Below are 144,179 nucleotides of genomic sequence, written 5' to 3'. Positions count from 1 at the left end.
AGTAGGATATCCCCAATAACTATAGGACTATTAGGATATCCCCAATAACTAAAGGACTAGTAGGATATCCCCAATAACTAAAGGACTAGTAGGATATCCCCAATAACCTAAGGACTAGTAGGATATCCCCAATAGGTAAACGACTAGTAGGATATCCCCAATAACTAAAGCACTAGTAGGATATCCCCAATAACTAAAGCACTAGTAGGATATCCCCAATAACTAAAGCACTAGTAGGATATCCCCAATAACTAAAGCACTAGTAGGATATCCCCAATAACTAAAGCACTAGTAGGATATCCCCAATAACTAAAGCACTATTAGGATATCCCCAATAACTAAAGGACTAGTAGGATATCCCCAATAACTAAAGGTCTAGTAGGATATCCCCAATAACAAAGGACTAGTAGGATATCCCCAATAACAAAGGACTAGTAGGATATCCCCAATAGGTAAAGGACTGGTAGGATATTCCCAATAACTAAAGGACTAGTAGGATATCCCCAATAACTAAAGGACTAGTAGGATATCCCCAATAACAAAGGACTAGTAGGATATCCCCAATAACAAAGGACTAGTAGGATATCCCCAAAAGGTAAAGGACTGGTAGGATATCCCCAATAGGTAAAGGACTGGTAGGATATCCCCAATAGGTAAAAGACTAGTAGGATATCCCCAATAACTAAAGGACTAGTAGGATATCCCCAATAACTAAAGGACTAGTAGTATATCCCCAATAACTAAAGGACTAGTAGGATATCCCCAATAACTAAAGGACTAGTAGGATATCCCCAATAACCTAAGGACTAGTAGGATATCCCCAATAGGTAAACGACTAGTAGGATATCCCCAATAGGTAAACAGAGTAGTAGGATATCCCCAATAACTAAAGCACTAGTAGGATATCCCCAATAACTAAAGCACTAGTAGGATATCCCCAATAACTAAAGCACTAGTAGGATATCCCCAATAACTAAAGCACTATTAGGATATCCCCAATAACTAAAGGACTAGTAGGATATCCCCAATAACTAAAGGACTAGTAGGGTATCCCCAATAACAAAGGACTAGTAGGATATCCCCAATAACAAAGGACTAGTAGGATATCCCCAATAACTAAAGCACTATTAGGATTTCCCCAATGTCTAAAGGACTAGTAGGATATCCCCAATAACTAAAGGACTATTAGGATTTCCCCAATGTCTAAAGGACTACAAGGATATCCCCAATAACAAAGGACTAGTAGGATATCCCCAATGTCTAAAGCACTAGTAGGATATCCCCAATAACTAAAGGACAAGTAGGATATCCCCAATAACTAAAGGACAAGTAGGATATCCCCAATAACTAAAGGACTAGTAGGATACCCCCAATAGGTAAAAGACTAGTAGGATATCCCAAATAACTAAAGGACTAGTAGGATATCCCCAATAACTAAAGGACTAGTAGGATACCCCCAATAGGTAAAAGACTAGTAGGATATCCCCAATAACTAAAGGACAAGTAGGATATCCCCAATAACTAAAGGACTAGTAGGATATCCCCAATAACTAAAGCACTAGTAGGATATCCCCAATAACTAAAGCACTAGTAGGATATCCCCAATAACTAAAGGACTAGTAGGATATCCCCAATAACTAAAGCACTATTAGGATATCCCCAATAACTAAGGACTATTAGGATATCCCCAATAACTAAAGCACTAGTAGGATATCCCCAATAACTAAAGGACTAGTAGGATATCCCCAATGTCTAAAGCACTAGTAGGATATCCCCAATAACTAAAGGACAAGTAGGATATCCCCAATAACTAAAGGACTAGTAGGATATCCCCAATAGGTAAACGACTAGTAGGATATCCCCAATAACTAAAAGACTAGTAGGATATCCCCAATAAACTAAAGGACTAGTAGGATACCCCCAATAGGTAAAAGACTAGTATGATATCCCCAATAACTAAAGGACAAGTAGAATATCCCCAATAACTAAAGCACTAGTAGTATATCCCCAATAACTAAAGCACTAGTAGTATATCCCCAATAACTAAAGCACTAGTAGGATATCCCCAATAACTAAAGGACTAGTAGGATACCCCCAATAGGTAAAAGACTAGTAGGATATCCCCAATAACTAAAGGACTAGTAGGATATCCCCAATAGGTAAACGACTAGTAGGATATCCCCAATAACTAAAGGACTAGTAGGATATCCCCAATAGTTAAACGACTAGTAGGATATCCCCAATAGGTAAAGGACTGGTAGGATATCCCCAATAACAAAAGGAGTAGTAGGATATCCCCAATAACTAAAGCACTAGTAGGATATCCCCAATAACTAAAGCACTAGTAGGATATCCCCAATAACTAAAGGACTAGTAGGATATCCCCAATAACTAAAGCACTATTAGGATATCCCCAATAACTAAAGGACTATTAGGATATCCCCAATAACTAAAGGACTAGTAGGATACCCCCAATAGGTAAAAGACTAGTATGATATCCCCAATAACTAAAGGACAAGTAGGATATCCCCAATAACTAAAGCACTAGTAGTATATCCCCAATAACTAAAGCACTAGTAGGATATCCCCAATAACTAAAGGACTAGTAGGATACCCCCAATAGGTAAAAGACTAGTAGGATATCCCCAATAGGTAAAAGACTAGTAGGATATCCCCAATAACTAAAGGACTAGAGGATATCCCCAATAACTAAAGGACTAGTAGGATATCCCCAATAACTAAAGGACTAGTAGGATACCCCCAATAGGTAAAAGACTAGTAGGATATCCCCAAATAACTAAAGGACAAGTAGGATATCCCCAATGACTAAAGCACTAGTAGTATATCCCCAATAACTAAAGCACTAGTAGGATATCCCCAATAACTAAAGCACTAGTAGGATATCCCCAATAACTAAAGGACTAGTAGGATATCCCCAATAACTAAAGCACTAGTAGGATATCCCCAATAACTAAAGACTAGTAGGATATCCCCAATAACTAAAGACTAGTAGGATATCCCCAATAACTAAAGCAAAAGTAGGATATCCCCAATAACTAAAGGACTAGTAGGATATCCCCAATAACTAAAGGACTAGTAGGATATCCCCAATAACTAAAGGACTAGTAGGATATCCCCAATAACTAAAGGACTAGTAGGATACCCCCAATAGGTAAAAGACTAGTAGGATATCCCCAAATAACTAAAGGACAAGTAGGATATCCCCAATAACTAAAGCACTAGTAGTATATCCCCAATAACTAAAGCACTAGTAGGATATCCCCAATAACTAAAGCACTAGTAGGATATCCCCAATAACCAAAGGACTAGTAGGATATCCCCAATAACTAAAGCACTAGTAGGATATCCCCAATAACTAAAGCACTAGTAGGATATCCCCAATATGTAAAAGACTAGTAGGATATTCTCAATAACTAAAGCACTATTAGAATATCCCCAATAACTAAAGCACTATTAGGATATCCCCAATAACTGAAGGACTAGTAGGATATCCCCAATAGGTAAACGACTAGTTGGATATCCCCAATAGGTAAACGAGTAGTAGGATATCCCCAATAGGTAAACGGACTAGTAGGATAACCCCAATAACTAAAGCACTAGTAGGATATCCCCAATAACTAAAGCACTAGTAGGATATCCCCAATAACTAAAGCACTAGTAGGATATCCCCAATAACTAAAGGACTAGTAGGATATCGCCAATAACTAAAGGACTAGTAGGATATCCCCAATAACTAAAGGACTAGTAGGATATCCCCAATAGGTAAACGACTAGTAGGATATCCCCAATAGGTAAAGGACTGGTAGGATATCCCCAATAACAAAAGGAGTAGCAGGATATCCCCAATAACTAAAGCACTAGTAGGATATCCCCAATATGTAAAAGACTAGTAGGATATTCTCAATAACTAAAGCACTATTAGGATATCCCCAATATGTAAAAGACTAGTAGGATATTCTCAATAACTAAAGCACTATTAGGATATCCCCAATAACTAAAGCACTATTAGGATATCCCCAATAACTGAAGGACTAGTAGGATATCCCCAATAACTAAAGGACTATTAGGATACCCCCAATAACTAAAGGACTAGTAGGATATCCCCAATAACTAAAGACTAGTAGGATACTCAAAATAACTAAAGGACTAGTAGGATACCCCCAATAGGTAAAAGACTAGTAGGATATCCCATATAAGTAAAGGACTAGTAGGATATCCCCAATAACTAAAGGACTAGTAGGATATCCCCAATAACTAAAGGACTAGTAGGATATCCCCAATAACTAAAGGACTAGTAGGATATCCCCAATAACAAAGGACTAGTGGGATATCCCCAATAACAAAGGACTAGTAGGATATCCCCAATAACAAAGGACTAGTAGGATATCCCCAATAACTAAAGGACTATTAGGATATCCCCAATAACTAATGTACTAGTAGGATATCCCCAATAACTATAGGACTATTAGGATATCCCCAATAACTAAAGGACTAGTAGGATATCCCCAATAACAAAGGACTAGTAGGATATCCCCAATAACTAAAGGACTAATAGGATATCCCCAATAACAAAGGACTAGTAGGATATCCCCAATAACAAAGGACTAGTAGGATATCCCCAATAACTAAAGCACTATTAGGATATCCCCAATAACAAAGGACTAGTAGGATATCCCCAATAACAAAGGACTAGTAGGATATCCCCAATAACAAAGGACTAGTAGGATATACCCAATAACAAAGGACTAGTAGGATATCCCCAATAACCTAAGGACTAGTAGGATATCCCCAATAGGTAAACAGACTAGTAGGATATCCCCAATAACTAAAGCACTAGTAGGATATCCCCAATAACAAAGGACTAGTAGGTTATCCCCAATAGGTAAAGGACTGGTAGGATATCCCCAATAACTAAAGGACTAGTAGGATATCCCCAATAACTAAAGGACTAGTAGGATATCCCCAATAACAAAGGACTAGTAGGATATCCCCAATAGGTAAAGGACTGGTAGGATATCCCCAATAACAAAGGACTAGTAGGATATTCCCAATAACAAAGGACTAGTAGGATATCCCCAATAACAAAGGACTAGTAGGATATCCCCAATAACAAAGGACTAGTAGGATATCCCCAATAACCTAAGGACTAGTAGGATATCCCCAATAGGTAAACGGACTAGTAGGATATCCCCAATAACTAAAGCACTAGTAGGATATCCCCAATAACTAAAGCACTAGTAGGATATCCCCAATAACTAAAGCACTAGTAGGATATCCCCAATAACTAAAGGACTAGTAGGATATTCCTAATAACCTAAGGACTAGTAGGATATCCCCAATAACTAAAGGACTAGTAGGATATCCCCAATAACTAAAGGACTAGTAGGATATCCCTAATAACTATAGGACTATTAGGATATCCCCAATAACTAAAGGACTATTAGGATACCCCCAATAACTAAAGGACTAGTAGGATATCCCCAATAACCTAAGGACTAGTAGGATATCCCCAATAGGTAAACGGACTAGTAGGATATCCCCAATAGGTAAAGGACTGGTAGGATATCCCCAATATGTAAAAGACTAGTAGGATATTCTCAATAACTAAAGCACTATTAGGATATCCCCAATAACTAAAGCACTATTAGGATATCCCCAATAACTAAAGCACTATTAGGATATCCCCAATAACTGAAGGACTAGTAGGATATCCCCAATAACTAAAGCACTAGTAGGATACCCCCAATAACTAAAGGACTAGTAGGATATCCCCAATAACTAAAGCACTAGTAGGATACCCCCAATAACTAAAGGACTATTAGGATATCCCCAATAACTAAAGGACTAGTAGGATATCCCCAATAGGTAAAGGACTAATAAGATACCCTGAATAGGTAAACGACTAGTAGGATATCCCCAATAACTAATGGACTAGTAGGATATCCCCAATAACTAATGGACTAGTAGGATATCCCCAATAGGTAAAGGACTAATAAGATACCCCCAATAGGTAAACGACTAGTAGGATATCCCCAATAGGTAAACGACTAGTAGGATATCCCCAATAGGTAAACGACTAGTAGGATATCCCCAATAGGGAAACGACTAGTAGGATATCCCCAATAACTAAAGGACTAGTAGGATATCCCCAATAGGTAAACGACTAGTAGGATATCCCCAATAGGTAAAGGACTGGTAGGATATCCCCAATAACTAAAGGACTAGTAGGATATCCCCAATAGGTAAACGACTAGTAGGATATCCCCAATAACTAAAGGACTAGTAGGATATCCCCAATAGGTAAACGACTAGTAGGATATCCCCAATAACTAAAGGACTAGTAGGATATCCCCAATAACTAAAGGACTAGTAGGATATCCCCAATAGGTAAACGACTAGTAGGATATCCCCAATAACTAAAGGACTAGTAGGATATCCCCAATAACCTAAGGACTAGTAGGATATCCCCAATAGGTAAAGGACTAATAAGATACCCCCAATAGGTAAAGGACTAGTAGGATATCCCCAATAGGTAAAGGACTAGTAGGATATCCCCAATAGGTAAACGACTAGTAGGATATCCCCAATAGGTAAACGACTAGTAGGATACCCAAAATAACTAAAGGACTATTAGGATATCCCTAATAGGTAAAGACTAGTAGGATATCCCCAATAGGTAAATACTAGTAGAATATCCCCAATAACTAAAGGACTAGTAGGATATCCCCAATAACTAAAGAACTAGTAGGATATCCCCAATAACTAATTGACTAGTAGGATATCCCCAATAACTAATTGACTAGTAGGATATCCCTAATAACTAAAGGACTATTAGGATATCCCTAATAGGTAAAGACTAGTAGGATATCCCCAATAGGTAAATACTAGTAGGATATCCCCAATAACTAAAGGACTAGTAGGATATCCCCAATAACTAAAGGACTAGTAGGATATCCCCAATAACTAAAGCACTAGTAGGATATCCCCAATAACTAAAGGACTAGTAGGATACCCCCAATAGGTAAAAGACTAGTAGGATATCCCCAATAACTAAAGGACTAGAGGATACCCCCAATAACTAAAGGACTAGTAGGATATCCCCAATAACTAAAGGACTAGTAGGATACCCCCAATAGGTAAAAGACTAGTAGGATATCCCCAAATAACTAAAGGACAAGTAGGATATCCCCAATGACTAAAGCACTAGTAGTATATCCCCAATAACTAAAGCACTAGTAGGATATCCCCAATAACTAAAGCACTAGTAGGATATCCCCAATAACTAAAGGACTAGTAGGATATCCCCAATAACTAAAGCACTAGTAGGATATCCCCAATAACTAAAGACTAGTAGGATATCCCCAATAACTAAAGACTAGTAGGATATCCCCAATAACTAAAGCAAAAGTAGGATATCCCCAATAACTAAAGGACTAGTAGGATATCCCCAATAACTAAAGGACTAGTAGGATATCCCCAATAACTAAAGACTAGTAGGATACTCAAAATAACTAAAGGACTAGTAGGATACCCCCAATAGGTAAAAGACTAGTAGGATATCCCATATAAGTAAAGGACTAGTAGGATATCCCCAATAACTAAAGGACTAGTAGGATATCCCCAATAACTAAAGGACTAGTAGGATATCCCCAATAACTAAAGGACTAGTAGGATATCCCCAATAACAAAGGACTAGTGGGATATCCCCAATAACAAAGGACTAGTAGGATATCCCCAATAACAAAGGACTAGTAGGATATCCCCAATAACTAAAGGACTATTAGGATATCCCCAATAACTAATGTACTAGTAGGATATCCCCAATAACTATAGGACTATTAGGATATCCCCAATAACTAAAGGACTAGTAGGATATCCCCAATAACAAAGGACTAGTAGGATATCCCCAATAACTAAAGGACTAATAGGATATCCCCAATAACAAAGGACTAGTAGGATATCCCCAATAACAAAGGACTAGTAGGATATCCCCAATAACTAAAGCACTATTAGGATATCCCCAATAACAAAGGACTAGTAGGATATCCCCAATAACAAAGGACTAGTAGGATATCCCCAATAACAAAGGACTAGTAGGATATACCCAATAACAAAGGACTAGTAGGATATCCCCAATAACCTAAGGACTAGTAGGATATCCCCAATAGGTAAACAGACTAGTAGGATATCCCCAATAACTAAAGCACTAGTAGGATATCCCCAATAACAAAGGACTAGTAGGTTATCCCCAATAGGTAAAGGACTGGTAGGATATCCCCAATAACTAAAGGACTAGTAGGATATCCCCAATAACTAAAGGACTAGTAGGATATCCCCAATAACAAAGGACTAGTAGGATATCCCCAATAGGTAAAGGACTGGTAGGATATCCCCAATAACAAAGGACTAGTAGGATATTCCCAATAACAAAGGACTAGTAGGATATCCCCAATAACAAAGGACTAGTAGGATATCCCCAATAACAAAGGACTAGTAGGATATCCCCAATAACCTAAGGACTAGTAGGATATCCCCAATAGGTAAACGGACTAGTAGGATATCCCCAATAACTAAAGCACTAGTAGGATATCCCCAATAACTAAAGCACTAGTAGGATATCCCCAATAACTAAAGCACTAGTAGGATATCCCCAATAACTAAAGGACTAGTAGGATATTCCTAATAACCTAAGGACTAGTAGGATATCCCCAATAACTAAAGGACTAGTAGGATATCCCCAATAACTAAAGGACTAGTAGGATATCCCTAATAACTAAAGGACTATTAGGATATCCCCAATAACTAAAGGACTATTAGGATACCCCCAATAACTAAAGGACTAGTAGGATATCCCCAATAACCTAAGGACTAGTAGGATATCCCCAATAGGTAAACGGACTAGTAGGATATCCCCAATAGGTAAAGGACTGGTAGGATATCCCCAATATGTAAAAGACTAGTAGGATATTCTCAATAACTAAAGCACTATTAGGATATCCCCAATAACTAAAGCACTATTAGGATATCCCCAATAACTAAAGCACTATTAGGATATCCCCAATAACTGAAGGACTAGTAGGATATCCCCAATAACTAAAGCACTAGTAGGATACCCCCAATAACTAAAGGACTAGTAGGATATCCCCAATAACTAAAGCACTAGTAGGATACCCCCAATAACTAAAGGACTATTAGGATATCCCCAATAACTAAAGGACTAGTAGGATATCCCCAATAGGTAAAGGACTAATAAGATACCCTGAATAGGTAAACGACTAGTAGGATATCCCCAATAACTAATGGACTAGTAGGATATCCCCAATAACTAATGGACTAGTAGGATATCCCCAATAGGTAAAGGACTAATAAGATACCCCCAATAGGTAAACGACTAGTAGGATATCCCCAATAGGTAAACGACTAGTAGGATATCCCCAATAGGTAAACGACTAGTAGGATATCCCCAATAGGGAAACGACTAGTAGGATATCCCCAATAACTAAAGGACTAGTAGGATATCCCCAATAGTTAAACGACTAGTAGGATATCCCCAATAGGTAAAGGACTGGTAGGATATCCCCAATAACTAAAGGACTAGTAGGATATCCCCAATAGGTAAACGACTAGTAGGATATCCCCAATAACTAAAGGACTAGTAGGATATCCCCAATAGGTAAACGACTAGTAGGATATCCCCAATAACTAAAGGACTAGTAGGATATCCCCAATAACTAAAGGACTAGTAGGATATCCCCAATAGGTAAACGACTAGTAGGATATCCCCAATAACTAAAGGACTAGTAGGATATCCCCAATAACCTAAGGACTAGTAGGATATCCCCAATAGGTAAAGGACTAATAAGATACCCCCAATAGGTAAAGGACTAGTAGGATATCCCCAATAGGTAAAGGACTAGTAGGATATCCCCAATAGGTAAACGACTAGTAGGATATCCCCAATAGGTAAACGACTAGTAGGATACCCAAAATAACTAAAGGACTATTAGGATATCCCTAATAGGTAAAGACTAGTAGGATATCCCCAATAGGTAAATACTAGTAGGATATCCCCAATAACTAAAGGACTAGTAGGATATCCCCAATAACTAAAGAACTAGTAGGATATCCCCAATAACTAATTGACTAGTAGGATATCCCCAATAACTAATTGACTAGTAGGATATCCCTAATAACTAAAGGACTATTAGGATATCCCTAATAGGTAAAGACTAGTAGGATATCCCCAATAGGTAAATACTAGTAGGATATCCCCAATAACTAAAGGACTAGTAGGATATCCCCAATAACTAAAGGACTAGTAGGATATCCCCAATAACTAAAGCACTAGTAGGATATCCCCAATAACTAAAGGACTAGTAGGATACCCCCAATAGGTAAAAGACTAGTAGGATATCCCCAATAACTAAAGGACTAGAGGATACCCCCAATAACTAAAGGACTAGTAGGATATCCCCAATAACTAAAGGACTAGTAGGATACCCCCAATAGGTAAAAGACTAGTAGGATATCCCCAAATAACTAAAGGACAAGTAGGATATCCCCAATGACTAAAGCACTAGTAGTATATCCCCAATAACTAAAGCACTAGTAGGATATCCCCAATAACTAAAGCACTAGTAGGATATCCCCAATAACTAAAGGACTAGTAGGATATCCCCAATAACTAAAGCACTAGTAGGATATCCCCAATAACTAAAGACTAGTAGGATATCCCCAATAACTAAAGGACTAGTAGGATATCCCCAATAACTAAAGGACTAGTAGGATACCCCCAATAGGTAAAAGACTAGTAGGATATCCCCAAATAACTAAAGGACAAGTAGGATATCCCCAATAACTAAAGCACTAGTAGTATATCCCCAATAACTAAAGCACTAGTAGGATATCCCCAATAACTAAAGCACTAGTAGGATATCCCCAATAACCAAAGGACTAGTAGGATATCCCCAATAACTAAAGCACTAGTAGGATATCCCCAATAACTAAAGCACTAGTAGGATATCCCCAATATGTAAAAGACTAGTAGGATATTCTCAATAACTAAAGCACTATTAGAATATCCCCAATAACTAAAGCACTATTAGGATATCCCCAATAACTGAAGGACTAGTAGGATATCCCCAATAGGTAAACGACTAGTTGGATATCCCCAATAGGTAAACGAGTAGTAGGATATCCCCAATAGGTAAAACGGACTAGTAGGATAACCCCAATAACTAAAGCACTAGTAGGATATCCCCAATAACTAAAGCACTAGTAGGATATCCCCAATAACTAAAGCACTAGTAGGATATCCCCAATAACTAAAGGACTAGTAGGATATCGCCAATAACTAAAGGACTAGTAGGATATCCCCAATAACTAAAGGACTAGTAGGATATCCCAAATAGGTAAACGACTAGTAGGATATCCCCAATAGGTAAAGGACTGGTAGGATAACCCCAATAACAAAAGGAGTAGCAGGATATCCCCAATAACTAAAGCACTAGTAGGATATCCCCAATATGTAAAAGACTAGTAGGATATTCTCAATAACTAAAGCACTATTAGGATATCCCCAATATGTAAAAGACTAGTAGGATATTCTCAATAACTAAAGCACTATTAGGATATCCCCAATAACTAAAGCACTATTAGGATATCCCCAATAACTGAAGGACTAGTAGGATATCCCCAATAACTAAAGGACTATTAGGATACCCCCAATAACTAAAGGACTAGTAGGATATCCCCAATAACTAAAGACTAGTAGGATACTCAAAATAACTAAAGGACTAGTAGGATACCCCCAATAGGTAAAAGACTAGTAGGATATCCCATATAAGTAAAGGACTAGTAGGATATCCCCAATAACTAAAGGACTAGTAGGATATCCCCAATAACTAAAGGACTAGTAGGATATCCCCAATAACAAAGGACTAGTGGGATATCCCCAATAACAAAGGACTAGTAGGATATCCCCAATAACAAAGGACTAGTAGGATATCCCCAATAACTAAAGGACTATTAGGATATCCCCAATAACTAATGTACTAGTAGGATATCCCCAATAACTATAGGACTATTAGGATATCCCCAATAACTAAAGGACTAGTAGGATATCCCCAATAACAAAGGACTAGTAGGATATCCCCAATAACTAAAGGACTAATAGGATATCCCCAATAACAAAGGACTAGTAGGATATCCCCAATAACTAAAGCACTATTAGGATATCCCCAATAACAAAGGACTAGTAGGATATCCCCAATAACAAAGGACTAGTAGGATATCCCCAATAACAAAGGACTAGTAGGATATACCCAATAACAAAGGACTAGTAGGATATCCCCAATAACCTAAGGACTAGTAGGATATCCCCAATAGGTAAACAGACTAGTAGGATATCCCCAATAACTAAAGCACTAGTAGGATATCCCCAATAACAAAGGACTAGTAGGTTATCCCCAATAGGTAAAGGACTGGTAGGATATCCCCAATAACTAAAGGACTAGTAGGATATCCCCAATAACTAAAGGACTAGTAGGATATCCCCAATAACAAAGGACTAGTAGGATATCCCCAATAGGTAAAGGACTGGTAGGATATCCCCAATAACAAAGGACTAGTAGGATATTCCCAATAACAAAGGACTAGTAGGATATCCCCAATAACAAAGGACTAGTAGGATATCCCCAATAACAAAGGACTAGTAGGATATCCCCAATAACCTAAGGACTAGTAGGATATCCCCAATAGGTAAACGGACTAGTAGGATATCCCCAATAACTAAAGCACTAGTAGGATATCCCCAATAACTAAAGCACTAGTAGGATATCCCCAATAACTAAAGCACTAGTAGGATATCCCCAATAACTAAAGGACTAGTAGGATATTCCTAATAACCTAAGGACTAGTAGGATATCCCCAATAACTAAAGGACTAGTAGGATATCCCCAATAACTAAAGGACTAGTAGGATATCCCTAATAACTATAGGACTATTAGGATATCCCCAATAACTAAAGGACTATTAGGATACCCCCAATAACTAAAGGACTAGTAGGATATCCCCAATAACCTAAGGACTAGTAGGATATCCCCAATAGGTAAACGGACTAGTAGGATATCCCCAATAGGTAAAGGACTGGTAGGATATCCCCAATATGTAAAAGACTAGTAGGATATTCTCAATAACTAAAGCACTATTAGGATATCCCCAATAACTAAAGCACTATTAGGATATCCCCAATAACTAAAGCACTATTAGGATATCCCCAATAACTGAAGGACTAGTAGGATATCCCCAATAACTAAAGCACTAGTAGGATACCCCCAATAACTAAAGGACTAGTAGGATATCCCCAATAACTAAAGCACTAGTAGGATACCCCCAATAACTAAAGGACTATTAGGATATCCCCAATAACTAAAGGACTAGTAGGATATCCCCAATAGGTAAAGGACTAATAAGATACCCTGAATAGGTAAACGACTAGTAGGATATCCCCAATAACTAATGGACTAGTAGGATATCCCCAATAACTAATGGACTAGTAGGATATCCCCAATAGGTAAAGGACTAATAAGATACCCCCAATAGGTAAACGACTAGTAGGATATCCCCAATAGGTAAACGACTAGTAGGATATCCCCAATAGGTAAACGACTAGTAGGATATCCCCAATAGGGAAACGACTAGTAGGATATCCCCAATAACTAAAGGACTAGTAGGATATCCCCAATAGGTAAACGACTAGTAGGATATCCCCAATAGGTAAAGGACTGGTAGGATATCCCCAATAACTAAAGGACTAGTAGGATATCCCCAATAGGTAAACGACTAGTAGGATATCCCCAATAACTAAAGGACTAGTAGGATATCCCCAATAGGTAAACGACTAGTAGGATATCCCCAATAACTAAAGGACTAGTAGGATATCCCCAATAACTAAAGGACTAGTAGGATATCCCCAATAGGTAAACGACTAGTAGGATATCCCCAATAACTAAAGGACTAGTAGGATATCCCCAATAACCTAAGGACTAGTAGGATATCCCCAATAGGTAAAGGACTAATAAGATACCCCCAATAGGTAAAGGACTAGTAGGATATCCCCAATAGGTAAAGGACTAGTAGGATATCCCCAATAGGTAAACGACTAGTAGGATATCCCCAATAGGTAAACGACTAGTAGGATACCCAAAATAACTAAAGGACTATTAGGATATCCCTAATAGGTAAAGACTAGTAGGATATCCCCAATAGGTAAATACTAGTAGGATATCCCCAATAACTAAAGGACTAGTAGGATATCCCCAATAACTAAAGAACTAGTAGGATATCCCCAATAACTAATTGACTAGTAGGATATCCCCAATAACTAATTGACTAGTAGGATATCCCTAATAACTAAAGGACTATTAGGATATCCCTAATAGGTAAAGACTAGTAGGATATCCCCAATAGGTAAATACTAGTAGGATATCCCCAATAACTAAAGGACTAGTAGGATATCCCCAATAACTAAAGGACTAGTAGGATATCCCCAATAACTAATTGACTAGTAGGATATCCCCAATAACTAATTGACTAGTAGGATATCCCTAATAACTAAAGGACTAGTAGGATATCCCCAATAGCTAAGCACTAGTAGGATATCCCCAGTAGGTAAAGCACCAGTCTGCCTTTACAATCTTCACCTCACCCACCTCTCCCCGGGACAGCAGGCACTCAATCTCCAGAGAGGCTCAGAAGAAGCGGGTCCACACTGCCTGGAGCATCAAGAGAGGAGGATGAGGAGGCGGAAGAGGGAGAGCACTATGATTACACACAGACACTCACACGGGACGGCCTTCACCTGCGTGCTTTGGAAACTCTGTTTGGGTATGTAACGTGGTCATAATGACACAGGTGTACCTCCAAGAAAAGACGTTGTTTGTCTTAGCAGAGGCCATCAGCTCTTACACCCCTCTGAGTTTCATGGCCATAGGCTTCTCACATAACACATTCTTCTGGGCCTTCATGAAGAGCATGCCAACGGGCAGGTGGTATGGCTGGATGGTGCCCACATATACCACCTCTACCCACACACAAAATGCCATAATAAAATGCACTAATAAACACTGTTCTGATGCATATTACACACACTGAGAGGGACATTAAGCACCGGAGGTGACGGCTAGATTATGTTTGAGACAAAACACTGACCAATCTCTGGATCTCTGGCCAGTGCCTCATGGGGCGGTAGGGTAGCCTAGTGGTTAGAGCGTTGGGCTAGTAACCGGATGGTATCCCCGAGCTGACCAGGTACAAATCTGTCGTTCTGCCCCTGAACAGGCAGTTAACCCACTGTTCCTAGGCCGTCATTGGAAATAAGAATTTGTTCTTGAACTGAAGGACTAGTTAAATAAAGGTCAAAAAAAAAAATAGCTGCTTGAGGGATGCTGTGCTTCTTTGCAAACTCCTGAGCGTCCTTTAGTTTCCGAGCAGCAACAATCTAGGGTTGACAAAAGGGTGGGCTATTTCATTCACTCATTATTTTACATTTTCAACATGTTTGTAGCCTATGACACTTTTAAATAAGCCACATTTCTATATTACATTTCCTACATGCTCATTTAGTTTGAGTTTTACGGTAAGTCATCCATCTGTGCAGAGTATATCTTGCGGCATTAAACGAGATTGTAATGTCAGCAACTCCAAAAAATCATTACAATGGGCCACATTGGAACAGTTACAATCTACTTAAAGTTAACTATATGAGTGCAGTGAAACCTTCTGATTTCTGATCATAAAACAGTTCAGATCATTCACGTTAATTTGAAACTCCACGCCGACGATAGCAAACTGAGGCTTGAACACTGCCACAATAAAGTATGTGGTGGTGGATGTCACTGTAAACGGGTACAAGTAACTAACTGGTGGTCTCCGAGAGGGAGGGTTTTCAGTGCCACTGTGAAATCATGGCTGATTTTACTGGTGCTACAGATTCCCCACCTGGTTGCCATATTGGTGTCGACAACATGTAAATATTAGCCAGCAGGTGGAGACAGACTCTGTTTTGATTAAATGACGATAAAGCGTCATTGTCGCGAGTAACCAACCAGTAGTGTTCAGGAATATTACAAATACATCCGGGTATATCAAGCACACGTTATAAAACACCGGTGCTGCAGTAATGGACATTTACCGACAGATGGAATCAACGTGCCATTTCACACCCATAACAGACCGAGGTTTGGTGCTGATTGTTTTGTGTCTAATGAATCATTTATTTTCATATTTTGGATTAGGCCTTCAAATCACTTAAAATCTTTAATATACAATATTTTAATTACTTTTAGATTACATTATTTCCTCATGTGCTGCTTGGTGTACTGAAACCTAAGAGCTGGCCAAGGTAGCCTATGTTGTCAAATGTGACATACATAAACTTGCTGACTCATCAGGCCTTGTTTCAACCCATGACCTTGGGAAGCAAAGTCATTGTTTACTCAGACAGTAGTTTTATGGGGGTCCTACAATGTGTCTATGACAATTCGTTTTTTCTCCAATTTGAATGTATTCTGACTGATATTCACCCTCTTAGGATGATCTTGTCACCTCATGAAATAAACCTCACCATGACAATCAGTGTCCTTTATTGAACCCATCAATCTTACACTTCACCGTGACAGACTTTAGCACTCTTAATTCAACCTGTCAGTCTTAGCAGCTCACAGTTGCTACTGATCAACTCAGGCTTCCTTGTCATCACCGTGTTCAAATTTGTCTCATATCAGGTGCAAGCTGTATAGGGCTAAGTCGTGAGGGGATCATTGTACACTCAGGGATGAATCCCTCCCTCCTGTCGTACACAGCTCTGTCCATGTCCAGACCCTGTGGCACAGGTCAGATTGACCATGGTCGAGTGGCGATTGAGGGGTGGTTATTGGCTGTCTTGATTGAAGACCATTCCCACCTGTTTCCTGCACTCATCCATAATCTCAGTGAGCAGGGCCGACTCGGACAGGGGCATTCTGGGGTTCTCCTTCAGTCCTGCTGAAGAGAAGGAGAAATTGACTGACTGTATTGTAAGCAAAGATTCCGGTTGGAAGCAGCAGGTAACAACAATGTTATTATTTTTTTGGCTGTTTTTACTGTTTATTACCTAGGATATACCAACAGCATTGCAATTGGATTGTTGTTGTATATCTGTTCAAACAAACTCTCATCTTTGAACAGAGAAATTGTGTTTTTCTCTGGTAAGACCTTGCGAGCCACCATACCTTTGAGCGGGCACTGCCTGACTTCCTCAGCCTCGTAGCGCAGCCCAGTGCTGTTTGTGAAGTTCAGAGGTAAGGAGGGCTCCGGCAGGGGGTACTGTGTCATCTTCCCATTCACCTCCAGTGTGGTGGGACAATGCATGGGACCTAGAACCTGAGAGGACATGAAACAGCCATTATGTTTTATGTGTATACTTATCAGTATATGCATTAATCAATAATACATCTCAATGAAGTCTCAATCAGGGACATACTGTAGATCAGACATTGTTTAGCATTTGTTGGCTCTTTCGTCACTATATTACATTTCCCCTAAATGAAGATAAAACAGACTGGGACGTTTAAAGGTTGATTCAGTAGCAACATACCCTGATGGTGCCCGTTGTTCCGCTGATGGTGGCGTTGTTAGGCAGTGAAACAGTGATGGAGGAGAAACATAAAGCCAGCCTGTTCCTGGGAAACTTCATCACCACCATGGGCTCATCCATTCCTGGCAACCATCAACAAGTCAAACAGCAAGTTAGCCCTTTACACTTCAATAAATAATGAATTATTGTCGTAGGCATAGTCAATACTGACCCCAATGCTAATCTGAATCTTGGGTTGTGCCCAATTCCAAACTCATTGTCCCTGTCCCACAATCTCTGGTTTACTTGACCAGTACTTGGCTTACATGACCAGTGAGTAGTATCTTGTGATAGATTGTTAGCTGTCCAGCACACACAGGACATTTTGTACTACATGTAGGTGCCAAGATTAATACCTGAGTTGAGAAGAACTCCAGAGGCATGGATGGACTCTGGCCTCTCCCCGTTGAACACCATCAGCACAAACTGCAAGTTGTAGACCCCAATGTCCAGCAGTGCCTCCTCCCAGCTTCTTCTCCACCGAGCGGGGGATGTGAAGCTGAGGGGAGCCGAAAAAGGCCTTCATCAGCTTTACGTCGCCGTTGGCGTCCTCAGCCAGCCACCTGCGAACCTCCCTGTACAGTGGGAAACGGGACCAGATGGCCTGGGAGAGGACAGAGAGAGCCCATCACCTCACAGAGTGGACAGACAGTTCCTTTCTATACCTCAACTTGGTCATTTCTACAACAGCCCTCATATGATCAGCAAAATCCGTCCATACATTTGCCAGACCTTGGTTCAAATACATATGTAGTTGACAACTGGTATTTAAAATACTTTTTCTGTGTATTTGAGTATTTTCAAATACACAGCCCAAAACAAGCACTTTTATTTGAGTATTTGAATGGTTATTTGTAAAAAACCAAATAGTATTTGAGAGTATTTTCAAATACCTTTTTGAAATAATATATTCAAATACCTGGGTTAAATGTATGGAAGTGTATTTCCAAATACATTAAAATATTTAACTACTTGTCCTTTCAAATAAAATATACCTTACTTTGAATGTACAGTATGTGAAAGTAATTTAGATATTTGAAATAGTATTTGAACCCAGGTCGGGTATTTACTACAGTAATGTGACAACAGTACAAATGGTGAGACTCAAGCAATAAATCATGTTAACAGACTGAGACACTTTGATTTTCAAACAGTTACGTCATTAAGCCATTATCTGTGGCTGCACAGACAGGCCCTCCGAGGCTGTTAACCCACCAATCTCTGCATCGCTGGCCAGCTCTTCATAGCTCCCATAGGCCTTGGGGATGCTGTGCTTCTTGGCAAACTCCCGGGCACGCTCCAGACTCCTCGCAGCCACCGCCACTATCTGGAACGAGAGGGGAAAACACACAGACATTCATTACTTCTAGGCAAGCTGTCAGTGCCGACGGAGAGAGAGAGAGAGGCAGGAGGAAGAGAGACATCCAGTATGTGAATCACCATAGAATGTGTTTGTTTGGGTGGGTGGAGTGGAGTGGGGTGCCTGGTGGTCTCCAGGAGGGAGGGTTTTCATGTCCACACTGAAGTCGTGGCTGATCTTCCCCGCACTGCAGAGTCCCCACCGGGTCGCCATGTTGAACAGATGGTAGTTGGCAGGTAAGAGGGGCTGTGCCTGGGCCTCGGGTCAGAGCTGGGGAGAGCGGTTGTGACCTTGTGGAGCGCTGGGTAGTCAGATGTAGTGGAGCTCCACAGAGCTGGTAGCTTCACCCTGGAGAGCTGCTGCTGCATTTATATGCTGGAGAGGCTGGGAATGTCAGCTCTCCACTCCGCTGCCCCTCACACACACACACACACACACACACACACACACACACACACACACACACACACACACACACACACACACACACACACACCCCTCGGAGGTTAATAAAGTCATGTAATGCTGCTGCTACTGATACAAGTCTCTTACAACCAGGCCAACATGGTTTATGCCGGTTGTCTCTGACAATCTGTAACAGAACAGTTCAATGGGATTCTTCAGCAACATTAGCATTATGGGGAACTAGACAGTTTAATGTGTACAGACATAACTCACCTTGCCCTCACATAATCACTGTCCCAAAACGCTGCAGGTCAACCCGGGGTAACTGGAACTATTAGGAAGGAGGTAGGGGACTATTTTGTTCCCCACTAGGGAGGCGTTGATTAGCCTGCAAGGGCTTGACAGCAGCACAGGCCAATGGTTAAAATGGACCCCACTGGGACCACTGGTGTGAACAAGTAGGCTATGCAATGTTCACAAGCTCCCATAGGAAAACATAGTACATCCAAGCACAGCTGTTTAGCTGCTGGTCAACACACTGAGCTAGGATGACAATGGAAATGAGAGAGCTCTGTTGCCCTTGGGCTAAATATTAAGCAGTTAGGAGGCTTGTTATTGTGTAAGATTCATTACCAGAACCGACCACTAGATGGCAACATGTTGTAAGTGTAGTTCAGGGATCCAGCAAAACTCTGAGAATTTCAAATGGTTTATTGTTGTGTGTCACGTTATAAAAGCATCATCAGGTATCAAACAAGTGTCATGCAAAAATACAATTGTTGACATTTTTGGAAATGGCCATACCATCTTGATTAGAGAGAAACATACATTATTTTGTTTTCTAATTGTTGTGCAACTTATACCATTGTTTCAGATGTTGTTTCAGGTTGATGTATTTATGACTATTATCACTTTTTATATGATAAGTATATGTCCCAATAACCCCAAAAATGTATATATATCTATATATTTTTTCCACATATTCATTACATAGTGTACTTTATTCCTCTATCTTAATTCAATTTCAAACAGATACCTGAAGATTGGATTCAAATGAGAACATTGTCGGCAAACAATTCTCATTGTGATTTAATTTTTTATCAATGACTCTTACTTTGCTGGTCTGCTGCTTTGCCTTTGTGTCTCACTTCCACAGGCATTCTGGGAGCTGTGTGCCGTTGTCATAACGACAAGGTACCAGCTGGGCAATTTGTATGCAAATGGTATCAGGCTTGGCCTAATCTCCCTGCCTATACAACAGGACCTAGTTGCCATGGGAATGTCCATCTCCGCCTTGGGTGAAATGTTACACTTTTTTTGTGTACATTTTGTGTGCAGCAGGAAAGGTGCACATAGTGATGTTACTGCCTGGTGGGTAGGGAGAGAAGCAGGAGGAGTGAGTGTTAGTCAGGGCCGTACCTGAGAGGACTGGTCCGTCTGGGTGTTGGAGGTATGGAGGGGAGGATTGGGCCTGGTGGCACTGTGGCAGTGCCAGCTGATAGGACAAGAGAAAGAACCTAGAGCCTCAGGTGGTCTGCTGTGGAAGTTCTGGACAGGGCTGGCGCAGAGAAGAAGCCAGGTACTGGGACCCAACTTTCTCCCTCCAAGCAGTGACACTGCCAGCCATTAGAGGGAATGAAAAGTCAAACTTTCTTTGCTAAGACTCATTAAGACATCTTTCTCTGTTTCCAGCATGGCCCTCAAGGTCAAGAAGAGGGCATGCGTGCCTCTGAACTGAAGACTAATCAGGCAGGCTCACAGATCTGACAGAGATGTGCTGAAGGACAGGAGGGTTGGCATAGTGTGGGATGGGACCAGGGGCCCTGGGGGGATTGCGTTTGAGATTGGAAGACGTCATACAGTAAAGAGACTGTTGATGAGATGAGCCGAGTCAGGACGTTGGCATGCAGGAAGCCAGGCGGGGGCTTCATTAATTCACCACGGCCAGGACGTTGGCATGCAGGAAGCCAGGCGGGGGCTTCATTAATTCACCACGGCCAGGACGTTGGCATGCAGGAAGCCAGGCGGGGGCTTCATTAATTCACCACGGCCAGGACGTTGGCATGCAGGAAGCCAGGCGGGGGCTTCATTAATTCACCACGGCCAGGACGTTGGCATGCAGGAAGCCAGGCGGGGGCTTCATTAATTCACCACGGCCAGGACGATTGCCTTCCATTCCTATCACTTCTCACTGAGTGCTTATTTGATTAAAATTTCATGCATCATCTCTGTCTGACTGTGTCCCTGGCTTTGTCACTGACAGAGCTGGGGGAGTGTTGGGGGCTGGGTGGCTATCAGAGATGTCACCGTGGTTGGTTTCCATGGAGCCATGTTGTTGTTGTTGTTGTGTGAAGGTGGCTGATCACAACAAACACTTTTGTCTTTGCACTCCGTCACATCACTTCATCTTAGCTTTTAGCTGTCAGTAGAAGTGCCCTACTTATGGAGCTGCAATAGCTGTGCATTTCATCCTACAAAACAACATTTCATCTCTGACTTGAGCTTAATGGGAAATACAAATGTCCATGCAGTGAGAGACTGTATAATCCTGTTTTGATTTAGAGGGTTTCTATTTCCGCTTAGACACAGCTGTCCATAAGTGAAATATACTGTGTATCTAGAGCTGAGTGTATTTGGGGGGACTAGTATCACTGTATTAAAGGAGCCACCATACCTCCATCTGTAACTCAAGGTCACTGCAGAGGGAGGAGGGGTGACAGCCAGGCGAGGAGAGGGAGGTGAGCGCCGGGCTGGTGAGGAGAGGAGGTGCCGAGGACAGGGGAGTTTGAGGGAGGCTGGGAGGAGAGCTTGATGAATGTGGGGGAGAGCAAAGTGGGCATGGGACCAATACGTAATTTTGTCAATGGAACAGGATGTACTGACGACTGGGGGCTGCAGTTTTTTCTTTCCATTAAAAAAAGTGTGATAGAGCAGAAGGATAGAGCAGAAGGATAGAGCTGAGGAAGAGACGAGCTAGAAGGCTTTAATGGCAGTCTTTGACCTTCTGCATTGTGCCAACCCTTTGGGAGTCCTATCTGTGTCTGCAGCACATACCATTAAATGAGACTATACCGTAGCTCACTTAGCAGCCCTTCAGTCAGCAGGGAAAGAAAAGGTACAGCCAGCCATAGAGAGAGAGAGAAGGACAATGTATTCAACCTGCACACCATAATTGACAAACAAACAAACAAACCAAAACAAAGGAAAAGTGTTCTCATGATTTGTTGATTTCAAAATAGCTTTTGACTCAATTTGGCATGAGAGTCTGCTATACAAATTGATGGAAAGCGGTGTTGAGGGAAAAACATACGACATTATAAAATCCATGTACATAAACAACAACTATGCAGTTCAAATGGGCAAAAAACACACATTTTGGCCTCCTGGGTGGCGCAGCAGTCTAAGTCACTGCATCGCAGTGCTAGAGGCGTCACTACAGACCTGGGTTTGATCCTAGGCACCGGGTTAGGGGAAGGATTGGCCGGGGGGGCTTAACTTGGCTCATCGCACTCTAGCAACTCCTTGTGGTAGGACGGGCCCCTGCAGGCTGACCTCGGTCATCAGGTGAACACATTATGTGGTCGGGTGTTAAGAAGCAAAGTTTGGCGGTCCTGTTTCGGAGGACACATCACTTGACCTTCCATTCCCGAGCACGTTGGGGAGTTACAGCGATGAGATGATTGAAATTGGGGAGAAAAAGGGGGTAAAACATTTTTAAAACACACATATTGCTTTCCACAGGGCAGTGGGGGATGTGGCTTGAGCCCCACCCTCTTCAACATACTGTATATATCAACAAATTGGTGAGGGCACTAGAATAGTCTAGAATCTGAAGTCAAATGTCTACTGTTTGCTGATGATCTGGTGCTTCTGTCACCAACCAAGGAGGGCATACAGCAGCACCTAGATCATCTACACAGATTCTGTCAGACCTGGGCCCTGACAGTAAATCTCAGTAAGACAAAAATAATGGTGTTCCACAAAAGGTCCAGTTGCCAGGACCACAAATACAAATTTAATCTAGACACCGTTGCCCTAGAGCACACAAAAAACTAAACCTACCTCAGGCCAAAACATCAGCACCACAGGCAACTTCCACAAAGCTGTGAACGATCTGAGAGACCAGGCAAGAACGGCCTTATACGCCATCAAAAGGAACATAACATTCAACATCCCAATTAGGATCTGGCAAAAAAAATACTTGAATCAGTTATAGAACCAATTGCCCTTGATGTTTGTGACGTCTGGGATCCACTCACCAATCAAGAAGTCACAAAATGTGTCATTCATCAAATTGAGACTCTGGATGCAGAATTCTCCGTGTACAATGGAAAAGACCAAATAATGCACGCAGAGCAGAATTAGGCCGATAACCACTAATTATCAAAATCCAGAAAAGTGGCGTTAAATTCTACAACCACCTAAGAGGAAGTGATTCCCAAAACTTCGATAACAAAGCCATCCCCTACAGAGAGATTAACCTGGAGAAGAGTCCCCTAAGCAAGCTGATCCGGGGGCTCTGTTCACAAACAGACCCCACAGAGCCCCAGGACAGCAACAGCAACAGCAACACAATTAGACCAAACAAATCACGAGAAAAATAAAAGATAATTACTTGACACATTGGAAGGAAATTACCAAAAAAGCAGAGCAAACTGAAATGCGTTTTGGCCCTAAACAGAGAGTACACAGTGTCAGTATACCTGACCACTGTGACTAACCCAAACTTAAGGAAAACTTGTATTATGTACAGTGAGCATGGCCTTGCTATTGAAAGAGGCCGACGTAGGCAGAAAACAGGCAATGTGCACACTGCCCACAAAATCAGGTGGAAACTGAGCTGCACTTCCCAACCTTCTGCCAAATGTATGACTATATTAAAGACATATATTTCCTCCAGATTACATAGACCCACAAATAATTCCAAAACAAATCAAATATTGATAAACTTCCATATTGGGTGAAATACCACAGTGTGCCATCACAGCAGCAAGATTTGTGACCTGTTGCCACAAGAAAAGGGCAACCAGTGAAGAACAAACACCATTGTAAATACAACCCATATTTGTGTTGATTTATTTTCCCTTTTGACCTTTAACTATTTGCACATCATTATAACACTGTACATAGACATAATATGGCATTTGAAATGTCCTTTGAAACTTTGTAATGTTTGTAATGTTTACTGTTCAGAGAGAGAGAGAGAGAGAGAGAGAGAGAGAGAGAGAGAGATAGAGAGACAGAGAGAGAGAGAGAGAGAGAGAGAGAGAGACAGAGAGAGAGAGAGAGAGAGAGAGAGAGACAGAGAGAGAGAGAGAGAGAGGGAGAGGGAGAGGGAGGGAGAGTGAGAGGGAGAGGGAGAGAGGGGGATAGAAATACATCCACATCACATCAGGGCACCTGATACGGCTCTTCCTGGCCTGCCGTGGATAACGTGCGCTTTCCATAGGTTTGATATCATTCCAACGAGCCCGTCCTCCTATAGCTCCTCCCACCAGTCTCCTCCGCTACTTTCGTCTGTGGTCCCCGCCTGTGCAGACACTCCTATATGGTTTTCACCCAAATGCACATGATCCATGGCAGGCCAGGAGGAGTCGTGTCAGGTGTCACTCTCCTGATGTGATTTGGTGTGATGTGGATGTCCTTCCACCAGCAGCAGCTGATAACAGCACTCACATCATAGCAGGAGACAGGAAGAAATATTCCAGACTCTGCAGGAGTGATAGGTGCTAAAGGTTCACTGTGTTGAGGTTAGAGGTGCTTCTCATCTCCCTCAGAGACGTGGAAATGTGATACTGTGGTTTATTCCAGCCTGTAGTAAATGTTAACAAAGCACTGATGCAACTAGCATCTGTCTGTGTCATTAAATGGAGCCTGTCCTACTCCGAGAAACTGTTGTCTGTGCCACTGAAGGTAGACACACACTGAAACACACACAGTACACAATTTGAGCCCTTCCTTAAAAACTATCCCAGTGCACAGTGGAGACAGTAGTATCTGCAGACTGACTGAGTACAGATTGTGTAAGGAGATATATACCGAGTCCATCACTCGGCTCCCACTGAGTAGGGAGTGTCAGACATGATGAGAGCCAAGAAGGCACAAGAGCAAATACCAACTCCTATCAACCGGTTGATAACAATGTCCTCTTCAGCTTTGGGAGCTTCCAGTATGTTGACCTATCAACCAGTTGATGTGAACATATCAAACAGTAATCTACCAACCAGTTGATAATGTGCCAAGAGACAAGACTAATGTCAACCGCTATCAACTAGTTGATAGTAATGTCCTCCGGTGCTTGGGAAACGTCCATTTCGCGATAGATACATAACCCCTTGAAGGTCCAGAGGTGTGTATAGAGATGTTGTGTTGGACATGTCAGTACCCTTCCTGGAGCCCTCCTGCTCTGCCCACTCATCTGAACCCATCCGTGGGAGTGAAAACCATAAAGCAGTCTCCACACTTAGCTGTGTTTGTGTTTAATTGCCTGTTATGGCCTGCAATATTTGTATCTGCCGTCCCTTGGCGGAGGGGCGCCATGGGAGGAAGAGTGTGGCCCTGAGTGTGTGTCATGGCTCAGTACACCTCTGACAGCAAAGAGAGAGAGAGCTGCCTGCTTTCCTACCTGCGCTTCATGCACCTGCAAGTAAAACACTGACCCAGCACCTCACCCATGGCACAGAACTGTCACACCCTGATCTGGTTTTCCTGTCCTTGTGATTGTCTCCACCCCCTCCAGGTGTCGCTTATTATCCCCGGTGTATATATACCCGACAGGGCTCTAACTCCTCTAGCTCCACAATGAAATAGGGTGCAGGTCAGGCAGCAGGCTGTTAGCCAGCCTGCCAGCATAGAGAGTCTGCCACTAGCACAGTCAGTGTAGTCAGCTCAGCTATCACCATTGAGACCGTGTCTGTGCCTCGACCTAGGTTGGGCAAAACTAAACATGGCGGTGTTCGCATTAGCAATCTCACTAGGATAAAGACCACCTCCATTCCTGTCATTGTTGAAAGAGATCATGATACCTCACATCTCAAAATAGGGCTACTTAATGTTAGATCCCTTACTTCAAAGGCAATTATAGTCAATGAACTAATCACTGATCATAATCTTGATGTGATTGGCCTGACTGAAACATGGCTTAAGCCTGATGAATTTACTGTGTTAAATGAGGCCTCACCTCCTGGCTACACTAGTGACCATATCCCCTGTGCATCCCGCAAAGGTGGAGGTGTTGCTAACATTTACGATAGCAAATTAAAATTTACAAAAAAAAAAAAAAGTTTTCGTCTTTTGAGCTTCTAGTCATGAAATCTATGCAGCCTACTCAATCACTTTTTATAGCTACTGTTTACAGGCCTCCTGGGCCATATACAGCGTTCCTCACTGAGTTCCATGATTTCCTATCGGACCTTGTAGTCATAGCAGATAATATTCTAATCTTTGGTGACTTTAATATTCACATGGAAAAGTCCACAGACCCACTCCAAAAGGCTTTCGGAGCCATCATCGACTCAGTGGGTTTTGTCCAACATGTCTCTGGACCCACTCACTGTCACAGTCATACGCTGGACCTAGTTTTGTCCCATGGAATAAATGTTGTGGATCTTAATGTTTTTCCTCATAACCCTGGACTATCGGACCACCATTTTATTACGTTTGCAATTGCAACAAATAATCTGCTCAGACCCCAACCAAGGAACATCAAAAGTTGTGCTATAAATTCACAGACAACACAAAGATTCCTTGATGTCCTTCCAGATTCCCTCTGTCTACCAAAGGACGCCAGAGGACAAAAATCAGTTAACCACCTAACTGAGGAACTCAATTTAACCTTGCGCAATACCCTAGATGCAGTTGCACCCCTAAAAACTAAAAACATTTCTCATAAGAAACTAGCTCCCTGGTACACAGAAAATACCAGAGCTCTGAAGCAAGCTTCCAGAAAATTGGAACGGAAATGGCGCCACACCAAACTGGAAGTCTTCCGACTAGTTTGGAAAGACAGTACTGTGCAGTACCGAAGAGCCCTTACTGCTGCTCGATCATCCTATTTTTCTAACTTAATTGAGGAAAATAAGAACAATCCGAAATTCCTTTTTGATACTGTCGCAAAGCTAACTAAAAAGCAGCATTCCCCAAGAGAGGATGACTTTCACTTTAGCAGTGATAAATTCATGAACTTCTTTGAGGAAAAGATTATGATTATTAGAAAGCAAATTACGGACTCCTCTTTAAATCTGCGTATTCCTTCAAAGCTCAGTTGTCCTGAGTCTGCACAACTCTGCCAGGACCTAGGATCAAGAGAGACGCTCAAGTGTTTTAGTACTATATCTCTTGACACAGTGCTGAAAATAATCATGGCCTCTAAACCTTCAAGCTGCATACTGGAGCCTATTCCAACTAAACTACTGAAAGAGCTGCTTCCTGTGCTTGGCCCTCCTATGTTGAACATAATAAACGGCTCTCTATCCACCGGATGTGTACCAAACTCACTAAAAGTGGCAGTAATAAAGCCTCTCTTGAAAAAGCCAAACCTTGACCCAGAAAATATAAAAAACTATCGGCCTTTATGAAATCTTCCATTCCTCTCAAAAATTTTAGAAAAGGCTGTTGCGCAGCAACTCACTGCCTTCCTGAAGACAAACAATGTATACGAAATGCTTCAGTCTTGTTTTAGACCCCATCATAGCACTGAGATGGCACTTGTGAAGGTGGTAAATGACATTTTAATGGCATCGGACCGAGGCTCTGCATCTGTCCTCGTGCTCCTAGACCTTAGTGCTGCTTTTGATACCATCGATCACCACATTCTTTTGGAGAGATTGGAAACCTAAATTGGTCTACACGGACAAGTTCTGGCCTGGTTTAGATCTTATCTGTCGGAAAGATATCAGTTTGTCTCTGTGAATGGTTTGTCCTCTGACAAATCAACTGTAAATTTCGGTGTTCCTCAAGGTTCCGTTTTAGGACCACTATTGTTTTCACTATACATTTTACCTCTTGGGGATGTTATTCGAAAACATAATGTTAACTTTCACTGCTATGCGGATGACACACAGCTGTACATTTCAATGAAACATGGTGAAGCCCCAAAATTGCCCTTGCTAGAAGCATGTGTTTCAGACATAAGGAAGTATTTGGCTGCAAACTTTCTACTTTTAAACTCGGACAAAACAGAGATGCTTGTTCTAGGTCCCAAGAAACAAAGAGATCTTCTGTTGAATCTGACAATTAATCTTAATGGTTATACAGTCGTCTCAAATAAAACTGTGAAGGACCTCGGCATACTCTGGACCCAGAGTCCAGAGTCTCTTTTGAAGAACATATCACAACCATTTCAAGGACAGCTTTTTTCCATCTACGTAACATTGCAAAAATCAGAAACTTTCTGTCCAAAAATGATGCAGGATAATAAACTTCAGTTAGTGCTAAATACGGCTGCTAGATTCCTGACTAGAACCAAACAAATTGATCATATTACTTCAGTGCTAGCCTCTCTACACTGGCAAGGGCTGATTTCAAGGTTTTACTGCTAACCTACAAAACATTACATGGGCTTGCTCCTACCTATCTCTCTGATTTGGTCCTGCCGTACATACCTACACGTTACAAGACGCAGGCCTCCTAATTGTCCCTAGAATTTCTAAGCAAACAGCTGGAGGCAGGGCTTTCTCCTATAGAGCTCAATTTTTATGGAACGGTCTGCCTACCTATGTCAGAGACGCAAACTCGGTCTCAACCTTTAAGTCTTTACTGAAGACTCATCTCTTCAGTGGGTCATATGATTGAGTGTAGTCTGGCCCAGGAGTGGGAGGGTGAACGGAAAGGCTCTGAAGCAACGAACCGCCCTTGCTGTCTCTGCCTGGCCGGTTCCCCTCTTTCCACTGGGATTCTCTGCCTCTAACCCTATTACAGGGGCTGAGTCACTGGCTTACTGGGGCTCTCTCATGCCGTCCCTGGAGGGGGTGCATCACCTGAGTGGGTTGATTCACTGATGTGGTCATCCTGTCTGGGTTGGCCCCCCCCCCCCCCCCCCCCCCCCCCCCCCCCCCCCTTGGGTTGTGCCGTGGCGGAGGTCTTTGTGGGCTATACTCGTCTCAGGATGGTAAATTGGTGGTTTAAGATATCCCTCTAGTGGTGTGGGGGCTGTGCTTTGGCAAAGTGGGTGGGGTTATATCCTTCCTGTTTGGCCCTGTCCGGGGGTGTCCTCGGATGGGGCCACAGTGTCTCCTGACCCCTCCTGTCTCAGCCTCCAGTATTTATGCTGCAGTAGTTAATGTGTCGGGGGGCAAGGGTCAGTTTGTTATATCTGGAGTACTTCTCCTGTCCTATTCGGTGTCCTGTGTGAATCTAAGTGTGCTGGAGTCTGCTGCTCCAGTTTTAACTGTTCTGCCTTATTATTATTCGACCATGCTGGTCATTTATGAACATTTGAACATCTTGGCCATGTTCTGTTATAATCTCCACCCGGCACAGCCAGAAGAGGACTGGCCACCCCACATAGCCTCTCTAGGTTTCTTCCTAGGTTTTGGCCTTTCTAGGGAGTTTTTCCTAGCCACCGTGCTTCTACACCTGCATTGCTTGCTGTTCGGGGTTTTAGGCTGGGTTTCTGTACAGCACTTTGAGATATCAGCTGATGTACTAAGGGCTATATAAATAAATTTGATTTGATTTTGATTTGTTTCCTGTCTCTCTGTGCCAGTTTGTCTTGTTTGCCAAGTCAACCAGTGGTTTTCCTTGCTCCTACTTTTCCCCAGTCTGTTTGTTTCTAGTCCTCCTGGTTTCGACCCTTGCCTGTCCTGACTCCGAACCCGCCTGCCTCACCACTCTGACTGTTCTGACTACCAGCCTGCCTATCCCCTTGTACTGTTTTGGACTCGGATCTGGTTTCTGACCCCTGCCTGACCTGGAGACTGCCTATCATCTGGTACTGTTTGGACTCTGACCTGGTTTATGAACTCTCTTTATGAACTCTTGTTGGTGTAATAAATATTGGAGCTCAACCATCTTCCTCCTGTGCCTGCGCTTTGGTCTCGCCTTGTGCCCTTATAAGAACATCCATACTCAAAATAAGTTCATGCTTTATAGAGCTCTATAATCATCCTTTCAGAGCTCAGAGTGGGTTATTTACTTGCACAGTTTTAATGATTGATTGTTGTGATGGAAGGATGTTTACTGTACATGTTCTACTGACATGGAAGAGACTTGGAGGGAGGTCTGAAAAAATCCATCATCCCCCCATCTGTTATCAGTGTCAGATATGAAGCGACTGCCTCTGGGTTTGGCGCACACACACACACAAGCACACACACACACACACACACACACACACACACACACACACACCTTCCCGCTGGCTGCCAGTTTTATTAACTGTATGCTTGTCCACAGTCATAGTCGGTTAAGGCTTTGGAGGCTGGTGGAGGGAGAGGTGTTGCTGAGAGCACCAGCGAGAGAAGAGAGGGGGAGAGGAAGAGGGGGAGGGAGATGGCGAGGACACAGAGGAGCCTGTAATGGAATGCCTGAGCCCACTAACTGTGGACCAAGATAAAAACAGGAAAAACCAATTCTCTCCTTTCGCCAACTGAGCTGTGGCAGGGATTAGAAACTGGAGTCTGCTCCAGTGTATCTCCCCAGAAGTGTGAGCTGTGTTTTATGTGGGAATTATTGAAATCGTTCACTGTCTCACTCAGTGGCGGCCTGGGTAATTTGATGACGTTAGCTCCACACTCTGATTGGACATAGTAAATTAGTCATGCCGTCTTACAAAGCTACCATCCCTCAACAAAGTGGGCCAAGCCAGAGAGATATCATGCAAAATGTGCCAAACAGAAATAATAAAAGACAATCAGTGGAATTCATGACTGAAGCTCAAATGCACCAAAACAAATCCTCCATGTGTTATTATAACATCTTGGCCAGAAATGTGTGTTTGGGATCTGAACAAAAGCTGAAGAACATACGCACATCCAGGTACTTTCCGTGGGTGCTGGAGTTGTAGGCCAACTCCTGGAAAACAGGAAGGAAAACGACACTGCTGCTCGTGCTCCCAGGTGATTTGACTATAACAGCGTGGATGCCTGATGAAGACCTGAGGGTCAAAACGTTGGTGTGAATAAAATCACCTGGGAGCACGAGCAGCAGCGTTTTCCTGTCTGTTTTCCATGTGTTTGGGATCTTAACCCGTTACGCTCATGGAAATTGGCCTATATGAATCGGGTTTAATGTAAATGTTTGTGGTTTTTGTTTGGAACACAGCCCATCGCACAAGTCCTGTTGTTCCATTATAAATCGCCATCTGGGTTAGGTGGGCATCGTTTGAAAGTTTATTCTATTGCCAACATGACTAGCTAAGTTGTAAAATGCGATCTGACAGTATAAGGCTTTCAAAGGGCCCTTCAGACAGATTGTAACTTTGGCGCACATAGAATGGAGTCATGGGTGCATTTAGGTGTGTTATGTGGCTCATTTTCTTCACAATACCACAAACATAGGCTCATTGTGTCCAGGACAACCCAGGGTATAACACATGTCATCCTGTAACTGTGGATCAAACATAATGATCATAAACGTTGATAATGTAAATGACATGAGTTTTCAGATATGGACATGTGAAGTGCACATTTGGACTCATGGGCGTGTGCTTTTCTTGTGTGACATCAAAACGGTATATTTATAATCATTCTCATAGTCTCATCTTTACGAACATATCGATTCCTCTCAATTAACAGCATTTCCCTCCCTCAGACAACAACAAATGTGCAAAAGTAGCCCAATTAGCTGGAGGGATCATCAAGGGGCATCTTGTGTGTTGCTCACGATTATAACGGCTGTCAGTCAAAACCCATATAGCACTGTTAAATGGAGAAGCTGAACTCTGACATCATGCATAGCATATTACTGTACAGCCACTGTGTTCCAATTTAGGCGCTTATGACTAAATGGCTATGAGTGGAAAGGTCTTCTCAACTTGTTTATGTTTGCTTCTTATACTGTATGAATATACAGTGTAAACTCTTTAAATCCAGTCACCAAAGTACCAGAGGTATATCACACTTCAAAAGAAAGAGGTCCCTTGAAAATGTAAATCAAAAAAGAAACAACCACATGAATGGGGAAACAGACATGGAACCCAGATTCCTCAACAGACCCAGAAACATTGCCTTCTCTTTCAAGAAAATGAAACAAATAGGATGTGCATTAATTAACTGAATCCCTGTGTGGTTGACTCATAACAATCATGAAATATTCAGAGTTTAACACAGTCTCCCTTTTAATCCCAACGGCTGGGGCAGGATAATAACAACCAGAACTGGATGCTCAAAAACACAGCCTCTCTCCCTCCGTCTCTCTCTTCCACATCTCTCTCTCCTTCTTCCTCGTCTCTCTCTAGCTCTCATATTCATATTCTCCCACAAACTTCCCCTCACAATCCTTCAACCTTGCTCTCTCTCCCCAGATCCCCTCTGCTCTATTTTCTGGGTCCTTTTGTTCTGATACTCTCCCTGCCCTCTCACCCAGTTCATATTGCTCTGGGGGTCTTGGTACAGTAAGGCATCATACCGTGAGATGTGTGGTTTAACATAAATGCTACTGTATGAGTATTGCAAACAAAGACAACCCCTGAAGCCCATCAGAAACACCAGCAGTAGTAACATCAAAGGAAGCTTGGAATATATTAGTTCTAAGAATAGTTGAACTATTTTATGCAAATGAGGATCTTCATATTTCAGTGCAATACATGCTCTAATGTTAATGGTTCATCCCTGGGTCTGGCCAGCTCATTTCAGGGTGATCATACTGTTAATCAACCAGAGAGGAAGAGGCAAAGCTTGTAACCCAGATGTGAAAGTGAGAGCTCACAATTTATCCCCGGATCAATCAGCTTCAAGGCAAGGAATTGGGTTGTGGCACACCGGGGTGGGCGAGCTCATAGGGGATGTTGACTATACAGCAGCATCACGCGGTGCCATTAATTTTCAATGGAAATAAAGCGAAGAGAAACTGAGTGGGCAGGGGACCGATTAGCAATGCGAGCACGGGCGAGGGAGCTGAACAGGGTGGGACTAAAGTTAGGGAAAGCTGTACTTTATGCAAATTGTCTGCAATATTGTGGCGCAAGTGACAAATCAAAGCTTTCCATAGCTTCCAGCCTCTACTGGATGGGCTGTTGATACCTACAGCTGCACTACCTAGCATACCAGCTAGCTTGCTAGCACCCACATGAGGCTTGAATGACCCCGAGTTGCCGAGTTTCACCACTGACCTTTTACCTTTTAAGCCAAAAGATAACACATTTGTTATTGACAATTACAACCTTATCAATGTGGATAATGTAGCTAGTCTGACCATATTGTTAATGTTAAGCAAGCTAGCTAACTTTATTCTTAACATTGTTAGCAAGCTTATCAAATCAAATCAAATTTTATTGGTCACATACAGGTGTTTAGCAGATGTTATTGCGGGTGTAGAGAAATGCTTGTAGCTAGCCGTTTCCAGTTTCCTATTTTCTACGAGCACATGAAGCCAGCATGATTAAAGATATCCATCCCATCAAGGCCATTTACCATTGAAAAAAATGGTCACAGTGCTGGTCTACTTAAACCAGGGGTGGCCCTCCCCATAGAGATAGACAGAGGACTCTAGTGCCCAAATGCCAGTTTTAGCATGGGCAGCGTCATTTGGGACTTTCACCTACTGGGTGAGACTTCCTATGGGTTAAGGAAAGATCACATAATTCCATCCAGGTCATCAGGGGAGATGAGCCAATTAATTCTACTCGTGAGCAAACATTACATAACTGCAGGTGGCAGTAAATTGCCAACCTTGACTTTTACCTGTTCAAACAACACACTCCAGGTGGCAGTATGCACCAGTTTGTTTACCAACTCATACAGTTTGTTTACCAACTCATATTAGAAGAAGAAAATTAACTACTTCAAAATGGAGATGACTTTGGTGCTGAAAAGATTTTCCCTCTAAAAAAGAGAGAGTTGCAGAGTTGCAAAGAAAAAGCAATATCTCAGACTGGCCAATAAAAATAAAAGATTAAGATGGGCAAAAGAACACAGATACTGGATAGAGGAACTCTGCCTAGAAGGCCAGCATCCTGGAGTCGCATCTTCACTGTTGATGTTGAGACTGGTGTTTTGCGGGTGCTATTTAATGAAGCTGCCAGTTGAGGACTTGTGAGGCATCTGTTTCTCAAACTAGACACTCAATGTACTTGTCCTCTTGCTCAGTTGTGCACCGGGGCCTCCCACTCCTCTTTCTTTTTTTTTATTTTTATTTTTATTTTTCTTTTTTCTTTTTTACAATTTTACCCCTTTTTCTCCCCAATTTCGTAGTATCCAATTGTTGTAGTAGCTACTATCTTGTCTCATCGCTACAACTCCCGTACGGGCTCGGGAGAGACGAAGGTTGAAAGTCATGCGTCCTCCGATACACAACCAACCAAGCCGCTGCTTCTTTAACACAGCGCACATCCAACCCGGAAGCCAGCCGCACCAATGCGCCGTGCACCTGGCCACCTTGGCTAGCGTACACTGCGCCCAACCCGCCACAGGAGTCGCTGGTGCGCGATGAGACAAGGACACCCCTACCGACCAAGCCCTCCCTAACCCGGGCGACGCTAGGCCAATTGTGCGTCGCCCCACGGACCTCCCGGTCGCGGCCGGTTACGACAGAGCCTGGGCGCGAACCCAGGACTCTGATGGCACAGCTGGCGCTGCAGTACAGCGCCCTTAACCACTGCGCCACCCGGGAGGCCCCTCCCACTCCTCTTTCTATTCTGGATAGAGACAGTTTGCACTGTTCTGTAAAGGGAGTAGTACACAGTGTTGGAAGAGATCTTCAGTTTCTTGGCAATTTCTCCCATGGAATAGCCTTCATTTCTCAGGACAAGAATAGACGATGATGAGTTTCAGAAGAATGTTCTTTGTTTCTGGCCATTTTGAGCCTGTAAACGAACCCACAAATGCTGATGCTCCAGATACTCAACTAGTCTAAAGAAGGCCAGTTTTATTGCTTCTTTGATCAGAACAACAGTGTTCAGCTGTGCTAATATAATTGCAAAACGATTTTTCTAATGATCAATTAGCCTTTTAAAATGATAAACTTGGATAAGCTAACACAACGTGCCATCGGGAACACAGGAGTGATGGTTGCTGATAATGGGCCTCTGCATGTCTATGTAGATATTCCATAAATAATCAGCCATTTCCAGCCACAGTAGTCATTTACAACATTAACAATGTCTACACTGTATTTCTGATCAATTTGATGTTATTTTAATTGACAAAATGTTTTGCTTTTCTTTCAAAAACAAGGACATTTCTAAGTGACCCCAATCTTTTCAACGGTAGTGTACATATGGCTAGTTAACAAGCTAACTTTCAGAGGATAAACTATATGGCTGTAAATCCAAATATTGTTTGATTTGATTGCCATCTATAGTGGTGATGACAGTAGTACGACTGACAACTTTACCAGGATGAGGACTTGCCGATGTCAAACTCTTTCCAAAAGCATAATCTCTGATAAAGCAAGCTACATGACACATGTTGTTTGCTTAGGTTGCTATCTACATGGCACATGTTGTTTGCTTAGGTTGCTAGCTAAATGACATGTTGTTTGCTTAGCTAGCTAGCTTTATGCCAAATGGATAGGCTACCCTCACGTATCTGAAAATACATGATAAATTGATATTTACTGATAATGTAAAGCATCCCGTTATTTGCTGTATAACTCTGATGATATAGCTAAATGTGGAAAAATGTTATTCTGACTATGCTCTTCAAGAGGTGATGATATTAAAAACAAATAGTTATAACATTTATTTAACAATCCCTTGAAAACGGCACGTAGTTGCCACTGGATTTAGCGTAGCGGAGGACTCCTTGCCCCCCAGCAGGCAAAACGAACACTCTTTTTTTACCCCTTTTTTTTCTTCCCAATTTTGTGAAATCCAATTGGTAGTTCCAGTCTTGTCCCATCGCTGCAACTCCCGTACGGGCTCGGGAGAGGCAAAGGCCGAGAGCCATGCATCCTCCGAAACACGACCCCTGCCAAGCCGCACTGCTTCTTGACACACTGCTCACTTAACCCGGAAGCCAGCCGCACCAATGTGTCGCAGGAAACATCATACAGCAGGCGACCGAAGTCAGCGTGCATGCGCCCGGTAGTCGCTAGAGCGCGATGGGACAAGGACATCCTAGCCAGCCAAACCCTGCCCTAACCCGGACGATGCTGGGCCAATTGTGCTCCGCCTCATGGTCCTCCCGGTCTCGGTCGGCTGCGACACAGGCCGGGATCGAACCAGGATCTGTAATGATGCCTCTAGAACTGCGATGCAGTACCTTAGACCGCTGTGCCACTCGGGAGGCCCGGTCTGCACCTTCTTGTGACGTTTTATTGATAACGCCCTATATATTTACTATTGTTTGGTTATGGCATATTAACTAATTTCAAAATGCCCTTTGCAGCAGAGGCCAGAGGCCCAGCCTAGGTTAATAAAATGAATGCCAATCAGTAGCTAGTATACCATAATTTAGACAATGTATAGTCACTACCTTGCACCTAATTGTCCCCCGCAATGAAATCGGGGATGGGACTGTGGATCTGTCTGTACATTTGTTCATATGTTTGTTAGTCACACGCAAATATCTTTGACAGCACTTAGTCAATTTTGATGAAACTTGGGTGAATAATGCGTCTTGCCATAGAGATCCAGTATATACAAAATTAAACTGATTGGTCTTAGGCGGGGGCTATAGTGATTAACTGAATTTTGTTAGTCAAATGCAAAATGTCAATTGGCCCAAGGGGGTGGGGGACGACATGGGGGACGGCATGTTTACTGTTGCCTTGTTACACTAGCTCAAGGTCTCCTCCCTCTCTCTCAACCGTCTCTCCTCTTTCCCTTCTTGCCGTATCCATTTTGTATCTTTCATCATCCCTCTGTCTCTTCTCCCCCACAGCCTGTTCATGTTGAAAGGTCTCCTGTTTAACTTCCCTGCCTATTTTCTATTCTATTTTGGACTCCTATGAGTATTGACAGTTGGGAGAGAATATATTCAGTGTCAGTAAAGACATATTTTGTCTCTTCTGTGACCACCTCGGGAACAGCAGGCTCCCTCCTTCACCTCCCCATCTCTCTTCTCTCCTCCATCTCTCGGTAAGTGTTTCTGGGTCTTCAGTCACTCCTAACAAAATCTCAGACAATTCAAGGTAATTTGATTTGAGCCCTTCTAGGCTCTCTGACATAATATAACATGGCATATAACATGAGATGACGTTGAACAGAAACTTTCCTTCTGGCTACATATATTCACATGCACCGCATCACGTCCACTCTGGCGTCTGTGTCTGTTCATGTTGTGGGGCTGGGTTAACGAAGTACATCATGGCTACACATTTCAGAGCACATCAAGAAGGGGAAAGATTTCCGACATCAATGTCACGGTCGGTCGGTTCACCTCCTCTCGGATGGATGGATGATGTTTGTTTGTTTATAGGATGAATGGAGCAGAATAAATTGGTCTCTGACCCATGTGAATTAAGTTAATGAGGCCTTTAGGTTTACTTTCTGTTTTTTTAATACCCATCAAATTCTCTATGGCATTGGGATTCACAACATAAAAAGCATGTTTTTTTTCTCTACCCTGATGGCTGGCTGGGTTATTAATTTGAGCATCAGGGTCAAGAGGTGCATTACAGTCTAGGTCGAAAATATACAGGTTAAGACAACGTCATCACAAATCTGGGACCAGCGCTGTTCCTAACTAGCATAGCTGGTCCCATCGTTGCAAAGGGTTATGGGATATTAGAATCCTGTTGTCTTAACCTTTGTCATCTTCAAACTAGACTACAGTGACTACTGGCTCCGGCTGACAACAAAATGGTTCCTCTCCTTCTCTTCCCCAAGAGTAACTGCTGCTCTGCTCTGCTCAGTAGAGTGTGGTACTTCTACCAAACTAATTATGGGAGTCATTGATGGCACTTCAAACAACCTTAATTGTTCTGCACAATGAGCCCTGCACATGTAATTAAGCCCCTCTAGATGCACACTGACGATAATTATTTGATTACCCGGCTAGCTCTTCCTGATATCCTTCCCTAGCTTGGCCCAAATTAAATTTGATTTCTATATTTCTTAATTAAGGCCAACAATGAATGAGAAAATAACACTAAATTATAAATGAAGATGAACGCAATCCTTTTACTGCTACATTATCCACATGCATTTATCATGAGATCAATATTCAAAAATATTGATGGGAGATTGAACCTGATCCATTATGTTATATAAGTGTTCTAATACTCAAGTAGTCTCTATGACACATACAGTTGAAGTCAGAAGTTTACATATACTTATGTTGGAGTCATTAAAACATGTTTTTCAACCACTCCACAAATTTCTTGTTAACAAACTATAGTTTTGGTAAGTCGGTTAGAACATCTACTTGGTGCATGACACAAGTCATTTTTACAACAATTGTTTACAGACAGATTATTTCACTTATAATTCACTGTATCACAATTCCAGTGGGTCAGAAGTTTACATACACTAAGTTGACTGTGGCTTTAAACAGCTTGGAAAATTCCAGAAAATGATGTCATGGCTTAAGAAGCTTCTGATAGGCTAATTGACATCATTTGAGTCAATTGGAGGTGTACCTGTGGGTGTATTACAAGGCCAACCTTCAAACTCAGTGCCTCTTTGTTTGACATCATGGTTTTGTGATTACAGTAGTTCACCTTGGCTTTATCTTTGAACATTTGTCACATGTATCCTCTCCTCCAGATGAGTCAGTTCGTGTTGCAGACTTACAGTAGGTGTATAACTTGGTTCCATTAGGCTACCTTAAGCCGAGGCACCAGGCGCATAGAACAAGAGAGGGGGGCCAAAACTATAGTTTGTTAACAAGAAATTTGTGGAGTGATTGAAAAACGAGTTTTAATGACTCCAACCTAAGTGTATGTAAACTTCTGACTTCAACTGTAGCTTCATTCTTGTGTTTCATTTCTCATTATTTTTTTGTACATATTTTTTTTCTCATGATTTTCCATTGTTGGGAAAGACCTTGTAAATAAGCATTTCACTGTAAGGTCAACACCTGTGGTATTCGGCGCATTGAAGCCATGGAAGGCCACAATACAGTTTCTTATGAAGAGATTAACTTATAAAACCGAACATACATTTTTTTTTTTATCAAGGGTGCATATAATTTGAGGTGACCGTATAAGAATACACAACGGGACTTTTCAAAGCTCTCTTCACCCCACTTGACCCCTGTCTCTTCACTTGCGCATGTCTGTCACTTTTGATTTCTTTTAGAACGTCTGATGGCCTTAAATGTGTGTCTGTGGTGATTGTGATGAATGTGCGCTGTTTTCAGTGCCCCCACTTCTCACTGATAAGCGGTGAAAGAGAGAGAGATGGAAATGTTGGGCTCTGTCTATCAGAAGCAATTGGTAATCTTATCCTCAGATGCTCTAAACTGCTCCTTCTGGGGCTCAGAGGTTGAGATACAGAAAGATGTTTTCTCCCCCTGAATAGTTTAAGTAAAGGAAAGGTAAAGGCACCATTTCAGGGACACAAGCCTGCCGACTTTACAGGTGTTCCAGAAGCTCTGCTACAGTAGGTGATATTGGTGTACAAGCCAAGGCCATTTACGCTTTCTTCAAATTATTTGAGTCTACATGATTTATGGTATGGCCGTCTAGCCACCCAGGTCTGTTTTCTCCTGCTCGGTTGAAGGAAGACCCTGTTACAGAGATGCTCAAGAGCTTGGGCTAATATGATAAGCAGGGAACTGGGAGCATGGGACAGTGGGGGCTTCTGTTGAGTAGCATTTACCCTTCTGTCACAAACAGAGAGAGAGGAGGGTGTCACGCCCTGGCCATATAGGCTTTTATTCTCTATTTTGGTTATGCCAGGGTGTGACTAGGGTGGGCATTCTATGTTAATTTTCTATGCTTTGTATTTCTTTGTTGTTTGCCGGTGTGGTTCTCAGAGGCAGCTGTCTATCGTTCTCTGATTGAGAACCATACTTAGGTAGCTTTTTCCCACATTGGTTTTGTGGGTAGTTTTCTGTTTAGAGTTTTTCACCTTTAAGGACTGTTTCTGTTATTCCCTTTGAACACTAAATACAAAAATAACAGTGTCAATAAACAAACATGAACACGTACCACGCTGCACCTTGGTCCTCCCCTTCTTCCACCAACAGCCGTTACAGAGGGTCAGAAGAGAGGAATCTTTCCAGAGCCACGGGGGAGAAGGCTATGGAGATCCTTCCTCACCATGCCCAGGGCTTAGCTCAGGAAGGTGGGAGGAGGACACTGTGCAGGGATCACCAGACACAAATAATTATTGTTATTGAAGTTAGATTAAATAAGAAAATGTTTCTTAAACCAATTTTGTCTATTTAATTTTTTTACTCCGAAGTAGCCAATTTTAGAGGTTGACTGAATGATACGGAAATGATCCAGAGCTCAAGAAGATAGTAAAACAAATGAACTGTAGCTAATATGAGGATAAAAAACGGACAGGCAGTCAGAACTAGAGTTTTAGCATTACAGTACCAGGGAGTTTATACAGAAGCATTCCTAGAAAAAAGGCAGGCAGGGCTATGTGAAGTGAGCATTAACAGACATTAGATTAGTAGGGTGGAAGGTTTAGCAGTGAACCTGGGTTGAAAGGCATGAATATGTTAGCTTAGCATAAGGCATCAAAATTAGCGCTTACCTGTTATACTGAATTTCTTAACACAAACTCTGTATTTCTTAATGTGTTTTCTTCTTTTGAGTGGCAGCCTACGGGTACATGTTTTATAAACCTATAATTTGAAATGGATAATGTACATGTACCCCCCCCCCCCCAAAAAAAAGCATTATGTGGGGTTAGCATTAGTGAGCTAGCTAGCTACAGTAGTATTGTGTGCTGGCTGAGTGAGGCAGGCAGGCTCTCATAAACAGACAGTGAGGACTGTTAGCAGACGCGAGGGTAATGTTTTGAGCAGTTTGTCCTCGTGTTGTCATCTCTCAGGGGATTGCAGCTCAAGGCAAAACATCATTTCTGAAATGGTCCATGAGACAGTGCTATACAGTAGCTGCTGGGATCTCGGATGAATTGAGCACAAGCACATTCAAAGAGATACTATCTCCAATGATTCTAATACTGACCCATGACCTGTACAACAGTAAAATACACTCTAACCTACAATAAAGCTTATGAGTTACGGCACAGCTCCTATGTTGAGCTAATGCTCATGCGAAATGTCACACAATTCCCAGAGCAGCACACGTCATAACAGTAAAGACCTTTTCCCTAAAGTGGACCAACTCACAGATAGTCCAGTTATGTCACTTGTCTCGTTCTCCTAATTCTAAATAGGGCAGGCATGTACCCATCCATGAACATTGACAAGTTTAATAGGGAGAAATTACCATTTTTGTGTGAAAATGAGGATCAGGTTGGGTAGCCTGTGGCCATCTTAATCTCAAGGTTTATCACGCATACACTTCCCCGAACCCTAAGGAGCTACTCCACAAAATAAACACATCGACACAAAAAATGAAAAACTTTCAGCCGTGCGCATCAAAGGCTGGACTTTTGACAATATTTGTGAACATGCTGGCAGATGTCAAAAGGCTTTGACGGCAGGATTTTATAGGGGGAAAAAAAAAAACTAATACGGATGTGCTGTAGTTTCTGTGTGTTACTGAGTGTTCTATGTCTGGGACTGCCAAAAAAACAAGGGGGTAGGCCAGCATGCTTCAGCACGGTGTGAGAAGATCTGCAGAGAAGGGATGAGTAGTCAATTCAAAGCCAGTCTTCTCCTTTTACAAGGGGATATTGGATAACAAACATAACATTAAGGATTCTTAACCGTATAATGATGAATCTTTGTTGTGCTCATGTACATTTCTATAATGATAGGTTATTCATTTTGATCCAGAGCAGAACTGTAGCATAGCTCTTAGACTTTTAGCATACTTAAATTTCATCCCTCTGGTTTGTTGAAATCCACTCTAATCCCCATGTCCCCTGAAATGCCACTATGAAAACATTTTAATTTATGTGAAAGTCAAGGCCTGCTTACCGCCCCCTCCATGACCACAGAATGCTCCGGCATAGAGAGAGTCTAAATGGTCATCTGGAAAGGAGGGAAGACTTGAGAGAAACACACACACACACACACACACACAGCCGCTCTACCCCAGCCTCAGCCTCACAGGGCAATGAGTGGGATTAATTACTGTTGAGTTTGAACCAAGGAGGCCCAGAACAGATTATCCCAGATGCTTCACAAAAAGGCATAAGCGCTAGCTGTCCATCCCACTATGGCAGGAGAAACCGAGATGATGGGCTATGAGGCATTGGGATGGATGTCACTGTGGAGGCACACATATATCCACAGTCGGAGGATATGAGAGTCTCACGTCGGAGAAGTGCTACTCACATGCTGGCTTGCTTGCTATGCAGAGTTTTGTCTCATTTCTGAACATAGGGTTAGTAGGCAGCCGTATGCCAATCTCTGCACACTCCTCACGAGAGGACAATTCTGTATAATTACAAGAGACAATCTAAAACAAAAGGCCTTCACTTTCAATGAGTCCCTCTCTCTCCTCTCCCCTCCTCCCAGGGAAGGTTACCTCAAGGGGGAATTCTAATGAAACAGATGGCTGAGTGCTCACAGGGGCAGAGTTAGACAGTCCCCCTTTTACAGTCTGCCATGCAGCATAGCACTCTGAGGAGCCGCACTTCTTCTCACTGTCTGCCTGTGTGCATGTGTGTGAGAGAGAGAGTAAAATAGAGAGGGGAAAAAGTGAGAGAGAGGTGTTGAGTGGTGATGAGAACATGTGAAAGGCAGGAGTGTGTACTGAACTGTGTGGCTACATGTACTAGTGAATGTATTGGTTAGGGCATGTGGGAATAAAACAATGAACGGGGGAAAAAACTCAAAGCAGTTGTTCCTTATATTTTATTTGATACCTTTTTAATATTATCCAGTATGTGTGCTTATCAACAACGCCATTTCTGCTTCGCTCCACCCCCCCATCATCCACATTGTTCGTGGACAGCGCTGGTCGTGCTGATAGCACAGTGGCTGGTAAACACAGCCAGTCACAACATACCTGTACATCTCCCTTATTGCTATATCCCATGGTTCCCATTTTAAACACAGCAAATATATATTGATATCCATTGATCAATAGCAACGCAGTCAAAAATACTGTCCTCCGCAGAGATGTCTGTGTGAGAGCTGTGGGACTGTCACTGCGGTTACAAAACAAAACAAAGCCATCTGATAGAGAGTGATGTACCGTAGCGCGTCATGTCCCACTCCTGCACATTACCAAAGTCAAAGAGATTATACATTGCAAACAATGTTTCTTTTAAAAACCATAATGATGATATGAATCTGTACATACACACAGTTTGGTGAACATTGCTTATCTTTATCATGGTGATGACGACGTCACTTAAGAATCTAAAATAAATACAGAAATATAAATAGGTTCTATGGAAATATATAAATCTGTATACGTAAATATACATTGACATATGATCCTAAGTATCATCAGAGTATGTGAGATATACATAGTTCAGCAAAACAAAAGCTACAGTAAGAGAGAGAAGCAGGTTGGTTCTGAGCCCTCACCTCCACTCCTTATGCCCTTTCCCCCCTAAGCCAGTGAGGAGGACTGGAGGGTCTTGCTCCAAAGCAGCCTTGTTTGACTAACACCCATGGCGCCTCTGTGTTGCTAGGTGATGCGGTTCTGAATTGCACACTCATGCGCTCCACCCATCCTTGATTTGACGCACTCACATGCTACACTCTCACTAAACTGGGCCATATCCGGGTTGCACCCTTAACACTGCTCCCAACAGCATACTTTGGGATAAAACTCACATAATTATCATGTTATTCATGTTATTCTATCTGACAGAAGTAGAGGGGAAAGAGGTCAGTTGCATCAGGCCCTGCCATAAACAGTAGTTTTAACCACATGCCATTTCTCTATTTGAATTATGTTGCTACATGTGTCCCTGCCTCAGATGCCTACATAGGCTGGGATGGGATGGGATGGGATGCTAGGCTGGGATGGTTTGTTTGTTGAAGGTTAAGAATTAATCTGTGGTTCTAAATGAGTTATGAAGGCGTCTAGTAAACACAACGGTTTCTCTCCTCCCCCCCAGCCTCCGAAATAGCAGGTTCAATTCTGCTGCTGTTACATCTAATCCTCAATCACTGCAGCTGATTTCCTTTTAGTGTGCACCACTGGATTCCCCCACCCACATTCACGGCCCAGTAATACAGCACAATGGGAAGTGGGGAGGCAAAGATTAGGTTCGGAAATTGGGAGTGGCCCAAATGGAATCAAAATGTGTTGTGTTACAGAGACCGCCATGAATTGGAAATGCTGCTGGGTATGCCAGGAGAAGCTTCTCCAAGTCTCCCATACAGACAGAGTCCAGGATGAAGCAATACAACAGCTGCACAGAATCCCATTCCCTCCATTTCCTCCAGCTTTCCAGCCCTGGCTAGTGCTATAGGACCAGAGCATGCAGACACACTAAGGCCCTGGAGTGATCTGGACAGAGGTGAACACAATGACATACATCTGCAGGCAGAAGGAAGGAGAACCAACTTCCACCCTGCCATTCTACAGTAAACTTATTTGGTGTGTTTTTACTGAATTACAGAAAGACAACATCCAAGGGTTATGTCTGCCTACCCTGAAATTAATTCAAAATGGAGGAGCTGTTTGTATTTGGATTGAGTAGTCTTTAGTTGCCATGCTCCCACTGTCCTTGATATGTCCTTCATATGCTTTCTCTGGCATTCCACAACACATCAACCTTCCCATGTTGGATGGATGGTAAAAGGGAAATGGAATGGAAATAACTCTACTGTATATTGAGTCAGTCTCTGATATGTAGAATTCAAACACGGTTCACTGTTTTGTAGAATTGAGTCTATAGTCTACTATAGATGGTCTTTGTGGATGAGCTCTGAAATCTCCAAGGACATAAAGTTGGTATGCCTCTGTTTGCCCTTGTTCCCTACAGACATCCTTAAAGACAATCTATATAAATCTACAAATAGATTAGCAGTAATTAATCAAAGGCTCTGTCTAGATTTGACAGTTCATGCAGCTTTTGTATTCTGATCATGGAGGTCTGAAAACCTCACACGTCTACTCCTACATTTAAATGTGTCTACCGTGTCCACATTGTGTCCGGATTCCCTTTTCCCGTGCTATATTCAAATGCATTACTCAAATGGTGGAACAGGCTAAATCTGATAATAACAAAACAAATTGATGGCAGTAGCCAACCACTGTAGCTAACTAGCCAGCTAAACTCTGCCAGCAAACTAGCTAGCAAAGCTAAAGGGATTGCAAACAGGTTAGCATAACTCCAGCCAAACAAAACATTAAAAAATATATATTAGCTAGCTGGCTAGCATTTATGAAGCCAGCAAACACGTTCCTCACATGCTAGGTATGTACACTACCGGTCAAAAGTTTTAGAACACCTACTCATTCCAGGGTTTTTCTTTATTTGTACTATTTTATACATAATATAATAATAGTGAAGACATCACAACTATAAAATGACACATATTGAATCATGTAGTAACCAAAAAAGTGTAAAACAAATCAAAATATATTTTATACTTGAGATTCTTCAAATAGCCACTGTTTGCCTTGATGAAGGCTTTGCACACTCTTGGTATTCTCTCAACCAGCTTCACCTGGAATGCTTTTACAACAGTTCCCACATATGCTGAGCATTTGTTGGTTGCTTTTCCTTCACTCTCCGGCCCAACTCATCCCAAACCCTCTCAATTTGGTTGAGGTCGGGGGATTGTGGAGGCCAGGTCATCTGATGCAGCACTCCATCACTCTCCTTCTTGGTAAAATAGCCCTTACACAGCCTGGAGGCGTGTTGGGTCATTGTCCTGTTGAAAAACAAATGATAGTCCCACCAAGTGCAAACCAGATGGGATGGCGTATCGCTGCAGAACGCTATGGTAGCCATGCTGGGTAGGAGTGCCTCACAGACAGTGTCACCAGCAAAGCACCCCCACACCATAACACCTCCTCCTCCATGCTTTACGGTGGGAAATACACATGCGGAGATCATCCATTCACCCACAACGCATCTCACAAAGACACTGCGTTTGGAACCAGAAATCTCACATTTTGACTCCAGACCAAAGGACAAATTTCCACCGATCTAATGTCCATTGCTCGTGTTTCTTGGCCAAGCAAGTCTCTTCTTCTTATCGGGGTCCTTTAGTAGTGGTTTCTTTGCAGTAATTCGACCATGAAGGCCTGATTCACACAGTCTCCTCTGAACAGTTTATGTTGAGATGTGTCTGTTCCTTGAACTCTGTGAAGCATTTATTTGGGCTGCAATTTCTGAGGCTGGTAATGAACTTGAAGAAACTTTGAAGAAACATAGAAAGTTTCCCCCATACACACATACACACACCATGTCACAACGCAACTGGCTCCAACGCATTAAGAAGGAAAGAAATTCCACAGATGAACTTTTATCAAGGCACACCTGTTAATTGAAATGCATTCCAGGTGACTACCTCATGAAGCTGGTCGAGGGAATGCCAAGCGTGAGTAAAGCAAATCAAGGCAAAGGGTGTTTATTTGAAGAATCTCAAATATATATTTTGATTTGTTTAACACTTTTTTGGTTACTACGTGATTCCATATATGTTTTTTCGTAGTTTTGATGTCTTCACTATTATTCTAATATGTAGAACACAGTAAAAATAAAGAAAAACCCTGGAATGAGAAGGTGTTCTAAAACCTTTGACCAGTATTGTATTTTCTCCAACATTATTATGAAAAGGGGCCTCTCGCACCCAAAACACAGTTTTCTGGGGACTTGTGGGCAGAGTGCTGATGACGTCGCTCACTGCATGCACTTTCGGTAGCCTGATTGTGTCCAGACTGAGGAGAAATCTGCACATAATGCATCCCCGACTCCCTCCTGAAGTGGTCAGCCAGATCTGAACACAACCAAGCCACAATGGGACTTTTGTGCATCTAGACCAGTCTTTTCAATGCGATCTTCCTATTCTGATAACAGAAGTCACATGTAAGTGTCAAGTGTAGACATGGCCAAAGACAACATAATCCACTTGAAGAATAAATAGCATCAAAGGAAGACCAGACAGTTCAGTGTTAGGGAGGTGGGGCCTAGGTGAGAGACATGTACATTCAGACGGGACACTGACAGCTCCCTGAATGACAGCGGCAGATTGGAATGATTGACACACTATGCACCTCCTTATCTGTGATAATGGCCCAGGTCTTCCAGGTCAGGTCCAGACCCAGCTAATCGATCACTGTCTTGTGCCTATCTCTCTTTAAGCCATGACCTGTGCCTCCCCTGCCCACCCATCTTCAGACACCGACCACTCCCAGACATCGACCCTGGCACTGGGCTGAACACGCTGGAATGAGATCTCTTCTACAGACACACACGCACATGTACAAATGCACAGGCACACACACCGTTACCTCAGCAACACCCAAAAGCTGCCTCAACTACCCACAAATCAATATCCTCCTGCCTCCCATGAACCTCCACGAGTGCTCCGGAACAATCATAAGGCAGGGGTGACATGCCTTCAACGTCCCCCAGAAAACAAGCAGCTCGTCAGCCTGCGAACCCCATGGGCTGCCTGTCTACCTGTCAGCGCCCTGTCCGTCTGTCCAACCACGTCATTCCTTCAATCTATCAGCGTCTCCTCACATTTACTCCTCTGTCTCAACCACTAGCTCCCTCAACCCCAATCCAAAGTAGTCACATTTCCCAACTCAGACTTAATGAGGTCATATTGTGGAAAATAAACAAACCGGTTGAGGTTCTTGTTGTTTTTTTGTTCAGATGTGAAACAGCCACGGCAGTCTATTGGCTTCGTGTTTTAACAGCTCCAGCAGTCACAGTCTAACGATTACACTGTACACATTACAGACATGAATATTCCTCTGTTGGAGCTGATCACTTCCCTGTTCCCTCCCTGTGTCCAGCCAATCACGCTGCTGAGTGTTCTATCTGAGAGAATAAACGCCTCCCTCCCTCCTGTCTGTGGGCTTCCCACCATCAGAGGGGCAGGTGCCACATGTCAGACAGACACCGATAGTGAATAAATATTTCAGAGCTTTCTAGATAGATAGCGCCTCGCTGCAGACGAAGACCAGGTGTAAAACAACAACAACAGAGGGAGAGAGAGAAAGAGAGACGATTTAAAACCGATACTTTAGATCTGCAATCACTCCAATGGGAGAACAGAACTCCTTTTAAAAGCCCTTTTAATCAATAGAAATCTTACTGTCCTGTTCAAATTAATTCAATTCAGCACTGCAATTTGCACTGGGAGACTGCCATGGCTTGTGTGTGTGATATGCATGTGCATGGGTGTGTGCATATCCGTGTGCATGCGTTCCTGTGTGTGTGTGTGTGTGTGATTAGCCCTTGTTACAGGTCTGCTGAGGGAGGTAGTAATGAGAGACTAGAGTGTGGTCAATGTGCACTTCTGTCAACAAGACCATGCTGGCCTACATGTGTCAGAGGTCAGGGGCTGTGTTAAAAAAGAGTGTTGTGGCTGAGTGGTGTGACTGAGATAGAGATTGACCCAGCTGTCTGAACCCAGGGTAACATGCTGCTCCTTATGATGGGCTGTGGAGAGAGGCAGAGGTGATTACTGCTACCTATCTATACAGAACATACAGCCAGGCATACAGCTGGTTGGTTGAAATTACATCATGTTATCTGGTTGAAATGACGTTGCGTTATCTGGTTGAAATGACGTTGCGTTATCTGGTTGAAATGAAGTCGCGTTATCTGCTTGAAATGACGTCGCGTTATCTGGTTGAAATGACGTCGCGTTATCTGGTTGAAATGACGTCGCGTTATCTGGTTGAAATGACGTCGCGTTATCTGGTTGAAATGACGTCGCGTTATCTGGTTGAAATGACGTCGCGTTATCTGGTTGAAATGAAGTCGCGTTATCTGCTTGAAATGAAGTCGCGTTATCTGGTTGAAATGACGTCGCGTTATCTGGTTGAAATGACGTCGCGTTATCTGGTTGAAATGACGTCGCGTTATCTGGTTGAAATGACGTCGTGTTATCTGGTTGAAATGACGTCAGGTTATCTGGTTGAAATGACGTCGCGTTATCTGGTTGAAATGAAGTTGCGTTATCTGGTTGAAATGAAGTCAGGTTATCTGGATGAAATGAAGTCGCGTTATCTGGTTGAAATGAAGTCGCGTTATTTGGTTGAAATGAAGTCGCGTTATTTGGTTGAAATGAAGTCGCGTTATCTGGTTGAAATGACGTCGCGTAATTTGGTTGAAATGACGTCGCGTTATCTGGTTGAAATTAAGTCGTGTTATCTGGATGGAATGAAGTCAGGTTATCTGGATGGAATGAAGTCAGGTTATCTGGATGGAATGAAGTCAGGTTATCTGGATGGAATGAAGTCAGGTTATCTGGTTGGAATGAAGTCAGGTTATCTGGATGGAATGAAGTCAGGTTATCTGGATGGAATGAGGTCAGGTTATCTGGATGGAATGAGGTCAGGTTATCTGGATGGAATGAAGTCAGGTTATCTGGATGGAATGAAGTCAGGTTATCTGGATGGAATGAAGTCAGGTTATCTGGATGGAATGAAGTCAGGTTATCTGGATGGAATGAAGTCAGGTTATCTGGATGGAATGAAGTCAGGTTATCTGGAATTATGTAATTTCAACCATTCTTGTCCGCTGGGATTAAGCTCAACATACAGGACTATGAAATTGTTCTATTCTGTCATGACCCGTCTTTCTGTCTGTCACTCCTTGATGTAAAACTGCATAACCCATATTTATTCTAAACAAAAATAAATGAAATGTACATACATTGAACATGTTCAACTCAACACTGGCATTCAATGTGGGAGAATGTCTACGTTGGGTAGTAATGTGGAGTGGTAAGATCTTTTCTATCAAGCAGCACTTCAACAGGTATCTGATATCATTACAATAACAAACGTAATTGCTTATGTCCAAATTGTCTATTTCCTGTGTGTTTGCTACATTATCTGACTGAGAACTATGTGTGAATGATGGCTCTGAGTGCACTAGTGAGTGTAGTCTTTTCTAGCATTGAGAGATTGAAGGGTCCTGAAGGTACACAACTCCACACACAAGCTGGGATGGTAGTCCTAGTTTTGTGAAAAGGCAAAACCCCCCTTGGTTAGTCTGGCAAGCTCTTGCCTTGCATTAGACTCCTCTCCCTCTCTTTCTCTATCTCTCTTAAACACACAGACATACACTCAAACACACACTCACACTCAGTCACTATCACACACACATAAATGCATACACTCTGTCCACTAGCACACAGATTGCAGGGCTCAACTTGTCCTTGTCCATCCAAAACATTTGCGGCATGATGAGCTTGGAAGACAAAGTGAATTTGTTAGGACAGGGTTGAGGACACTGCAGGAAGCCTATCACTAACACATCATACTTGATGTCTGTCTCACTACAGGGATGGAGGGCCTGTAGCCCACTCAACACCCCCCAATATTACGACAATAGAACAATGACACACAGGCCAAAGAGGAGGCAGATTGATCACCCCAGAGGAAAATCTTTTTGGTTTCCTAAAATCTCTTCTCCACCTCGGAAGGTTTCGTGAAGTCTATACAGTGGATAAATAAGTCATCTAATCGACAATAGATGATTAAGGATCAACAATATGTGATCCTGTATGGGATGAAAAAATAAGTCAGTCTGCTCTTATTGAAGCATGTATTTTTCTGCTGAAAAGGTTGATTCTGTTCTTTTAAAACACACAAAAAAAGCATCTATACATGCAGGTATTAGTGCATAGGTTCCTGCAAAAAAGTACTATTGTGTTGTCCATCTAACCATCAAGCCAAACCCCATCATATGAATTTGGCATAGTTAGAAACAAAGAAATGACCATCTCTTAAATGGATATCATTTTCTGTTCACACCCTCCTGTCCCTTGATTAGCATATCTTTTAAATATATTTCTATGTATATACGTATGAATAAAAAAGGGAAGAGGACAAAACAAAAACAAAGAAAGAGTAGTTGTCTAGGGAGCTCAAAGTTACCTGGTTAAGCATCATCTTTTAAATCACAGTAATATTAAGAACGTGGAAATGATAACGATTAGAACACAGTGAAGCCTAGAAGAGAATGACATCATACAGGAAGATCGTTTGTGTACTAATCCAGGGAGGGTGTGATCAAACCTCACAAATTGGAGGTTAGTTTGGAGCGGACAGGTTCTAGTTCAGAGTGGGCTGCCGAGCCTTTCCGTGGCGGCAGGGCCGGGGAGGCCACGGGGGACTGAGTCTGGTGCTGCAGGTGTCCTGGAGACATCTGGGCAGGGACAGGAGGAGTCATGTGCCCTGGCACCGAGCTACAGGGTTTTGGAACTAGGATGGGGGAGGTGTAGGGCGAGGAGAAGCAGTATCCTGGCTCCATGGAGGAGCATGGGGGCGAGGTGCGAGGGGGTGAGGAGCGTGGGGGCGAGGTGCGAGGGGGTGAGGAGCGTGGGAGGGAGGAGTATCCCATGGCCTGGGTCACATCCTGGGGCAGGGAGATGTTAGAACAGGACAATAGTTTCATATCCTCAGAGAAGCTGCCCAGCCCCAGTAGAGACTCACTGCCGGCTGCATGCTGCTGGCTGGGGAGGGAGGTCTGGGGCATGAGCAGAGAGCTGTGGGACCCTGTGGCACTGGACGAATCACTGTAGTGGAAAGTCCTTCCTGTGACTGGGCTTTGGACCGTGGGGCTAGGCCCCAGGGGGGTGTAGCAGGGTGAGCCGTTAGCTGAGCCGTACTGGGCCAACGAGGCCAGGGCAGACCTCTCCAGGGACAGCTGAGGGACCAGGCCAGACTGGAGGCCTGCCAGGCTGAACTGGGCCAGGGGAGAAGGGGAGCCCTCTGGGGCCTGCTGGGTGGAGGAGGAGGATGGGGAGCCTGGAGGGGGGAGGTGGTAGAACCCACTAGGAGTCCTACCCCCGCCTGCAAACTGCTGCAGGGAGCCCACCTGTGGAGGCTTGGGGGGCATCTGGCTGTGGAGCAGCTGACAGGGGTTAATGTTGCCGGATGAACCAGTGGACTGGGGGCTGATACTACAACCAGAACTAGAGGTACCCAGAACTCCAATTGTCATTCCACCTGTAGCCCCTCCCATTGCCCCTCCTATATGCCCTCCAGCTGCCCCTCCCATTGCTCCACCAGTAGCTCCTATATGTCCTCCACTAGTTCCTCTAATGTGCCCACCACTAGCCCCTCCTGAGTATGTGGCGCCAGTGGCTCCTCCTATATGCACTCCAGTAGTATATCCTTCTATAGACCCACGTCTACCCCAACCAGTGGCCCTTCTTATTGTCCCACCCGTGGCCCCCTCAGCAACCCCTCCTATTTCACCTCCGGTAGTGCCTCCTGAAGACCAACCTGTAGCTCCCCCTGTTGCTCCACCCATCCCTGTCCCCACGGCTCCCTCCATGACTCCCTGCTGGAAGAGGGCAGCGAGAGGCGGGGTGGTGCAGCGGAATGGCTGCTGCGTCTGGGGCTGTGAGTGGAGCTGGGCCGTGCTCTGGGCCGTGCTGTGGGAGGGAGAGCCCCCGGAGGATGAGAAAGGTCCAAAGGGAAAGGCCCCGGTAGGCCCAGGCTGGGTTCCACTGCTGCTGGACGCCTGCTGACTGGAGCTGGCTGCCCCTGACCCCTGAGTCGTGTGGTGGGCCCGGAAGGAGGCCAGCAGGGCTGTGTCCATCCCAGAGCAGTGCAGTTTAGATGGGGTGCTGGAGGGGGAGTCAGGTCCCATGGAGGAGGTGGGCGCTGACGTGTGGAACTTCTTCAGCCGGCCGAGGGGAGGGTCCTGGAGGTTCCTGGAGCCCAGGACCGTGACCGGAGGGCGGAAGAGCGCGGCGGGGAGGTGGGGGAGGTGGGGGTGGTGCGTCAAGGCGATGGCAACAGAGGTGGTGGCGGCAGCAGCCTGCAGGGGTGCCTGGATGAGGGGAGCCCAGATGACGGGAGTGTGCCCCGGAGACGGGGGCTGAGGCGGAGGAATGTTCTGCAGGAGGTGGGCACAGGTGGCCATGTCTCTGTCATGCTGCACAATCTGCTGGATGATCTCGTTCTCCTGGTAGTTGAGAACGCCGGAGCTCAGGTCGTGCTGCACCTTGTGCTGCAGGAGGGAGTTCTTCTTCCCTGTGAGACAGACAGACAGACAGACAGACAGACAGACAGACAGAGGGAGGGAGGGAGGGACCAGACAGACAGACAGACAGACAGACAGACAGACAGACAGACAGACAGAAACAGTACAATTAGCTGGATCGTCCAGTTAGTTAGTTAAACACTCTGGAATTGCATCTCATTTAGAGAGACATTTTTCCACTATACAGTTAGCCACACACTGCCTGGCCCTACTGCACAATAACCAGCTACATCATAATCACCCCTGATCCTGTGAACAAGCAACACATTTGCCAACAAAGGCCACTGAGTGTTACTGAGTTTTAGCCCCTAGGCTGCACATTGACTATTAAAGGGCGTCAGAATGGCTGTGATCAGCCTACTCCCAGACTCCTCTTTGATTCCTATGTCACACGGTCGCTGCATTCTGAAGCACTTCTCCCTAACAGCACCGAGCACAAGGACAGAGCTTGAAAAGAGAATCCCTGGCTGAAATATTCGATGAAAGAGGGAGATGGAGAGAGAGAGGGGGACGGGGACGTAGCCTACCAAGGAGTATAACACAGAGGAAGCATGATAGTTCCAGCAGGCTGTGTATGTGTTTGTTTGACTAGCTCTTACTGTGGAGCTGTAGATAAGAGGCAAAGTGAATGCAGATGAAACACGGCTCTGAACGGGGACATGGCTGACTGATATGGAAAGATATGGAAAGAATGAGGGGCTGGTCAGTGTTCACACTAACGTCAGTGATTTCACAGTGTAGGGCAGTGGTCCTCCGCTGTCATTGGATGGCCAGAGCTCCATGGCCAGTGGTGGAGGGGTCAGGGGTCAGCCACTCACCAGATTACAGAGACAGGATGGGGATGGCCTGAAATAGCTCTATATGACAAGACAAGCTAAGTAACAAAAAGTTGAATTCAACTCTGGCCCTATCTGTCTTGGGTGGACATGCCAGCAGTGACAGGGTTAATTCACTGTTTGTTCTAAAGGACTAATCCTGAAAGGCTGGTGCTATGTGGTGCAATTGAAATCGTACAGTACCCGCACGCTCAGCTCGCTACTGTCAATGCAATTAGGCCCAGATCAATCTCTCTCCATTTCAGATATGAGAGGCTTGCGATTAGAGGGAGCAGTGCTGGGGGCTGTCTCTCGGTCCGCCCTGACCCCGACGCCGCTCGCACGCCGCCGTAGCAGGCCCAGCTCTGATCCGATTGCACAGGGTCCATTAAGACAGTAATTAATTAGTAGGGCATCACTGTGTAAATGACTTCATTATGCAGGAGGGCTGGGGAAAGGTGAACACCATCTATTCACAACATGCAGACACAAAGGCATCAGGCATCAGGACCAGGAGAGGTTGATATCGGAGGCAGGAGGCTTTCCCTCATCGCTTCAAAGCAGCCATTTTCACCAAAGAGCCCCTTGCCTGCAGCCATTGTTCAACATTTCATTAGAGACATACCCAGGGCCGTAATGAAGCATGCAGAGATAGTTCAGTTATGATCGAGGCGTGCTGACATTGATTGTGAATCTTCTATTTGTCTGGGCTGGCTGAGAACTGAATGAAGTGTCATATCAGTGTACACGTCACTGAATTGGTGCTAGAATGAAAATAACCAGTATTCTATGTACTTAACTACTGTATCCAAACACCTACCTCCCCTGTTCTTCAGGGCCAATACAACAGATGTGAGATGATCCATTCTCATACTGTTAGCATCGGACATTCTATCTGTCATTGTCTGTTATGTAAATTCTATATTACTAACCAAACTAAATACACTACTTTTCACTAGGTCAACTAGGTGAGCTATATATAGTGAGTTCCTCACCACCACCATGGGGTTTTCCTCTCTTTAACTTACATCACTGTCCCTGCCTGGAGAGATTATCACATGAGATGATAAAACAATATCCTGTAGAATAGAGAGAGTTGTCTCCTCTCCTCTCTCTGTGGTGCCCATCCGTCCCTCCTCCCTGGCAGCCAGGGCCCACGGTGCCAGATGTGTGGAGGCCAGCGTGGGAGGGGTGGAGACATCTGAGCTACTATGACACATCTGTTTGCCTACTGGTCCAACTGGCCCTGAGCAGGTCACATACAAAAACACTGACTGCACGGCCTCCTCTCCTCTTCGCTGGCTGCTCACTTAGCTGGAAACAGCTCCCCTCCAGAGGATTCCTCAGCTGTGGCACATCTGTGTTTGATTCTCAGACAGACACCTCCATGTACAGTACAGTGACTGGCAGCTGACTCACTTTGTAATTTACTCAGCCAATCCATATCCATTTACTACATCACGTTTCATTTGTTCCATCTGGGATTTTAACCAGTGGCAATCTAGTACAGAGTGCTACCTGGGGACTGTAACACGTCTTTGAACACATTCATACTTCACAATACTTGACAATGGAGAGGCGGATGGTTGGCTGTAACGATCAGCTCAATTACAGTGACACATATGGAGTTGAAAGTCATGTTGTGCTATGTAGTCTCTTACCTATGCGGTCCAGGCGGTCCAGAGCCACGGTCTCGAAGGCCCGTCTCATCATGGGGTACTCTTCCAGGACCTCGTTGAAGTTGTCCACAGACAGAGAGTACAGACGGCAGTAGGTGTCTGCTCTGACGCTGGCTGTTCTTCTACCCCGCGTCAACAGACAGATCTCTGCACAGGACACAGGAAGAGAGGAACGTCGACACTAGGACGGCAGGATGCCCTGTTCGCTATGGTCAAGGTAGAGATCCTGTTGTCGTGTAGGGCTGATGCTATGCCAACGCTGGTCCACTTCTTATCACACGTCAGGGCAATCTCTGTGAAGGCTGACTGAACTATTAAGACCTAATGTTTCCTATGACATGTATCACCCCGGCTGAATTATCCCATGTGTGAACTAGACCTGAAGGGATTAGAACACGCTGCTGGGAAAAATAGATAAATATCACTATTGTCCCACTTACCGTTTATGATGACGAAGATGGGGAACAAACACGTGAACCGCTGAACCAGGGGTAGGCAACCGTGTTCCTGGAGGGCCGCAGGTACCAACTAGGCACCACACCTGACCAACTGAGCTAATTGATCAATTCAGTGAATGCCTAAATTCAACACACTTAGTCTTCCAGGTGAAAAACATGAAGTGCCTGCGGCCCTCCAGGACCAGGGATTCTGTGTTGAACTGTTTTTTTCCTCTCCTTTTTAGCATTACAAATGAGAATTTTCTGTAATCCACAGCTGAGGCACTAAATGCCATTTTCAAAGCTTAGAGGTCTGCTAGACCTCCTCTGTCATGCCAGATCAGGAGAATAATGTTCCACTTAGCAGGCAGCCGTGCTGTGGAGCTCTGACACCAACAGCACCCCTATGCCGTGTGCCTGCCGCGGGTGTGTGTGTTGTTTGTGTGTGAGTGTGTGTGAATTTACAGTATGCGTGCCATGTGCTTTTCTGTCACAACCACACACATCCCACTTGTGGGCCACTCTCCAACTCTCACTTTCATCTACTCTCCAACTCTCAGTCCCAATCCCACGATAACACTTAGTCTTTCTCAGAAAAAGCCTTTTCCAACGCCACCCTCTCCTTTTCAATTCTCAGTTGGTGCAAAATGAACTTCCTTTCTCCTGCTCCCTATGTAACATTTACTAGGAATCCCTCTTCCATCATATCACTTTGAATCTCACTTCTCACTAATCTGTTTTTCTCTCTCGCTCTCCCCTCTCCTTTTCCCTCTCATACTGCCTCTCTGTGTATTGTACAGTGCATTGCGGGTTAGAGAGGATGAGGGCTTCTGCCTTCTCTCTAGTGCAGCCAGATACCCAGCCAGCCAAAGCCTCCTTGTCCCTGACCATGTCTGCCCTAATGAAAAACAACATGTGCAGCTCATCCTGTGTGTGTGTGTGTGTGTGTGTGTGTGTGTGTGTGTGTGTGTGAGGGGGAGTTGTGCTGCTGGGTAACCCCATTTGTGTGTTTGTGTGTGCTCCCAGGTCAGCTCTGGCTCGGGCCTGTGTTGGGGGTCTGTTTTCTGCAGGCCTGCTCTGCTCCGAGTAAATCCCCTCTGGAGAGGAGCGTCCTGCCCTGCCTGGCTGTATTAAATCCTTTTGCCTCGTGGCTTTCTGGCTGAAACCAGCACTGCTGAGATGAGACACTGAGCTGCAGAGCCTTTCTTCCGGCCTTATCTGCCTGTCTTAAGAGAAAAGGATGTAAAGCCCAGACTCTTAGCACTGGTACCTGAACTTTTACTGTAGAAAACCCAGCATGGAGCAATGAGTAGCAGCTAGAGCTCAAAGCTAAACAATGAGAGATTAACACTCAATCCTGGAGAACCAGGGATGAATGGAGGGACAAACCCTGCGACCCTGACAGAGGAACACTGAGTTGGATCCATGTCAGAACTAAAGATGAGTCATTATACATGGACTGCTAGTCATAAACTCAGCAACAACAAAAAAAGTCCCCTTTTCAGGAACCTGTCTTTCGTAAAAATCCAAATAACTTCACAGATCTGTAAAGGGTTTAAACACCGTTTCCCATGCTTGTTCAATGAACCATAAACAATTAATGAACATGCACCTGTGGAACGGTCGTTAAGACACTAACAGCTTACAGACGGAAGGTAATTAAGGTCACAGTTATGAAAACTTAGGACACTAAAGAGGCCTTTCTACTGACTCTGAAAAACACCAAAAGAAAGATGCCCAGGGTCCCTGCTCGTCTGTGTGAATGTGCCTTAGGCATGCTGCAAGGAGGCATGAGGACTGCAGATGTGGCCAGGGAAATAAATTGCAATGTCCGTACTGTGAGACGTCTAAGACAGTTCTACAGGGAGACAGGACGGACAGCTGATCGTCCTCGTAGTGGCAGATCACGTGTAACAACACCTGCACAGGATCGGTACATCCGAACATCACACTTGCGGGACAGGTACAGGATGGCAACAACAACTGCTTGAGTTACACCAGGAACGCACAATCCCTCCATCAGTGCTCAGACTGTACAAATAAGCTGAGAGAGGCTGGACTGAGGGCTTGTAGGCCTGTTGTAAGGCAGGTCCTCACCAGACATCACCGGCAACAAGGTTGCCTATGGGCACAAACCCACCATCGCTGGACAAGACAGGACTGGCAAAAAGTGCTCTTCACTGACGAGTCGTGGTTTTGTCTCACCAGGGGTGATGGTCGGATTTGCGTTTATCGTCGAAGGAATGAGCGTTACACCAAGGCCTGTCTTCTGGAACGGGATCGATTTGGAGGTGGAGGGTCCGTCATGGTCTGGGGCGGTGTGTCACAGCATCATCGGACTGAGCTTGTTGTCATTGCAGGCAATCTCAACGCTGTGCGTTACAGGGAGGACATTCTCCTCCCTCATGTGGTACCCTTCCTGCAGGCTCATCCTGACATGACCCTCCAGCATGACAATGCCACCAGCCATACTGCTCGTTCTGTGTGTGATATCCTGAAAGACAGGAATGTCAGTGTTCTGCCATGGCCAGCGAGGAGCCCGGATCTCAATCCCATTGAGCACGTCTGGGACCTGTTGGATCGGAGGGTGAGGGCTAGGGGCATTCCCCCCAGAAATGTCCGGGAACTTGCAGGTGCCTTGGTGGAAGAGTGGGGTAATATCTCACAGCAAGAACTGGCAAATCTGGTGCAGTCCATGAGGAGGAGATGCACCGCAGTACTTAATGCAGCTGGTGGCCACACCAGACACTGACTGTTACTTTTGATTTTGACCCCCGCTTTGTTCAGGGACATATTATTCAATTTCTGTTAGTCACATGTCCGTGGAACTTGTTCAGTTTGTCTCTGTTGTTCAATCTTGTTATGTTCATACAAATATTTACACATGTTAAGTTTGCTGAAAATAAACGCAGTTGACAGTGAGGACATTTATTTTTTTGCTGAGTTTATTTGAGGAAATGTGTCGCTCCCTATCCATAGGTGTTATTGCTAATACAAGCTATTGACTTTAAAGGCAAACATCCTCATGTGGTTCTTTCTGTGTTTAAACATTGCTGCTCTGCTGTACCGTGAAAGTCCTGAAGCATTAATTGTAATTGACTAATTGATTTTGCTGGCAGCCTACGTCGGCTATGAAACTAACATTTATTCGATGGTGCATCTAAAGGCACTGTGACCTCTGTTCTATCCTGCTCAAGCACAAACCCCTCTTGGTAGGTCATCATTAACAGTCAAATGATGTATGAATGGTTTAATCTCTATGCTGACTCACTTTTACAGTCTGACGCAATAGTACAAAAATCCTGCATGAAACCACTGAACAGGCTTACTTTGTCCAGGTCTGTGTATATGATGTAGTGGCGTGTTTCCTGGTCTTTTTGGTAATTGTGCTGGAACACTTGTACAGCAACTTCAAGGAAGAAAATTGATTTCATAATTGGAGTGAAACACATACAGTAACAACTGTCTACTACACTGTGTGCTTAGAGTGTAAATGGAATTGCTTTAATTAAAATCGGATGTGAAATGGGAGAAACAGGAAGGATGCTGTGCACGACTCCAACACCGTCTTTAAGTGTGCCGACGACACGACGGTGGTGGATCACCAACGACTATGAGACAGCCTATAGGGAGGAGGTCATGGACCTGGCAGTGTGGCGCCAGGACAACAACCTCTCCCTCAATGTGGGCAAAACAAAGGAACTTATTGCGGACTGCATCGATGGGGCTGTAGTGGTGCGGTTCAAGAGCTTCAAGTTCCTCGGTGTCCACATCACGTCACTTTTTGACCTATCATGGTCCAAACACACAAACACAGCCGTGAAGAGGGCACGACAACATCTCTTCCCACTAAGAACACTGAAAAGATTTGGCATGGGCCCTTAGATCCTCAAAATGTTATACAGCAGCACCATTGAGAGCATCTTGACTGGCAGCATCACCGCTGGCAACTGCTTGGCATCCAACCACAAGGTGCTACAGAGGGAAGTGCGTACGGCCCAGTACATCACTGGGGCCAAGCTTCCTGCCATCCAGGACCTCTATACCAGGCAGAGTAAGGCCCTACAAATGGTCAAAGACTCCAGCCACCCAAGTCATAGACTGTTCTCTCTGCTACTGTACGGCAAGCGGTCCTGAACAGCTTCTACTCCCAAGCCATAAGACTGCTGAACAGTTGATCAAATAGCTACACAGACTATTTACATTGGCCCCTTTATTATGTTTTGTATCTTCCTTTGTTGCACGGACTCTCTTAATTTGATTTGCTGTTGTACAGTATGACCTTGGTTACACAACACACATAACTGGCTGGCTCACATTGGAAGGGTTTGGGAAGTTACTGGGAAATGATTGGGGTTGGTCTTGGGAAGACTCTGTGTCTGTGTATGTGTGTGTGTTCGTTTATGTGTGTGTATGAGCTGGGTCTCCCATGGTGAGGTATCAGTGTCCTCCGGCCTGGTCTGGGGAGCCTCACCTGGACTCTGGTTCTCTCCTGTCAGCTCCCATCTCCATCGCCCCTGGCAGCCCACAGGCCCTCTGAGAGGACACTCTCTAACCTTTGAAACATCGGCACCGGGCAGCCTGATTCCCCATGACACACCGTGCTCGCTCGCTCCCTCCCAGCATTAGCATAGGGAAATACACACTGGCCTATGATGAGGAGAGGGGTCGGGGAGTGTCTGGTTTAGCCATCACCATAGCTGGTGTCATGTCACTTCTCTCTCCTTCTTCCTCCAATGCTAACAGCAGTACTTATACACTGTTGCTGTTAGATCTGTTTGATGCTGCATGGGGCTTAATACAAATGTTAACCGTGTAGCTCAGTGACTATAATACAGTCTTACAGAATAGATTCACTCTGTTCCTGACTCTTTTCCCTTCCCTGTTCCACCTTCTCTAGGAGGAGTGGTGAGGCTGTGTTAAAACGGGTTAAGGGGGCGAGAGGATTACCTGTGACTCCACTGCCAACCCTCTTCAATGACTCACTCAGTCAGGGCAGCCATTTGGCAGCTCTACAGTCTGCTTCTCCACAGAGACAGGGACTGAGACAAGGACAGGGACAGAGACACGAACTGAGACAGGGACAGAGACAAGGGACAGAGACAGGGACAGAGACAGGAGACACGGACTGAGACAGGGACAAGAGACAGGTACTGAGACAAGGACAGGGACAGAGACACGGACTGAGACAGGGACAGGAATCGGGACAGAGGCAAAGACAGGGACTGAGACAGGAATAGAGACATAGGCAGAGACAGGTACTGAGACAGGAATAGAGACATAGGAAGAGACAGGGACTGAGACAGGAATAGAGACATAGGCAGAGACAGGGACTGAGACAGGAATAGAGACATAGGCAGAGACAGGGCTCAGAGCAGAAGCCTGGGTACCAGAAAGCTCTTCTTTGCAGCCTGGACTTTAAGAGTCTAGAGATTAAGAGGAGCTGGCTCAGAGAGGACTAGCCTGAGCTCAGTCCAGGCACAAGATGACACAAGAGATTTCAGTCGGTACAGTTGATTCTTTCCTCCTCCACCGCCCCCGCCCCCTCCCTCAACCCCGCCACAGCTCACTTGAAGGAAAAGTGATCAAAGTTGCCTCTTGATAAGCACCAGGATCTGATGGACTTCTCCAGCCACGGGTCACTCTACTGATGTAACTGCACTATCCAGGAGAGCTGCAGTTCAACCAGTCACACAGTAATTACACAAGGATGACCTATACTAACACAGTAACACGCCCAGTCTGGGGAGGGAGGGGGTCTTCTAGATGCTGTCCAGATAGGAGAGTCTGAATGCAGCCCCACAGTGGCGGGGTGGTGTGTGTGTGTGTGAGCCCAGAGGAGAGACCAGTGAGTGGGCCTGGCTATGCTCCATGTGTCCTTTGGCTTGAATACTGCAGTCACATTATATGTCCACCTCCCCTGGATTGCTATATTTCTGCCCAGCACTCGAATTCACAACATGCCACACGCAATCCCCATATTAGGCTCTCCAGAGAAAGCTGATCCTACAGTTAGTTAACAGGAGCAGACTACTGAGCATATATTAATGCATACTGTTACTGATGACAAGCATGTACTGTACAGGACATTAATGAGCTTACACACATACATCTACAGTATAGTCATCAATACAGAAAATGCGCACATTCAGAGTGTCCACCCCCCTCTGCCCCTTGGTGTTTGTTTCTTGTAAATGCTCACTTTCTCTCATTCCTGTTTGGTAGGGCCGAGAGAGGGAGCGAGAGGGAGAGGGAGGGAGAGGGAGAGAGAGGGAGAGAGAGAGAGAGAGGGAGCGAGAGGGAGGGAGAGAGATAGGGAGAGAGGGAGAGAAAGGGAGGGAGAAGGAGCAAGAGGGAGAGAGAGGGAGCGAGAGAGAGAGAGAGAGGGGGAGAGAGGGAGAGCGGGAGAGAGGGAGAGAGGGAGAGAGAGAGAGAGAGGGAGAGAGAGAGAGAGAGAGAGAGAGGGAGAGAGGGAGAGAGAGAGAGAGAGAGAGAGAGGGGGAGAGAGAGAGAGAGAGAGAGAGAGAAGTGACATATCCCTGGTGTTCCTCTTACATCAATTCATTTCATGAATGACTAACTCATGTTTGGTAACAAACTCCCTATGGCTGCATGGTGGGCTTGGGTTGGTTGGCCTTGCCTCCCCCTGGAGCAGCCAGTCTGGTCCTGGATGCTAGGAATAGCTGCCGGATAATGGAGTCAAAACCTGCAAAGCCCAGCGCATCTAACGCGTTTGGGAGAAATAATTGCAGATCCAGGGCTTAAATATTTAATGCGAGGCAACCAGTTCCGTTCCAAAAACGGTGCATTTACAGTGGCAGTGGTGCTTCGTGTTGATCCACGCAATTCAGGCGCAAGTCAAAATAAATGTTTATATAGAGGGAAAACAACAACAAAGAAAGATGATGCTTCACTCCTCCCTCACCCAGGGAGACACACCAGGCAGGCTGAAATGTTGATTCATCCTGGCGTACACACACACACACCACACATACACACACATGACACACACACACACACACACACACACACACACACACACACACACACACAGGCAGAGATAGATTGCTTCCCATCTCTCTATTATTTGCGGCGCCCCCCAGGGAGAGGGCAGGGAGACGGTCCAGAGCAGGGAGCGACGTAATTAAACTTCAGCAGGCAGGTCATGTGCTGTTAAATGCTTCACTGTGGTTTCTCATTACTTAAACAGTGTCTTGTCAATGATACACTGTCACTGTCACTGTCCAAATGAATTGGTATTTGGTAAGAGGACTGGCTAGAGCTAAGTCATACACGTGTCATACACTCCCCGACACCATGAGAAGAGCTGTCTGACCCTGTTGGTGGAAAGAACAAATAGCACGTGATTTTTCTGTAAAACCTTGGAAATGCAGGACTGAAAAGCCTGAAAGCATTTTAGCCTTATTTACCTTTTGACAAGTATTGTATCATAAACCCTACACTGTATATCAGGGGTTGGAACTGGTTAATAGTGGTATTGTATCATAAACCCTACACTGTATATCAGGGGTTGGAACTGGTTAATAGTGGTATTGTATCATAAACCCTACACTGTATATCAGGGGTTGGAACTGGTTAATAGTGGTATTGTATCATAAACCGTACACTGTATATCAGGGGTTGGAACTGGTTAATAGTGGTATTGGATCATAAACCCTACACTGTATATCAGGGGTTGGAACTGGTTAATAGTGGTATTGTATCATAAACCCTACACTGTATATCAGGGGTTGGAACTGGTTAATAGTGGTATTTTATCATAAACCCTACACTGTATATCAGGGGTTGGAACTGGTTAATAGTGGTATTGTATCATAAACCCTACACTGTATATCAGGGGTTGGAACTGGTTAATAGTGGTATTTTATCATAAACCCTACACTGTATATCAGGGGTTGGAACTGGTTAATAGTGGTATTGTATCATAAACCCTACACTGTATATCAGGGGTTGGAACTGGTTAATAGTGTTATTGTATCATAAACCCTACACTGTATATCAGGGGTTGGAACTGGTTAATAGTGGTATTGTATCATAAACCGTAAACTGTATATCAGGGGTTGGAACTGGTTAATAGTGGTATTTTATCATAAACCCTACACTGTATATCAGGGGTTGGAACTGGTTAATAGTGGTATTGTATCATAAACCCTACACTGTATATCAGGGGTTGGAACTGGTTAATAGTGGTATTGTATCATAAACCCTACACTGTATATCAGGGGTTGGAACTGGTTAATAGTGGTATTGTATCATAAACCCTACACTGTATATCAGGGGTTGGAACTGGTTAATAGTGGTATTGTATCATAAACCCTACACTGTATATCAGGGGTTGGAACTGGTTAATAGTGGTATTGTATCATAAACCCTACACTGTATATCAGGGGTTGGAACTGGTTAATAGTGGTATTGTATCATAAACCCTACACTGTATATCAGGGGTTGGAACTGGTTAATAGTGGTATTGTATCATAAACCCTACACTGTATATCAGGGGTTGGAACTGGTTAATAGTGGTATTGTATCATAAACCCTACACTGTATATCAGGGGTTAGAACTGGTTAATAGTGGTATTGTATCATAAACCGTACACTGTATATCAGGGGTTGGAACTGGTTAATAGTGGTATTGTATCATAAACCCTACACTGTATATCAGGGGTTGGAACTGGTTAATAGTGGTATTGTATCATAAACCCTACACTGTATATCAGGGGTTGGAACTGGTTAATAGTGGTATTGTATCATAAACCCTACACTGTATATCAGGGGTTGGAACTGGTTAATAGTGGTATTGTATCATAAACCGTGCACTGTATATCAGGGGTTGGAACTGGTTAATAGTGGTATTGTATCATAAACCCTACACTGTATATCAGGGGTTGGAACTGGTTAATAGTGGTATTGTATCATAAACCGTACACTGTATATCAGGGGTTGGAACTGGTTAATAGTGGTATTGTATCATAAACCCTACACTGTATATCAGGGGTTGGAACTGGTTAATAGTGGTATTGTATCATAAACCCTACACTGTATATCAGGGGTTGGAACTGGTTAATAGTGGTATTGTATCATAAACCGTACACTGTATATCAGGGGTTGGAACTGGTTAATAGTGGTATTGTATCATAAACCGTACACTGTATATCAGGAGTTGGAACTGGTTAATAGTGGTATTGTATCATAAACCCTACACTGTATATCAGGGGTTGGAACTGGTTAATAGTGGTATTGTATCATAAACCGTACACTGTATATCAGGGGTTGGAACTGGTTAATAGTGGTATTGTATCATAAACCCTACACTGTATATCAGGGGTTGGAACTGGTTAATAGTGCTATTTTATCATAAACCGTGCACTGTATATCAGGGGTTGGAACTGGTTAATAGTGGTATTGTATCATAAACCCTACACTGTATATCAGGGGTTGGAACTGGTTAATAGTGGTATTGTATCATAAACCCTACACTGTATATCAGGGGTTGGAACTGGTTAATAGTGGTATTGTATCATAAACCCTACACTGTATATCAGGGGTTGGAACTGGTTAATAGTGGTATTGTATCATAAACCCTACACTGTATATCAGGGGTTGGAACTGGTTAATAGTGGTATTTTATCATAAACCCTACACTGTATATCAGGGGTTGGAACTGGTTAATAGTGGTATTGTATCATAAACCCTACACTGTATATCAGGGGTTGGAACTGGTTAATAGTGGTATTGTATCATAAACCCTACACTGTATATCAGGGGTTGGAACTGGTTAATAGTGGTATTTTATCATAAACCGTACACTGTATATCAGGGGTTGGAACTGGTTAATAGTGGTATTGTATCATAAACCGTGCACTGTATATCAGGGGTTGGAACTGGTTAATAGTGGTATTTTATCATAAACCCTACACTGTATATCAGGGGTTGGAACTGGTTAATAGTGGTATTGTATCATAAACCCTACACTGTATATCAGGGGTTGGAACTGGTTAATAGTGGTATTATATCATAAACCCTACACTGTATATCAGGGGTTGGAACTGGTTAATAGTGGTATTGTATCATAAACCCTACACTGTATATCAGGGGTTGGAACTGGTTAATAGTGGTATTGTATCATAAACCCTACACTGTATATCAGGGGTTGGAACTGGTTAATAGTGTTATTGTATCATAAACCCTACACTGTATATCAGGGGTTGGAACTGGTTAATAGTGGTATTGTATCATAAACCCTACACTGTATATCAGGGGTTGGAACTGGTTAATAGTGGTATTGTATCATAAACCCTACACTGTATATCAGGGGTTGGAACTGGTTAATAGTGCTATTGTATCATAAACCGTACACTGTATATCAGGGGTTGGAACTGGTTAATAGTGGTATTGTATCATAAACCCTACACTGTATATCAGGGGTTGGAACTGGTTAATAGTGCTATTTTATCATAAACCCTACACTGTATATCAGGGGTTGGAACTGGTTAATAGTGCTATTTTATCATAAACCGTACACTGTATATCAGGGGTTGGAACTGGTTAATAGTGGTATTGTATCATAAACCGTACACTGTATATCAGGGGTTGGAACTGGTTAATAGTGGTATTGTATCATAAACCCTACACTGTATATCAGGGGTTGGAACTGGTTAATAGTGCTATTGTATCATAAACCCTACACTGTATATCAGGGGTTGGAACTGGTTAATAGTGGTATTGTATCATAAACCGTACACTGTATATCAGGGGTTGGAACTGGTTAATAGTGGTATTGTATCATAAACCCTACACTGTATATCAGGGGTTGGAACTGGTTAATAGTGCTATTGTATCATAAACCCTACACTGTATATCAGGGGTTGGAACTGGTTAATAGTGGTATTGTATCATAAACCGTACACTGTATATCAGGGGTTGGAACTGGTTAATAGTGGTATTTTATCATAAACCGTACACTGTATATCAGGGGTTGGAACTGGTTAATAGTGGTATTGTATCATAAACCGTACACTGTATATCAGGGGTTGGAACTGGTTAATAGTGGTATTGTATCATAAACCCTACACTGTATATCAGGGGTTGGAACTGGTTAATAGTGCTATTGTATCATAAACCCTACACTGTATATCAGGGGTTGGAACTGGTTAATAGTGGTATTGTATCATAAACCGTACACTGTATATCAGGAGTTGGAACTGGTTAATAGTGGTATTGTATCATAAACCCTACACTGTATATCAGGGGTTGGAACTGGTTAATAGTGGTATTGTATCATAAACCCTACACTGTATATCAGGGGTTGGAACTGGTTAATAGTGGTATTGTATCATAAACCCTACACTGTATATCAGGGGTTGGAACTGGTTAATAGTGGTATTGTATCATAAACCGTACACTGTATATCAGGGGTTGGAACTGGTTAATAGTGGTATTGTATCATAAACCGTACACTGTATATCAGGAGTTGGAACTGGTTAATAGTGGTATTGTATCATAAACCCTACACTGTATATCAGGGGTTGGAACTGGTTAATAGTGGTATTGTATCATAAACCGTACACTGTATATCAGGGGTTGGAACTGGTTAATAGTGGTATTGTATCATAAACCCTACACTGTATATCAGGGGTTGGAACTGGTTAATAGTGCTATTTTATCATAAACCGTGCACTGTATATCAGGGGTTGGAACTGGTTAATAGTGGTATTGTATCATAAACCCTACACTGTATATCAGGGGTTGGAACTGGTTAATAGTGGTATTGTATCATAAACCCTACACTGTATATCAGGGGTTGGAACTGGTTAATAGTGGTATTGTATCATAAACCCTACACTGTATATCAGGGGTTGGAACTGGTTAATAGTGGTATTGTATCATAAACCCTACACTGTATATCAGGGGTTGGAACTGGTTAATAGTGGTATTTTATCATAAACCCTACACTGTATATCAGGGGTTGGAACTGGTTAATAGTGGTATTGTATCATAAACCCTACACTGTATATCAGGGGTTGGAACTGGTTAATAGTGGTATTGTATCATAAACCCTACACTGTATATCAGGGGTTGGAACTGGTTAATAGTGGTATTTTATCATAAACCGTACACTGTATATCAGGGGTTGGAACTGGTTAATAGTGGTATTGTATCATAAACCGTGCACTGTATATCAGGGGTTGGAACTGGTTAATAGTGGTATTTTATCATAAACCCTACACTGTATATCAGGGGTTGGAACTGGTTAATAGTGGTATTGTATCATAAACCCTACACTGTATATCAGGGGTTGGAACTGGTTAATAGTGGTATTGTATCATAAACCCTACACTGTATATCAGGGGTTGGAACTGGTTAATAGTGCTATTGTATCATAAACCGTACACTGTATATCAGGGGTTGGAACTGGTTAATAGTGGTATTGTATCATAAACCCTACACTGTATATCAGGGGTTGGAACTGGTTAATAGTGCTATTTTATCATAAACCCTACACTGTATATCAGGGGTTGGAACTGGTTAATAGTGCTATTTTATCATAAACCGTACACTGTATATCAGGGGTTGGAACTGGTTAATAGTGGTATTGTATCATAAACCGTACACTGTATATCAGGGGTTGGAACTGGTTAATAGTGGTATTGTATCATAAACCCTACACTGTATATCAGGGGTTGGAACTGGTTAATAGTGCTATTGTATCATAAACCCTACACTGTATATCAGGGGTTGGAACTGGTTAATAGTGGTATTTTATCATAAACCGTACACTGTATATCAGGGGTTGGAACTGGTTAATAGTGGTATTGTATCATAAACCGTACACTGTATATCAGGGGTTGGAACTGGTTAATAGTGGTATTGTATCATAAACCCTACACTGTATATCAGGGGTTGGAACTGGTTAATAGTGCTATTGTATCATAAACCCTACACTGTATATCAGGGGTTGGAACTGGTTAATAGTGGTATTTTATCATAAACCCTACACTGTATACCAGGGGTTGGAACTGGTTAATAGTGGTATTGTATCATAAACCCTACACTGTATATCAGGGGTTGGAACTGGTTAATAGTGGTATTGTATCATAAACCCTACACTGTATATCAGGGGTTGGAACTGGTTAATAGTGGTATTTTACCATAAACCCTACACTGTATATCAGGGGTTGGAACTGGTTAATAGTGGTATTTTATCATAAACCCTACACTGTATATCAGGGGTTGGAACTGGTTAATAGTGGTATTGTATCATAAACCGTACACTGTATATCAGGGGTTGGAACTGGTTAATAGTGGTATTGTATCATAAACCCTACACTGTTTATCAGGGGTTGGAACTGTTTAATAGTGCTATTTTATCATAAACCGTACACTGTATATCAAGGGTTGGAACTGGTTAATAGTGGTATTTTATCATAAACCGTACACTGTATATCAGGGGTTGGAACTGGTTAATAGTGGTATTTTATCATAAACCCTACACTGTATATAAGGGGTTGGAACTGGTTAATAGTGCTATTTTATCATAAACCCTACACTGTATATCAGGGGTTGGAACTGGTTAATAGTGGTATTGTATCATAAACCCTACACTGTATATCAGGGGTTGGAAATGGTTAATAGTGGTATTGTATCATAAACCCTACACTGTATATCAGGGGTTGGAACTGGTTAATAGTGGTATTGTATCATAAACCCTACACTGTATATCAGGGGTTGGAACTGGTTAATAGTGGTATTTTATCATAAACCCTACACTGTATATCAGGGGTTGGAACTGGTTAATAGTGGTATTGTATCATAAACCCTACACTGTATATCAGGGGTTGGAACTGGTTAATAGTGGTATTGTATCATAAACCCTACACTGTATATCAGGGGTTGGAACTGGTTAATAGTGGTATTGTATCATAAACCCTACACTGTATATCAGGGGTTGGAACTGGTTAATAGTGGTATTGTATCATAAACCCTACACTGTATATCAGGGGTTGGAACTGGTTAATAGTGGTATTGTATCATAAACCGTACACTGTATATCAGGGGTTGGAACTGGTTAATAGTGGTATTGTATCATAAACCCTACACTGTATATCAGGGGTTGGAACTGGTTAATAGTGCTATTTTATCATAAACCGTGCACTGTATATCAAGGGTTGGAACTGGTTAATAGTGGTATTGTATCATAAACCGTACACTGTATATCAGGGGTTGGAACTGGTTAATAGTGGTATTGTATCATAAACCCTACACTGTATATCAGGGGTTGGAACTGGTTAATAGTGCTATTGTATCATAAACCCTACACTGTATATCAGGGGTTGGAACTGGTTAATAGTGGTATTGTATCATAAACCCTACACTGTATATCAGGGGTTGGAACTGGTTAATAGTGGTATTGTATCATAAACCCTACACTGTATATCAGGGGTTGGAACTGGTTAATAGTGGTATTTTATCATAAACCCTACACTGTATATCAGGGGTTGGAACTGGTTAATAGTGGTATTGTATCATAAACCCTACACTGTATATCAGGGGTTGGAACTGGTTAATAGTGGTATTGTATCATAAACCCTACACTGTATATCAGGGGTTGGAACTGGTTAATAGTGGTATTGTATCATAAACCCTACACTGTATATCAGGGGTTGGAACTGGTTAATAGTGGTATTGTATCATAAACCCTACACTGTATATCAGGGGTTGGAACTGGTTAATAGTGCTATTGTATCATAAACCCTACACTGTATATCAGGGGTTGGAACTGGTTAATAGTGGTATTGTATCATAAACCGTACACTGTATATCAGGGGTTGGAACTGGTTAATAGTGGTATTTTATCATAAACCGTACACTGTATATCAGGGGTTGGAACTGGTTAATAGTGGTATTGTATCATAAACCGTACACTGTATATCAGGGGTTGGAACTGGTTAATAGTGGTATTGTATCATAAACCCTACACTGTATATCAGGGGTTGGAACTGGTTAATAGTGCTATTGTATCATAAACCCTACACTGTATATCAGGGGTTGGAACTGGTTAATAGTGGTATTGTATCATAAACCGTACACTGTATATCAGGAGTTGGAACTGGTTAATAGTGGTATTGTATCATAAACCCTACACTGTATATCAGGGGTTGGAACTGGTTAATAGTGGTATTGTATCATAAACCCTACACTGTATATCAGGGGTTGGAACTGGTTAATAGTGGTATTGTATCATAAACCCTACACTGTATATCAGGGGTTGGAACTGGTTAATAGTGGTATTGTATCATAAACCGTACACTGTATATCAGGGGTTGGAACTGGTTAATAGTGGTATTGTATCATAAACCGTACACTGTATATCAGGAGTTGGAACTGGTTAATAGTGGTATTGTATCATAAACCCTACACTGTATATCAGGGGTTGGAACTGGTTAATAGTGGTATTGTATCATAAACCGTACACTGTATATCAGGGGTTGGAACTGGTTAATAGTGGTATTGTATCATAAACCCTACACTGTATATCAGGGGTTGGAACTGGTTAATAGTGCTATTTTATCATAAACCGTGCACTGTATATCAGGGGTTGGAACTGGTTAATAGTGGTATTGTATCATAAACCCTACACTGTATATCAGGGGTTGGAACTGGTTAATAGTGGTATTGTATCATAAACCCTACACTGTATATCAGGGGTTGGAACTGGTTAATAGTGGTATTGTATCATAAACCCTACACTGTATATCAGGGGTTGGAACTGGTTAATAGTGGTATTGTATCATAAACCCTACACTGTATATCAGGGGTTGGAACTGGTTAATAGTGGTATTTTATCATAAACCCTACACTGTATATCAGGGGTTGGAACTGGTTAATAGTGGTATTGTATCATAAACCCTACACTGTATATCAGGGGTTGGAACTGGTTAATAGTGGTATTGTATCATAAACCCTACACTGTATATCAGGGGTTGGAACTGGTTAATAGTGGTATTTTATCATAAACCGTACACTGTATATCAGGGGTTGGAACTGGTTAATAGTGGTATTGTATCATAAACCGTGCACTGTATATCAGGGGTTGGAACTGGTTAATAGTGGTATTTTATCATAAACCCTACACTGTATATCAGGGGTTGGAACTGGTTAATAGTGGTATTGTATCATAAACCCTACACTGTATATCAGGGGTTGGAACTGGTTAATAGTGGTATTGTATCATAAACCCTACACTGTATATCAGGGGTTGGAACTGGTTAATAGTGCTATTGTATCATAAACCGTACACTGTATATCAGGGGTTGGAACTGGTTAATAGTGGTATTGTATCATAAACCCTACACTGTATATCAGGGGTTGGAACTGGTTAATAGTGCTATTTTATCATAAACCCTACACTGTATATCAGGGGTTGGAACTGGTTAATAGTGCTATTTTATCATAAACCGTACACTGTATATCAGGGGTTGGAACTGGTTAATAGTGGTATTGTATCATAAACCGTACACTGTATATCAGGGGTTGGAACTGGTTAATAGTGGTATTGTATCATAAACCCTACACTGTATATCAGGGGTTGGAACTGGTTAATAGTGCTATTGTATCATAAACCCTACACTGTATATCAGGGGTTGGAACTGGTTAATAGTGGTATTTTATCATAAACCGTACACTGTATATCAGGGGTTGGAACTGGTTAATAGTGGTATTGTATCATAAACCCTACACTGTATATCAGGGGTTGGAACTGGTTAATAGTGGTATTGTATCATAAACCCTACACTGTATATCAGGGGTTGGAACTGGTTAATAGTGCTATTGTATCATAAACCCTACACTGTATATCAGGGGTTGGAACTGGTTAATAGTGGTATTTTATCATAAACCCTACACTGTATACCAGGGGTTGGAACTGGTTAATAGTGGTATTGTATCATAAACCCTACACTGTATATCAGGGGTTGGAACTGGTTAATAGTGGTATTGTATCATAAACCCTACACTGTATATCAGGGGTTGGAACTGGTTAATAGTGGTATTTTACCATAAACCCTACACTGTATATCAGGGGTTGGAACTGGTTAATAGTGGTATTTTATCATAAACCCTACACTGTATATCAGGGGTTGGAACTGGTTAATAGTGGTATTGTATCATAAACCGTACACTGTATATCAGGGGTTGGAACTGGTTAATAGTGGTATTGTATCATAAACCCTACACTGTATATCAGGGGTTGGAACTGTTTAATAGTGCTATTTTATCATAAACCGTACACTGTATATCAAGGGTTGGAACTGGTTAATAGTGGTATTTTATCATAAACCGTACACTGTATATCAGGGGTTGGAACTGGTTAATAGTGGTATTTTATCATAAACCCTACACTGTATATAAGGGGTTGGAACTGGTTAATAGTGCTATTTTATCATAAACCCTACACTGTATATCAGGGGTTGGAACTGGTTAATAGTGGTATTGTATCATAAACCCTACACTGTATATCAGGGGTTGGAAATGGTTAATAGTGGTATTGTATCATAAACCCTACACTGTATATCAGGGGTTGGAACTGGTTAATAGTGGTATTGTATCATAAACCCTACACTGTATATCAGGGGTTGGAACTGGTTAATAGTGGTATTTTATCATAAACCCTACACTGTATATCAGGGGTTGGAACTGGTTAATAGTGGTATTGTATCATAAACCCTACACTGTATATCAGGGGTTGGAACTGGTTAATAGTGGTATTGTATCATAAACCCTACACTGTATATCAGGGGTTGGAACTGGTTAATAGTGGTATTGTATCATAAACCCTACACTGTATATCAGGGGTTGGAACTGGTTAATAGTGGTATTGTATCATAAACCCTACACTGTATATCAGGGGTTGGAACTGGTTAATAGTGGTATTGTATCATAAACCGTACACTGTATATCAGGGGTTGGAACTGGTTAATAGTGGTATTGTATCATAAACCCTACACTGTATATCAGGGGTTGGAACTGGTTAATAGTGCTATTTTATCATAAACCGTGCACTGTATATCAAGGGTTGGAACTGGTTAATAGTGGTATTGTATCATAAACCGTACACTGTATATCAGGGGTTGGAACTGGTTAATAGTGGTATTGTATCATAAACCCTACACTGTATATCAGGGGTTGGAACTGGTTAATAGTGCTATTGTATCATAAACCCTACACTGTATATCAGGGGTTGGAACTGGTTAATAGTGGTATTGTATCATAAACCCTACACTGTATATCAGGGGTTGGAACTGGTTAATAGTGGTATTGTATCATAAACCCTACACTGTATATCAGGGGTTGGAACTGGTTAATAGTGGTATTTTATCATAAACCCTACACTGTATATCAGGGGTTGGAACTGGTTAATAGTGGTATTGTATCATAAACCCTACACTGTATATCAGGGGTTGGAACTGGTTAATAGTGGTATTGTATCATAAACCCTACACTGTATATCAGGGGTTGGAACTGGTTAATAGTGGTATTGTATCATAAACCCTACACTGTATATCAGGGGTTGGAACTGGTTAATAGTGGTATTGTATCATAAACCCTACACTGTATATCAGGGGTTGGAACTGGTTAATAGTGCTATTGTATCATAAACCCTACACTGTATATCAGGGGTTGGAACTGGTTAATAGTGCTATTGTATCATAAACCGTACACTGTATATCAGGGGTTGGAACTGGTTAATAGTGCTATTTTATCATAAACCGTACACTGTATATCAGGGGTTGGAACTGGTTAATAGTGGTATTGTATCATAAACCCTACACTGTATATCAGGGGTTGGAACTGGTTAATAGTGCTATTTTATCATAAACCCTACACTGTATATCAGGGGTTGGAACTGGTTAATAGTGCTATTTTATCATAAACCGTACACTGTATATCAGGGGTTGGAACTGGTTAATAGTGGTATTGGATCATAAACCGTACACTGTATATCAGGGGTTGGAACTGGTTAATAGCGGTATTGTATCATAAACCCTACACTGTATATCAGGGGTTGGAACTGGTTAATAGTGGTATTTTATCATAAACCCTACACTGTATATCAGGGGTTGGAACTGGTTAATAGTGGTATTGTATCATAAACCCTACACTGTATATCAGGGGTTGGAACTGGTTAATAGTGGTATTGTATCATAAACCCTACACTGTATATCAGGGGTTGGAACTGGTTAATAGTGGTATTTTATCATAAACCGTACACTGTATATCAGGGGTTGGAACTGGTTAATAGTGGTATTGTATCATAAACCGTACACTGTATATCAGGGGTTGGAACTGGTTAATAGTGGTATTGTATCATAAACCCTACACTGTATATCAGGGGTTGGAACTGGTTAATAGTGCTATTTTATCATAAACCCTACACTGTATATCAGGGGTTGGAACTGGTTAATAGTGGTATTTTATCATAAACCGTACACTGTATATCAGGGGTTGGAACTGGTTAATAGTGGTATTGTATCATAAACCGTACACTGTATATCAGGGGTTGGAACTGGTTAATAGTGGTATTTTATCATAAACCCTACACTGTATATCAGGGGTTGGAACTGGTTAATAGTGGTATTGTATCATAAACCCTACACTGTATATCAGGGGTTGGAACTGGTTAATAGTGGTATTGTATCATAAACCCTACACTGTATATCAGGGGTTGGAACTGGTTAATAGTGTTATTGTATCATAAACCCTACACTGTATATCAGGGGTTGGAACTGGTTAATAGTGGTATTGTATCATAAACCCTACACTGTATATCAGGGGTTGGAACTGGTTAATAGTGGTATTGTATCATAAACCCTACACTGTATATCAGGGGTTGGAACTGGTTAATAGTGCTATTTTATCATAAACCGTACACTGTATATCAGGGGTTGGAACTGGTTAATAGTGCTATTTTATCATAAACCGTACACTGTATATCAGGGGTTGGAACTGGTTAATAGTGGTATTTTACCATAAACCCTACACTGTATATCAGGGGTTGGAACTGGTTAATAGTGGTATTGTATCATAAACCCTACACTGTATATCAGGGGTTGGAACTGGTTAATAGTGGTATTTTACCATAAACCCTACACCGTATATCAGGGGTTGGAACTGGTTAATAGTGGTATTGGATCATAAACCCTACACTGTATATCAGGGGTTGGAACTGGTTAATAGTGGTATTGTATCATAAACCCTACACTGTATATCAGGGGTTGGAACTGGTTAATAGTGGTATTTTACCATAAACCCTACACTGTATATCAGGGGTTGGAACTGGTTAATAGTGGTATTGTATCATAAACCCTACACTGTATATCAGGGGTTGGAACTGGTTAATAGTGGTATTGTATCATAAACCCTACACTGTATACCAGGGGTTGGAACTGGTTAATAGTGGTATTGTATCATAAACCGTACACTGTATATCAGGGGTTAGAACTGGTTAATAGTGGTATTGTATCATAAACCCTACACTGTATATCAGGGGTTGGAACTGGTTAATAGTGCTATTGTATCATAAACCGTACACTGTATATCAGGGGTTGGAACTGGTTAATAGTGGTATTGTATCATAAACCCTACACTGTATATCAGGGGTTGGAACTGGTTAATAGTGGTATTTTATCATAAACCCTACACTGTATATCAGGGGTTGGAACTGGTTAATAGTGGTATTGTATCATAAACCCTACACTGTATATCAGGGGTTGGAACTGGTTAATAGTGGTATTGTATCATAAACCCTACACTGTATATCAGGGGTTGGAACTGGTTAATAGTGGTATTTTATCATAAACCGTACACTGTATATCAGGGGTTGGAACTGGTTAATAGTGGTATTGTATCATAAACCGTACACTGTATATCAGGGGTTGGAACTGGTTAATAGTGGTATTGTATCATAAACCCTACACTGTATATCAGGGGTTGGAACTGGTTAATAGTGCTATTTTATCATAAACCCTACACTGTATATCAGGGGTTGGAACTGGTTAATAGTGGTATTGTATCATAAACCGTACACTGTATATCAGGGGTTGGAACTGGTTAATAGTGCTATTTTATCATAAACCGTACACTGTATATCAGGGGTTGGAACTGGTTAATAGTGGTATTTTACCATAAACCCTACACTGTATATCAGGGGTTGGAACTGGTTAATAGTGGTATTGTATCATAAACCCTACACTGTATATCAGGGGTTGGAACTGGTTAATAGTGGTATTTTACCATAAACCCTACACCGTATATCAGGGGTTGGAACTGGTTAATAGTGGTATTGGATCATAAACCCTACACTGTATATCAGGGGTTGGAACTGGTTAATAGTGGTATTGTATCATAAACCCTACACTGTATATCAGGGGTTGGAACTGGTTAATAGTGGTATTTTACCATAAACCCTACACTGTATATCAGGGGTTGGAACTGGTTAATAGTGGTATTGTATCATAAACCCTACACTGTATATCAGGGGTTGGAACTGGTTAATAGTGGTATTGTATCATAAACCCTACACTGTATACCAGGGGTTGGAACTGGTTAATAGTGGTATTGTATCATAAACCGTACACTGTATATCAGGGGTTAGAACTGGTTAATAGTGGTATTGTATCATAAACCCTACACTGTATATCAGGGGTTGGAACTCGTTAATAGTGCTATTGTATCATAAACCCTACACTGTATATCAGGGGTTGGAACTGGTTAATAGTGCTATTGTATCATAAACCCTACACTGTATATCAGGGGTTGGAACTGGTTAATAGTGGTATTGTATCATAAACCCTACACTGTATATCAGGGGTTGGAACTGGTTAATAGTGGTATTGTATCATAAACCCTACACTGTATATCAGGGGTTGGAATTGGTTAATAGTGGTATTTTATCATAAACCGTACACTGTATATCAGGGGTTGGAACTGGTTAATAGTGGTATTTTATCATAAACCCTACACTGTATATCAGGGGTTGGAACTGGTTAATAGTGGTATTGTATCATAAACCGTACACTGTATATCAGGGGTTGGAACTGGTTAATAGTGGTATTTTATCATAAACCCTACACTGTATATCAGGGGTTGGAACTGGTTAATAGTGGTATTGTATCATAAACCGTACACTGTATATCAGGGGTTGGAACTGGTTAATAGTGGTATTGTATCATAAACCCTACACTGTATATCAGGGGTTGGAACTGGTTAATAGTGGTATTTTATCATAAACCCTACACTGTATATCAGGGGTTGGAACTGGTTAATAGTGGTATTTTACCATAAACCGTATACTGTATATCAGGGGTTGGAACTGGTTAATAGTGGTATTTTACCATAAACCCTACACTGTATATCAGGGGTTGGAATTGGTTAATAGTGGTATTTTGTCATCCAGGCATTTCTATGAAAAAAACATCTACAAAGTTCCTATGCAAATCCCTCACTCTGTAACTCAGAAACGTATTTGAGTGTCTGCCTGCAAGCTGAAAATCTTTGCCAGTATGTGTGCTACCGGCCCCTCCCCTCTCAGAACCATAGTACTGTACTGATGTTACAAGAGGGATTCAGAAGATAGGGAGAGATATTTATCACAGTTTTACAGTTGACAGTTTAGTCATTCAGTTTAGTCATTCAGGAGCAATTAGGGTTAAGTGCCTTGTTCAAGGGCACTTTGACAGATTTTTCACCTAGTTGGCTCGGGGAATCTGACCAGCAACATTTTAGTTACTGGTTAGTTACTCAACGCTCTTAACCGCTATGCTACCTGCCGCCCATTTCTTTAGCTAGAGAAGAATGGATTAACTTTTTCCAGTGGTGGAAAAAGTGCCTGATTTGTCAAACTTGAGTAAAAGTAAAGATACCTTAATAGACTCAGGTAAATGATGTCCAGGGAGGTTATCTTTATAAGTTGGTGAATTGGACCATTTTCCTGTCCTGCTAAGCATTCAAAATGTAACAAGTACTTTTGGGTGTCGGGGAAACTGTATGGAGTAAAAAATACATAATTTTCTTTAAAGGAATGTAGTGAAATAAAAGTAAAAGTTGTCAAAAATATAAAGAGTAAAGAACAGATATCAACAAAAAACTACTTAAGTAGAACCTAAAATATTTTTTTACCTAAGCACTTTACACCACTGACTTTTTCAATGCTAGTAGTTAAGTATACTATAGGCCTAGTTATCGCATAGGATTTATTAACTACAAAAATGTAAGACATGTTTTTAATTCTAGTGCCATTCTGCACACACAGGCTTGTTAGCCAGCTAGCTCAAAGGACATTAAAAGTTCCTCCATTGAAGCCTCTCCTCCCAGGTATAATTCTGTGGACCTAATTCAGATAATGCATGTCATAACAAGATGCCCAGTATAATAAATAATTTTTTAAAAGTACTTTTCTGGAGTTCCAACCAGTTCTGAACTTTATTGTTCTGGTCGCAACAGTGGAACTGAACAAAAAAAATAGTGGTTCTGTTCAGAATGAAACGATTGGAAAATAATTTCAGCTCCAACCCCTGTACAGTGGGGCAAAAAAGTATTTATTCAGCCACCAATTGTGCAAGTTCTCCCACTTAAAAAGATGAGAGGCCTGTAATTTTCATCATAGGTACACTTCAACTATGACAAATGAGAAAAAAAAATGCAGAAGATCACATTGTAGGATTTTTAATGAATTTATTTGCAAATTATGGTGGAAAATAAGTATTTGGTCACCTACAAACAAGCAAGATTTCTGGCTCTCACAGACCTGTAACTTCTTCTTTAAGAGGCTCCTCTGTCCCCCACTTGTTACCTGTATTAATGACACCTGTTTGAACTTGCTATCAGTATAAAATACACCTGTCCACAACCTCAAACAGTCACACTCCAAACTCCACTATGGCCAGTACCAAAGAGCTGTCAAAGGACACCAGAAACAAAATTGTAGACCTGCACCAGGCTGGGAAGACTGAATCTGCAATAGGTAAGCAGCTTGGTTTGAAGAAATCAACTGTGGGAGCAATTATTAGGAAATGGAAGACATACAAGACCACTGATAATCTCCCTCGATCTGGGGCTCCACGCAAGATCTCACCCCGTGGGGTCAAAATGATCACAAGAACGGTGAGCAAAAATCCCAGAACCACACGGGGGGACATAGTGAATGACCTGCAGAGAGTTGGGACCAAAGTAAGAAAGCCTACCATCAGTAACACACTACACCGCCAGGGACTCAAATCCTGCAGTGCCAGACGTGTCCCCCTGCTTAAGCCTGTACATGTCCAGGCCCGTCTGAAGTTTGCTAGAGAGCATTTGGATGATCCAGAAGAAGATTGGTAGAATGTCATATGGTCAGATGAAACCAAAATATAACTTTTTGGTAGAAACTCAACTCGTCGTGTTTGGAGGACAAAGAATGCTGAGTTGCATCCAAAGAACACCATACCTACTGGGAAGCATGGGGGTGGAAACATCATGCTTTGGGGCTGTTTTTCTGCAAAGGGACCAGGACGACTGATCCGTGTAAAGGAAAGAATGAATGGGGCCATGTATCGTGAGATTTTGAGTGAAAACCTCCTTCCATCAGCAAGGGCATTGAAGATTAAACGTGGCTGGGTCTTTCAGCATGACAATGATCCCAAACACACCGCCCGGGCAACGAAGGATGAAGTACATTCGTAAGAAGCATTTCAAGGTCCTGGAGCGGCCTAGACAGTCTCCAGATCTCAAACCCATAGAAAATCTTTGGAGGGAGTTGAAAGTCTGTGTTGCCCAGCAACAGCCCCAAAACATCACTGCTCTAGAGGAGATCTGCATGGAGGAATGGGCCAAAATACTAGCAACAGTGTGTGAAAACCTTGTGAAGACTTACAGAAAACGTTTGACCTCTGTCATTGCCAACAAAGGGTATATAACAAAGTATTGAGATAAACTTTTGTTATTGACCAAATACTTATTTTCCACCATAATTTGCAAATAATTCACAAAAAATCCTACAATGTGATTCTCTGGATTTTTTTTCTCATTTTGTCTGTCATAGTTGAAGTGTACCTATGATGACAATTACAGGCCTCTCTCATCTTTTTAAGTGGGAGAACTTGCACAATTGGTGGCTGACTAAATACTTTTTTGCCCCACTGTATATGTCAACTATGTTCTTCTTTGTAAAATACAGCTCATATTGATCATTGGAAGAGTAAACAGCCTCACATAAAACATATCAAATCAGCAGGCACCATACCCTGCAGAATGACAGGCAGAATAATGAGTAATGCTTTAGACAACCCTGTTATCAGGGCCAGCTCGTGAGAGACAAGAACAGAGCAGAAATTCCATTTACACTCATGCAGTTGTGCAGTGTGCCTGAAAGCAGACCTAGGCTGACCTCGTAAAAAGCTAATTTGTGCTGTTGTCTTTTTCCAGGCCACCATTATGAATATTAAAGCTGAAGAGGGTTTAAGCTCTGCAGCAAAATGTGTGTGTGTGACCTTTCTTCTGCCCTGGTACACTCTTTATCTTACCCCCGAAGTAGGATCCGTCTAACAGCTTGGTTTCCTTGTTGCCCTTGGTGAGAACGCTGACCACTCCGTGCTGGATGAAGTACATCTTCTTGCCGATGGTGCCCTCTCTGATGATGTAGTCTCCGGGCTGGAACACCTCGAAGCGCAGCTTGGTCAGCATGGAGGTCACAAAGTTGGGGTCCGCGTTGGCAAACAGTGGCATGGAAGCCACCAGCTTTCGACAGTTAAAGTTAACGATTTCCTGCAAACAGGAACACACATTCACACACGCACACGCACACACAGAGGAAGATGGATGCTTTAGTTAACAGCCCCTCAGAGAGACAGAAAGTGCTCAGAGAATAATTCATCCCAACGTTGAAAGAGTGATTATCATCAGTTATGGCACTTCAAAATCACGACCCACACAACAATTTCCCTTTGCGATTAATACGTATTCTATTTTAACACCCACACACAGCCCCCAGCCCTCTCCCACCTCTCTGAGTGGCTCGTTGAGTTCTCCCAGGATGCTCTCCTCGTCAAACATCTTGCCTTGGTAGCGATGCTCGTAGTAGTCATGGATCCTCTGCCTCATATCAGCCGGCAGCTTGTGGAAGGACATGTACTGCTCCACCTGTTTGTACTGCCGGCCAGGGAGAGAGAGAGAGATGAAACACAATAAGGTCAGTCCAAGGTCACCGCCCCCACAGCACTGTGACTGAGTCATACCCTACAGGTTACTAAAAGCTTAGAGGTCAAGCCCTCCATACAACACATCAGATATACACACAGCACACAAGACTGCTTGTACATTTTTCCCCACACAAAAGAAAAGCCGAAAATAGCAGATGTTTATAATACGGTATATTTCCTTTCTGAATATGCACTGGCTGGCAGCACAGAGGAGGAATAAGTGGATAGAGAGAGAGAGAGAGAGGGGGGGAGAGAGAGAGAGAGAGAGAGAGAGACAGAGACAGAGACAGAGACAGAGAGAGAGAGAGAGAGAGAGAGAGAGAGAGAGAGAGAGAGAGAGAGACGATGGGGGGAGGCACTGATTGGGAACACATTTCCCTAAGTACTGTACTGTATCTGATTGCAAGCAGAATCCATTGATGAGAAAAGGGAGAAGATTGAAGGAGGAAATCACACAGGAACCTCCTACGCACGCACGTATGCACACAAACAGAACAATCACATGTGGACCACCAAACACCACAGGGTCATGAGCCAACTCAGCAGAGACAGTTGAGACCTTGTTAATCGGTGTTACGCAGGTCTATGGTGACGCAGGTCTATGTGTGGCACAGGATGTGGCGCGGGCGGGGTAGTGGGAGTAATCACAGTTGGGTAATTAGCAGAGTTACTACGGGGACACAGATAAGGTGAGTGTCATTCAGACCACACACAGAAAGACATTGGGAGAGCTCCATTTAGTCACAGACACCGGCTTTGTTCGGGCTTCCTTTCTCAGTGCATCGACTTCTGAGGTGAATGAACAGAGCAGAGGGGGGAAGAAAAGATGGCGGGTGGAAGGAAAAGAAAGAGAGAGAAAGAAAGTTTCTTAATATGAGATTATGAACAGTATGAATGAAAGAATCCACTGAGGGAGCTGGGATGAGACGGTATTCAGAGCACGCCTCCAAAACTACTGTCTGCAAACAGAGGAAGAGAGAACCGGAGAGAGACAGCATTCAGAGCACGCCTCCAGAACCACTGTCTGCAAACAGAGGAAGAGAGAACCGGAGAGAGAGACAGCATTCAGAGCACGCCTCCAAAACCACTGTCTGCAAACAGAGGAAGAGAGAACCGGAGAGAGACAGCATTCAGAGCACGCCTCCAGAACTACTGTCTGCAAACAGAGGAAGAGAGAACCGGAGAGAGAGACAGCATTCAGAGCACGCCTCCAGAACTACTGTCTGCAAACAGAGGAAGAGAGAACCGGAGAGAGAGAGCATTCAGAGCACGCCTCCAAAACCACTGTCTGTAAACAGAGGAAGAGAGAACCGGAGAGAGAGACAGCATTCAGAGCACGCCTCCAAAACCACTGTCTGCAAACAGAGGAAGAGAGAACCGGAGAGAGAGACAGCATTCAGAGCACGCCTCCAGAACCACTGTCTGCAAACAGAGGAAGAGAGAACCGGAGAGAGAGACAGCATTCAGAGCACGCCTCCAAAACCACTGTCTGCAAACAGAGGAAGAGAGAACCGGAGAGAGAGACAGCATTCAGGGCACGCCTCCAAAACCACTGTCTGCAAACAGAGGAAGAGAGAACCGGAGAGAGAGACAGCATTCAGGGCACGCCTCCAGAACCACTGTCTGCAAACAGAGGAAGAGAGAACCGGAGAGAGAGACAGCATTCAGAGCACGCCTCCAAAACCACTGTCTGCAAACAGAGGAAGAGAGAACCGGAGAGAGAGACAGCATTCAGAGCACGCCTCCAAAACCACTGTCTGCAAACAGAGGAAGAGAGAACCGGAGAGAGAGACAGCATTCAGAGCACGCCTCCGGAACCACTGTCTGCAAACAGAGGAAGAGAGAACCGGAGAGAGAGACAGCATTCAGAGCACGCCTCCAAAACCCCTGTCTGCAAACAGAGGAAGAGAGAACCGGAGAGAGAGACAGCATTCAGAGCACGCCTCCAGAACCACTGTCTGCAAACAGAGGAAGAGAGAACCGGAGAGAGAGACAGCATTCAGAGCACGCCTCCAAAACCACTGTCTGCAAACAGAGGAAGAGAGAACCGGAGAGAGAGACAGCATTCAGAGCACGCCTCCAGAACCACTGTCTGCAAACAGAGGAAGAGAGAACCGGAGAGAGAGACAGCATTCAGAGCACGCCTCCAAAACCACTGTCTGCAAACAGAGGAAGAGAGAACCGGAGAGAGAGAGACAGCATTCAGAGCACGCCTCCAAAACCACTGTCTGCTAACAGAGGAAGAGAGAACCGGAGAGAGACAGCATTCAGAGCACACCTCCAGAACCACTGTCTGCAAACAGAGGAAGAGAGAACCGGAGAGAGAGAGACAGCATTCAGAGCACGCCTCCAAAACCACTGTCTGCAAACAGAGGAAGAGAGAACCGGAGAGAGAGAGACAGCATTCAGAGCACACCTCCAGAACCACTGTCTGCAAACAGAGGAAGAGAGAACCGGAGAGAGAGACAGCATTCAGGGCACGCCTCCAAAACCACTGTCTGCAAACAGAGGAAGAGAGAACCGGAGAGAGAGACAGCATTCAGAGCACGCCTCCAGAACCACTGTCTGCAAACAGAGGAAGAGAGAACCGGAGAGAGAGACAGCATTCAGAGCACGCCTCCAAAACCACTGTCTGCAAACAGAGGAAGAGAGAACCGGAGAGAGAGAGACAGCATTCAGAGCACGCCTCCAAAACCACTGTCTGCTAACAGAGGAAGAGAGAACCGGAGAGAGACAGCATTCAGAGCACACCTCCAGAACCACTGTCTGCAAACAGAGGAAGAGAGAACCGGAGAGAGAGAGACAGCATTCAGAGCACGCCTCCAAAACCACTGTCTGCAAACAGAGGAAGAGAGAACCGGAGAGAGAGAGACAGCATTCAGAGCACACCTCCAGAACCACTGTCTGCAAACAGAGGAAGAGAGAACCGGAGAGAGAGACAGCATTCAGGGCACGCCTCCAAAACCACTGTCTGCAAACAGAGGAAGAGAGAACCGGAGAGAGAGACAGCATTCAGGGCACGCCTCCAGAACCACTGTCTGCAAACAGAGGAAGAGAGAACCGGAGAGAGAGACAGCATTCAGAGCACGCCTCCAAAACCACTGTCTGCAAACAGAGGAAGAGAGAACCGGAGAGAGAGACAGCATTCAGAGCACGCCTCCAAAACCACTGTCTGCAAACAGAGGAAGAGAGAACCGGAGAGAGAGACAGCATTCAGAGCACGCCTCCGGAACCACTGTCTGCAAACAGAGGAAGAGAGAACCGGAGAGAGAGACAGCATTCAGAGCACGCCTCCAAAACCACTGTCTGCAAACAGAGGAAGAGAGAACCGGAGAGAGAGACAGCATTCAGAGCACGCCTCCAAAACCACTGTCTGCAAACAGAGGAAGAGAGAACCGGAGAGAGAGAGACAGCATTCAGAGCACGCCTCCGGAACCACTGTCTGCAAACAGAGGAAGAGAGAACCGGAGAGAGAGACAGCATTCAGAGCACGCCTCCAGAACCACTGTCTGCAAACAGAGGAAGAGAGAACCGGAGAGAGAGAGACAGCATTCAGAGCACGCCTCCAGAACCACTGTCTGCAAACAGAGGAAGAGAGAACCGGAGAGAGAGACAGCATTCAGAGCACGCCTCCAAAACCACTGTCTGCAAACAGAGGAAGAGAGAACCGGAGAGAGAGAGACAGCATTCAGAGCACGCCTCCAAAACCACTGTCTGCAAACAGAGGAAGAGAGAACCGGAGAGAGAGAGACAGCATTCAGAGCACGCCTCCAGAACACTGTCTGCAAACAGAGGAAGAGAGAACCGGAGAGAGAGAGACAGCATTCAGAGCACGCCTCCAAAACCACTGTCTGCTAACAGAGGAAGAGAGAACCGGAGAGAGACAGCATTCAGAGCACACCTCCAGAACCACTGTCTGCAAACAGAGGAAGAGAGAACCGGAGAGAGAGAGACAGCATTCAGAGCACGCCTCCAAAACCACTATCTGCAAACAGAGGAAGAGAGAACCGGAGAGAGAGAGACAGCATTCAGAGCACGCCTCCAAAACCACTGTCTGCTAACAGAGGAAGAGAGAACCGGAGAGAGAGAGACAGCATTCAGAGCACGCCTCCAAAACCACTGTCTGCAAACAGAGGAAGAGAGAACCGGAGAGAGAGACAGCATTCAGAGCACGCCTCCAAAACCACTGTCTGCAAACAGAGGAAGAGAGAACCGGAGAGAGAGAGACAGCATTCAGAGCACGCCTCCAAAACCACTGTCTGCTAACAGAGGAAGAGAGAACCGGAGAGAGAGAGAGAGAGAGCAGTTCAAACAATGGAACAACAGAGCAATGACATGAATTACAAAAACGTCAATACAAGATGCTGGCTGATGGTGTGTGTGTGTGTTGTACACACATTCATGTGTTTTTCCCTCCCTGTGTGTGCCTATGTATCTATGTAAGGTGTTACAATTGGTAACAACAAAATCCCTGTGGCACCTGAGCTAAAATCTACTATCGCATGATTCAACCCCCCAAAAAGACGAGGAGAGGGGGCTGGTTTTACAGTGAGGACGTGTGTGTGAGGAGGATGAGATCTCTCTGGGCCGATTCACTTGCACCAGGAGAGAGATCAAAGCACACAGAAATAAGAAACAGCAGCAGGTAGAGGAGCATCATAGACCTTCACTACACTAAGCCCTGTCTGAATGGAAAGTCACTATATTCTACTGTTAAGCCTAGGTTATACTTTGATCAACCCTGATACGCTTCATACAGGCATAATACTGTTACAACAGATGGGGGGGGGTAACCTTACGTGTCTCTTTCCCCAAGCTGAATGTACAGTCAGAGTGGACAGCCATTTCATCCTCTGAGGTGTTCTCCTAAAACATAGATAGCCCTGCGTCAGCCCCGTGTCGGAATGAATTACAAATCAGAGAGGAGAGGCTGTGCAGAAATAATACACACTAACATACGGCACTCGGTGGCCACAGACCTCATGATAACCACACACCCTCTCTCCTTCCAACTGTCTCCCGGAGAGAAACCTGTTACCTCCAGCCACTGACCTCAACCACACACTCCCTCTAACTCCCTCCATCCCACCTCTCACCCTCCCTCCCCCTCTCCAGGAAATAGAGAAACCTGTTACCTCCAGCCACTGACCTCAACCACACACTCCCTCTATATATCTCCCTCCATCCCATCTCTCACCCTCCCTCCCCCTCTCCAGGAAAGAGAGAAACCTGTTACCTCCAGGGAGACATCACTAATGACAGTGGGTAGTGACTGGCTCCCTGAGAATCAGACCCCTGTGATGAGGTGCCCGCAGCAGTGCCTGAAGAGAAACATTAGTGCTGCTTACAAAATGGCACCCTATTCCCTATAGTGCCCTGGTCCTGGTCAAAGGTAGTGCACTAAATAGGGAATAGGGTGCCATTAAGGAGGCAACCAGGGCCTGGCCAGTCGGAGGGAGCAGGTCACTCAACGTGAGCGCACAGTGCACAACAGGCTCACTGCTGTCACTGCTGACGCACACACACACAAAAACACATACACACGTCAAGGCAGAAAATGGGAGGGAGCCAGCTAATGAAGTAATGCTCGCTCTCGCATCATGGAAGAGCAACAACTGCACGTCTGTCTGTCTGTCTGTCTGTCTGTCTGTCTGTCTGTCTGTCTGTCTGTGTCTCTCTCTCTGCGTCTCTCTCTCTATATCTGCCTTTTCAATCCCCTCTCTGCTCTCCTTTTCAACACTCTCCTTTCTGACTGATGTCTTTATAAGGAAGGTCTATAATTCTGAGTTCTCACTTCAATCCCCTCTCTGCTCTCCTTTTCAACACTCTCCTTTCTGACTGATGTCTTTATAAGGAAGGTCTATAATTCTCAGTTTTCACTTCTGTCTTTCACCTCATCCTCAGATGTAGACAAGTCTCTGTCCGTCTGGATCTAGCCAGAGGCTCCCGAGCCTGCCTTCCGAATCACATTTCTCCTCCTCCATCTCCTCGCCCTCCTCTCCTCTACAGAATGAAGGACAGTCTGGAGCCCGAGTGTGAGCCTGTGCATGCGGACGATGCCGAGCGGTCGACCGTGACCGCTCACCTCCAAAATGGTGGCAGGCGGAGGAGCAGGAGCCGCGGTGGCTTTTTAACGTGTTGCATCCCGTGATCACGTTCAAAGGCACACACACACACACACACACACACACACACACACACACACACACACACACACACACACACACACACACACACACAGGCACATATACGGATGCACACACACATACACACACACATGCATGCACATAATATGTACACCTAAACAAATACTCATGTACACACACAGATGTGCACACCCACACACACGACGCTACAACAGACACAGGAGTTCAAGGGTCGAGCGTCTGAATTAGGATGATGTAGCTGAAAGTGAAAGGTGGAGTTTGAGAGCAAACCACACTCAGATATAGACACTAAATGCACCAGATAAAGGACCTTAAAACAACATGGTCAGAACTGGGGGATCATATTCCTTTAATCCTGGTTATACTCTTATAATGCATCATTCATAAATAAAATGTGCCTTGAAAAATCAATGAAAAAAACGCTAAACTGGAAAACTAAATGATAGAACTTCAAAAGAAGAAAGAGAGGCAGAAGAAACATGAAGATATTCATTCCCAGGGCATCTGAGAGATTAATTCTAAGCCCTGCCATGAGCTAAGCATGGAATCTATCTCTTATCAGGAAGTCTATTCAAATGAAATCTCTTGGTATAAATTTGAACATTTCCTGATCTGATGATGAACCAGAATGTCTCAATCTTCCTCTTCTTCAGAGAACTAGTCCTCCTGTCCAATCCTGTCCAACACAATGAGAAAGTCCTCCTGTCCAATCCTGTCCAACACAATGAGAAAGTCCTCCTGTCCAATCCTGTCCAACACAATGAGAAAGTCATCCTGTCCAATCCTGTCCAACACAATGAGAAAGTCATCCTGTCCAATCCTGTCCAACACAATGAGAAAGTACTCCTGTGGTAGTCCTGAAGATTACAACCTGTCTGTCTTTCTCTGTAAACTGTCTGTCTTTCTCTGTAACCTGCCTGTCTGTCTTTCTCTGTAACCTGCCTGTCTGTCTTTCTCTGTAACCTTTCTGTCTGTCTTCCTCTGTAAACTGCCTGTCTGTCTTTCTTTGTAACCTTTCTGTCTGTCTTTCTCTGTAAACTGTCTGTCTGTCTTTCTTTGTAACCTTTCTGTCTGTCTGTCTGTCTGTCTGTCTGTCTTTCTCTGTCTGTCTGTCTGTCTGTCTGTCTGTCTGTCTGTCTGTCTGTCTGTCTGTCTTTCTTTGTAATCTGTCTGTCTGTCTTTCTCTGTAACCTGTCTGTCTGTGTAACCTGTCTGTCTTTCTCTGAAACCTGTCTGTGTCACGCCCTGGTCTTAGTATTTTGTGTTGTCTTTATTAATTTGGTCAGGCCAGGGTGTGACATGGGTTTTGTATGTGGTGTGTTTTGTCTTGGGGTTTTTTCATACGTATTGGGATTGTGGCTTAGTGGGGTTTTCTAGGTAAGTCTATGGCTGTCGGGAGTGGTTCTCAATCAGAGGCAGGTGTTTATCGTTGTCTCTGATTGGGAACCATATTTAGGCAGCCATATTCTTTGAGTGTTTGGTGGGTGATTGTTCCTGTCTCTGTGTTTTGCACCAGACAGGGCTGTTTTAGGTTTTCTCACATTTATTGTTTTGTTAGTTATTTCATGTATAGTGTCTCTATAAATTAAAGAACATGAATAACTACCACGCTGCATTTTGGTCCACTTCAGATGAAGAAAACCGTTACAGTCTGTCTGTCTATGCCCTGTTGACATTTCTCTGTGGGAACTGGGAAGCATCAGAATTATCACAGACAATGACGACAAGGATTTAGGTTTTCCAGTTGTCTTCTAACCTCCTGTATTCCCATAAAACACTGTCACTGCGGAATTCATCCATTTGGCATTGGCTTTGTAATGCAACACAATTTGATTCCCCTCCGCATGAAAGGGCATTAGCCAAGTGAAAAAAACTGTCTTTGAAGATAATTCCCTGTTTGTGTTGTGAATCACTAGCACATACATTCTTAGAGAAAAAGGTGTTATCTAGAACCTAAAAGGGTTCTTCAGCTGTTGCCATTGGAGAACCCTTTGAAGAACCATTTTTGGTTCCAGGTAGAACAGTTTTGGGAAGGGTTCTCCTATGGGGACAGCCAAAGAACCCCTTTGTAACCCTTTTTGCCAAGAGCGTGGCGACCGCATATCCACAGCCACCGTCTCTCTCTCTCTGGAGCCCAGGGAAGGAGACATAGTGGACTAGGGCACTCGCCACTAGGGGATGGATCTCTCTTGAGGAAGTGATGTGGCTGATAACACCCAGCGTGACAGGAAATTATGTTATATCCTCATAGCCATCAGTTCACTAACAAAAGAAACCTTGCTCCTCTTCTTCTGCTACTTAGACAAATCCAATCATTGTCAGTACTGAGAAGCTAATCAGTTCTCCAGGGCATCCACTTTCTAACCGTAAACCTCTGCTGTCCGTATGTGTCAGTCAATTCAATCCAACACTCAGTTGGATTTCTCACAGTTCCCATGAGAGAAAGGGATTTAGAGCCCTTGATGCTGTTTTACTGCACAATCCCTCCCTCACTCTCTCATCTCTCTCTACCCACTCTCTACCTTCTCTCTCTCGCTCTCTCTCTCTCTCTCTCCATATGGTCATACTGTGCTCTCGCTGTTTCACTTTCTTCCTCCTATCACTCTCTCTCTGCACTCTTAGGTGCTATCTAGAACCAAAAAGGGTTCTCCCATGGGGACAGCCTTGGAACCCTTTTTTTTTTAAAGAGTATGTCTCTGTCGATATCTCTCCCCAGTAGCCTCCTGTACCTCTACTCACTCTCTCCTCCTGGATGCAAATCTTTACCAAATAAAACATGCATAATTGATTTCCCAAAAGAGATGTCAGCCACTTAATTGTAATTTCTAAACATTTCTGTCTCCCCCTCTTCTGTGACTCCCTCTCTCCATCCGTGCCTTCCATATGAGTAAGGTAGACACAGTGTTCATTGAAGCCTTGAACATCTGCACCCTGACACCCCCATTCAGAGCTCTCTACAAGGCAACAGAAAATAAAGGAGCATATAACACTGGCTACACTTCTGATGTGATCTGAATGTTCTGTGTTAAAGGAGAGCTCTACGTGCGCCATGACATTTCAATTCAGGACTTTCGTGCCATTGTCTTGTGGAGGTAGTCCAGATGTAATTGAATTCAGGGCTGTGAGAGCAGAGCAGTCAATGGCAGCAGAAGCAGAAGTTAATCCAGCAGCCAGTGACTGTGAGACAACCTGTGAAGGAGGATAAGTGATGCTGGCGGGGTGACTCCTTGACATTTGAGTGTTTCTGGACTCTACAGAGGTATGTTATCTGTGTCTTCTACAGTGGTGTAACTCATATTCTCGGCATGCCTGTGATATGGTAGCTTCACTCTTGTAATTGGCTATTTTCATAACTGGGGGGGGGGGGGGGGGGGGGGGCTCAGGGACGTTTGGATATTCTAACCATTTACATAGCTATGACAAAGAATTACAAGTGTTAAAGAATATTCAGATTTCCTCAATGCAGCATCCCGAGTGGCGCAGCGGTCTAAGGTACTGCATCGCCGTGCTAGAGGCATCATTACAGGTCCGGGTTCGATCCCGGGCTGTGTCGCAGCCGACCGCGACTGGGAGACCCATAAGGCGGCACACAATTGACCCAGCATCATCCGGGTTAAGTGAGCAGTGCGGCTTGGCGGGTCGTGTTTCGGAGGACGCGTGACTCTGGACCTTCGCCTCTCCCGAGACCGTACGGGAGTTGCAGCGATGGGACAAGACTGTAACAACTAGTTGGTTATCATAAAAGTACAATAAATAAATACATTTCCCCAATGCACTATTCAGTATTCAATATTATATATATATTATATTATATTTGTTTCCAAATTGCATTTTTTACAAGATGTGAAAATATATGATCAAGCAGCTAGCATTTTGAAGGGGTACCTCGGGGCCAAATTAAGAGCCTTAAGAAGTTTCTCTGAGGAGAGGAAGAGAGGGGACTTTAACCTCCTTCAGATTAACACCACCAACCAGGTCCAGGCTAATGACAATAGCTCTTACGGCAAGACACAAAAAGTCGCTCAACTTGTCCACAGCTATACTCCAAGAAAAAAAGGTGCTATCTAGAACCTAAAAGGATTCTTTGGCTGACCCCATAGGAGATCCCTTTGAAGAACCCTTTTTTGGTTCCAGGTAGAACCACCAACCAGGTTCAGGCCTGGAAAAAGGGTTCTCCTATGGGGACAGCTTAAAAACCCATTTGGAAACCTTTATTCTATGAGTGCAGGCTACTGTATGTCCGTGGCTTGATTGTCTTTCATTAAATAGCAGAAAACAAATGATCCAGTCGACATGCATACCGGTTATAGACTATGGGGATATTGTCTACATGAATGCAGCTGCCACTGTATTGAAGACATTGGATGCAGTTTATCATAGCGCACTACTTTTTATTACAGATGATAGGTTCAGTACACATCACTGCATTCTGTGTCAGAAAGTAAACCCCCCTGCATACATTTCCACTGTACCTTACTTCATTGTTCATTTATAGACGTATGAGACATCAGACCCGGCCTCAGGGAAATCCCTTCCATCTACACTGAGTTAGGTCAAATCTGATTTTATTTTCTCTGCACCTGCCTTGTGGAATGATCTCCAAGGCTCTCTAAAGCTGGATGAATTGGTGCCTCTAGGGCAATTCAAAAGGCTGACAGGACCTTTTTACTGAAGATTGTGTTTGTTTTATATGATTTTGTTTTGCTTTTAGTGCGTTGATGCGTATTATTGATGTGTATTATTGATGTGTATAGTGTACTCTATATTAATGTTTTTGATGTCTATTATTGATTTTTATAAACTGGGTGGTTCAAGCCCAGAATGCTGATTGTCTGAAAGCCTTGGTATATCAGACCGTATGACAAAACATTTATTTGTACTGCTCTAATTACATTGGTAACCAGTTTATAATAGCAATAAGGCACCTCTGGGTTTGTGGTATGTAGCCAATATACCACGACTAAGGGCTGTATCCAGGCACAATGCTTTGCGTTGTGCATAAGAACAGCCCTTAGCCGTGGTATATTGGCCATATACCACACCCCCTCGTGCTTTCTTGCTTAAGTATATTGTATTTTGATGTGTATTGATGTTTTTGATGTGTTTTCAGGGCTCACCTAAGAAAGAGACCTTGGTCTCAGCATGACGCCCTGTCAAAATAAAGGTTAAATACAATTGTATGAGCTCTCTAACCTAATTCCTTTCTCCTACACCAGGGGTAGGAAACTAGATCCAGCCGCCAGATTGTTTTCAGAGCGGATGGTCGGTAAGCCGGAACATCATTAGAATAATTTGAACATTGCAAATTGAGCCCAACAAAGCCCAAAAAGAGATTGTATTTGAAAAGAACAATCATTTCCTACCTTGATTACATTGACACACGATTTCGTCTCTTTTTTTATTCGTGGGAATACATGGGAACGGGTTTTCTAAATTAAACTAATTTGAGCTTAATTCCTGGTGATTTTACAGTCTTTTTTGTATTACCAAAACTACAATTCCCAAGTTGCTCTCCCCCCCCCCCCCCCCCCCCCTTCCTTAACCCATTTAATCCCATCAGTCACAATAGTGAGAGAACAAAACAAACATTTAATACATTGAGTCCATGATGCTTGTGGTATTTATACAACATCTTAGAGGTCATATTTGTGACCAATGGGAAAATACAGTGGCTCCACCTTATACAGTGCATTCGGAAAGTTTTCAAACCCCTTGACTTTTTCCACTTTTTGTTACGTTACAGCCTGATTCTAAAATTGACTAAGTTATATATTTTTGCTTATCAATCCACACATAATACCCTATAGTGACAAAACAAAATGTTTTTTTGTTTAAATGTCTGCCAGCTCTAGGAAGAGTCTTGGTGGTTCCAAACTTCTTCCATTTAAGAATGATGGAGGCCACTGTGTTCTTGGGGACCTTCAATGCTGCAGAAATGTTTTGGTACCCTTCCCCAGATCTGTGCCTCAACACAATCCTGTCTCAGCGCTCTACAGACAATTCCTTCGACCTCATGACTTGGTTTTTGCTCTGACACTCACTATCAATGTAATGGGTGCGTGCTGGTAGCAGGGAAGTCAGGCGCAGGAGAGTGAACTTGGTATAAACGGAGCAGTTTAATAAATGCTAAAAAAACTCTGAAAACCAATATATACAAAAATAATATAAAAGGGTACAAAACCCATCGCACACCAGAACATGACTAGCACAAAACATACAACAAACAATCACAGACAAGGACATGAGGGGAAACAAAGGGTTAAATACAAGACATGTAATTGATGGGATTGGAACCAGGTGTGTAGGAAGACAAGACAAAACCAATGGAAAATGAAAAATGGATCAGCGATGGGTAGAAGGTCGGTGACGTCGACCGCCGAACACCGCACGAACAAGGAGAGGGACCAACTTCGGCAGAAGTCGTGACAATCAACTGTGGGACCTTACTGTGTATAAACAGGTGTGCCATTACTTCACACATATTTTCTGTCAATAAAGTTGTTAAGTGTCTCTTGCACAATGGTAGACCTGGTTGATCAGATTATTGGGACATAGCCACAGGTGTAAACCTGGTTCGTATGGGTATTTGGGCTGAGATATTCCGGTGTAGATCTGGTTTATATTAGTATTGGGACTCAGTCACAGGTGTAAACCTGGTTCGTATGGGTATTTGGGCTGAGATATTCCGGTGTAGATCTGGTTTATATTAGTATTGGGACTCAGTCACAGGTGTAAACCTGGTTCGTATGGGTATTTGGGCTGAGATATTCCGGTGTAGATCTGGTTTATATTAGTATTGGGACTCAGTCACAGATGTAGACCCGGCAGATTGCCTGCCGTTCTGTACCTTCTCACACCACTCTGGATTACTGACCTCTGCCTGCCCTGACCCCATGACTGCCTGCAGTTCTGTACTTTATGGACTCTGATCTGGATTACTGACCTCTGCCTGCCCTGACCCCATGACTGCCTGCAGTTCTGTACTTTATGGACTCTGATCTGGATTACTGACCTCTGCCTGCCCTGACCCCATGACTGCCTGCAGTTCTGTACTTTATGGACTCTGATCTGGATTACTGACCTCTGCCTGCCCTGACCCCATGACTGCCTGCAGTTCTGTACTTTATGGACTCTGATCTGGATTACTGACCTCTGCCTACCCCTTGACCTGTCGTTTTGTCTGACCCCTGTTCTAGTAATAAACGTTTGTTACTTCGACACTGTCTGCACCTGAGTCTTCTCCTGAAACGTGTTAGAAAGTGGGTAATAGGGCTGAGAAAGGCAAGTAACAGGGATGAGGTGTATTGGCAGAGGAACTAGGGTTTATGAGTAATAAATAGAGCATTTAGGGCTAGGAAATGGGTGTATTTGGGAAGAAATGGGTTAATGTACAAAGCACAGTTCCAGTGAATGCACAGTACCCGAGGAGGAACGATTACTATTTCATTGAATAGTTCTGATGGGGGGATTGAAGCTGGGGTGAAGAGAACAGAGGGTCTCTGAAGCCTCAGTAGCACCCAGGATTAATCAGCTTCAGGGCCTTCTTCCATTAGTCCTTCACCAATTAGACCCTGCCTAATTGCCAAGTGTTCATTAGAGATGTACAGGGGAGGGGCTGGACACTGTGCACCATGCACTCACTATCATTTGCTTCTACAGCCATTTGGGGCTGCTGGCATGTCACAACACGCTGCTTAGCCTCCCAACAAAACAAGCCCCTTCTGGGGTTCCCAGGCTACTCTCACAATCCTTACCCAACACCGCCAAGAACCGATAGGATACAAACAAACAAACACAGACACAGAGCAGCAGTGGAAACCCAGAATGCTGGTGTTGTGTCCATTAGCGTCAGGACACTACAGTAGACCCCCCCCCCCCCCCCCCCCCCCCCCATTGTGATGTGACATGGTTCACATCAGTAAACCCCCCCCCCCCCCTCCTCTTCCCAGTTTAGTGAGGGATTAACCAGTGAAGAGACACACTGGGCTCTGGCCTGCCTGGGATCTGGCCTGCCTGGGATCTGGCCTGCCTGCCAAACCGCAATGCAGATAGATGTACTGTCAGGGACTTACCATGTTGACTGCCGGCCACCATTTTGTCATTTACTGTAGTTGAGAGAAAATAAGTGACTGGGGAGAGAGGGAGAGTGCGTATTATGCTGTATACTGAGAATGGTATGATCGTGATGGTCTGGGAATAGTAAACGGTTTGGGGTTCAAGATTCTCACTGTCCTGATGCCATAGGAATAGCTTTTGGAATTGACTAAATACCCATCATGATAATGTAAATAACTACATGCTAACACCAAACATATCAAGGGTTTAGAAAGGTCTCGTTTTTCTGATATATTGGTAGGAAAATGAGAATATTTTTTCTCCCTGGTTTCTCTCACTTCCATTGTTACATGAGGTTACAGACATGCAGTTGGGGAGGGAAACAGGCATATGCACAGTCCCATAAAGATGTGCTGCTGCCTGTGCCCTCAATCTGGAGAGATGGAATTCCCTTTGTGTGATATGGGTCTCAACATGCCGTAGCTGTGATGCTGGAATCCATGGGGAAATCTGGAGTCTACCCTTTCCAACTCACACCTTAAGATAATTGTAGGCTAGCAGAGACACATGCATGGAGCACGGTAATACTGGGGGTTTGGAGGGAGGGAAGGGGTGAGCTGAGGAACAATCTCATGCACATATTCCCTTTGTGGGATTGAGGGGGGACAGAGGGACAGGGAGAGGCACAGAGTACGACACCACCTGGGACGCGCACCCCTCCAGGCAATTCTCAAAATGTTGGGATGTTACCAAAAAAAGAGAAAAAAATAAATACTTGAATGATAAAATCAGCAGAAAGCATTTTCCCTGTTGACTTTGTTTCCCGCCGATTCCGTCTGAACTGAGCAAAGAAGAGTCAGATTGTTGTTGGCTAATATGGAAAAAACCTTGCTCCTGAAATAAATCAAAAGAATATCTCCTATCTGGCTCCCGTGTCACAGTTCAAGCCACAGCATTTGAGAGTATGATAACTCAGGCTCTCCACTTTGTACCAGTTACCAGAGTTCCTGCTTCCTTTTAAGGGCTCTTTTAAGCTTGCTTGCTAGCTTCTGACAGCCTGCCGTTTATCACATGGAGGCACATTGTAATAGAACTCTCTATTCACAGCAGATTATACCCAGGCTTTCTGATGATCATTTTATTGCCGTCTTTGTGGAGCATTGCAAACATCCCTCCCATCTTCTTTCTGCAACATACTTCTGAACTATTCACAGATTTACCTCTCTCCCTCCCTCCCCTCTCTCTCTCCCCCCTCTCTTTCCCCCTCTCTCTCTCCCCTCTCCCTCTCTTCCCTCTCTCTCTCTCTTCCCTCTCTCTCTCTTTCTTCCCTCTCTCTCTCTTTCTTCCCTCCCTCTCTCTTCCCTCTCTCTCTTCCCCCCTCTCTCTCTTTCCCCCTCTCTCTCCCCTCTCCCTCTCTCCCCCTCTCCCTCTCTTCCCTCTCTCTCTCTCTCCCTCTCTCTCTTTTCTTCCCTCTCTCTCTCTTTCTTCTCTACCCTCTCTCTCTCTCTTCCCTCTCTCTCTTTCTTCCCTCTCTCTCTCTCTTCCCCCTCTCTCTCTCTTCCCTCTCTCTCTCTCTTCCCTCTCTCTCTCTCTTCCCTCTCTCTCTTTCTTCCCTCTCTCTCTCTCTTCCCCCCCTCTCTCTTCCCCCTCTCTCTCTTCCCTCTCTCTGCCCAGAGGGGATATACCCAGACTGTGTTTCTTGGTCAAGTTAAACTGTTACCAGTATGTCACCTAAAGACTGTCACCATACCACTCCTGCAGCTCTCATCTTGCCCAATGTCCATACATCCCTGTCTGTAGAGGTTCCCTCTCTGTAGCTACATGTAGCCACTCCCTCCCCCCCTATGCTCTAATGACTGTAGGAGCCTGTGAATCTGGTCAGAGTCAGAGGGAGGAAGGGAGACAGCTAACTGAGCAGACAAATGTGGCGTGTTGTGTCGTTTGGCTCTGCTTCCCTCTCCTCTGTCCTGGTTTCACTCATTGAGCTGAGGACTCCAGTCTCCTGTGTCCTCTCCTCTCTGTGTAAATGGGAAGGAAGCCTGAACACTGTCCCCTTGGGGTGATCGTGCCTGTTGGTCCACGCCAACAGCAGAACAGAGCAGTTCCACACATAAAGCAGAGTTCTGTCAGAACATAGGCCCACAGACCAACATTTTAACAGTCCACACGCGTACTGTAGCAATGATGCCCTTCTATCCTGCACCTTTCTGTCCTGCTCACTTCAAATCCGCAGGCTGATCCCAAAGCGAGAGCCTCACCCTGCAGAGCTACCTGCCCTTCCCTCACTGCTAATGTGACCACGTAGAACCACACCCCGTTCTCCAATCCAAGCCTCTGGTAGGACAGGGCCAGTGTGATGACTGGGCGAGTTTGTCCATTGGCTGCTGGTGCAGTGTCAGCTGGTTTCTCTCTAGGCTGGAGGCCCCGGAGACAGAAAAGAAACAGCTGTGCCCTTCCATGACACAGATCAGATGGGCAACAACTGGACCACTGGCTGAACATGGCCACCTGTCCTCCCAAAGCTGCAGGGGATTGTGCTGTACGGAGCTTCTTGTCTGGATTATGGCACTAACCTACTACTAGAAATCAGAGTGGATTCTACAGGCCTGGATCCTTTTATTACACAACACTAACACACACTGACCTAAAAGGCCAATCACGTTGTCTGTCTGTCTGTCTGTCTGTCTGTCTGTCTGTCTGTCTGTCTTTCTAGCATGCTAGCTAGAGACACCAGCCAACATGTCCTGGCCAGGCCACTTCATCTAACACTGCTTGACCTTCAGCACAGCAGTACAGTGGCCACTAATGGTGGAACTGCCTGGTGTCTAGCTACAGCCTCGACAGGGAGAAACAGGGAGCGACAGGGAGAGACAGGGAGAGACAGGGAGCGACAGGGAGCGACAGGGAGAAACAGGGAGCGACAGGGAGAAACAGGGAGCGACAGGGAGAAACAGGGAGAGAGAGGGAGAAACAGGGAGAGACAAGGAGAAACAGGGAGAAACAGGGAGTGACAGGGAGAGACAGGGAGAGACAGGGAGAAACAGGGAGAGACAGGGAGAAACAGGGAGAGACAGGGAGCGACAGGGAGCGACAGGGAGAAACAGGGAGAAACAGGGAGCGACAGGGAGAAACAGGGAGCGACAGGGAGAGACAGGGAGTGACAGGGAGCGACAGGGAGAAACAGGGAGCGACAGGGAGAAACAGGGAGCGACAGGGAGAAACAGGGAGAGAGAGGGAGAAACAGGGAGAGACAAGGAGAAACAGGGAGAAACAGGGAGTGACAGGGAGAGACAGGGAGATACAGGGAGAAACAGGGAGAGACAGGGAGAAACAGGGAGAGACAGGGAGCGACAGGGAGCGACAGGGAGAAACAGGAAGAGACAGGGAGTGACAGGGAGAGACAGGGAGAGACAGGGAGAAACAGGGAGAGACAGGGAGAGACAAGGAGAAACAGGGAGAAACAGGGAGCGACAGGAAGAAACAAGGAGAGACAGGGAGAGACAGGGAGAAACAGGGAGAGACAGGGAGAGACAGGGAGAGACAGGGAGCGACAGGGAGAAACAGGGAGCGACAGGGAGAAACAGGGACAGACAGGGAGCGACAGGGAGCGACAGGGAGAGACAGGGAGTGACCGGGAGCGACAAGGACCGATAGGGAGAAACAGGGAGCGACAGGGAGAAACAGGGAGAGACAGGGAGCAACAGGGAGAAACAGAGAGAAACAGGGAGCGACAGGGAGAAACAGAGAGAGACAGGGAGAGACAGGAAGAGACAGGGAGAGACAGGGAGTGACAGGGAGAGACAGGGAGAAACAGGGAGCGACAGGGAGAAACAGGGAGCGACAGGGAGAAACAGGGAGCGACAGGGAGAAACAGGGAGAAACAGGGAGCGACAGGGAGAAACAGGGAGTGACAGGGAGCGACAAGGAGCGACAGGGAGAAACAGGGAGCGACAGGGAGAAACAGGGACAGACTGGGAGCGACAGGGAGAGACAGGGAGTGACAGGGAGCGACAAGGAGCGACAGGGAGAGACAGGGAGCGACAGGGAGAAACAGAGAGAGACAGGGAGAGACAGGAAGAGACAGGGAGAGACAGGGAGAGACAGGGAGAGACAGGGAGCGACAGGGAGAAACAGGGAGAAACAGGGAGCGACAGGGAGAAACAGGGACAGACAGGGAGCGACAGGGAGCGACAGGAAGAAACAGGGAGAGACAGGGAGAGACAGGGATAAACAGGGAGAGACAGGGAGCGACAGGGAGAAACAGGGAGAAACAGGGAGAGACAGGGAGAGACAGGGAGCAACAGGGAGCAACAGGGAGAGACAGGGAGAAACAGGGAGAGACAGGGAGAAACAGGGAGCGACAGGGAGAAACAGGGAGAAACAGGGAGCGACAGGGAAAAACAGGGAGAGACAGGGATAGACAGGGAGAAACAGGGAGAGACAGGGAGAGACAGGGAGCGACAGGGAGAAACAGGGAGCTACGGAAGGCAGCATCCAGACAGACCGTGCTTAATTATTGGACACAGAAAGATAAATGGGAAAACACACTCTTAAATATTTATTGCAATTTATAGTGCTAATGTACCTCCAGGCAGACCGAGAGTGGGGAGAATGGGGAGAGGATTCTGAAAGACGTGGGATGGGGCAGGAGGCTGTGGCACAATGGGAAGGTGGCAGCAGGGTGGCATGGTGGCTGAGAATGGGCCCTGCTCCACGTGCTAGTCTGTGGTGAGGAGTCCCAGGCGGGACAGCTGTTAATAAGCCTAATATTATTGGCAGCAAGCGGAGCACCTCTAAAGCAGGACTAGACTGAGCGCTGAGCTGCGACGGCTGTCTGCTCCCCTCTAGTTCAACAGGAATTCTGCATCCACAGCAATAGTCATGCAGCCAGTCCACATCCATAGCACAGCAGTTTGGTGGTTGTGTGTCTATCTGGAGACCACATTGGATGCCAGTCTCCTGCCCACGTTGATCCCTCCTGGTGTGAAGGACAGTCTCTTGATTCTTCAAACACCCACACAAATATACAATGTCTCAGTGCTCACATTACAGGAAGCAGACTCTCGCTCACACACACATACAGTGGGTATCCAGAGACACTGGTTGGCTCTGCTGATTCTGACCTGAACAACTCCCTCACCCATCTCTCTCAGTCTCTCTCTCTCTCTATTTCTCACCAGCACTCCCTCTCTCTCTGAGGGGAGATGTACAGTATGTGGGGGTCTCTACAGCCCCAGCCACTCTCTCCAGGGGGTCTCCTCCCCTGTCCCTCTCCACAGATGGTGGGCAATGTGGCCGCCTGGCAGCAAGGTTCATTATCACCTACACTGGGCCCATGGAAAGGCTGGGGCTAGTTTGAGGTGGGCAGGGAGCTGTAGCTAGGAGCTGGGTAGGGCTTCCATGGCCAACTACCAGGGCCTTTCCCATCCCCACACAGGGGAGCCTGGGACTCTGGCTCTCATGCAGCCCTGAGCACTGCAGCTCACAGGGGTTGAAGGGAGGTGGAGACCTGCATCAATCTGCCCTCATTTAGGTCTGAAACTGAGCTTAACTGTACTGTACTGACTGGCTAATACACATCTTAAGAAGTCTAATCTGTTCAATGCTTTGGGTGTCCAAATGAAGTCTGGTTGGTTTCATTTCCTAACTCTCCTCTGGGTACAGATATACTGTTCTCCTTACATGTTGATCTCCTGCTGCTTATCCAGTTACCCAGTGATATTCCCATCCATTCTGATCAACGTCACTCACCTTCTCCTGGTACTGCCGACGGGAGGAGTCCAGAGACTGGATGAGTGCGGTGGCGTGACCCACGAACATGGCATAGCAGGTGGCGCCCACGATCATGCTGAGGATGGTGAGCCACACGTCCGTCATGCCCACAGGTGGGTACATGCCGTACCCGATACACAGCATGTGGCTCATGGCTTTGAACAGGGCGTAGGAGTACTGCTGGCCCCATGTGTCGTTCTGGATGGGGGGAGAGAGGAAGAGAAAAGGTGACAGAGGGAAGAGAGGGATATGGTGATATGGGGGTACTGTTCTCACTCTGCCAGATGCCTGGAGGGAAAAGGTCAGAAAGCACTAAGACCACCAGAGTCCTTCTTATCATTATCATCATCATCATCGTCAATGTCATCATCATCAACGTCATCATCATTATCATGATCAATGTCATTATCGCCATCCTCCTCCTAGTCATCATCATCCATGTCATTATCATCATCATTATCAATGATATTATCGCCATCATCCTCCTAGTCGTCATCGTCATCATCATCAATGTCATTATCACCATCATTATCGATGTCATTATCGCCATCCTCCTCCTAGTCATCATCAACGTCATTATCATCATCGTCCTCATCCTCATCATTATAATCATCCTCATCATCATGCAAGAGGGTAGCCACATCATGCCTCAATAGGAACATCAACACTTGGCTACATCAACATACACTCTTCTATATGTAAGTATTCAGGGGAGAACTGCTTTAGCTGGGCCTTTTCAGCTCGGAGCAGAAACTAAACACAACCATGAGGGTGACTGAATGGATGGAGCCCGAGACACAAGAGGCCTGCAAGGCAAAAAGTAGGTCAGCTATTTAGAAAAATGTGATTTTTCTTTTCTCGTTTCTCGTTTGTGGATAAATTGGCGTTTTTTTCCTTTAGGTCCCGTGGTGGTCCAAGCAGAATCAATATCTGCTCTTTCCTGAGGTGACATGTCCAAATTGCTTTCAAACTCATTTCCACAGGGGTAAAACCTGAGAGATAGGAAAGTTATTAGTGCCTCCTAAAAAGGTATAAAACGGATGACCCAATAAGATAATGGGCCAGCTACTGTAAGGAAAGACAAGAGCCACAGCACCACTACCCTCTAATTCTTATCAGGCCCAAACTTTTCTTCTCCGGGCAGAAAAGACCCAGCTCAGGCAGTTCTCCACAGTTTTTCATCATGGTGTTGTGTAATGCAGAGCAGGAGTTTAAGTCAAAGCGATCCCTCCCTGACAGTAGACAGCTTGCCATGCCAAAGGTGTTCGCTAGGCTACTGTTTCCACTGGCTGACTACTGGCCTGTCTGTCTTTAATTACCTAATTAGAATTTGATGTGATTGTTTTCTATTCACAGATCCCAGATTAATCCTCTTTGAGGGCTGGGAGCTGTTTGCCTGCCTTCCATGAGCTCTACAACAAATCCTCATCATAAATCATCTCTCTCTCTCTCTCTCTCTCAAAAGGCCCTGTTCGTTTGGAATATGGCAGGTTATACTGTGCGTCCGTGTGCCGCGGTTAATTCAGGGTCACACCTCAGGTGTCGCAGAGTCCGGTTATATAACCACAAAGAAAACTTAATTACAGAGGAGAGGGAGGTCATTACGAGACATAGGGCTTTCTTTCCAGCGACTCTGACTCTCCCTCTCTTTCGCTCCCTCTCTCTCTCCCTCTCCCTCACTCCCTCTCTCTCTCCCCCCCTCTCTCTCCCTCTCTCTCTCTTCCTTTCGCTCCCTCCCTCTCTCTCCCCCTCCCTCTCTCTCTCTCTCTCTCTCTCTCTCCCTCCCTCTCTCTCCATCTCTCTCCCTCTCTCTCTCTCTCCCTCCCTCCCTCTCTCTCCATCTCTCTCTCTCTCTCTCTCCCTCCCTCTCTCTCTCTCTCTCCCTCCCTCTCTCTCTCTCTCCCTCTCTCTCTCCAGCCCTCTCTCTCTCTCCAGCCCTCTCTCTCTCATCCCTCTCTCTCCCTCTCTCTCTCTCTCTCTCCCTCTCTCTCTCTCTCTCCCTCCCTCTCTCTCCCTCTCTCTCTCTCCCTCTCTCCCTCTCTCTCTCTCTCCCTCCCCCTCTCTCTCTAGCCTTCTCTCTCTAGCCTTCTCTCTCTAGCCTTCTCTCTCTAGCCTTCTCTCTCTCTCCTTCTCTCTCTCTCCAGCCCTCTCTCTCTCCCTCCCTCTCTCTCTCCCTCCCTCTCTCTCTCCCTCTCTCACTCTCTCTCTCTCTCTCCCTCCCTCCCTTCCTCTCTCCCCGAGACGTGCAGCAGCAGCGCGGCTAACAATGTGATGAAATTAAAGAACAGCATGAGTGCTCGCTGGAAAATTGTCAATACTTGACCAATATTGGATAAGAGCTTTCTGTCCTCTGAAAGTCATTATTTCATACGAGGCCAAGCTCACCGCCTAGCTCTCACTTTCAGAATACAGAAAACCAAACCATACAGAGCTGGTGGAGAGAGAGAGCTCCAAATAACTGAAGAAAATGCAGCAAATTGAATAAATGTGGGCGAATAAAGGAGAAAGGAAAAAGAAACATTTGATTTAGTTGGGAAAACGGACAGATATGCAAGGCAGCCATTTCCCATGATGCTACAGGCTTAGCACAGTAATTACAGCTACAGAGAGATGAGATAACAGGGAGGGACTAATCTGATTTAGACAGACTTGGGCTCCGTCTGAAGTGGTACCCTATTCCACACAGTGTACTTTTGACCAGAGCCCTGTAGTACACTTCCTAGATATTAGGGTGTCATTTTGGATGCTCACCTAGTATTGGAGCACAGCAAAGCACTACTTACCACCATTTTGTTTTTGGACACCCAGCAGTCCTGGGGGAAGTCCTGCAGCATGGGAACCAGGAACTGCAGACATCCGTCCCAGTGGCATAGCAGCAGCATCATACCAATCAGGTTGACGATACGCACCATGGCACTGGCCAGGTCATAGGTCATATGGAAGATCTGAAGAGCAGGACAGGAAGAGGAAAGGACTGTGTTAGGACATAGGTCATATGGAGGATCTAGAGAGCAGAATACAATACAATACATTATTGTCCATTTTGTGAGACACAAAAATGTGTCTTCTGTTTAGCGCAAACCGTCACACATACACGCTGAGAGGCACATGGTCAGCCACAGAGCAGCGCCCCTGGATGGAGAGCAGAACAGGAGGAGGAAGGGAATTGTGTTCGAGCACAAAGACATGTGTAGGCTGGCTGGCAGACAAAGCCCTGGATTACAAAGACCCTTTTCTCCAGGGGTGTTGCCTGTTTACTCTGTTCCCTAACCCTTTGGTCAATACTTTTTATAGTCAAGGTGAAGGCCAAGCAGTGGATTTCCTATATGCAACACGTGGGCTGAGCCAGACCACGTTGAGTCTGAATCTGAGCATACGTTCTAGTCCGAGGCCACAGTGTTCTCCATCACACATGCAGGACCCTAGCCTCAACGTACAGCAACATAACGAACTTCATCTTCGATGTAACACTTGTGCTTTTTACAGACGTTGACATGGGTGGTCTGTAGAGGATGGTCAGGATGGTCATGTGAGCATGGCTTAGCCTATGAGGAGGCTTTATTGAATCACTCTAATCAACCCCTTAGGTAAGCACACTAACACAAAGTGGATGGAGGGATGGGCAGGTGTGTGTATGCGTCCCTGCAGACTGAGTGTGGGCAGCCCGGGCGAGCTTTGTTAATCTTAATGATAAATAGACTCATAAGCAGCTACAGGACGCCTACTCTACGCTGGTGTGGATTTTAATGGCTTCAACAATTTAAAGCCACTTAATCCCATTGAGGGCCGCGGTGTGCACTGTTAACTGCTGTTCTCCTTATTACAAGCCACTCAGCGCCATTTAAAAGCTTAAGGCTGAGAGAGGGATATTCCATCTCTCTCGTCTTTGCTGGCGAACGTTGGGAAGAGGGGAGAAGAGAAGCCAGCCACAGTCACACACAGACAGGCGCTCTCCACCATTCCTCCTGACCCAGGCTAGATGTCTCCGGTTGCCTCCTAAAGCCCAGTGCTTGTTGATCTGACGTTTCATTGTTTCTATCGGAGTGGCTGTGTGGAAACAACAGACAGGGACCAGGGACTAGTACTGAGACAGGCTGTGTGACGGGCCTCTCTGGGACAGTGTGGACGCTGGGCCATCACATCAGATCACCTCCGTCAGATGGGCCAGCCAGAAAGGGGAGAGACAATAATGTCCCCAAGAAGTTTCTGCTGGGTAAGAGGGAAGCGTCAGGCCGCCAGGCTCCAGAGTGAGTGCATGGCAGAGACATCCAGCTAACGCTCTGGGCGCTTGTTCAAAGTGTTTAGTCCGTGGTGTATTTACAGTTGAAGTCGGAAGTTAACATACAACTTAGCCAAATATTTGAACTCAGTCTTTCACAATTCCTGACATTTAATCCAAGTAAAAATTCCCTGTTTTAGGTCAGTTAGGATCAACGCTTTATTTTAAGAATGTGAAATGTCAGAATAATAGCAGAGAGAATTATTTATTTCAGCTTTTATTTCTTTCATCACATTCCCAGTGGATCAGAAGTTTACATACACTTAATTAGTATTTGATAGCATTGCCTTTAAATTGTTTAACTTGGGTAAAACGTTTAGCCTTCCACAAGCTTCCCACAATAAGTTGGGTGAATTTCAGCTGACAGAGCTGGTGTAACTGAGTCAGGTTTGTAGGCCTCCTTGCTCACACACACTTTTTCAGTTCTGCCCACAAATGTTCTAAGGGATTGTGGTCAGGGCTTTATGATGGCCACTCCAATACCTTCACTTTGTTGCCCTTAAGACATTTTGCCACAACTTTGGAAGATGCTTGGGGTCATTGTCCATTTGGAAGACCCATTTGCAACCAAGCTTTAACTTCCTGACTGATGTCTTGAGATGTTGCTTCAATATGTCCACACAATTTTTCCTCCTAATGATGCCATCTATTCTGTGAAGTGCACCAGTCCCTCCTGCAGCAAAGCACCCCCACAACATGATGCTGCCACCCCCGTGCTTCACGGTTGGGATGGTGTTCTTTGGCTTGCAAGCCTCCCCCTTTTTCCTCCAAACATAACAATGGTCATTATGGCCAAACAGCTCTATTTTTGTTTCATCAGACCAAAGGACATTTCTCCAAAAAGTATGATCTTTGTCCCCATGTGCAGTTGCAAACCGTAGTCTGGCTTTTTAATGGCGGTTTTGGAGCACTGGCTTCTTCCTTGCTGAACGGCCTTTCAGGTTATGTAGATATAGGACTCGTTTTACTGTGGATATTGATACTTTTGTACCTCCAGCATCTTCACAGATTCCTCCAGCATCTTCACAAGGTCCTTTGCTGTTGTTCTGGGATTGATTTTCACTTTTCGCACCAAAGTACATTAATCTCTAGGAGACAGAACGCACCTCCTTCCTGAGCAGTATGACGGCTGCGTGGTCCCATGGTGTTTATACTTGTGTACTATTTTTTGTACAGATGAACGTGGTACCTTCAGGCATTTGGAAATTGCTCCCAAGGATGAACCAGACTTGTGGAGGTCTACAATTTTTTTTTCTGAGGTCTTGGCTGATATCTTTTGATTTTCCCATGATGTCAAGCAAAGAGGCACTGAGTTTGAACGTAGGCCTTGAAATACATCCACAGGTACACCTCCAATTGACTCAAATTATATCAATTAGCCTATCAGAAGCTTCTAAAGCCATGGCGTAATTTTCTGGGATTTTCCAAGCTGTCTAAAGGCACAGCCAGCTTAGTGTATGTAAACTTCTGACCCACTGGAATTGTGATACAGGGAATTATAAGTGAAATAATCTCTGTAAACAATTGTTGGAAAAATGAAGTAGATGTTCTAACCGACTTGCCAAAACTCAAGAAATTTGTGGAGTGGATGAAAAACGAGTTTTAATGACTCCAACCTAAGTGTATGTAAACTTCCGACTTCAACTGTACATCATCTGAGCCGAGTCATTCCCCTGGCTGCTTCCTTTTCACTTAATCTACCACTCCCTTCTTCTTCTTCTTCACCTCCTCTCTCCCTCTCTCCTCTCCACAGCTGTGCTCCACTCCAAACACAAGGAGGAGATATTGGTTTTTAAAGAGCCCACTCTTTCCAAACACAATAATGGTTATGGTAGCTGATACGAAGCAATATATTGTGATGTTGATTCTCCAGCTGGAACTAAATGGCATTCCGTTACATTAAAGAGTTGTCAACATCCCCATGTGTGTCAAATTAAAAAATCATGACCTACCCCATCCAATCTCACACTTGAGATTTTTTTTTTAATTTGTAAAATTGTTTTTCCAAAAGGGGAGAGTGAGCTCTCTGATACAGTGGATGCGTTCGTAATGCATTTAAATGTAGACATTTCCTGCCCATTAAAAATGGATGATATAAAACATACATTGTTCAAGCCCACAGGATCTCGTTCACAGCAAAACAATGAATGAATTATCTGTTCACACTTCCCGTCCGAGCATCTTATGTCACTAACATTACAATAGTAATGGAGCTAGTCAACGTGAAGTGTCAAGCTAAGAAGGTCGCTTGTTCTATATATGTATTGCTGAGTGAGATACAAATACCTGTCCAAGACTACTAGTACTGTACGAAGAAAACTCTACTGTCAAATCCCTGTGATTGTTGAAGTTCCATCCCGCTGGGCACACGGGAATCAACGTTGTTGAATCAACGTTGTTTTCCCGTCATTTCAATCAAATTACGTTCAACCAACGCGGAATAGACGTTGAATTGATGTGTGTGCCCAGTGGGATGTGCCCTTAAAATACTTGTTGAACTTCTGTACTGAATGGAGTATAAAGCTCTCCTGACAGAATAATGCAATGCAAATCTCCAGATAGTACTGGCAAATGAGACAGCAAAAGAGAGCAGGGGCTTTAACTAGTACATTTCAGTGGGGGGGGGGGATTCCTAGCTATATATCTACCTGGCCTATATCTCCTCTCAGCCTTAACTCAATTACAACAAAAATATTCCCATTCCCACTAAATGGAAAAACAACCTGTTCGTTGTTGGGGGCCAAAAAAACAAATGGCTCTGTTGCTAACCCCTGTCTTACACCAAAACAGACCCTGCCTAATTGCCAAGTGTTCATTAGAGATGTACAGGGGAGCGGCTGGACACTGTGCACCATGCACTCACTGTCATTTGCTTCTAAAGTCATTTGGGGCTGCTGGCATGTCACAACATGCAGCTTAGCCACACACACACACACACACACACACTGCATTGTAGAGTACAACACATTAAAGGGATGATGGATGGCTGGCCTCTTTGTTTTAATTGATAGGGACATACAATAAGCCTGGCCGCATGACTATCCGGCTAAACAACAGAGCCATGAATGACGAGGGCACCCAGACAATCCACAAAGGCATCTTAAGGGCAGGGGTTCTGACATTGGCAGCCACGTTACTCTATCACCTAACCTCATCAGTGCTCTCAATGGAGAGAGCTATGGACGAGCTCTACTCTGTTTGAAACCAAGGCTTTTACCACCTAGGTGACCTTCAATATCCTTTACATTATTACGGTTAATAGCTAGGGAATGTCTACAACAGAACTAATGACATATCAAACTGTTATGTGTCTGTGTTGTGGTCAAGATGAATAAGAAAAACATTACATCTAATGCACACTGCATATTCACATGTGCATCATCGTTGTCTTCTCAACAAATTGTAAATGTGGAAGGATCATTGCTGCTTTGTTTCTTTTAGATTTAAAGAAAGCTAAATTGTCTGTGACGTCACAGTGGAAAGAAAACAGGACCCAGTCCAGAAAGACAGACATGCCCAGACAAGACATCCATTTGATCAATAGGGAGACACCTGATCGTGTCAGGAAGCTATCTGGGACACACAGGAAGTCACAGTCACAGCTGCAGAGCCATCTCAGACAGATGGAGGGAGAGACGAGTGTGGTCCAGGTGAGAGAGAGAGAGAGAGAGAGAGAGAGAGAGAGAGAGAGAGAGAGAGAGAGAGAATAGATGCATACGTCTGTGAGTGAGACACAGTCAATGTAATGCTATGCTGTGGCATCTGGTGTTTCCCGTCCAGGCTGCTAATGATGATGAATGTCTGGCATCGTGTCGACCACCAAATCCAAGAAAAATCCTATTGTTTCACTGATGCCACTTTCACAATGCCACCCTCCCCCCTTTTCTGATGTTAGTTCAACATTGGGCTAGATTTCAGTATAAAATAACAACATGGGCGACACAGTAAAAAGCCCTGACAAAATGCCAGACCCTCATCCACACTGTAATGGTAGACAAGGGAGTTGTGTAGATAAAGAAATGGGGGCGACAGAGAGAAAGAACCACATGGGGCACTCTTTCATCAGCTGTCTATACAAGCCTTGGCCTGGAGGGCTTTTGAGGAAGCCACAGAACGCTTTCATTCAGCTTCTTACCGAGAGGCATCGATGGGTGCGTGCCGGATTACACATTTTAATGTAGAAGTCTTCTGAGGGGCCCTGCTGTGGGTATTAATATCACACAAGGCACATTCACAGACAGTCTTGAGGACCTGTCACTCTTGCTGGCAAGCCTCATTGTGCACTCAATAATACCCCATTAAACCTTTTCTTCTTTCTTATCAGTGAAACAGCAGTCCTTGGCCAAGGTACGGGTCACCAAGTGGAGGACTGATTGGCTGATTTGCATTATTTACATATTTTGTGTGTGCTGATTTATTGGGTGGAAAATGAATGGAAGTGCCCTCCCTCCATCCCTCCCTCGTGGCGTGCCTGCCTGCCTGCCTGCCTGGCGACCACGTGGCTCACTCTTATCGAAGCACCTTGGGATTTCTTTCTGTGGCATATCGGATCCCCCCCCCCCCCCCCCCCCCCCTCCATCCTGCACACAGCCAGTTGGGCAGAAAAGCCATCCATCTTAACAATCCCAGATGCCAATATTAATAGAGATGGACTCCCTGCCTCCATCCACTAAACAAACACAGATGGTGGTGCTCCAAAAGCTCCTGACACCAAGTTCAAAACACTGTGGAATTGTCTGCCATGTTGAAAACGATCCACCGCCGCCCACTAATGTTATTCTTGTTAACTCTAAGTCGGAAAAGTATTTAAGGATGTTCTTTCTCTCTTTCTGCGAAATTAAGTGCAGCTAAGTGCTGACTGAGATTTTAAAAAATCAAAATCTGGGGCTTGATGCTTTGGCTTTTATACTATTTCCACATAAGGCCGTTGACAATTCTGTCTTTTAAACTATTTCCTCGTCAATGCCCCAAATGCCTCTGCATCCCTGCTAAAAGCAGCAAGCAGGGGGATGGTGATGTTGAAGACATCTGGCATGGGAGCTTCTCTCACAAATGAGTCATTAGTGCATTCGTTTGAGTTTGATTTAATAACATGTTGACTCATTTAATTCAAGTCACTGGGTTTGTCTATAGGAGACAACTCCGATGAGGAGGATATTCGGCCAGCGTCTTATTTTTATCCCAATGAAATATGACAATGAGTACAGCCCAGCTGTCTAGACAGGGAGAGATGGGGATAGGAGGACAGACAGGAGAGATGCCATGGCACTGATTGCAGCCTCCTCCCTTTGATATGATGGATATCTGCACACCACTTAGAATATCATTATCTACAACAATGCCCCCCACTCCCCCTCCCCCCCACACACACAACCACCACAACCATCAACCACAGCCTGTTTGTAAGCTGTAAAACACTGTAGTTCACTGAGCCCTCTCGGCTATTATGTCTTGGAATGGAATGTTTGATCAATGTTTTTATTCTGTAAGCGTTTATTATTGGTTAGTTAATGTTGTGTGGTTTAACAGATAGCTGTTTAAAACTTGAGATGCTGATTTGATAGGATGGGAAGTCCTTTGTGCCATGCAACAAAGGGTCAGAGTTGACTACGGGGCACCAATCAAGACTTGAGATACTGCCCCTAAACACATGTTACAGTAGCAAGTCGTGTAAGCACACAGGCACACGCACACACAGAAAATAAAGCACCTGACATCTTCACAGCCAAGGGGTTAATTTAACCCTTAATGTGAGGGTGTGTGTGGGCCAGGATGTTAGAATATCAGCTGTGATTAGAGGAGACTAGGGGCTGAGCTGTTCTGATGACTGTGACAGTGCTACGGGGAGCTGCCTTGCGGAGGCATTTGTCTTCTGTTCACTATGACAGGTGAGAACATGAAGCCTTCCTTCACTCAGCAGGTCAGAGGGCATCAGACGTCTCCAGGACCAACTATGACAGAGCAACGAGCAATGTCGCTGTGCTGGGGGAAGCAACGGAGTCAACAACATCAAAGACCTTGCAAGTTAAACAGGAAGTACTGTTTTTCCTATGGCGCTGTGGATTGCTCTTCAGCTACCAGCAATTTAAGAAGACATATTATTCGAAAAGGTCAAATGGTGATGCAGTTTTAAAAATGACGTCATTTGAAATGTAGTCGTCATCATGAAAAAGTCAAAAAGTCAGTCAGGTGGTGAGATGTGGTCGACAAGTTATTCGGGAGTGCCAGATGACATTTCTGTGGGGTTACCACTGTAGTGTTCCAGCACCGAGGCAGAGCCTGCCTACCCAGCGACGATCAGCACGCCTTGCGCGCACACACACATACACATACAGTGGGGCAAAAAAGTATTTAGCCAGCCACCAATTGTGCAAGTTTTCCCACTTATAAAGATGAGAGAGGCCTGTAATTTTCATCATAGGTACACTTCAACTATGACAGACAAAATGAAAAGAAAAAAATCCAGAAAATCACATTGTAGGATTTTTAATGAATTTATTTGCAAATTATGGTGGAAAATAAGTATTTGGTCAATAACAAAAGTTTATCTCAATACTTTGTTATATACCCTTTGTTGGCAATGACAGAGGTCAAACGTTTTCTGTAAGACTTCACAAGGTTTTCACACACTGTTGCTGGTATTTTGGCCCATTCCTCCAATACAGATCTCCTCTAGAGCAGTGCTGTTTTGGGGCTGTTGCTGTGCAACACGGACTTTCAACTCCCTCCAAAGATTTTCTATGGGGTTGAGATCTGGAGACTGGCTAGGCCACTCCAGGACCTTGAAATGCTTCTTACGAAGCCACTCCTTCGTTGCCCAGGAGGTGTGTTTGGGATCATTGTCATGCTGAAAGACCCAGCCACGTTTCATCTTTAATGCCCTTGCTGATGGAAGGAGGTTTTCACTCAAAATCTCACGATACATGGCCCCATTCATTCTTTCCTTTACACGGATCAGTCGTCCAGGTCCCTTTGCAGAAAAACAGCCCCAAAGCATGATGTTTCCACCCCCATGCTTCACAGTAGGTATGGTGTTCTTTGGATGCAACTCAGCATTCTTTGTCCTCCAAACACGACGAGTTGAGTTTTTACCAAAAAGTTATATTTGGTTTCATCTGACCATATGACATTCTCCCAATCTTCTTCTGGATCATCCAAATGCTCTCTAGCAAACTTCAGACGGGCCTGGACATGTACTGGCTTAAGCAGGGGGACACGTCTGGCACTGCAGGATTTGAGTCCCTGGCGGTGTAGTGTGTTACTGATGGTAGGCTTTCTTACTTTGGTCCCAGCTCTCTGCGGGTCATTCACTAGGTCCCCCCGTGTGGTTCTGGGATTTTTGCTCACCGTTCTTGTGATCATTTTGACCCCACGGGGTGAGATCTTGCATGAAGCCCCAGATCGATGGAGATTATCAGTGGTCTTGTATGTCTTCCATTTCCTAATAATTGCTCCCACAGTTGATTTATTCAAACCAAGCTGCTTACCTATTGCAGATTCAGTCTTCCCAGCCTGGTGCAGGTCTACAATTTTGTTTCTGGTGTCCTTTGACAGCGCTTTGGTCTTGGCCATAGTGGAGTTTGGAGTGTGACTGTTTGAGGTTGTGGACAGGTGTCATTTATACTGATAACAAGTTCAAACAGGTGCCATTAATACAGGTAACGAGTGGAGGACAGAGGAGCCTCTTAAAGAAGAAGTTACAGGTCTGTGAGAGCCAGAAATCTTGCTTGTTTGTAGGTGACCAAATACTTATTTTCCACCATAATTTGCAAATGCATTCATTAAAAATCCTACAATGTGATTTTCTGGATTTTTTTTCTCTCATTTTGTCTGTCATAGTTGAAGTGTACCTATGATGAAAATTACAGGCCTCTCTCATCTTTTTAAGTGGGAAAACTTGCACAATTGGTGGCTGAATAAATACTTTTTTGCCTCACTGTACACACACATACAAATATAATCTGCCTCTGTGATTGGCTAGCCCCTCATATCAGCCCCAGTTCCCAGTTCCCATGAAGACATAAAGACAAATGGGTTTGAAGGTGATGAGATTCATTTACTATCAATGCTGCCTCTTTGATGTATACTTGACAACCTGAGTGGTATGCTGCCTCAAACTGTCTGTCGATGTGGTTGAAAGGCCCCTTTTAAAATGCCCCTGGGTATGGTGTGGTTTAGTGTTGTGGTCTGTTTGGCAATCAGCCAGCTAATCAAACTCCCCCATTGTTCATGCAAAGTAAAACTCTCAGGTGAACACACCCAGCCGTGATTTGAAGGCATTTTACAGCAACTGTGAAAGAGAGCGCCTCGGTTGGTTTTGAGAGCTGAATAGAGTCGTGATCAAAATACATTATAGGGATGGACACAATCATTCTGTCTAAGTGGTACTGTAGAAGAGAGAAAGAGAGGGAACCTGTCCTGACAAACATTTCAATGTTACAAACAATGAAGGATGAGACTAAAAACAAACAAAAGATAACTATTGTAAAATATACTGTGTCAGTAAAATGTATATAGTATGTATAAGCTGGAAGTAGAAGCCTAAGTGTTGTTGTCTATTAGTTTACTCCAATTAGGCGAGGGGTGGAGGGTTAGGGGTAAATAATAAAGGAAAATATATTTAAAAAAATATATGGGGGATTGGAAATTATGCAGACAATTACATTGATAGATTGTGGCTTCTATCTGCAATATTAAAATAAAATAAAAAACAATGCTACACGCTCTTTGAAAAAAAAGTGCTTTCTTGAACCTAAAAGGATTCCTCGGCTGTCCCCATAGGAGATCCCTTTTGGGTTTCAGGCAGAACCCTATTAGGTTCATTGTAGAAACCTCTTCCTAGAGGGTTTTAAATGGAACACAAAAGAGTTCTACTTGGAACTAAAAAGGGTTCTCCTATGGGGACAGCCGAAGAACCCTTTTTTTTCCCCTAAGAGTGCATGACAAGGCTTCAAATGGAGTAGTACTGTGCAGTTTAGACAAATACAATGTTTCTAGAAGCTAGAGCATGAATGGCAGTGGTTGGGCAGGGAGCCCCATCTGTTGGCTGGTATGTAAATTCACTGTGGCGGTGCCTGGGTCTGTGTGCGCCCTGCTTTCCTGGTGGTGAAGGAGTGTCTCTGTCTCCTTAGTGACTGACTGACTGAATGCATCTCCTGCTGTGCTCTGCTGCTTCACTTTGCACCTCTTACTTCTGGGACAGTGCTCAAGGATACACCCAGGGAGGGACGGGAACATTTCTAATTATTACAGAAATTATAATCATCCCTGTATTTCAGCAGCAGCAGTCTCTCTCTCTCTCTCTCTCTCTCTCTCTCTCTCTCTCTCTCTCTCTCTCTCTCTCTCTCTCTCTCTCTCTCTCTCTCTCTCTCTCTCTCTCTCTCTCTCTCTCTCTCTCTCTCTCTCTCTCTCTCTCTCTCTCTCTCTCTCTCTCTCTCTCTCTCTCTCTCTCTCTCTCTCTCTCTCTCTCTCTCTCTCTCTCTCTCTCTCTCTCTCTCTCTCTCTCTCTCTCTCTCTCTCTCTCCTCCCTTCGTCAGACTGGTAGATAGACTGCTGCTGCACAGAACAGTAATCAACGTTTCTCTCTTCATCATCTCACTGGTGGATGAGGTAAAGCAAAAAGCCTCTTCACCTTTCCTCACTAGTGGATCTAATCAGACACAGCTAGCAAGAGTAGCTTCCTCTAGCCCAACCCCAGGGGAACGGTAACACATTATGGATCTCAGTAAACAACGTTATCTCTCTCTGAGGGGCTATACTCTACAGAGGACAGTCGACTGTGGTAAAGATGATCTGTGTTCATGTGTAGGTATTCTGTGTTTGGTAGATATACTATGGATTCTAATAATCTCCCCTCTCTCACGCGCACATATTGTACGTACGAACACAACACACAAACACACACCCTCCTACAGTACCCTACCTCCTCCCACTGGTGGATGTATCGGATGAGCCTGGACAGCCTGAGCAGTCTGAGCAGGCTGAGGATCTTGGTGAAGCGGACGATCCTCAGCGCCCGGGCCGTCTTGTAGAAGTCTGAGTCGATGCGCGTCTCCACGATGAGGAAGATGTAGTCCACAGGTATGGAGGAGATGAAGTCCACCACGAACCAGCTCCTCAGGTACTTGATCTTGATCTGTTGTGGGTCCAGGATGATCTCGGTGTTGTCCTCCTTGACGATGCCCGTGCGGAAGTTGAGCACCAGGTCCATGAGGAAGAAGGTGTCTGAGATCACGTTGAAGATGATCCAGGGGGGCGTGTGTTCGTCTTTGAAGAAGGTGATGCCCACCGGGATGACGATCAGGTTCCCCACCATCAGCAGCAGCATGGTCAGGTCCCAGTAGAACCTAGAACAGGACGAACCACAGAGAGCTTAGAGCCTGGGAGAGAACATGAGGAACCACAGATGGCATAGAACCTGGGAGAGAACAGGAGGAACCACATAGGGATGTTGATCAGGTTCCCCAATATCAGTAGCACTATAGTCAACTCCAGCAGCACCTGGGAGAGACAGGAATTGGGTAGAAAGGATTTAGGAGAAAAGATCAACAGCTGCCTCTCCCTGAGAAGTACCGCTACCACTGATCACATTAAATGTACATACTGTAAGCTACAGCAGCTATCTAGGATGAGCGGTTAGTTTTATACCATCACATAGACTGTACTGTACTGAACAGCTTTATACTGCCACTGACATTCAACATGTTCAATAATGAACGTGGTTTAGGATTGTGTACACTATGTACACTATGGCCATGTGTCTTGACCCGCCACTAAATCCTGTCTTTGAAGGCCTTTTAAAGTTAATGATTCAATATCAAATATTGAATTAAACTAACTGTTAAATCCCCGATACGGCCAGAACCTGTGTGACCCATGGCTGTCACAACATGTGCTCACATGTTATCCGCCTGCGGCTCTCCTGAAGGAGTAATGGCCCACACACGCAGCCTAGCCTACATCTCCCAGTCTGTCTTGATGCGTAACCTATTGTCTCCTGCTTGTGGTTGCTGGGCGCACATTTAAAAAGGTCAACGAGGGTTAAATGTTGATTACAAAGTGTTGGGTGACGTTGTCCATCTTCCCAGTCGCACAATTTGGTTGTAAATTACACTCTCCGCCCGCTTCGTAATTAAATCCAGATTGGTGGTGTTGTATGCAGGTTGATATACAGTATCCTTGGTGTTCTATAGATGGCACCGAGGGAGCGCGTCCCGCATTGTGAACTGGTTCTTGTGGGTAGGGCAGGATGATTTAACCACTCAAGTTTAACCGGCCCCATAAAAATCCATCTCAGAGCAAAACCAATTTAAAGCAGAGACCCAGAAGAAATGAAAAATATCCTATTCACAATGTTGATGGTTGCTTTGCTGTGATGCCTCTCAGTGGAGATGAACATTCCAATTGCCTCTGAGATCACTGTGCTGCCTGTCTGTGGACACATTACTTTGAAATAAACATTAATTACAGGGATATTACACACACAGCTGTCTAAAACAGTTGAGCCATGGATTACGGTTTACAAAAATACACACACACACCTGCGTGTGCACACACACACACACACACACACACACACACACACACACACACACACACACTAAACCCCCTCTCGCTTACACACTGACACACGAAACAGTGACAGTAATAGGAATTCTTCAAAGTAAAAGGGTATCCACGGTTTCAGTTTCTTGTCAAGCAGAGTTATATTTAGAAAGACGTTTCCGCCACTGTGTTTGCTCATGTTAAGATTTAAAGCCCAAGAGGACAAGACACAACTTCAAAGGAAATAACATGTACACGGGTAATGACATTTGCTCTTCGATGTTCTTCCCATTCCCTCGTATTCCCCATGTCAGGAAGAAGTATGTGAGTTGACACCATGACGACAAAACAGCTTGCTAACGGGCTGGAGGTGCACCAACAGCCCTTAATGTCGCTGCAATCACTATGTGCTAATATATCCATTAATTTCGTGCCAACACCTGCTCAGTGTCCTCGCCACTTTTCTGCCAGTTTCATGGTGACTTGACTGTTAGTTTAAACTAGGTCGTGAAGAAACAAACAGAGACATCAGGAAGTAGAAAAGGCCCAGCTGGCAGACTGTCTTGTCTGTTTGGACAGAGAGAGAGAGAGAGAGAGAGAGAGAGAGAGGAGGCTGAGAAGAGACAGGGGGAGGCTGTAGAGAGGCAGGGAAGGAGGGCTCCTCCACATGCTTACTGGGCCTCAGAATGAGGGAAGGAGGGGTATGTAAGCTACTGTCAGGATCCCCTGAGAGGGCCTGTGGCCAAGAGAGGGGACACACACCTGTGTGAACTCCACCTGTTCCCTTGGATGAAGAAATGGGGTATTTGTGGTCAACAGCCTTCCCAAGCCTCTGGTCATGTACTGTACATACTATAGCCTACTACAGACACCAACCATGTGTCTGTCCCCCGATACCTCATGTCTCTAGGTCTCCTCAATGTCAGAGATTCACAACCGTGCTGATGAAGGTTGTGACCCACGATGAAAATATTGTGGAACAAACAACCAGCTTTCCATCAAACCTTTTTATCCGAAGGTCGGATAAAACATTTCACGACAGGATTGATGGAAACAGCTAATTTGTCGGTAAACGTTCCAGATGTCGACAAAACCAAACACGTTAGACAAGATGGAACCTTTTTGTGTCTGTAAAATTAATTACGCAACAAATGGAAACGCCTTTATGCACAAAAATTGATTTAATTGATCAACTAGTGAGGATGATATGTTGTGTGGTCCTCCCACTATGATTCTGGAAAGCATGCAGTTTATTAGGCTACAGATGAAATAAATGATGAACTTCACAGGGTGGTGAAAGTGCAAGCTTGATGCTCCTTTCCAATAAATATCGAGGGTTTTATTCTGGTGACATGATGATCGAATCTTGGCTGCCATTTTGGCAAATAAAAATAATCGGTCTCTTTGTCCATAATAATCGCATCATGAAGTAGGCTATACCCGCACTGTATCTGTGACCTGTTGGCTAAAGCGCGCGTGCCAAGACAAGAGTGTGCACATTCGCTATATAACACAATAGTTTTTGGTGGCAAAATCATCAGTAGAGTTGAAAATGCAGTGAAAACGCATTTAAATTGTGTTTTTGTAGCAGTACATGGGAATTTCAACTCAAAAGGTATTTTTATCTGCACTACATCGCGCACAGTGTTTTATCCGCAACAGGTCAATTTGATGGAAACATCTCTGGTGGAAAAATGTGCATATTGTTTTATACAGACTTGAGAGTATTCGCACTACCATCTGTCGCCAATTGGATGGAAATCTAGCTACTAACCAGGTTCACATCCAACCTTTTTTTGTGAGTAACGTACATGTCGAATTAAAAGAAAGAAAGACAGGCCTAATTTGTCAGTAAACTTTCAAATGATGAAACAACTAAAGACAAGGTGAGATATTTTTATGTCTGTAAAATGTATTATGTGAGAAATTCCTGTAGAAACGCCTTTATGCGCAAATATTGATATAATAACCATCATATCGTAGGAGACTTGGAGGCAAGCAATGGTATGGTGTGTGGTCCTCCCACTACGACTTGGGAAAGCATGCAGTCTATTAAACTACAGATGAAATAAGTTATGATGGACTTCACAGGGTGGTGAAAGTGCGCAATGATCTTGATGCTCTTTTCCAATAAATATTGATGGTCTGATTCTGGTGACATGATGATTGATGCTTGGTTGCCGGTTTGACAAATCAAAATGATCTGGCTCTTGTCCATAATAATCTCATCATGTAGGCGAGGAACTGTTGACTAGAGTACCTGTGGCAAGACCAGAGCGGGCACATTTGCTTTATAACAGACATTGTTTTTGTGACAAAAACATCGGTAGAGTTGAAAATGTTATCCATTTCGACGGAAAGACATTTAAAAAAATAATTTTTGCATGAAAAGCTGTCGTCAATTGGATGGAAACCAACGCTATACATACAAAAGTATGTGAACGCCCCTTGAAATGATTTCAGCCACACCCGTTGCTGACAGGTGTATAAAATCGAGCACACCGACATGCAATCTCCATAGACAAACATTGGCAGTAGAATGGCCTTACTGAAGAGCTCAGTGACTTTCAACGTGGCACTGTCATAGGATGCCACCTTTCCAACAAGTCAGTTTGTCAAATGACTGCCCTGCTAGAGCTGGACTCTGGATTCCACCATTGGCCTCTGGAGCAGCAGAAACGTGCCGGTTATAGCAGCAAAGGGGGGGAGGGGGGCAACTCCATATTAATGTTCATGATTTTGGAATAAGATATTTGACGAGCAGGTGTCCATATACTTTTGGTCATGTAGTTAGTGTATGTATTAGTATTTCTATTCAAGAATCAAGGACACATCTGGTTCTGTGTAAATGTGCATGAGTTGTGTCTCTCTGTGTGTGTGTGTGTGTGTGTGTGCTCTTTTTCCTTTTCACTCTTGCTATTGCCTTCTGATGGGGGTCAGCCCACCTAAACATAACAGGTATCCATTTACTGTGTTTTCTATCCTGACATAAAGGAACATTGTTCTATAAATATAGATAGACTGAGCAGTGAGTGCAGAGCAGGGCAGGGTGGTGGACGAACATCACAAAGGCACAAAATCCCCATCTCTATGTCTGTCTGAAAGCACTGACTTGTGGATTGATAGCTTTTCCCTGTATAAAACAAAAGGCAGTATCCTTCATGGTGATATCAGTGCAGGCAGGGGTACGCTGCTGCGGTGTAGGGAGAGGGGGGGAGGAGAAGGATGATAGGGAGAGCGCCATAGAGAGAGGGAGAGTTTGAGGGAGGAGAGAGAGAGATCCAGAGAGGGAGGGAGCATTAGAGAGGGAGAGTTTGAGGGAGGAGAGAGAGAGATCCAGAGAGGGAGGGAGCGTTAGAGAGGGAGAGTTTGAGAGGGAGCAAGAGGGGAAATGACTCCGGTTGCATAGCTTACACCTGAGTTGTTATAGTGCTGGGGAGGGACTGCTCACTGTCATGACGACAGACCGTGACATTTCCATGCCTGCTCGTCTACAGAGACAGAGGTACGGTCCACACCACACCGTCTGCTCTCCTGGGAAGAGACCAAGGACTGCAGACCCATGTTTTTACCCTCAGAGTGCCTCCTGCTACAAGATAAACCTCTCTCCCACTCACCACCCTGTCCTGGAGATAGCTACCTGGGGCCACACTAGCCCAGCCTGGTGTCACTGTCACACTGGGGCTCTGACATCACCCACAGTGAGCTACTCACACACACTTCTCTCCCCCAACATGAACATGTTGAAAAGGCATAAAGGATCTACAGCCGGTTTGTGTGTGTGTGTGTGCGTGCATGTGTGTGTGCGTGTGTGTGCGTGCGTGCATGTGTGTGTGCGTGTGTGTGTGTGCGTGTGTGTGCGTGTGTGTGTGTGTGTGTGTGCGTGCGTTGCCCGCAGGGTGCTGTCTCTACCTGTTGGCAGACACGCTGGGAGAGCGATGGCATGGCATCCAGGCAGGCTGTCTGTCATGTCGGCTACACTAGTCTTGCAGACAGAAACAGCAATGAGGAGCAGTGTGTGTGTGTGCTCCTCTTCATTCGGCATGGCGTCAGACTGAATGAGGACAGTAGAACAACAATGTGTGGTGTTCCTGTTCCTCCCTGCTCTTCCTTCCCAGAGAGCAGCAGCACAGTCATTCCCACTGTAAATGTGACTCTGGCTGATTGAATGATTGATGTTGATCTATTTATGAATATGAAAAGCAGTTCCCCTCTTGAATAATGCATGTCCTTGTTTTGTGTGTTTTTTCTCTCCCTTACCTAGTTCTTGTGAGAGGCTGTTTTGTGTGAGGATGAGGAATCCTCGTCAAACGTGCTGATTCGCCATTTGCCTGAGGATGTGGCCCCATGTCACATTAGACACAAGCAGCACACACTGCCTGCATCAATATGACTACTGGCCACTGGCTACTCTAACCCGTCTTAGGGGTGTCACTACTGTACTGCACAGTGAACAGTTTGACTGTTTGACAGCTTGACAGCTTGACTGTGTGTGTGTGTGTGAAGTGTGTGTGTGTGTGTGTGTGTGTGTGTGTGTGTGTGTGTGTGTGTGTGTGTGTGTGTGTGTGTGTGTGTGTGTGTGTGTGTGTGTGTGTGTGTGTGTGTGTGGTGTGTGCAGTGGCGGGAATCCATTAACCCTTAGGCCTGTTCTGACAGGCGAGTGATGAGTGAAAATGAAGCATGTTAGTCTATTACAACACAGCCATACATTTTCCAGACACCACATTTTGCCAAAAGGACAAGACAACACACACACACACACACAGAAGGCTACAAAACACATTGCATAGCAATTGTGCAAGACAGTTCTCCATTGGGCCAGATGGCACACTACGAGACAATAACAGGAGGAAATGGAAGTGTCCAGGAGAGAATCGTGTTAAAAGGGTTAATCCTATGTTTGTTGACACCCTGCTCCGATGAACTGCAATGACGGCACTGACTTTGCTAAGCACAGCCGGCGGGCTCACTGCAAGCAGGGAGCACATCACTGACACTGGGCTACACAGTCGAAAGGGACTATTTTTAGGTGAGACTGACCGTTTTATCAGTCCTGAGCAGTGCCGCTGTCGTAAGAAGAATTCACCGTAGAAAAAGCACCAAATCGATTTACTAAACACCAACGTGAGAAAGGGGGAATCTAATGTAAGGAACAGCCCCTTCCAAATAGTGCACAGCATATGAATAATACCATTAATAAGACTACAATAGCCAGGTGCTGCTGGACCACTGCAGGAATTTCATCCAGCTGAAAAACCCTGTTCTGTAAGAGTCTCCCAACTGCACCTAAACTCCAGAGACAGGTTTGACCTCTGATGCTGAAGCTGGTAGAGATCTATACTGTCTCAGGCCTTGTCTGTATTCAAGTCAGAGTTAATAGATCGTATATTCTGGGATTCGACAGCTAAGAAGAGTCTAATCCTTTTGCATATAGACTGAGAATGCATACTGCTAACTGTCAGGCGCATAATGACCTCCACTGTGACCAGTGAAAACACATGTACCACTTATTCATGAAAAATGAACCACTTCCAAAGACAAATACTAAGACCCCATAATAAAACAAAGCCACACAGCAAAGCTAGAGATCAAGCAATAAGCCCATCTAAAATATGTATCAGTTTCGGATACTCAATCGTTCTCTTATGAATATCAACAACCTAATCAACGTAGCCACTGCAGAATAAACTGCAGTACAAGGGAGACGGAACGTTTGAAAGAGTCGGAGAAGACTCTCCACCGCCCAACACCCCTGGAGCATATTACCATTTTTTTCTATTTAAGGTGCTGCTGGCTGCCGCCACCAATAGAGAGGCACAGTGTCCCTGTCCCTGTCCTTGTCCCTGGTCGCAGCGCACACAGCAGAGTTCCTCCCCAGAGCAGAGTAGACGCAGAACAGAGCACGGCCCGTTAGTTACCTGCTCGGGGGAATAAAAGACTCCACAAGGATACTCCGCAAGCAGCGCAGTCAGCAACTCACTGTGCCCTCCACAAAAACAAAAGGACCACTATGCACAGTCCATAGGCCTATCAGAGGAGAACACAGGGCATAGACAACTGCCCAGGGTCTAATAACCTGCCCAGGGACTGAGGTTGAAAATTAGCCGGCTGGCTAAAACCGGCACTTTTACTGAAACGTTGATTAATGTGCACTGTCCCTGTAAAAAATAAAATCAACTCAACTCAACACAGGCGGATCCTGAAATGGCATCCAATTCTATATAAATAGTGCACGACTTTTGACCAGGGCCCAAAGAATAATGTGCCACTTGAGATGCACCCACAGACTCCTCTCCAACCTGCTCTCATCCCCCAGACTACATGCAGCTGGTACACCCTTCTCTACTTTCTGCCTGCCTGCCATTTCACCCCCTAATTGCAGCCATCTTTATTATCATGATTCATTGTTATCTATGTACTGTATCTCCCATGTCATGTCTAGGGTTCTTCTATCAGTCAACCACGGAGTGTTGATGTGGGAGAGTGAACAGCGCACAGTGCTGGGTTCCTCCTATACACACACGTCACCCTGTTTCCCAGGAGAGAGAGTGAACAGCGCACAGTGCTGGGTGCCTCCTATACACACACGTCACCCTGTTTCCCAGGAGAGAGAGTGAACAGCGCACAGTGCTGGGTGCCTCCTATACACACATCACCTTGTTTCCCAGGAGATAGAGTGAACAGCTGTCTCCTAAACCAGATGAAGAGCTAACCTAATGTACTACCGTAGCTGCCATTATATTAGCAGTCAGTCACATTGCAGGCTACACTGTCACCTTGCCGCTCCCTTCCCCAGCCCCCATGCTCAACCCCCAGCCCCATGTAGCCCCACACCCCAACCTCGGCCCCAGAGCCCCCCCTCAGCACTCAGCCCTAGCCTAGCCTAGCTCGAGCCCCAGCCCTCGCCACCTACCCCGAGCCCCCTCACTCCCTTAGCCCCGACCTGTCAATTATCTTCCCCAACCAGGTGATGTAATCAGCAAATGGAGCCACAGAAATGAAAGACCTTTCTATCCATCTCAAAGATGTTGATCCAGGGTCAGAGTGAGAGCGAGAGAGAAAGATAAAAATGTGGAACACAGAGAGAGAGAACCGAGAGTGAAAACAAGATGGTGCAAAACTAATGAGTGGGAGAGAAAGGTTGAGGAGAGAATGAGGGAGGAAGAATTTATCTCCTTATATTCTGCTCAGTGGATAAAGGAGCACATAATCTCTCCTCTTTTCATATACTGAGCCCTATACTGAAACTCCACAGAAATTGTAAGCACATTTTAGCACACCCTCCCCCCCAAAAAGATATGGGTAAGAGGGGAAAATATAGCCAAAATTAATGCAGCTTAAAACCCAGCAGTTTATGGAAAACCCTTACTAAGAAGTCATTTTAAGCATAAAATGAAATAAAAATGTTGGACGCGATGCAGAGTTGATCTGGTCTGCGTGAGAAGGCAAAAGCAGAGGCTTATCTGACTGTTAAACCAAATAGGAGCGGATTTATCTTGTTTATTTGTTATTTCTGTCATTTCTTGAGTGTATGTGCTAAATAGTGCAAATGCATTTGATTTAAACATATTTCCCTGCCACCATCTTCCCTATTCAGGTGCTAACAACAGCCCGGAAGAAAATAACCTGATTTACAAATAACAGGGGGAAGAAGATGTCTTCGGAGACGGGGAAGAGAAATGGGAGAGTCACACCAACACTGCATGTCTCTTAATCCAGCCATTTTCCCGAGTCTTCTAGTCAGACGGCCTGCGTAGCGTGAGGGCGGGAGGAGGCTAAACACATTGCGGCTGGGGAATGGGGAAGTACTTCCTGTGAATCATGGCAACCACACAGACAGGGCTCTTTATTCTGCTGGACTCCACTCAATCCCTCCATAAGTGGAGAGGTTGTTGCACTGAGTAGGAGCCCCACTGGTTCCTTATGGTTTAGTAGTACTCTAGCAGGCAGCACTGATACTGCTGCCAACGTCCTGGTGAATAGAAGCCAAGTCTGTTTCTCAAACATGACTGGTCTGAGAAAAGGCTAGATAACAAACATTTTGCAAGAGGGTTCTTCTAATAGTCAACAACTGACAGCGGACACTATCTACAGACACTCACTCTCTATAGTCACTCACTATCTATAGACATTGTCCATAGACACTCATTCTCTATAGACACTCACTATCTACAGACACACACTATCTATAGACACACACTATCTATAGACACACACTATCTACAGACACTATCTATAGACAATATATATAGGCACTCAATATCTACAGACACTATCTATAGACACTCACTATCTACAGCCACTCAATATCTACAGACACTCACTATCTATAGACACTATCTATAAACAATATCTATAGACAGTGTCAAAATATAGTGACTATCTATAGACACTATCTACAGTGCCTTGCAAAAGTATTCATCCCCCTTCCTATTTTGTTGCATTACAACCTGTAATTTTAAATGATTTTTATTTGGATTACATGTAATGGACATACACAAAATAGTTCATATTGGTGAAGTGAAATTTAAAAAATTACAGGTTTCAAAAAATTATAAAAATAAAAAACGAAAAAGTGGTGGGTGCATATGTATTCACCGACTTTGCTATGAAGCCCCTAAATACGATCTGGTGCCATCAATTAGATTCAGAAGTCACATAATTAGTTAAATAAAGTCCACCTGTGTGCAATCTAAGTGTCACATGATCTGTCACATTATCTGAGTATATATACTGTTCTGAAAGGCCCCAGAGTCTGCAACACCACTAAGCAAGGGGCACCACCAATATATTAAGTTAAAATAACTGTTCATTCAGTATTGTTGTAATTGTCATTATTACAAATAAATAAATAAAAATCGGGCGATTAATCGGTATCGGCTTTTTTTGGTCCTCCAATAATCGGTATCGGAGTTGAAAAATTATAATGGGTCGACCTCTACAACAGACACTATCTAAAGACACCATCAACAGACACTCACTATCTACAGACACTATCTAAACACAATATCAACAGACACTATCTATAGACACTCACTATCTATAGACACTCACTATCTATACACACTCACTATCTACAGACTATCTACAGACATTCACTTTCAAAAGACACTCACTATCAAAAGACACCATCTACAGACACATTATCTACGGACACTCACTTTATATAGACACTATCTATATACACTTACTCTCTATAGACACTCACTCTGTATAGACACTCACTCGCTAGACACTCACTATCTATAGACACTATTTATAGACACTAACTAGCTATAGACACTCACTCTCTATAGTCACTCACTATAGACACTATTTATAGACACTCACTCTCTATAGACACTCACTCGCTAGACACTCACTATCTACAGACACGCACTATTTATAGACACTATTTATAGACACTATTTATAGACACTATTTATAGACACTAACTAGCTATAGACACTCACTCGCTAGACACTCACTATCTACAGACACTCACTATCTTTAGACACTATTTATAGACACTAACTAGCTATAAACACTCACTCTCTATAGACACTCACTATAGACACTCACACTCACTATCTACAGACACTCACTATCTACAGACACTCACTATCTACAGACACTCACTATCTATAGACACTATTTACAGACACTCACTCTGTATAGACAGACACTCACTATCTACAGACACTCATTATCTACACTGAGTGGACTAAAGATTAGGAACACCTTCCTAATATTGAGTTGCAACCCGGGGCATGGACTCTACAAGGTGTCGAAAGATTACCACAGGGATGCTGGCCCATGTTGACTCCAATGCTTCCCACAGTTGTGTTAATTTGGCTGGATGTCCTTTGGGTGGTGGACCATTCTTGATTCACACAGGAAAAAATCCCAGCAGCGGGGCAGTTCTTGACACACTCAAACCGGTGCGCCTGGCACCTACTGCCATACCCCGTTCAAAGGCACTTAAATATTTTGTCTTGCCCATTCACCCTCTGAATGGCACACATACACAATCTCTCAATTGTCTTAAGGCTTTAAAATCCTTCTTAAAACCGGTCTCCTCCTCTTCATCTACACTGATTTAAGTGGGTTTAGCAAGTGACATCAATAAGGGATCATAGCTTTCATCTGGTCAGTCTATGTCATGGAAAGAGGTGTACCTAATGTCTTGTTCTCTCAGTGTATAGACACTCACTCTCTACAGACACTCACTATTAATAGCTTGCTTATGGTAGATGATAAAAAAATAGGACTCAAAATATTGTCTCTCTTTTATGCATGCTCCTCTTCAGCAGGAGAGAGAGAGAAAGTGTGTGTGTGTGTGTGTGTGTGTGTGTGTGTGTGTGTGTGTGTGTGTGTGTGTGTGTGTGCCTGTAGAATGGGGCTGTCACGCCCTGACCTTAGAGATCCTTTTTATTCTCTATGTTTGGTTAGGTCAGGGTGTGACTCGGGTGGGAAAGTCTATGTTTTCTATATCTTTGTTTTTGGCCGTTTGTGTATGTATGTGTGTGTGGTTCCCAATCAGAGGCAGCTGTCTATCATTGTCTCTGATTGGGGATCACATATAAGTTGTCATTTCCCTTTTGGGTTTTGTGGGATCTTGTTTTCTGTTTAGTGTCTGTACCTGACAGAACACTTTCCACGCTGCGCTTTGATCCACTCCTTTCGACGAGAGCCGTTACAGGGGCGCTGCCGGAGAGAGACCAGTGACGTGCAGTCAGGGTAGGCCCTATATTGTTCTAATAAAAAGCTGTATCAAATTCAATTATATACAAGAAAAAATCAATTATATACCAAATCGCCATTCTTTTATGCAATGTAATGTTTTTTCACAATGAGTTTGGTGTTTTTCATGCCCAAAATCCACAAATGTGCTAAAACTGCATCAAATGCTCTTGTCGACCTGTGCCTACCTTCCCATCCATTCAAATCATTGACACACCGCCGTTCCTGACTGCAGTCACTGTTGATGGACAGGGTAGGTATAGGCCTTGCTGCTTACACTAGCTCCATTCGATGCATTGAGCGGATTTCTTATTTTGCGCTCGTATATTGCCTTTAAGGCTTAAACAAGCTGTGTGGGAAAAGCACTGCTTATTTGGGCGTGTCTATATAATGTGTCGCTCATCTCGTAAACTGCGTAAGGAAGCTTGATAGCGAGTAAAAACAACCTGACAAAATGGACACTATACATCTTATTTTGAGTGACGCAGCGTTTGAATGCACTGCATCACAGTGCTAGAGGCGTCACTACAGACCAGGGTTTGATCCCGGGCTGTATCACAACCGGCCGATCCGGAGTCCCATAGCGCGGCGCACAATTGGCCCAGCATTGTCTGGGTTAGTGGGGGGGGGGGTTTGGCCGGGGTAGGCCGTCATTGTAAATAAGAATTTGTTATTAACTGACATGCCTAGTTAAATACAGGTTGGTTAAATAAAAAACAGCTGGCTTTTCTGACCTTCCTCAGAAGAAGGGCCAGAAAATCATCAGATCGTTTAAACAGGAGTGGTATGAACAAAAAGACTGGCTGTGCTACCAGTAGCCACCTGTACTGTTTCCCCTGCCTGCTCTTTTCATACTTTCATTTTCTGACTATCTCTGAAACTCACTTATATAATAATACCTTTGATACAGTGATAGCAATACATGGTTATAACATCTACAGAAAAGACAGAAATGCCAATGGTGGAGGTGTTGCTGTTTATATTTAGAGTCATATTCCTGTAAAACCTAGAGAGGATCTCATGTTCAATACTGTTGAAGTAATATGGCTACAGGTTCATCTGCCTCACCTAAAGCCCATTCTGGTGGGAAGCTGCTATAGACCACCAAGTGCTAACAGTCAGTATCTGGATAACATGTGTGAAATGCTTGATAATGTATGTCATATCAACAGAGAGGTATATTTTCTGGGTGATTTAAATAATGAGAGTGGCTTTCATCAAGCTGCCCACTCAAGAAAAAGCTTCAAACTGTAACCAGTGCCTGCAACCTGGTTCAGGTTATAAGTCAACCTACCAAGGTAGTTAGAAACAGCACAGGAATGAAATCATTAACATACTGTATATTGATCACATCTTCACTAATGCTGCAGAAATTAGCTTGAAAGCAGTATCTAGATCCATCGGATGTAGTGATCATAATATAGTAGCCATATCTCGGAAAACCAAAGTTCCAAAGGCTGGGCCTAATATAGTGTATAAGAGGTCATACAATATGTTTTGTAGTGATTGTTGTTTATGTAAATAATATTTGTTGGTCTGTGGTGTGTAATGAGGATCAACCAGATGCTGCACTTGACACATTTATGAAATTGCTTATTCTAGTTATTAATAAGCATGCACCCATTAAGAAAATTACTGTAAAAACTGTTAAATCCCAGTGGATTGATGAGGAATTTAAAAATGGTATGGTTGAGAGGGATGAGGCATAAGGAACGGCAAATAAATCTGGCTGCACAACCGATTGGCGAACATACTGCAAATTGAGAAATGATGTGACTAAACTAGACTATGAAACAAAGATAAATGATATAAAGAATGACAGTAAAAAAGCTATGGAGAACCTTAAATTACATTTTGGGCAAAAAGACAAACTCAGCTCCATCATTAATTTAATCAGATGGCTCATGCGTCACAAGACCCACGGATATTGCCAATTACTTTCATGATTTTTTCATTGGCAAGATTAGCAAACTTAGGCATGACATGCCAGCAACAGACGCTGACACTACACATCCAAGTATAACTGATCAAATGTTGAAAGACAAGCCTTGTAATTTTGAATTCCGTAAAGTGAGTGTGGAAGAGGTGAAAAAATTATTGTTGTCTATCAACAATGACAAGACACTGATCTGACAACTTGGATGGAAAATTATTGCCACTCCTATTTGCAAAAGTCATTCCGTTACCTAAGAATGCTGGCTCAAATAGCCAACCAATCAGCATGTTACCATCCCTAGGTTACCATCCCTAGGTTACCATCCCTAGGTTACCATTCCTAGGTTACCATCCCTTTTGAAAAAAATAGTGTTTGATCAGGCCCTACAGGTACTAGTTTTGTCACACCTGGACACTGTTCAGTCATGTGGTCACAGCACAGAGAGCTAACATTAATGATATGCATGTCAATCACTCATGGCTCAAAGTGGAGGAGAGATTTACTTCATCACTACTTGTTTTTGTAAGATGTATTGACAAGCTGAATGCACCGAGCTGTCTGTTTAAACTATTAACACACAGCTCGGAGACCCATGCAAAACCCCACAAGACAAATGAGCAGCAAAAACAACATGTGACCATGCACAATGCTAACCCACTGGGCACACATTGTTTGAATCAGTGTTGTTTCCATGCCATTACAATGACGTTACGTTGAATCAATGTGAGTAGACGTTGAATTGACGTCTGTGCCCAGTGGGATGGTAGCCTAAAGGAAAATAAGGACCTTAGTAAAGCAACATGCTTAGGGGAGCATTTCGTGGTAATGATGAACCCAGACACTTGACGACTTCGTGTTTGTGGGTAGGCCTACATCAAGCAGAATACAGAATGATTTGATTTAAGCAGTCCGTGATGTTAGGACAGATGAATAGACTTTGTTTACAAGTAAAGGTAGACCTGCATTTTTGTTTGCAATTTGCGGGTTAGGGTACTGTTGAATGAATATGAGAATAATTGTTTATTAGCCTTTTCAAACTTGTAAAATGTAACCAGTGCGTGTGAAACTAACTGTGCCCACAAACCGTCTACTTGCCTGTCCACAAACGGTAACAATTATAGATGGCTAGACAGAGGTGCTGTCCATTGAGTACCACAGTTAACCTGCTGAATCCTGGCCACGGCCTCAGCTACCTTATAAAATACTTTCTTCTGAAGGTCATTTTCATCATTGTTCCAGCTCATTCTGTTACGGGATACTCCAGGACGTGCTGATTCTGCCGGTACCAGATTACGTTAGAACCTGTCGAAATGTGGAAGCTATACTGTCCACTAGGGGCAATGTGAGCAACTATTACCTTCTAATAGGCTTACAACCTGGTTGTTTTGGATGGGCGTTTAAGCCGCAGACTCCGGCTCTGAGGGTCACGTGTTCAATCGCAGTGCTAGACACTCGTTTTTATTTTTTTAGTTTTAAGCCTTTCCCAAACCTTAACCACTCAGAATTAATGCCTAAACTTAAAGGGATACTTCGGGATTTTGGCATTCTTCCAGATCCGGATCAAACCCGGATCTGTAGTGACGCCTCGATCACTGTGATGCAGTGCCTTAGACCACTGCACCACTCAGGAGGTCCAGGCAATATAGGTTAATAGACCAATAACAAAGAGAGTTTGTGTCTGTGATATGGTGGGGCTGAGTTAAGCAGCGTCGGATGATAAGAAATATTCGGCTATCACTTGTGAATCTTAGCTACATTTGTATTTAGGCCTACATCGGTGAATATTTTTGTCAATTTCGGTTAATAGCCTATGTCACTGTGGTTGTTGGAGCTATCTGTTGTATGGTGAACTTGGGCTTCAGCAAGGTTTATTTGTGAGTAAATCTGGCTTTGATAATAGCTAGTGCCTCACCAGCCACCGACCTCCCCACACGTCACTGATCCACACAGTAATGTGTCACTGGAACCTGCAGCAATGGTAACTACTGATTCAGCTGGCTTTGATGATTACAAATCAAACGTGTATTTCTTCAAGAAAGTTTGCTGTTCATTTCACAAGGCTGCCATCATGTACCCAGATTAAGAAACATCACCACAATAACATCTGACTGTAATCCACATAGATTTTAGTCAGAAAATCTAGACCCCCTCTCCCTTTTCCACCACCTATCTCATGTGGGAATGCTGTTTCATTCTATATTCTCCTATCACAGGTCTTTTATCCAAATGGCCTGGGGATAGTTATGTCTAGCAGGCTGTAGCAGGCAGGTCTGCAGAGCTCTAGGTCACCTAGATGTCACACCAACGGCACACACACACACAGGGCTTGAGACTTTCTCCTTCACTGCAGGGTGATGAATCGAGAGAAATAACTTTGTCACATCACACAACAGTGGCCCTGAAATGTTGAGATAACTGAAACTGACATATTTACCACTGGTCCGTGGAACAATAATCACAGACGTCTAGCGGCAAGAAAAACACATTTGATAGTGAAAAGTGTTAAAAGAAGAAAAACTGGTGAATGGATCTGGGCTGTCTGGGGTTGTGAATCCACCTGGTGAGATTATAAATTGATGTTGCAGAGGACAGAGCAATGGGAAGGACACACAACGAACCGACACCGTCAGGTGACAAAAAATAATTCAAAGAAATGTATGTCAATCAATATAATCTCACCCCAGCAGATTACCAACGCTATTGTTCATTTCTAATTAAATGACATAATAAGAATACATAAACATACATATATTCTCAAATGAGGAGTGTTTGCTTTGCGTGTCACGCTCCCACAAGTGTACTGAGGTCACACGGTACATTTCAATCACTCTGCCGCCGTGCCACGCTGACTGGCAGCCCGCCCCCACGGCCCACCCTCAACCTCTCCATCCCATCCTCCCTCCATTAAATAAATTGTGTTGTAATAATCTCTGTGATGTGATGTGTGCTCCTAATATTGGTGGATGGACACGGCAGCAGCCTCTTTTGATTACCCCTCGGCCAGACCCAGAGCTCACGCTAATCCTGTGCTTTACCTTTACTAAATGAAAAAAAGGGTGCAATGACTCCTCCGGCCGCACCTATTTCCCCACTATGGCATCCCCTACGCCATAGGCTATTAGCACTGTACTGTGGTGTGCCGTGCAGAGGAGAGGGGAGACATGCTCCATGGGGGCTGGCTGGGGGCCGGAGCAGGGGGCGACTCTCACTCCCAACACCCACCAATAGGGTTTGAGCAGTCAGACTGAAACTACGGCTGCATGTGGCCACCAAGCAGGGTGGAGAGCCTGCATTATTTCCTCCTAGCTCATTTTCTATAAATCACCCGATGACAAGCTAGAGGTCCCGCAAGACCCAAACAAATCAATATGAAAACGCACCCTCAAATCAACTGTAATCAACCTGGCTGAACGTAGACAACACTGTCATCTGATCCCACCCCCTCCCTTTCTACCTGAGCTACGAGCAAGTCGAGAGCGAGCGATAAAGTGTGTGTGTGCGTGTGTGCGTGCATCCTCAGCAAGCAGAGGAACAGTACTAGAGCATTGCAACCGTGTACTACACCTGTGTCATTTGTCATTCAAATGGCAATTTTCCGAGAGGTTTTAGTACCCAGTCACTATAGTTTATTAGAAACAGTCTACTGTACATTGATTTAGCCCATAGCTTTCTCAACCTAGAAACAATCTATGACTGAACAGGCAAAGCTGAATTTCTGTATGACAAGCCTTTTGTTGTGCTTCCAACAGACACATTTTATAAAGCACTGTCACGAGATCAATATGACGAGCCACCATACAAATACAGTTTTGCTTTCATTCAATGTGCAATCTTCATTTATGTACACAAAATAGAAATGGGGGAGTCAGTTATACGACCTCATTTTGAATTGGGATGCCATTATTGTTTTGATGAACCAAAAGGGGATACAAACGGAAGCCTTTATACACACAGAAGACTTGTCTAGACTGGAATACAAGGGACAGTTCATATATTTACTTTTGAGCTGCTGAAACATTTGTATTTCCAGAGCAACAGTTTTGATTCAGCAGCAAGCATTCCCCTTTAGTTTCATAACGACAGCCACAACTCCTATCCCAGTTTTACAGGCTGATCACTACAGTACATTTCCAAACAGAGATGTATTTTAGAAACAGGATAATAACCCTGTCATGGAGAGTTAAAGCAAGCTGAACTAATGGGTGTTACCAAATGCATTCAGAAGGAAGTATTTCTGCACATTTGGACATAAAGGTGTTTCTTGGCCCTCGAAATGTATTCAACCTACAGTAATGTGCATTCTGTCTTCTAAATCTGCTCTACTTCTCTTTAATGTATTCCAGTGTAAAGGGAACAGGAGGAGAAGGAACTAGAAGATGTCTTTTTAGAGGCCTTTTTTTACTGCCGAGTGAAATCTCTTTGGGGAGATGGCGATGGTTATGCAGGATGAATAAAAGGCCAGGTGAGATGTGGGATTTGAAGGTTTGAACAGGGAATCTCCTGGCAGAGGGTGAGGCGGAGGGAGGAAGTCGACTGATTGACAGACACAGCAGGCCAGGTTAACCTCCTCTTCTGATTGGTTTGGGAGCACTGTTTCATGTTTAATAGAGTCTTTAAAACCAAAATAAGCTTTCATGTTAAAAGTATTGTCATTTTCCAACTCCGTGGCGATACGGCAGTATTAAACAATATACTACTACTGATGATGCATCGTTAAGCGTGCTGCTGAATTACAAGGTTATTAAAAGGTACTTAAAGATTGGAGAACAACGTTTTGCTGTCACATCATCCGTCATTAACCTTGCCAAATCTCTCACTGATTCACCCCATACAAAACACCAATCAATCACATCTGCTGCAGGCTGGTTGGCTGGCTGGCTGACTACATCACTTCCCCAAAGAAAGGAAGAAGACGCATGTTCAGCAATGAGCAGAAATGAGGCTGTACAGATTTGGCTCTGGAAATGAGCCTTTAGATTGGATTACGATGCCATTTTTAAGCCGTCTTTTCCCCTCAGAAGATGTGCTGTGCTCCTCCTCTCCCTCTCAACGTTATGCAATAGTTGAGAAGAGAAAATATTGCTGAATTTCTGTAGTCATGATTGTGTGTGACTCCCAGTGACACTTTAATTTGTGCGTATTATGACAATATTAAATAGCAAAGGCTTTGGAGCAGCCAGGGAAATTGAAACTCAATCACAGAGTTCTGACTTCTCCAACCATGCCCATTACAAGATCCTCTTTCATCTCCTTCTATACTTTAATTTCAGCCATGTGTTTATTCGGTCTCTGATTGTAGTCAATATGCCTGCCTGGGGAACTATTTTGTGTTTTCTGTCTGGGTTGGCAGTGTGGGTTGTGCCGTGGCGGAGATCTTTGTGGGCTATACTCGGCCTTGTCTCAGGATGGTAAGTTGGTGGTTGAAGATATCCCTCTAGTGGTGTGGGGGCTGTGCTTTGGCAAAGTGGGTGGGGTTATATCCTTCCTGTTTGGCCCTGTCCGGGGGTATCATCGGATGGGGCCACAGTGTCTCCTGACCCCTCCTGTCTCAGCCTCCAGTATTTATGCTGCAGTAGTTTGTGTCGGGGGGCAAGGGTCAGTTTGTTATATCTGGAGTACTTCTCCTGTCTTATCCGGTATCTTGTGTAAATTTCTTTATTTCTCTCTCTCTGGCAGGAGCTGAGCCCTAGGACCATGCCTCAGGACTACCTGGCATGATGACTCCTTGCTGTCCCCAGTCTACCTGGCCGTGCTGCTGCTCCAGTTTCAACTGTTCTGCCTGCGATTACTATTATTTGACCATGCTGGTCATTTATGAACATTTGAACATCTTGGCCATGTTCTGTTATAATCTCCACCCGGCACAGCCAGAAGAGGACTGGCCACCCCTCATAGCCTGGTTCCTCTCTAGGTTTCTTCCTAGGTTTTGGCCTTTCTAGGGAGTTTTTCCTAGCCACCGTGCTTCTACACCTGCATTGCTTGAGATATCACTTTGAGATATCAGCTGATATACGAAGGGCTATATAAATACATTTGATTTTGATTTGATTTGAACAACACAGAATCAAACACTTCCTCATTATCATAATCCTCCTCTTTTAAAGCTGCAATATGTAACTTTCTGGGTGACCTGACCAAATTCACATAGAAATGTGAGTTATAGATATGTAATTCTCATTGAAAGCAAGTCTAAGAAGCAATAGATTGTTCTATGTCCGCTATTTCTATGCTTCCAGTTCTTACGTTTTTTTTTTTACATGTTTTACTTTCAGTTTTGTACACCAGCTTCAAACAGAAGGAAATATAATATTTTTGGTTATGGAAAATACATTTCACAGTGATTTAGATGGTACAATGATTCTCGACACAAACAAGAATTAATCCAATCTCTCACACAAGTCTGTAGCTATACAACCTGTTAGTGGAGGGTGCTTAGTGGGATGACACTGCAAAAAAGTAGTTTGTTCATCTCATATACATTTAGACAGCTGCACTCATTAGCTATTATCAAAAACCCGACCCTAGGCAACACAGTGACTAGGGTCTGGCTTCAATGATGGACTCTTTTGGCATAGAAGAACTACGTCACTGCCTACGCAGATAAGGGAAGACAAAAAAATCTGCGGACACTCCCAATAAATCACGAGGCAGACATGCCAGAACGTCGCGATTCAGAAGTTTGCAGTCAATACCTTTGCATCAACTACCTTAACTAAAACCTGTGCAAACTAGCTACTTGGGAAACGCACTCATTAAAAATTGCCTCTGTGATCTCCATCTTGCTAGCAACTGTTTTGTAGTTTATTTAAGCTGATAAAGTAGTAACGTAGGCAGTGACAGTTCCTCTATGCCAAAAGATTCCATCATTGAAACCAGACCCTAGTCACTGTTGCCTAGGGTCGGGTTTTCAAGACTGCTCATTAGCAGAGTATTGTACTTCAATGGGGACACTTAAGCATGCTGAAGCACAGAATGTTCATCGTGACCTATGTTAAGGGTAAAGGCATCAACTGGATGACTAAATTATAACGAGAGCAGACCATTTAACAATGAGTCAGGACTGAAAGAGATTTTTAATTGCACAAGTGAGAGGAACGTCCAATATAATCACAGTCAACTGATTTTATAGCGTGTAAACTGCTGTCAGCTAGCTGAAATGTTTCAAATATAATTACGCCGATATACAGTAATACCCTCCCACACACACTGAGCAAGGCAAGTGATTGACCTGATTCTCATGCCACTTGGCAGGCATGGCCACTGGACATTAGGATGTGTTGGATGCCAGGCGGAGTCAGAGACTACAGAGGGAGTGGGTATAATAGAACTGGCAGACTCCTGTCTATAGAGTAACTCTAGCCTCACTTCTTTAGAAGGGGAAAGAGTGGAGTTGGGAATGTAGGTAATTATAGCAAGAGTGGGAGGCAATTGCAGGTGTGGGAGACAGAGGAGGGACTTTAGTGTAGGAGGTGCTATCTGTAGTGGTACAGGTGGGAGGGGTCACATTGGGAAAGGAGATGATGGCCCTTGTGGTGGGAGAGAGGGGTAACAGCCAGGTAATTGATTGCAGCATCTGTGATCTAGCCCTCGCTGAATACCAATACTCCCCACTGAGAAAGAAATCATCCAATAACATTGGTATGAAATGCGTAAACATAATCAGAATACTGACAATAAGACAAAAGGAATCCAGTGTTCCAGTTACTGAATACTGTGTATTATGAAGGTTATTCAACACTGTTGGAAAATATCATTGGATAAAACAAATTAAAAATGATGGTACAATAAATCGTATGATTCAACTCCCAACTTACACAGATATGCATTTCTACTATTATATACTGTCACTTGCACAGTGCACACACACACACACACACACACACACCTACACACAGACACTTCTTGCAAAGGCAAAGCAAATGACATCCCATTTCTTTTCTTGGCAGCCTGAGCTAAGTAATCCAGGCATCTGAGAAATGTGCACCATCCTGTGATGTGAAGGCAGCAGAATGTCTGTGTAGATTCACAAGACCAATGGGGAAACAAGCAGATAAATCAGTCTGTTTTCCATGGAGAGTGCCTTCCTTTCCCTGAGACTTCTCTCTCTATCCACAGCCCTGGGCTGTGTCTGCCTGCCTGACACTGCTGCCTGCCTGCTCCCTCTCTCCCTCTCTGACCGCCAGCCTAGCCTGCCTGTAAACACTCGCCACGCAGACTTGTCTCTCGCATGCGAGACAAACCTGGTCTTGTTCTTGAAGCACTACTGTTATGACAAACCTTCTGCTTGTGTGACAGGTGATGGGGTTGGATGAGGCATTACTGTATATCATTATATCAGTGTACAGTAGATGAACCAAAGACAAACTAGCTGGATCAAATCCAATGTCAAGGACAGGGAAAGATCTGCCGGGCAATTAGGCTTCTGCTATTGTCTTTCACAACACTATGATACATTTTTGCACTTAGCGTTTCGTCTGGTAACAATAAAGGCATTAGCCAGCATGTAATGTCAATAGCTGGAGGCTTTTATTTTAACTATATGATTAGAGATTGTGTATGTCCAGTTGACAATTCAGTGTCACCTCAAAAGAATAAGGTAAGCATGAGGTCAGAGGTCAACTTTTGAAAAAGTTTTCATGTGCCATTTCACTGTCCTTGAAACGCTGATACAGATCCCCAATATGGCAGCCAGAGACAAAATGTGTCAATGACCTAAATATTTTTGAACGTATCAGAATACTGAAAAGTATGGTGACTAGGTAGGTTAAGATCACCTCTCAAATGTTTCATGAACTTGAGATAATTTGGTTGAACTCATACATGAAAGAACAATAAGCATTCATGTATATTACTATCATTTGTTTCAAATTGTGTTAAACTGTAATATAGTTGAATATAATATAGTATGATATTGTACAATATAGTTTAATATAATATAGTATGATATTGTACAATATATATTTACTATTTAAATTATGCATAACAAATATTACTATTGCAATATCAAACTTTGTATCTGGTTGCTGCGATACTATAATCCACTTTTGGAGAAGAAAAAAAAATTATTTAATAAAATATTCCCTCCTAATCTATCCTATATTACATGCATGAGCTGAATGATTACAATCCACTAAAGAAATTAAACCTGTGTAAGAGGTTGTTATTAACTTAATTACATTATTGGGATTATAAAGATCACTGCTTATTTTGAAAATGGGTGAAAATGCTTTTAAAAATGCAGGCTACATTCATATTGGTTTGTGCTGGAACTCCTACTCTCTGTAGCCATGATCCACCCGTTCTATGGATATACTTCACAATTCACTGTATGTTTTTGGACATATGGCCAGTAGGCCCTTGACGTATAGCATCAATAATGGACAATGTCCATAATGCTGAGCAATCCTGTGCTTTACATTTGAAGCCATGCATCACATGCATGCACTGTACTGTATAGCCAATGTCACAGTCAAGGTCAATACTTAATGAATAACAAGAGAATGAGGCTGCACTTCCATGTATACCTCATATGAAAACTTGAGGAATGATACTGGTAATTTATAGGTAGAACTGGTTATGGTCATTTTTAACACATGAAACCTGAAACCTTAAATACTATTGTGTGTGTGTGTGTGTGTGTGTGGGGGGGGGGGGGGTAATTATTCAGTCATTAGCACATCACCTCACATAAAGCCAATAGAGTTGCTGTACATTGATTAGTGATAAATCATTTCCCTGAATATAACTTGGATTTAATGAAAAAGAGAGAATATTACATTGGTACACTTCTATTGATTCTGTTCAAGAAAATGAACAGACACCTTTGAGAACCATCTATGTGTGTGATGTTTGGCCTGTTCCTGCCACACATTATTCTGATGCCACGTATATATCTGCCTACATTACATTTATTAGACTATTATTAGATTTCCAATGTTGAATAAGTTATTATAGCTGATGTCTAATAAATACATTTAAAATGAAGAGTAAGTATCATGGGATTATGTAATTCTCAGACGTGTAAATTATTTTTGATTTGTTTTCAATTCATTAAACAAATTGTTCCACACACATTTATGCACAGAATTAGGGATAAACCAAATGTATCCTTTTATATCCGAGATGATGGCATTTTCTTATGCCATCATTAAATACCCTATCACTAATGCATTTGCCATTGTACCTGATAGTGAGATAGTGAAATTATCAGTTGAAAATAAAGTACCCATTTCATTTTCCTTGAAGGCTAGGTGAGTGTGTATGGACGCATCCTGCCCACACTTCATCCGCGCATGACGCTCTGACGTCTGACCAGAACGCAATGGAGGTAGTTACCTGAAATCACTGTACGGGTGAATTATCCAAAATCCGGCGGATTTAACCCGCTCTTGTTCCCGTTCCACCGCCTTTTCGCTCCCAAACATCCTTAGGGAGAACTTGTTGACCCCCGGTTGCAGCATTGCCCCAAACTGCCTGTGTATGAATCCTGCCTGGTACAATCTCTCGTCGTCCGGCGAAATTTGATCAATGCCATCCAACTTTATGAACCCTGATTCCTGGTCAAGAGAAGCATGTTGGGCACCACCAGCACCACCAGCGCTGGCGCCTTGCGCACCTTGGTCCGCCCCACCGCCAATAGCCCCGGGGGGGCTCTCCTCGCTCGGGGTGACGTCCCCTTCCGTGATGAGGCGCCTTTGCTCCGCCGAGTCTGAGTCGTGCACATGCCGACTGGTGATGGAGGAGAAACTGCCACGAAATCTCCGACAATCTCCGTTTAAACTGGTCTTCGTTGGTCTCCCAATGTCTGTCTCCATGATCACCGTGTCTCCACTTCTGGTCTCCCCGATGCCTTTGATGCTTCCTCTGGAGGTTGGTGACGGCAAGGGTTTCATCCTAATACTCTTCCTCCGGGTGTCCTTGTCGCCGTCTTCTCCTTCGCCCATAATATAAGCTTTCTGTCCAATATGCTGTGGCAAACTGTAGAGCCTTTTACGCATGGAGGAGTGCAACCTGTCCATTATGACATTGAGACGGAACGAACAATTTCAAATGCAATAGATGTCCAGAATAGGATGGTTATTGTTGAGAAGTATAGCCACGAACCACACAGCTCCCTATCTGTGAGTGAGAGCGACCAGTCTGGAGCTAATCTCAAACCCTGAAAGCATTACACTGATACACATGACACGGGCGGCTGTGGCTCTTCTGGTGCAAATACAGGAAGAGGCTCCTCTCTCGATCATTACCTTACAGTTTAGATATGCCTTCTCTCGCTGTCCGATTCACCATAACACTCATGGTAGGCACGTACGCTCAAACCGTGTGCGCACCAAGTGAGGGGGAAAATCTGGTAGAAGCCACCTTAGCATGATATGTGAGGGACGTGCCGACTGACAGAGAGGAGACGAGGAGGTCATGAACAGCGTAAGGAGGGATGCTCTTTTCCTCCAGATTTGTGTCAGCTGCCTCTCAATGATAAACAATGCAATGCAATCACGCACCATAGGCTACATCAGCAGCAGCATCCAAGGACCCGCTGACATCTATTGTCCCAAGCATTCTGGTAGGATGAATATTCATGAAGCTGATGGGTTGCCATAGGAGCCAACGTGGTTTTAGAGCATTTCGTATTACTCTGTAGTCTACATAAATCTGAGACACTCCATTTAGTATGATATTTTACCTTTCATATGATATGTATTAATTTGTGGATGTCCATCATCCATTTTGTATGATATGTTACAAATTACTATGATATGTTACGACTTGCAATTCATATAATATGTTACGAATATGCAAAAAGGGATATGTTACGAATTCCAATTTGTGGTGGCTAATGCTAGCTAGGTGGCTAACACTAGCTAGCATGAGGGGTTAGGGATTAAGGTTAGGAGTTAGGTTAAAGTTAGGGTTCGGGGAAGGGTTAAAGTTAGGGTTAGGTGAAGGGGTGGCAGGAACTGCAAATAAGCAAAGCTCTCCCCAATTCTTGAATAGCTATTGTGTCCTTTTAAAGTTACAGTTGAAGTTGGAAGTTTACATACACCTTAGCCAAATACATTTAAACTCAGTTTTTCACAATTTCTGACATTTAAATCTAGTAAAAATTCCCTGTTTTAGGTCAGTTAGGATCACCACTTTATCACCACTTTATTTTAAGTCTGTGAAATGTCAGAATAATAGTAGAGAGAATGATTTCTTTCAGCTTTTATTTCTTTCATCATATTCCCAATGGGTCAGAAGTTTACAAACACTCAATTAGTATTTGATAGCATTGCCTTTACATTGTTTAACTTGGGTCAAACGTTTTGGGTAGCGTTCCACATGCTTCCCACAATAAGTTGGGTGAATTTTGGCCCATTCCTCCTGACAGAGCTGGTGTAAAAGAGTCAGGTTTGTAGGCCTCCTTGCTCGCACATGCTTTTTCAGTTCTGCCTACAAATTTTCTATAGGATTGAGGTCGGGGCTTTGTAATGGCCACTCCAATACCTTGACTTTGTTGTCCTTAAGCCATTTTGCCACAACTTTGGAAGTATGCTTGGGGTCATTGTCCATTTGGAAGACCCATTTGCGACCAAGTTTTAACTTCCTGATTGATGTCTTGAGATGTTGCTTCAATGTATCCACATATTGTCCCTTCCTCATGATGCCATCTATTTTGTGAAGTGCACCAGTCCCTCCTGCAGAAAAGCACCCCCACAACATGATGCTGCCACCACTGTACTTCACGGTTGGGATGGTGTTCTTCGGCTTGCAAGCCCCCCCCCCCCCCC

General features: G+C 43.9%; 1 protein-coding gene and 1 pseudogene across 1 annotated transcript; both read right to left on the bottom strand.

The window, feature by feature from the left end:
• Window positions 1-16,951: 16,951 nt before the first annotated feature.
• LOC139385049 (trans-1,2-dihydrobenzene-1,2-diol dehydrogenase-like) lies at window positions 16,952-19,268 on the bottom strand (annotated as a pseudogene).
• Window positions 19,269-51,755: 32,487 nt separating this feature from the next.
• On the bottom strand, window positions 51,756-142,427 carry LOC139384749 (potassium/sodium hyperpolarization-activated cyclic nucleotide-gated channel 3-like). Its single transcript, XM_071129617.1, has 8 exons — window positions 141,745-142,427; window positions 117,130-117,553; window positions 105,712-105,873; window positions 102,908-103,126; window positions 82,738-82,884; window positions 82,260-82,500; window positions 56,231-56,395; window positions 51,756-53,744 (listed from the first exon to the last, which is right to left on the bottom strand). Exons 1-8 carry the CDS (start codon window positions 142,425-142,427, stop codon window positions 51,778-51,780), a joined length of 4,008 nt encoding a protein of 1,335 aa, XP_070985718.1. The 3' UTR covers window positions 51,756-51,777.
• Window positions 142,428-144,179: the final 1,752 nt, after the last annotated feature.

Source organism: Oncorhynchus clarkii, chromosome 26 (assembly GCF_045791955.1).
Source record: "Oncorhynchus clarkii lewisi isolate Uvic-CL-2024 chromosome 26, UVic_Ocla_1.0, whole genome shotgun sequence".
NCBI lineage: Eukaryota > Metazoa > Chordata > Actinopteri > Salmoniformes > Salmonidae > Oncorhynchus > Oncorhynchus clarkii.
This window is presented reverse-complemented; position numbering and strand designations above follow the sequence as displayed.

Excerpts from the sequence above, each read along its gene's own strand:
- LOC139384749 (XM_071129617.1), bottom strand. The coding sequence starts at position 142,427 with ATGGACAGGTTGCACTCCTCCATGCGTAAAAGGCTCTACAGTTTGCCA. Across the intron at positions 56,396-82,259 it reads AGACGGATCCTACTTCGGGG|AGATCTGTCTGTTGACGCGG; the intron begins GTAAGATAAAGA and ends TGTCCTGTGCAG. Across the intron at positions 53,745-56,230 it reads GGACCGCCTGGACCGCATAG|GGAAGAAGAACTCCCTCCTG; the intron begins GTAAGAGACTAC and ends TCTGTCTCACAG.